Source organism: Molossus molossus, unplaced genomic scaffold (genome assembly GCF_014108415.1).
Source record: "Molossus molossus isolate mMolMol1 unplaced genomic scaffold, mMolMol1.p scaffold_m16_p_13, whole genome shotgun sequence".
Lineage (NCBI taxonomy): Eukaryota > Metazoa > Chordata > Mammalia > Chiroptera > Molossidae > Molossus > Molossus molossus.
The window spans coordinates 36,909,844-37,031,592 of NW_023425348.1; the positions used below are offsets into that span (position 1 = coordinate 36,909,844).

Sequence of the window (121,749 nt, forward strand, 5' to 3'; positions counted from 1 at the left end):
CAATAGGAGGTCAGCAGGAGGCAGCCAATCTACGTTTCTCTCTCACATTGATGTTTCTCTCTCTCCCTTCCTCTCTCTCTAAAAAAAAATCAATAAAAAAACAAACAAAAAACATTAAGCCCTGGCCGGTTTGGCTCAGCAGTTGGAGTGTCAGCCAGCAGATCAGAGAATCCCGGGTTTGGTTCCCACTAGGGGCACGTACCAAAAGATAAAAATAAAAATAAATAAATAAATAAAAACAATTTTACACAGATTGAAACCTCAATCCCTCTGATGCCAAAGCTCATACTTTCCCCACCATACCTGTAGTCTGCCCCATCTTCCTCCAAATAAACAGTCTTGGACCTTCAAGGCTGTGACACCTGAGATGATCACCAGAGAGTTGCCTGTACAATGTTCCTTATGATGTATTTCTCTCCAATCTCAGTGACTGGCATAGTGCGTGCTGTATAGCTGGCTCTTCAGGAAAGGTCTACTGAATAAGAAATAAAAGAGAACAGAGGAGATGTCTTAAACAATATAGCTTCTCTTGTGAATCACATGCTGAAAATCAAAAACACTTAGCTCCTGAGCGTCTTCCTCCCCACTGTAGTCCTCCAGGGATAAGACTGCAGTCAGTCTGATGTTGAGCTATTTATTTTCTTTCTTTCTTTTTTTAAATCTTTGTTGTTGAATGTATTACAGATGTTCCTCATTTTTCTCCCATTGACCTCCTCTCCCCACTCTCCCCCCCCCCCACCTTTTCCCACACTATTGTCTGTGTCCATTGGTTATGCATATAAGTTCTTCGGTTTATTTCTTCCCGCCCCCCAACCCCTTTCCCTTTGAGGTTTGAGGTTTGTCAGTCTAGCAATGAATTTGTACTTCTTAATTTCCTCACCTTTTTCACCCATTCCCCTAACCCTCCTCCCATCTGGCAACCAACAAAATGTTCTCTGTATCTATGAGAATGTTTCTGCTCTGCCTGTTCATTTTGTTTGTAGATTCCATTGTCGATAGATATCTATTCATTGCCATTTTGTTTGTTCATACATTTTATCTTTTTCTTCAAAAAGACCCTTCAACATTTCATATAATAACGGTTTGGTGGCGATGAACTCCTTTAACTTTTTCTTGTCTGGGAAACTCTTTATATGGCCATCGATTCTATTTTTTTTTTTTTTTTATCCTCACCCGAGGACACTTTTCCATTTTCTGTACAGATAGAGTGGGAGGGAGAGGAAGAGAGAGAGAGAAACATCGACGTGAAAGGGACACATCGAGTGGCTGCCACCCGCACGACCAACCAGGGCCGGGGACAAACTGCAACCGAGGTACATGCCCTTAGTGGGAACCGAACCCGGGTCTCTCCGGACCGCAGGCCGATGCTCTAACCGCTGAGCCAAACCGGCCAGGGTTTTTTTTATTTTATTTTTTTATTTTTTTGGCCATTGATTCTAAATGACAGCTTTGCAGGATAGAGTAATCTTGGTTGTAGGTTCTTGCTTTTCATCACCCTGAATATTTCTTGCCACTCCCTTCTGGCCTGCAAAGTTTCTTTTGAGAAATCAGGTGACAGCCTTATGGGAACCCCCTTGTAGGTAACAAACTGCTTTTCTCTTGCTGCTTTTAAGATTCTCTCTTTGTCTTGAACCTTTTGCATTTTGATGATGATGTGTCTTGGTGTGGGCCACTTGGGGTTCATCTTGTTTGGGACTCTCTGTGCTTCCTGGACTTGTAAGTCTGTTTCCTTCACCAAGTTGGGGAATTTTTCTGCCATTATTGTTTCATACAGGTTTTCGATTTCTTGTTCTCTCTCTTCTCCTTCTGGCACCCCCAAGATGTGAATGTTGGCACGCTTAAAGTTGTCCCAGAGGCTCCTTACACTCTCATTTTTTGGGATTCTTTTTTCTTTTTGCTGTTCTGATTGGGTGTTTTTTGCTTCTTTATATTCCAAATCGATGGCTTGCTTCTTGGATTTAAGTACTCTACTATTGAATCTGTGTAAATTATTCTTTATTTCAGTTAATGCCTCCTTCATTTCTGACTGCATCCATCATTTCTGACTGGTCCTTTTTTATGCTCTTGAGGCCCTCACTCAGTTCATTGAGCATCCATATAAGCAGTATTTTGAACTCAGCATCTGTTAGGTTGCTTATCTCCATTTCGCTTAGTTCTTTCCCTGGGTTTTGTTCTGTTCTTTCATTTGGGACCTGTTTCTTTGTCTCCTCATTTTGGCTGCTTCCCTGTGTTTGTTTCTGTGTATTACTTAACGAGATGTATGGGGCTATCTGAGACCAGATGCTGCTTATTTGAAAGAATTTAGGAAAACCTGAAGCAGGATCCAAGATAGGCCAATTCTATGGTTAAGCAAATGGCAACAGCTTGGGTGGGCCTGAAAGTTGGGTGGGGCGGGGCCTCAGGGAGTCACCAGGCGGGGCTACTAGTGTGAGCCAGGTTGCTGGAGTCTCAGGTATGGTGACTGTCTGCCGCCCCAGGGAAGGGCTCACCAAAGGAACAAAGGCCTCTGACAGCAGGTTTGTCCTGGAAAAAGCCCCTCTCAAGCCCTTGCTCCAGTATCAAACAGCTCAGTTCTTCCCTGTATGTCCCTAGTGTCCCTCGAGCTGCCCCCCCTCCAAGCTTAGAGGGAGTGAGTCCGACACGTCCGTGCGTGGGCCCTTTAAGAGGAGCTGCCTGGGGCTCCAGCTGCCTCAGCTTCCCTGAGCCTCAGTTCCCGCTGGTTTTTCCAGCCAGAAGTTATGGGGACTTCTCTTCCTGGCACTGGAACCCTGAGGGGGCATCTGGTGTGGGACGGGGACCCCTTCTCAACCGAGGTGTCCTCCTGATTTTTATCCGCCACACATGGGTGTGGGACCAGCCTGTGTCCGCCTCCGCCCCTCCTACCAGTCTCTGTGGCTGCTGCTTTAATTCCGTAGTTGTAGGACTTCCATTCAGCTCAATTTCAGGCATTTTTGAATGATGGTTGTTCTGTAGTTCAGTTGTAACTTTGATGTGGTTGTGGGAGGACGCGATACCGCGTTTACCTACGCCGCCATCTTGACCGGAAGTCCTCTGATGTTGAGCTTTTTCTGGCCTGACCCGGGCAATGCTCTGGTTGAAAAGCCTGCAGGATTATCTTTTTGTGGTGTAGTAGTTACCAATAACAGTAGCTAGCATATATTGAGCAAATACTCTGTATTAGGCACTGTGCTAGCCCTTTTCGTGTTTTGCTTGATTTAATCTTCAAAAGTGAGTTCAGGGAAAGGAGATTTTGGCTTGTCTACAAAAATCAGCTGCCAATTTGTGAGGCAAATACTGTAAAGTTCCTTCTTTTCTCTCTTCTTTCTTCTCTCCATCTCTTCTCTCTCTCTTTTTTTTATCCTCACCTGAGGACATTTTTCCATTTTTTGTTCAGATAGAGTGGGAGGGAGGAGAGGAACACACACACACACACAGAGAGAGAGAGAGAGAGAGAGAGAGAGAGAGAGAGAAACATTGGCATGACGACATGAAAGGGACAAATCGAGTGGCCACCTCCCACACAATCCCAACCAGGGCCAAGGACAAACTGCAACAGAGGTACGTGCCCTTAACAGGACCTTAACCCGGATCTCTCTGGAATGCATTCTGTTCAGTGTCAAAGCCCTGGGTTTTAGTGCTGGCTCCTGACTGACTGTGGGTCTTTGGTTGCTGTTAACCTGGAGGAGACTCACCTTTCTCAAATAAGAAATGGGAATAATACAAATCCTTTCCCGACGGGCTTGTACTAAGGGTCAAATGAAGGCATGTGATTTGAATAGAGTGAATCTGTCTATAAATGCTAAGTATTGTCCTTCTGTTTGGAGATAAGCTGGGTTTCTCCAGAATTCCCAAAGATCAGGGTCTACTATGCAGCCCCAATAGAATGCACCTTGCAAAAGAGCTGAGCTTGGGTTTAGGATTGCATACAACAATGCGAGGAAGGTTTCTGAGGTGCTGGGACTTGGGAATCCAGGTAGAATACTATATCCAGAGCAGTGAGGAGCAGGGTGAAGGAGACAGTCTGAACATGGTATATTTCTTCACTTGTTTATGTCTTCTTTGATGTCTCTGAACAAAGTTTTAGTCTTCTCCTTAGAGATAGCCTCGTCTTCTGTTACATCATTCCTAGGTACTTGATTATTTATTTATTTTTTTTGGTTAATCCTCACCTGAGGATATTTTTTCCACTGATTTTTAGACAGTGGAAGGGAGGGAGAAGGGGGTGAAGAGGGGGGAGAGAGGAACATCAATATGAGAGAGACACATCGATTGGTTGTTTCCCACAGTACTGCCACCAGGGCCGGGATCAAACACTCAACCCAGATATGTGCCCTTGACCAGGAATCCAAACTGAGGACCTTCAGTGCTCAGGCCGATACTTTAACCACTGAACAAGAATGGCCAGGGAGGTACTTGATTTTTCTTTTTTAAATCCTCACCCGAGGATATTTTTCAATTGATTTTCAGATAGAGTTGAAGAGAGTGAGGGGGAGAAAGAGAGAGGCTGAGATAGAAACATCAATGTGAGAGAGACGCATCAGTTGGCTGCCTCCCACACATAGAAAGGCAATCAAGGTATGTGACCTTGACCAAAATCAAATTTGAGACTCTTTGGTCCATGGGCCAACACTCTAACCGCTGAACCCAACCGGCCAGGGCAGTACTTGATATTTTAAATGCTAGTATAGCCCTGGCCAGTTTGGCTCAGCGGTTAGAGTGTCAACCTGCAGTTCAGAGACCCGGGTTCAGTTCCCGCTAAGGGCACGTACCTTGGTTGCAGTTTGTCCCCGGCCCTGGTTAGGTTGTGCAGGTGGCAGCCACTCATGTGTCCCTTTCACATCGATGTTTCTCTCTCTTTCCCTCCTACTCTATTTCAACAAAAAATGGAAAAATGTCCTCAGGTAAGGATTAAAAAAAAAAAAATGTTAGTATAAGTTGTCTATATCAAATACTTAAAAAAATTATTTGTGGCTGGTATATAAAAATGCCATTAATTTTTATATAATAGTCTTGTATTTGGTAAACTTTCTAAATTCTTATTAAGTCTAATAATTTATATGAAGTTGTTTTTGGATTTCCCTTTTTCTTTTCCAATCCTTAATACCTTTTATTTATATATTTTTTCTTGCTTTACTGAGCTGGCTGGGATCTCCAAGACAGTGGTGAATAAAAGAAGTCTTATTTATTTCAAAGAGAAATTTTCATCTTTTAACCATTTAGTATGATATACTTTTAAAAGTTATCCGTTATCAACTTAAAAAAAGCTTTTGCTTTCTCAAGTATAAGGTTTTTATTAGATATCCTTTATCAGTTTATGAAATTTTATTCACAATTTGCTAAGGGTTTTTTTTTTTTTTTTTGTATGTGCCCCTAGCGGGAACCAAACCCAGGACTCTCTGGTCCGCAGGCCAACGCTCCAACCACTGAGCCAAACTGTCCAGGGCAAGGGTTTTGTTTTTATGGGTAGAAGTTGAACTTTATAAAATGTTTTTTGCATCTTTGAAACGACTATACATGTATTTATCCCATCAATCAGTTAAGGTACAGATTACATTTTTTTATTTTTAGAAACACTAAACCAATCTTATATTTCTTTTTGTTTGTTTGTTTGTTTGTTTTTTATCCTCACCCAAGGACATTTTTCCATTTTTTATTCAGATAGAGCAGGAAGGAGAGAGAGGAAGAGAGAGAAACATTGATGTGAAAGGGACACATCAAGTGGCCGCCACCCACACGACCCAACCAGGAACGGGGACAAACTGCAGCTAAGGTACATGCCCTTAGCGGGAACCAAACCTGGGTCTCTGTGGACCGCAGGCTGACGCTCTAACCGCTGAGCCAAACTGGCCAGGGCCCAATCTTATATTTCTGATATAAATACTTGGTTATGATATCTATTTTACATTTGGTTCACTGGTATTTTACTAAGATTTTTGCATTCATATTCACATGTCAAATCAGTCTATATACCCCATTTACCTTTGCAAAGTGGGTTTTCTCAACAATCTCACAAAGTGGTTTACCATCTATCTCCATTTTACTTGTGACTCCTAAGAAGTTGAATAACTAACCGATGCCACATAGAGCTAGTTGGTGGCTATTCAGGACTGGAAATCAGGTCTGTCTGAACACGTAGCCTGCTTGTTTCTTCTAAGCAATGGACATTTATCAAGGCCTCGAAACCAATTACCCAACTCCTGAATGTCTTGGAAACATATGATTGAGGGGAGGAGCATGATAAAGGCAATAGCAGCAAACAGTCTTGGGAGGCTGTGCTAATATTCTGATTCACTAAAGTCAAGAACAAATAATTCATCTGTATTTGAGGAGAAAATGTGAAGCCAAGGGCCTAAGTAGCTATTCATGCAATTCTAAGAATTTTTACAAATAAACATGAAAGAGAGAGAGGAAAACATAGCAGTAGTTGCTAGATCAAAATAAGATGAGATCTTTCAGAGACTGAGGGTAATCCAAATTACAGGAATTCTAAATCTCAAATAAAATTATGGCTATAGCTAAGTACTGTAATGTGCAGAAAATGTGTTAGAGTGAAGGGAATTATTGATTATATACAGGTTAACTTGAGAGAGAAGTCTAAACTACACATTTCAGCTCTTGGGATTTAAATAAACAAGCAAAAAATTTTCATCAAGGTGGAGGAAGGATTTCCAATGCAGTATAAAAAAATGTATTCATTCCCTGGCCTGTGTGGCTCAGTGGATAGAGCACACTGAAGGGTCATAGGTTCGATCCTTGGTCAAGGGCATGTACCTGGGTTGCATGTTCAATCCCCTGGGATGCGTACAGGAGGCAATCAATTGATTGTGTCTCTCTCACATCAATGTCTCTCTCTCTCTCTCCCCCCTCCCTTCCTCTCTTCTACTCTTTCTAAAAATCAATGGAAAAAATATCCTTGAGTGAGGATTAACAAAAAAAATGTATTCATATTTGTTGTGTATTTTTATGAAATTTAGAGAAGTGTGTTGAGCTGATTAAGCAGGCTATAGAGAGTTAGGTACTGCAGGGGTGGTATCTCCATTCCTTGAGGTATTCCCAGTGGTGTCTATGAAACGCTTTGGAAACCAGAGTGTAAATCAGGGATTCCCAACATTTTCTCACACTTTAGCCAAAGGACTTTTACAGACATATCTACATAAGCTAGCTAATAAAAGTAATCTTTATCTTTCTTAAGTCAATGAGGTTAATTACCCTTTTTATTGTACATCATGTCCCAGTCACTGTAAACAATCTTTCCCTTCTCTGGGTTCTTGTCAAACTTTATTGTATAAGGTGCTTATAACTTCTGTAAAAAACAACCCCCACATCTCAATGACTTAACACAATAAGTTTATTTCTGTCTCACATCACAATCCAATGCAGGTTGGAAGTGGGGGAAGGAAGAGAGAGGCCCTTGCACCCAATGGTTCTGCTGAACCCTCTGACAAATAATGGAAGAGAACACGAAGAATGTCAAGGGAAAGGTTCATGGGTCAGACCTGGATGTGGTGTGCATCACTTCTGCCCAATCTCATTGGCCAGAACACAATAAGGTGGCTGCAAGGGAGGTCAGGAAATGTAATCCTTTTGTGTGCCTAGGAGGAAAAGGAATGTTTTCGTGAACAACTAGTTAGCCTCTACCACATTAGTATATTGTGAGTATTAAATTAATTTATTGTAAAGAGTTTAGCTCAGCATCTTTGTGCACACAGTGAGGGTACAATAGTATTAGTAATCATCCTCATTTCAGAGATGAGAAACAGACTCCAACAGGTTGTTGGTTTCCCAAAATTGCATGCCTAGTAAATAGCAAAGCTGGGAGTAAATCTAAGTAGGTCTGACAAAGCCTGTTTTCTTAAAGACTAGAATGTATTTGTTGGAGGCATTTGACAAATTAGGTTATGCCTTTTTACAGACTGGCCACACTCTCAAAGTTTACCTCACCTCTTCTGATTTCTAAGAAAGTCATTTTGTACTTCCCATCTGTCATCCATAAATGAATTTCGATGAATCATTGCTAAAAAAGGACCAATTATTTCCATTTTATCGCTGCAAATTCTGTTCCTTAGACTACTAATCTTGAAAGTGGAGTGTGCTCACTCTAGAATAGCGATTTTCACCCACTGTGTTGCAAGAATTTTTAAAACATGCAATACCTGATTATTCAGTCAGGACCACTGACCTCTTTCCCCTTAGACTGTCAAATAAAATAATGACAAAAGCCTGGGCTGGTTTGGCTCAGCGGTTAGAGCATTGGCCCACGGACCAGAGAGACCCCGGTTTGGTTCCCCCTAAGGGCACGTACATTGGTTGCGGTTTGTCTCCGGCCCTGGTTGGGGTTGTGTGGGTGGCAACCAGTCGATGTGTCTCTCTCACATCAACCTTTCTCTCTTTCTCTTTCTCCCTCTTTCCCTCCCACTCTATCTGAAGATAAATGCAAAAATGTCCTCGGGTAAGGATTAAAAAAAAGTAATAAAAGTAATAATAATAACAACAACCAACATAACAATAGCCATCAAAATTATACCTATTTTTTGGTCAGATCAGCAAAAATAGATTTTTTTGTGTGCTGCAGAATTTTAGTAATTAGTTTATGTGCCATGAGACAAAAAAAGGTTGGAAATTGCTGCTCTAGAAGTATATAAGACTATCCACTGAGGTGTGGTAAGAATTTTTGTAACTTTAATGTATGTTTGTAATGCATTTTTAAAAATTAATCTCTATCAATATGGATTGAACTTGGCATGCCCACACTGTCCCTGTATTGGATGTTCACATGTCACATGAGGGATGAATGGTTCTTTCATTTTCAGCATTTAGTGACATGGGACAGTTCAAAAAAAGATTTACAATTTTTTAAAAATCTAATTTTCACTAAACTAAATCTCATAAAATGAGCAACTGGTTTTAAAAAATTGCTGAAGAAAAATTCTATTAATTGAAGAACAACAACAAAAAAAGGCAGAATCTACTTAGTATCAGTAACATCAGTAAATGCAATGATGATCTAATCAAATCTGACAAACTGACAAAGAATCCCAAACTATTATGTAGCTTATCTGAAATATTAATTCATGTTCACTATTAATAACAAATATAGAATCCTAAGTATATATTTTGCCCTGAGACAAAACAGTTTATTTCAACTGCATTTCATTTCTTATAATTCTTGATTTTATCTACATTTCATAATGGGCATTATATACTAGTAATCTACATATATTGAGGGTATGTTTTTAAATTAAGTGTACGTGATATGAGATATAGCAGTCCCCCTTTATCTGTGGGGGATATATTCTGAGACCACTAGTGTATGACTGAAACTGCAAATAGTACTGAACCTGATATATACTATGTTTTTTCACTATACGTTCATAAAGTTTAATTTATAAATTAGATAAAGTAAGAGATTAACAATAGCCAATAATAAAATAGAACAATTATAATAATATACTATAATAGTTATGTGAATGTAGTTTCTCTCAAAATATCTTTTTTTTTTCCTGGTATGTGCCCCTAGTGGGAACCAAACCTGGGACTCTCTGGTCTGCAGGCTGACGCTCCAACTGCTGAGCCAAACCGGCCAGGGCTCAAAATATCTTATTGTACTGTACTCATCTTTCTTGTGACGATGTGAAATGATAAAATGCCTACATGATGAGATGAAGTGAGATGAATGACATAGGCATTGTGAAGTGTTAGGCTACTACCAGGGTATTTGAACACAAGCACTGTGATACTGTGACAGTAGATCTGATAACCAAGTAGGCTATTAACCAACTAATGGGATGGGTATTGTATGTAGTACGGACACGCTGGACAAATAAATGTTTCACATCCGGGAGGAATAGAGCAGGAAGGAGCAAGATTTCATCAGAGTACTCAGAACGGCGTGCAATTTAAGACATATGAATTGTTTTTATCTGGAATTTTCCATTTAATATTTTCAGACCATGGTTGATGGCAGGTAACTGAAACTTTGGAAAGTGAAACCACAAATACTGTACTGACTTAGACAAAGCCTTACCACCTTTCTCCAGTTAAGAGTTCTGGCTTATGAACACAGTAGTGACTAGTACCTAATGATCATGCAATAAGAGGTAGTTACTATTATTAATATTAGGTTCAGTTCAAAAGCTCAAGGAGGTACAGATAATTCTGATGTAGAGAGACATCATTTATATAACGACCCCTACCATTTCACCTCAAGTACACAACATAATCTGGTCTCTCTGGAAACAGATTTTTGCAACCATAACATTTGTTGCAATTATAATGCTAGATCTAAAAGGCAGTCATATTGACTTCAGAAATTACAGAAAGTCTTTCTTCTAACCCCTTTTATTGTGACTTGAGAAAACTCAGAAAGACCCTTCTTAACTTCTTCTCTACCACCAAAAGCCCCTACTTCATTCCTGTCTGAAGTCCCACTATTAGCATTAATCCTGTGAGGGGACTACTTTTACCACCCCTGCCCCAAATTCACCTTCCCTCCTCTGTGTTCCCAAGCACCTAGTATAAACCTCAACAACAGCACTTTGAATGTACATACTTGTTTATGTGTCTGCCTGCCTGCTGAATAACATGTTCCAGTAGGGGATAAAGGCTATCTTATTCATAGGCTTTGTAATTAGTGCTGACTATATGGTCTAAGGCATTTAACGATGCCTCTCTCAATCTAGGGTCTCATCTATAAAGTGGGAAAATACTTCATAGGGTTTCTGTGAACCTTAAATGAGATGATATATTTTTAAAAAATATCTGGCTCACTGCTATGGTGCCCCAATCCCAAACCCACATTCCTTAGCTTGAGCCAGTTATCTGCTAGTTCTTAGGAATGACAGAGCAAAATGCTATTCACAAAGATGTGTTCTCCTGAGTCCCTGGCTATGCTAGATATAAGTTTGGAGTTTGAAGAATAAAAATCAATTTCCCAAAAGAACTTGGTTTAAAAATGTGTGTGTGTGTGTGTGTGTGTGTGTGTATCACTCATTTTAGGTGTTCAACAAAACACCTGTTTTCTCCATCCCTCCTATCCAACAAAATAATAAATACCTTTTGAGTGTATATTAACTGAAAGGATGATGAACCAATTAATTTATTTGTTTGAACTCTTATAAAATATGAATTTTCTGTAAATAATAAATAATGTTTTAAGAGCGTTTACTATGTTTCAGGTACTGTGCTATATGCTTTATGTATGTTTAATCTTCACAACAACCATATGAAGTAGGTACTATCTTAATCCCCATTTCATATGTGAGCAAAGTGAGGCCTAGTTATTTATCCACAGATGAGTGGTAGAGCTAAGATTAGAATCTGACTCCCGGGCCCACATTCTAACCCCTGTGTTTTCTGTACAGGAATACTTATGGTTTAAATATCTAATTTTCAGCTCTGCTCAGGGCTAGGAAAAAGTTGTGTATATTTGGATTTTAGAGCAAACACTGCCTAGACCTTTCGCAAACACATGGAGACTGTCCTGTTGCCTCACCCACCAGACTGTGCCCTCTGAAAAGCAGTGTGCACAGCAGTGCCAGGAATCAGATCCTTTGAAGTACACAGCTCATGAAATCAACCTGCCTGGGCTTTGGCCCATCAGCCAGCTCTGAGTCAGCTGGCAGGCAAAAGGGACAGAGGCTCAGATGTAATCAGCTCCTGAACAGGCACAACCACACCACCTCCCTCAGCCTTACTTATCCTTCCAACCTATTTCACAAGAAACTTGTTTGCAGGGAAGGCACTGCCTCTCAGAAATGGCCCAGTAACTCCCCCTTAATCCTTCCTTTACTAACTACCCCCCACCCTACCCAGGGACAGCCACACTTACTATGCAAAAAACAATGATTAACGATAATAATGCTTGGAAGCTTCAGTAGCGTATTAGAATGGAGTACAGACTTTGGAGTCAAATCAGCCAGAGTTCAAAGTCTTAGTTTTATAATATTGTTGGACAAATTATCTAATTTCTTTACATTTTAATTTTATAATTGGTAAATTAGGGATGACAATATTAACAGTATTTTGCAGAGTTGTTATATTGAGAAACTTCTGAATTAAACTTTGCTTACAGGAAGAGATCAAATGTTAGCTATAACTGTGTAGCCTTGGTAAGTGAACAATGGAGACTCTCACTCTCACCCAGACAGCTTTTGTGTAAATTAAAAAGCCCGACACAGAGTAAGTGCTCAAAACAATTTATCTGATTAAAAAAACTCCCTGTTTTCTAGTCTAATAATAATAAACAACTCAAGACTCTTCCATTACAAGCCTGGTGAGATTTGGTCTTGCTGTTATGTGTAAAGGGACACTATTGGAGACTAGGTAAGCATCTTGTTGGACCGTATTAGGTTCTGAGGATTTTACATCAAGGCAAGAGCCATATGTGCTTTGAAAAACTGTAGAGTTTACACAGCATTTACTTTACCTTTAACCAGTCTGACCCTAACCAGTCTGACCCTCACAACTTATGTGGTAGTTCTCATATCATATTTAAAATACAACTGACCCTTCAATGTGGGTGCACTTTATATGTGGATTTTTTTTTTTTTTTTTAAAAGTTGATCTGTGCAGTTCAACCCCTTGCTGTTCAAGGGTCAACTCCTTGGCTGGGAATCCGTGTGTGTGCAGGGCTGACTGTGTTTATACTAGAACTTTCTACTGTACAGGTCAATGCCCTTAACCCTGATGTTATATTCAAGGATCAACTGTATGTTTTACATATCATTCTCCTCCACTATGAGACAAGGAAAAATTTTCATCATCTTTCTCTATCCAGATAAAATTTCACTGATGAGGACACTAGCCCAACAGTGTTTTAAGTGGGTTTCTGAAAGGGAGAGATAAAAATAGAAAGCCAGAGATGTTACTCTCATAAGGTAAGCTTTGGGACAAACCTTAATTTCTTCATCTGTAAACCTGCATAATCCCTACTTCAAAAACCTTGAAAAGATAAAATTTGTAATGCTGACCCATTGGTTATAGCACATATTAATAAACCTAAAAGCAAGCTGAATACAATCTTTGCTCATAAAAAGAAAACTGAACATGACCATTAGTTAATGCTCAGGAGGCATGGTATGATTTGCCCTAATCTATGAAGGACCAAACAAGGAAGGATGCACTATAAATTCATGGAACTATACTTCTAGCCTGCCTGGATACACGGTATCTCCTGGGCTGAGTTCTTAACCTGGGGCACATGCAGGGATTGTAGAGGGGCTAAAAAATTCCAAATACAGATGTGAAGAGGGTTAAGGTGAGAGGGATTTGGTTGTTCCTTTTTGTGTGTGTGGAGGAGATGACATCCTAGATAGGTCCATAGCTTTTACTCTAGGGCATGGGAAAAATTCCTATTAATTCAACAAACATCGACCAGACACTACATAGTTACCATGCTGTCCTCATAGTGCCCTCATAGTGAAGAATAACATGAAACACAAATATTCTGAATAATTCCAATAATTTAGGGTATGAAATAGTTTCCTCCTTTTTGTTATCAAAACAAGCAGGCTCCCTTTGTGATGTCTCTCTACCTATCTGCTTATCTTAATCACCTGAAAAAGATAGGCATGTATAAAGTGCCTAGTTCCCCTGGCCGGTTTTGCTCAGCGGTCAGAGCTTTGGCGGGTGGACCAGAGAGGCCCGGGTTCAGTTTCTGCTAAGGGTACATACCTCCGTTGCAGTTTGTCCCCAGCCCCGGTTGGGGTCGTGTGGGTGGCAGCCACTTGATGTGTCTCTCTCACATCGATATTTCTCTCTCTTTCTTCCTCCCTCTCTCTCTCCCACTCTCTCTGAAGATAAATGCAAAAAAAAAAAAAAAAAAAAGTCTTTGGGTGAGGATAAAAAAAATAAAGTGCCTAGTACACAGTAAGCCCTCAACCATTAGTTCATTTCCCTTCACTTATCAATTTAAAACCACACACATCTTTCCCCTTCTTTAGTGCTACTTTTAATATTCATTGAACAATCTTGCTGTAGGGATACTTTATCCAGGATGGGAGTAGGTGGCATAGTGTGATTACCCCATATCTGTATATCTGTAAAGGATGGCAGCACTATAAAAGGCCTTAAATAGCCCTGGCCAATTTGGCTCAGTGGTTAGAGCGTCGGCCTGCAGTCCAGGGAGACCTGGGTTCGGTTCCCGCTAAGGGCACGTACCTTGGTTGCAGTTTGTCCCCGGCCCTGGTCGGTCATGCGGGTGGCAGCCACTCGATGTGTCCCTTTCACGTTGATGTTTCTCTCTCTTTCTCCCTCCCACTCTATCTGAACAAAATATGGAAAAATGTCCTCAGGTGAGGATTAAAAAAAAAGTCCCTAAATATTAAATAATGTAGGTCAAATACCTTACATTAAAAGTTCTGGCACATAGAAGGTACTAAATGAATAGTGGCTAATAAAAATAAACCAAAAACTTCAAAAACCAGCTCTGGCTGGTTTGGCTTAGTGGTTGAGTGCTGGCCGGTGGACCAAAGGGTCTCAGGTTTGATTCCTGGTCAAGGGCACATACCTGGGTTGCAGGTTTTTTTTTTTTTATCCTCACCCGAGGACATTTTTCCATTTTTTGTTCAGAGAGAGGGGGAGGGAGAGAGAGAGAGGGAGAGAGAGAGAGAGAGAGAGAGAGAGAGAGAGAGAGAGATCGACGTGAAAGGGATGCATCAAGTGGTTGCCACCTGCACGACCCAATCAGGGCCGGGGATAAACTGCAACCGAGGTATGGGCCCTTAGCGGGAACCAAACTTGGGTCTCTCTGGACTGCAGGCCGACGCTCTAACCGCTGAGCCAAACCAGCCAGGGCTGGGTTGCAGGTTTGATCCCCAGCCCTGTCCGGGTCATGCAGGAGGCGGCTGATTGAGGTGTCTTTCACATAGATGTTTCTCTCTCCTTCCCTCCCTCCCTCCCTCCCTTCCACTCTTTCTAAAAAATATCCTCAGGTGAGGATTAACAGCAACAACAAAACATTCAAAATCAGAACAACAGGTGCAGACCCAGAGGAACTGAGAATGGAAGTAACACTAGTAAGTTTTAATGGGTTTCATAATCATAACATGAGAACTACAAGGAACATTAGAGTATATACAATCATTCTATGAATGAGAAGGCTGAACATCAGAGAGCTATATCACTAGTGCTCAGTTCAGATCAGCCTTAACTTTGCAACTTCTGACATCAACTTACATGAATTAAATTTTTTTATGTATTTATTGATTCTAGGGGGCAGTAAGAAGGAAAGAGAGAGACAAAGACACACACACACAGAGATTGATGGATTTGTTGTTCCACTTATTTATGTATTCACTGGTTGCTTCTTGTATGTGCCCTGACCAGGGAATTGAACCCATGACTTTGGTGTATTAGGATGACACTCTAACCAACTGAGCTACTCGGCCAGAGCAACTTGCATGACATTTTAAGAGAGTGTAATATTTGCTAGAGTTTGGTTATTGTTATCTACATATGTGTCTCCCCAGTTAAAATTGGAGGACAGAGCGAATTCTCCCTCCCTGGAGCACACCCACTCTCCTTCCCCCATAGGCATGCATCTCCTAAACTCGGAGGGGAGCAATGAACAGCAGCAGCTCATCCAAGGTTGATCCCCTGAACCTGTCCCCAAGGCCCCTTTTCTCTGACTCTCCAGTGAGCTCCAGTAAGCACCCCATCTTTCTCATGTTTCTAGAGAACCAAAGCAGCCCAGACTAGTCTCTTTCCTGTTGCTTCTTCTATCTTAAGTCCTTCCTTATTTCACTGTTCCAGCTTTAATAAATGTACTCTCAAAAAAAAAAAAAAATTGGACAGAAACTCAGGTAACACACACACACAGGGTCTTACTTGTAGTTGGAGAACACTAAATTGGCCTTTGGAATATACTTAATCCAACCTTATTTTTTATAAATGAGGAAATTGAGGCCCAGAAAAGGAAACTGACCTCTTCAAGGCAAGTTACTGGCAGAGTCAGTACTAGAATCCCAGGTCAAACTTTGCATGGTCAGCCCTCCTCAGGGCTCATATCCTTTCTTTGGTGACCCTACTTTTGAGAATCCAGGGCCCTTTGTACTACTCAAAACATAGAACACACTAGCCATATCTATCATTGCATGCACATTGTTTGGAACACATTGTCAGGCCCTAATCTCCAACTCCATCCACTGACCCCAACCTCTTTCTAGCCTAATACACACACACACACACACACACACACACACACACACGACATACACCATATGCACCCTCTACCTTTTCTGAATCTTTATTTTCAACAGCTTGTTCTACAAATTAAGGTGCAGATGGCTAACAATGGTCTAATGATTTAGCCCCTCTTTGGATATCTCTATTTCTATAGAGACTTATTAGAAAAGGTTCTGTCTCAATACCTTTTTCGAATAAGGAAAAGTTGTACAATAAACATTCAAATATTATTTTTTTTAATCCTCACCAGAGGACATTTTTCCATTTTTCACTCAGATAGAGCGGGAAGGAGAGAGAGGAAGAGAGAGAAACATCGATGTGAAAGGGACACATCGAGTGGCCGCCACCCACACGACCCAACCAGGGCCGGGGACAAACTGCAGCCAAGGTACATGCCCTTAGCGGGAACCGAACCTGGGTCTCTGTGGACCGCAGGCTGACGCTCTAACCGCTGAGCCAAACCAGCCAGAGCTCAAATATTACTTTTTGAGAAATAAAAATTTTTACCACAAAAAATTATTAAAGGGGCAGCACAAAATATTGGGGGGGGGGGGCAGGCCCTGGCCGGTTGCTCAGTGGTTAGAGTGTTGGCCTGAGGTCCAGACAGACCAGGGTTCAGTTCCCGCTAAGGGCACATACCTTGGTTGTGGTTTGTCCCCGGCCCTGGTTGGGTTGTGTGTGTGTGTGTGTGTGGGGGGGGGGGGGGCAGCCACTTGATGTGTCCCTTTCACATCGATGTTTTTCTCTTCCTCTCTTTTCCTCCCCTTCTATCTGAAAAATGGAAAAATGTCCTCTAGTGAGGATAAAAAAAAAACAAAAAAACAAAAAAAACTGGGGAGGGGGGGTTATGTAATTGTTCTATATCTTGACTGTGGTGGTGATTATATAACTCTATTCATTGGTTAAACTCATATTATTATACATCAAAAGAGTAAGTCTTATTGGATAAAATTTTTAATTAACAGAAAAGTTTTAAGAGGGGGAAGTAATTTCATATCCCTTTAATACCTCTTAGTTTTCTTGCCCAGAGGCAATAGGGGTCTTATAAAAAATGACATTATGTTGGTGAAAATTTGGTCATGGAAGCCAACTTATTGGGGAGAAACTTTTGGAAATGATGGTTGTTAGTGCTCTTAAACCAGGAAACCTACTCCACTACAATATATTAAACTGCAGCTTTTTTGGCTTACAGATCTATTTCCCCCCTTTCTGTTAATTAAAAAAAAAGACTGTTAGTCTACTCAGGGCCTGTGTTTAGTTATCTTGGTGTCCTCAGAATCTACCTAGTACATCTGACACCTAGTGGATACTCAATGAATATCTGCTGAAACCAAAGTCCTGTTTTATGCACGGAAGTAAATGTGAAAATAAATATGGTATATAGTTCCTGCTCTGAAAAGAACTGAAAACTTAGTGGCTATGTACTCACAATGTAGATAACAGTATGCAAACATAGGTGGGAAATAAGAGGGCAGAGGTAGGGAAAGATTGAGTGTAGGCTGATTATGAAAGCCTTCAACCTATCTTAATGTTCTATTATAAACATTAGCGGTACAGTGTGCAACAGGAGACCCTTTAATACCAGAGTAGAACTGTGGCTGATGATGAAAAACCTTACTGGGTGACAGGAAAATAGACCAGATGGAAGTAGTCTATCTAAAAATGCTTTACCTGACTAATTGTAGAGTATATATGTACTTTTCAAAGAAATTGAGGATGAACCAACCTTTGACCAACCTGCATCATCTTAAAATCTGTTAGGGACCTCCCGCCCGGCTGGTGTGACTCACTGGTTGAGTGTCGACCCATGCATCAAGAGGTCATGGGTTCGATTCTCAGTCAGGGCACATGTCTAGGTTGTGGGCCAATCCCCAGTGGGGGGCATGCAGGAGGCAGACAGCCGATGTTCTCTCTCATCAATGTTTCTATCTCTCCCTCCCTTTCCCTTCCTCTCTAAAATCAATAAAGAAGAAGAAAAAGAACCTGGTCCCAAAGGAAAACAGGAATTTCACCAAAAACAGTCATTCTGGAGTCATCTTGCAGGCTTCCTTTAGAAAATAAAAAGCGTTACAGTAATGGCTTTATGGCCATGGCATTAAACACATAATGGTATAAAGCACAGCTATCAATAAATATTTTATTATCAAATGTCAGTCTTCTCTGCACTGGGAATCAAGGATTCCAATTCCATTTTCTGTCCAAGCCTTGAAGGACTTCGTCAAGCAATGTTCTAGTTCCTTCATTGTCCATAACAATCTACTTCACTAGCACAAAATGTTAACAAAAGAATGAAGTGATATGGGGTGATGAAAGTCAGTTATTAAAGGACTAAACAATCCATTCGTTTTACAGTAATTTAACAACTTCTTTATCCATTAAACTACTGCTACATGTCTGCTATGTTACGTGCCAAGGCAGCTTGATGGTTTATGAGCCAGTCATTTTGCAACCTTGTGCTAAAAGGGAGTTAGAAAGTAGAATCAAGTTGTTTTCCTGGACATGGTAACCAGCTTTTGGGGAGCATTGTGCATTTTAAAGGTGGATTTCTAATTTTCTCCATTGGCCCACTACTCACTGGTTCTACCTTTTCCAGGTCAAGTACTAAATGATACTGTATGTCCATAATTATTTTCAAAATATAAAACTGTGCTATGTGGCCTGCACAAGAACTACAAGTTAAAAAATGCTGCAAATTGTTCTATAAAGTCTGGGTCTTGTTGTCACTGTTTATGTGGAAATAACTATAGGTAGACAATCCCTTACCCTAAACTCTTGGGACCAGGTGAGAGAGAGTTCAGAAATCCCTGGCATTTAGAATGGCAATTAGGTCCATATACTATGTGAATGTTCACACCTAGTGGCATGGGTAAAGCCTACAATTTTCACACCAGCACAGATCAGGCCTGGTTATACTTCCCAGCTGCCCAATTTCCTCGTCTGTAAAACGAAGTTCTATTTAACTTGTGAATTGACAAACATTGTGATGCACTTTTTTAGATATTGGTCTAGTGTGCCCCACGTGGATCAAAAGGGCTTGAAAATCACTATTCACTTTAATATTTTTTTTTCAGTCCAAACTGTTTTACAGCCTTCTAAACAAGCGATGTGAAAACACACTCATTGATATTGATAAGCGATGGAGGGGGAGAGGAGCCATTAAATCCTTTCAGCAGTAAATCACTAATGGGAAACCTTGAAATGTTTTTCTTGGAGGGTAGAAAAGATGAAAAGATACCAGGTACACTTCGAAGGCAGAATAAATTGCAACTTCAGGCTATTTTTAAAAACGTGCTTTAGTTATGGAGCTTTTGTTTCACCATATGGTGTTTCACACGGCTGTTGTACCTTTGGGAAATGTGGGGAAAAGACCATATATATGTAGTCTTGGCCAGATGGGAACTACTTAAATCTGGGACATTTACTTCCTCATTTCCCTTAAAATACTAGTTCTTGTGTAGATTTAAAAGTTAACCTGGGTTGTTATTTTTTAAATTTTTGGTTTTTATTAACTTTAGAGGGGGAAAAATTTCATGTTCCACCTGTCTGTGCATTCAGTGGTTGATTCTTGTATGTCCTGATGTAGATCAAACCCACAACCTTGGTGTATTTGGAAAATGCTCTAATTAATTGAGCTACCCAGCCAGGGCATAGATTCTGTTCTTAATTCCTCTACTTGTTAATGGGTGACCTTGAGCAGACTTGTGCCATAATTTAAAATTGGAGGTGATTCTTACCCTAAGTACTGGTGAATGAAAATTGTAGCTAAAAATATACTTATAGCAACACAATAATTAGCTTTCTGTTAAGGATAAAACATCTCTTCATTTACTTATTGAACTAATAAGAGGTTTCTTACTTTCTAGTTAGAGGTAGGTTAATGCTGAAATGTTTGAGAAGTGTCTAGGAAAAAAGAGGTACCACAGGTTTGAGATTGATTAGGTGAAGATAAACCAGTCCAGGGTTTTGAAGTACATCAGCTACAATGAAAACAAACACACACACACACGCACACGCAGGCACGCACAAACAAACATTCCCCTCTGGAGCTTACCCACCAATGGGATTGCTTGAAGATGTTAACCCTACCTTTTAACTCTATCTAGGGCACCATGAATTACAGCCCCCCTCCCCCACTAATCTATTCATTTATACAGCAAATACAGCATTTAGTTCCTACTCTAGTATTGTTTCCCACGTTGTACCTTGATGAATTTAATGTTCTCAAAACTGTGAACCTCTTATATGGAAATGATCTATCCATTCATTCTGCTACTTAGCTCTTACTATGTACCAAATATAGTGACTATTGAAAAGCCTGGATGCCAAATACACACTTGGAGACAACAGCAAAGCAGCGTTTCCCTGCCTGCTCCTAATGAAACAAAAGGAGATAATTTAGGACGTTCTAAAAAAGTGTGTGTCTTCACCATGAGAAACGAGAACTTCCTTAAATCCACTTTATGCTATTTGATTTTGAATTATATGAGGCAAGTCATCCAAGTTCTTCAGTGCATAGTAGGTCTCTGAAGTTCTTAATCAGGCCTTATATACAACTGTGAAAGAGAGAAAAATTGAAAAATTTAACCAGGGTTGTGAATCAGGGATTCATAGAATTCAGGGGGTCCATGAACTTTATGGGGAAAAAAATCACATAACTTCTAATAAAATTTGAATGTGGGCAACAGACCAGAGAAGTGTTAGTAAATATTGTAGAAAACTTTAAATATGTTAATCATTGTTGAAATTACAATAATTACAGCCAGTGCTAGATCTTAACTGAGTTAATAAAGCATATATATTTCTTGTATCAAAAATTTTAATTGATAATTATTTCAATATTACCAGCTCCTAAGACATACTGTATTTTATTAAAAATTTCTTTTGAAAACGACACTAAAAAGGTTGAGGGTAATGGTCTGAAGGGTCATAGTCACCGTTGTACCTCCAAAGCCTTGTACTTAGTAATTACTTCATACTTACTGGTTGAAACTGCCCCCCTCTCCAAATATTGACACTTTGGATGTCTACAGTAGAGTACTGCAGGGTTCCTTATTCAAAAATATTTTTTAATCAAATGCTTTATAAAGGCATGGATCACATAACTTGTTCATGTGGTTGGATATTCTTCATTGAGTATTTGTATACACAAACATTTAAAAATATTTGGCATGTGTCTTGGAATTTCAGAAGAGGTACTGAGCACAATGTAAATATGACTGAATTAGGAACACAAAAGAGAAGGGGCTTATACTGTTGGTACATTATTTTGGTAAATTATTTTACCTTGGTGCTTTCAAGTAAAATTAGGTGCAAAGGAATCACCTAGTGAATTTATTAAATTGCTATATTCCTGAACATATTTATATTTGATTAAGCTCATATTCATATATACTTACTATTTCAAATAAATGTTTTCTAGTGCCACCTTAATCATCCAAACCTATAAAAACCGAGAAAATCATAGGGTATAGAGGGGAGACTTTTCTGGCTAGTCAACAATGGACATATGGATTTCAAATCTTGACTTTGGGATATTTACTGCATTTAACTTTAGTGACACATTAAAGCCAGAAGTTAAAATCATGTCAATTTGTTACAAACACAACAGTGGGTCAACTAAATAAGACTAAAAAACATGTTTTCTTCTCCTGAATGTTAACTCAAAGTAAAATGTTTAAAATGTGAAATACTAGAAAGATTATAGAATGAGTTAAAACACCAACTGTTGAACCCTGTGCAGCAGGCTTGCTCATGTGTGCCCACTTATGGAAATATATATTATATAAGACTTTTAACTCCATCTAAGGTAAGGCCTGAAAAGGTCTCTTTTGGTAAATGTTTTTCTTGTTCCCCGTTAAGCTTGCTTGTCTCAACTCTGTAATCAAGTTATAATAATTTTTAATGTAACTGCTGGGTATACATCACCTTTGGGTTGCTGGCATTTCATTTCTGAGACAGGTAAGAAAATTTATTCTATTTTAGAAGAGACATAAAGGCAAACAACAGACAGCTGTTCTTTCAAATTTCATAGCTTGAAATATAAAAGCATTACTTTAGACCTGTGTAAGGCATGAAACAATTCTAACATTTTTCATAATTTAGAAGATTATTTATTTTTAGAGAACTACAGTGATCCTCAATTAAGATAGAGCCTGATTTTCATAATCAACTTCTTCAAGCTATGCAAGTACACAAGCAAAATCTGTTACTGCAAAAAATTTTTTAGATTTCAGCCACCCTATAATGACCTCTCACAGGAAGAAATGAAATATTTTGGTTAAGATCTTAATTATGTAAGTTTGACTTACCAATAAATTGTTGAAAGAGTACATATGAGGTAATCCCTGTCCTGTCTTTGGGGTCCTAACTACTCTGGGGCTACTTCCTAAAAACTTGAAATACACACACACCAAATATATCTGTTTCAAAGCCCTCTGCTAAATGCTTTACATAGATTATCCTGTTTAATCCTCTTCCACACCCTTAAGGCTATTATCACACAGTTAAAATGTTACCAATTCCTGTGGGACTCTGCAAGGCATTCAAGATAGATTTCAAATTGAATCAGTAGGACTCCAGAGGTCATTATTCTCCAGAACACTCAAGTTAGTCTTCATTTACCACCTCCAAAGACAGATCCCTTAAGTATTTGAATCTTGGGGCTGCTTAAAAAATTTCAAATGTTTGTTCTCGAGTCTTGTTTTTATACTATAAAAGATATGAATTAAAAAATGCTATAGGGCCCTGGCCAGTTTGGCTCAGCGGTTAGAGCGTCAGCCTGCGGTTCAGAGAGACCCGGGTTCGGTTCCCGCTAAGGGCACGTACTTCGGTTGCAGTTTGTCCCCGGCCCTGGTTGGTCGTGCGGGTGGCAGCCACTCGATGTGTCCCTTCACATCGATGTTTCTCGCTCTCTCTCCCTTCCTCTCTCTCCCTCCCACTCTATCTGTACAAAAAATGGAAAAATATCCTCGGGTGAGGATAAAAAAAAAAATAAATAAAAAAAAAAAAAAAATGCTATAGGATTTTGAATGTGAAACCTCAAATTTAGTAACTGAGTCAAATTTGGAGCTTTAAAAGGTACTATATTACATATCATGTACTCAAACATCAAGAATATTTTGATAACAACAATAATTTTTAAAATTTAGGATTTAGGAAAAGTAGTAAAAAATTATTTTCAGAAAATTCTAGTATCTGTCGCCTCAGTTGAGAGACTTGTTTCTTTTAAATATCTGGAGCTTTACCATAATTTTGTAATAGCAGTAAGTTCTTACTGGATAAATGCCTATTTTTTATTTTTTAATCCTATTTTTAAACCCTCACCTGAGGACATTTTTCTATTTTTTGTTCAGATAGAGTGGGAGGGAGAGAGAGAAACATCGATGTGAAAGGGACACATCAAGTGGTTGCCACACGCACGACCAACCAGGGCCAGGGACAAACTGCAACCGAGGTACACGCCCTTAGTGGGAACTGAACCCAGGTTTCTCTGGACCACGGGCCGACGCTCTAACCGCTGAGCCAAACAGGCCAGGGCTGGATAAGTGTCTCTTATCACTTCCTTAGGATTAGACTACACACTTACTCAAAGAAATATCCAGGTAAGTCAAGATATTCTGGTATTCTCAAGGTTAAAATTGATTTCTTCCCTCCCTCCCCAACTATCAAGTATAAATTGACCCCTAAGTGATTTCCTCATCTACATATTTTCACAATTCATTTATGGGTATAATTAGTAATAAACCTAAAATCTTTGCCAAAACTTATTACTTACTAGGTATGACACACTACTAAAAACACAAATACGGATGTGAAGGACTACTCTACCCTACCTTGTACAGTCACCTGTAGTTTTAAAAATACACAATATCTGGTTCCAATCCTGGAGTATTTGGCTCCTGCCGAATTACTGGTGGGCAGTAATTATTCATTTTTAGAGTTCTATAGGTGATCCTGACACTTAAGCCTGTTGAAAAAACTTTTAACCGAGTCAATACAATACTCTTTAATGAGCTGCCTATAATTATAATAAAATCAACGCCCTAATTCTTTAAAAAAATTTTTCTATAACCATTTATCCCCTCTATACCCTCCTCCCTAATTCTCTTTTGAAAGAAGGGGGCGGCGGGGCGGGGGGTTCTGTATCTATTTAAAGCATTCCTAATTCCACTTTTCAATGTTTTCCTAATGCAGTGTTTCTTCCAGGTCATTAAGGTTACCGTTTCAGAAGCTAACATCACCAACTTAAATATTAGTTTTGTAAATAAAATTTCTAAAAACACATTATAGATTTCCCACCACTTAAAAGTTAAGGGTTAAATCGTGGAGTCTTTTTGTAGATATTAGCTAGATCTGCTTCAATTCTTTATGGTTACATGTCCACTGTATATAAGGCTGGAAAAACTTCAAACTGCCCCAAAACATGACAAATTACAAAAATCAGTGCATTACATAGATCTCACTTCTCACACACAGGATTTCTAAGAAATCTGTTGGTGTTTCCCCCCCACCACACACACAAATCTGTCTTCAACAGTTACTCATGTTGAGATTATTGCTTATATAAAGAAATATAAAATGAACCAAATTCACTATAATTTTTATAAGACACAAAAACACTCTGAAAAGTAATTTAAGAATTTGAAACTAAACCTAAATGTAAATTTGTCTTGTCTATTTTATGTCTTTTGAGCTTAAAACACTTCTATAGTTATATTGAAGGTCAGAAATAAAATAGTAAACACTTTGTTCCTTTTCCTATACTTACCATCATTATTTGCAAAGGTATGTCTGAATAATAGAACTATTTGCATGAACACTTACCATTGTTATATTCATGGATAAACGAGACCCATACATATCACCTTTGTTTAAAAATAAAACAAAGCCACTCATCTTGTGACTTATTCCCAGAAACATGACATTTAAGATCATTCTTCATAACTGTTTTTATAGTCATAATCTGCATACATTTAAAATACTCTTTCTACCATGCTTTGATCACTTGTAATAATTGTGCCTAGCCTTTCTTTGCTAAGAGAATTCATTTATCAGCTTATTCATTACTCCTAACAGGTGAAGCACATACCTAAGGGACCCAAAATAACTTGTTAATTTTGTTTTCAGAATTAGGTGCAAAAAGGAGGAAGAAAAACAGCGCAAAGTATAGCAACATTTTTAACCCTTCAGACACCCTCAGGAGGAAAAGAAATTTTCCATCTTTCCATGGTGTAGACAGACTCTGAAAAATAAACACACATTAGTAATGCAATTGAGAATACAGTTCATTTGAGACACTAGACAAAATAACTTAAAGACCAGTGATTTTGGTTTCAGTTAGTTAAAAAAAAATGAGCTGTTAAAGTTGTTGTAAATACGGAGTACCACAAACTCCGGTAAGCTGGTGATCCATGGTAATGAACACCCCATCTCTGCAGTATTTTAGCGCATACTCTCGGTTTACCGAAGAACCCGTGCTACTCGGGAACAGATCGATCGGCAGCCGTTAATAACATCAATCCCCAACTCAACATCTCCCTGCTTTTGCTGGCAGGTATGAAGATGTCATTTCAACCCGGGTGTGTTTCCCCTTTAGGCCCCTCCTTATCTTTTCCGAATTGCGGCCCCAAAGCGCCGCCCGTCCCTTTGCAGCTTGTCTACCTTCCGATCTTGATTTCTTTGGACCCCTTTGCCAATCATTCTGTATGAGAAACCAACTAGGGTCCGAAAAACTGGGATGGGGTAAGGAAGGACGAAAAATTAACCTAAAAGTTAATAATAAGTTTGGATGGGCAGCCCAACTCCATGGGTGGAAGCTTCTCCGACCACAGGCGTGAAGGTCGCCGTCTCGGGTCCCCGCATCCCAACAAAGACATCGACAACCCCGACTGTCCTGTTAGAGGGTATAAGTGATGCTCCGAGCCCAGAAGTGAACTGACTCCCTCAGTACCTTATTAGAAAATGGAGCAAGAGGCGTAGGGGGCCTATGCAAACCCGCAGGACCGTGAGGACGAGGCCCGCTCAACCTCTACCTCTGGATGCCGTCTCCAGCCAGACCCGCCCTACATCAATCTGTCCCCAGATGAAGCTTCCACCCTCCGGTTCCCAGGGTGGGGCCCCCGGGTCTCCGACGAGCTTGTCCACCACCTCACCATCCCCAACGCACCACCACTCGACTCCCGCGCCTCCTAAAACCACAGCCCGCTCCGCAGAATGGTCCCGGTACTCCTAACATGGCGGCCGAGCTTCCTTCGCTCCCTTCGCTGGCTCTGGGTGCGTCCGAGCTCGGTGCATTTTGGGCATTGTAGTTCCGGCAGTAGCCTCAGGGTCCCGGCCGAGCTTTAAGAGGACTACAATTTCCAGAATGCAGCGCTCCTGAGCATGGCTATTGGGGCCTTTTGGACAGAGGGATGATGTCATTGCAAAAACCCTACTGCATTCATTGTGCTACGGTCTATCCACCCCCCTGCTGCTGCTGGGCTTGTGATTGCCGCTCGCTCCAGCTGAGCTAAGAGTAGCAGCGGCATCAGGGCAGGGACTGACTCCAGCCCTTGGACTTAAGACATCGCACCACCTTACGTTGCGTGCGTGACTCATTCGCACATCATTTCTGTTTATGCCTGGGGTGGGGAGAAAAATCCCAAACCAGGTGAGTTGAAGTGATTTATTCCAATGGTTCTACTAAGTTATTCCTCCCGCTTAATTCTCAAGGCTTTCTTTTGGGAAGATGGGGGGCGGGAGGATTGGGGAGGTGCTCGCAAGCGCCGCTAAGCGAAACGCTCTGTGTAATTTGGGTCACTGCAAAGAACAACTCCAGCCACCTTCCCCCGCGGGAGGACCGATTCCTGCCAATTCTCTAGTCGCAACTCCCCTCAACCTTTTGGAAGCTGAGAGAGGGGGCTGGGCTGGGGGGGATGTTGGGAAGTGCTTTTGGAAAATCAGAAGGCAGAGGTGGGGGACTGCGGTCCTGTCACTAACGGCCCGAGTGCTGAGGTTTGAGTAGGAAGGGGTGATGCGTGGGAAGACATGGAGACAGTGATTTAATGTGGTCGCACTACTTTAGAACATTTCTGTGTCGCTTGGGCGAGCACACACTTCGTTTTTAAGATGAGCGTGCTTCTGAGCAGGCTAAGTTTTGTGGAGCTCAATTTTATATGCGTGTCTATGCCGTTTGCCTCGCCTTTTCTGCCCATTCGAGGTGACAGTGTCCTTTAATGGTGCACTCCGTGCCAGTCAGAAATATTTCACGTGTCTGGGGAAGCTTCTCTTGGGCTGCTGGAAAAGCATTTTCATTAAGTGTTCTTTTCCCCGACTGCAGGATTTCAGGATTGTTTGAAAGTGGAGCTGACAGATTTGTGCTTGTGTGTTTTAAATTACATTGCAATAGGCTCCTTGCCACTGGCAGTGGTACCATAATAAGCTGCTGTTTCCTGAGGCACAGTCACTAGTCACAAATAACGGTTTGGAGAAGGGATGGTTAAGGAAACCTGGGTTTATTTTAACGTGTTAGGGAAGGGAAAGTTAGAAGCACTGTTAACCTTCATTTGCCATTACTGAAAGGTACTCATAAAAGAGTGATCCTGGCCAAGGAAAACAAGGAGCATAGTAGTGGTTTTTTGGTTTTTCATCCTTTAGGATCTGATACATTTAACAGGACAGAAAGCATTCTGACTTGTATGATGTTGGCTCTCTTCTTGGAAGTTATTAGGATGATTAGTGCAATAAATATGCTACTTTGAGATAAACAACTGGCTGATTCAAGAACAGATGGGGCTAGTCTTAGCTGAGAGATCTACAACCTTGGAAATGAATGGACCTGGGGTCAACCACACCCCCCCTCTTGGAATATCAAAAGAAGGAGAAATGCAGTACTTATGCAGGTACTTTATGCTTAACTCTAAAATGACAAACCTTTTTATAGTCAAGTCAGGCAATGAGGGAAAGTCTTTACTGGTTCTCTTCTGTCACTGAACTGATTTTGTTCATTTTAAATTCAGACCCTTAGATCTTCTAAGTTACAGCTGGGTGATGCTTCGTTTAATGCTGCTTTACTGAATGCAAAGGACAATCCATTGTATGGGCTTTGTAGTAGAATGATTTATTGGAATGCAATGAGCAGCTTTTGGATTTGGGAAAAGATGGACTGCGTGGCTTTGTCTCTTTCTATGTCTCCCTGTTGCTTACTGTGTGCTTTTTTTTGAGCACCTTATCCTTTTCTCTGGTACCTTCCTTTCCCTACCCTTCTACCTTTCATGAAGTTCTTTCAGTTTCTTTCCCTGTTTCTCCATTTGCAATTCTCATTTTCCCTCTGTGTTTCAGAATCTCCCTCTTATCACCAGTATATCACATCTATTTCTTTAAGTCTCTTTTCAATCTCTGAATACCCTCCCTACCCCTTCTCTACCTCACCCAGCAAATCCAGGCTGAGTGGAGACAGTGAGAATATTCCACAGAGTTCTCTTTGAAGAGGCTTTGATTTTTCCATTTCTTGCAGTTGGTGCTTGGCAGGATGAGTAACAACATGCTTGACCCCTTGGCCTGGTTTGTGGTTTCTGTGACAGACATAACTTGGCCCCAGGCAACATGTGAACAATGAAATGTTGCAGTAGATCTCACGCCAAACTCTATTGCTACCTGTATTAAGAACTGCCAATGGATTAGCAAGGTTTTTTTTACATGACATGTTCTCACAATTACCAAAGAATAAATAGATTTCAAATAGCTTTTGCCTCATCGAATACTTTTTTCCTTATCCCTGCTGCAGTAAGTGGAGGGAAGGTTGTCTTTCCCCCTTCTTTCTCTGTTGATTGGTGAGGGGCAGTATCCAGGTGGCAGACTACCTTTTTTGGGGGTGGGGTGTGGCTTGAGTAAAACCATCTTTCTCTCTTGTGGTTTCTTCTCTTTTGTGGATGAAAGAAGTTTGTTATTTTATACTCCCCTCTTAAGAAGAAGGGTGTGGTAGTAGTTATATTTGTGTGATTAACATTAGTGCTTCTCTGGGCATGGAAAGTCTAATGTCTGTCTAGAGGCAACTAGTGTGACAGGCAGATTCAGAGGCTGTCATCCTAGACTTCTCTATCACCATCTTCTCATTTCTAATATTCTTCTTCTGAGATGCTCCCTCTCCCAACCACACTTTTTTTGTGTGTGTTCTAAGATTGTGGATGCATCAGTAAAAAGAGAAGTTTCTCTTGCCCTCATGGAGTTTATATTCAAATAGGGGAGACCATCGTTGGACAAACTATTGCAAGTGTGATGAGTGTCACTGACAAAGGGGGATGTATTACAAGGTGGAATAGGAGTGCCTAACTGGTGCTCTCCCCTTGTTTGGAGGAGTCAGGGAAAGTTTACTGTAGAAAGTGACATTTCAAAACACTTGAGTGCAAATACTTTAGGATGGCAATGGGAGATTCAATTACATATATAGAAAGATACTAAAAACATCACTGTGGCTGTTAAGTGGAAAGGAGATTGGAGAGAATTGGCCAAATTGAATGCGTGAAGACCAAGTAGTAAGTCATTTTGTTGTCTATGTAAGTGATGATGGTGGCTTGGATCTAGGGTGGTGGCAGAGGGCTTGGAGAGAAGAGAAGAGATTAGAGAGACAGAGTTTGAAGATTATAATTGATAAGATTGTTGATTGATTGGATTTGGGAATAGAGAGGAGAGTTAAGATGCCTTGAGTTTTTCCTTGAGCCACTGGGGATGCCATTTACAGAGACTGGATGGGAACCAAATTTTTGTTTGCTTTTTTGGAGAAGGAGTGACTTTGGGACATGTTGAGTTTGAAGTTCCAGGAGGACATCTAAGATCTTTCTCTCGCCCTGTCCGCATGTATGATGTGGCACAATGGAATAGAAGAGAGCTCTGGTGAGAGTTCTTTCTAAAACTGGGTACTTCTTATTTACTAGCTGTATGATGTTGGACAAGTCATATTCCTTTTCTGGCCTTTAAGTTTCCTCGTCTGTAAAATATATCTATTCCACGAATTTATACTGATCACCAGCTATAAGTGCACTGTGCTAGGAAGAAAGCATTGAACAGACAATATAGTGTTTGCTTTGGAAGAATTTGCTCAGGTGAGAGAGAAAGACAAATAATCACACACAGAGAGGTATGTAGGCCTCTGTAGGAGAGCACAGCCCCAAGGGAGGCTTTCATTCTTTCCTGGGAGGAGGGATAGTATCCACAAAGTGGCTGGTGACCTTTGACCTGAGACATCAAGGTAAGAAAGAATTCTTCAGACTGTGTCCCCAGGCACCTAATAGAGTACCTTGCATAAATTAGGGACTCTGAGTATTTGTTGATTGAGTGAGCTAACTTAGGTCACTAAGGGCCCATTCAAATACAGGAAATATCAACATATTGGAAGAGGGCAATTAGTAATGCAAATGTCAAATGTGAAATGCTTTTAACAAATCCATTAACATGTATTCCTGAGATCTGAAGTCTTTGAGATGTTTTGTGGATGAGTTTGGGGAAATTCAGAAATATTTCAGATCTGGTTTCCTTATGATTTGCACTTCCTTTATTCAGGTTAGGTTGTCAAAAATAATCTTAACTGTATATAATTCTCTAAACCAATGGGTGTTAGACTTGAATTTTATAGATAACTTAAAAAAAGATAAAGAAAATTGGGGGCAGGGGTTGGCTGTTGACAATGGTTATTTTTCTATAGTAAAGATATTTTTTAAATGTCCCTTTCACTTTTATCTCATAAAGGACATTTAATATCAAAAGTTGTAGGAAGAGCATAATTTTAAAATTAAAATTTTAATTATTTAGCTTTATAAAAATTATTTACATTTTCTTTATTTTCTCACTCTGTTGGATAATAGTTAAAAGAGGACAAACAATAAAAACACTTAATATTATAGTAATTTATGGATCCATTGCCCTGTGTTCTTGGCTGTGATGAAAATGTGGCCCATCTCCAAATAAGAACATTTCTAAGTATGGAAGAATTGTATATGTACCATAGATGATTTATTTTTAGTTTTTTCCCCACAGGAATCCAACCTTTAAAACTACATAGGCCTCCTCAAGATTAGTCTAAGGTAGGAGTTCTTAACCATGAACCCCTGAGATCATATGTTAAAGTGTGTGTGTTCACATGTGCATACACATGTTTTTCTATCACTACATGTGCGTCCTTGGGAAGTTACTTAACTTCTTTAAACCTCTTTTTCTTTGCAAGATTATTGTGAAGTTTAAATGAGATAATATATTTAAAAAGTCTTGCACTATGCCTGGTATAGCTGGTGCTATGGTAGTTGTTTTGAACATTAAATGTATTTATTGTTTTAAATATTTTATTTATTGGCTGATGCTTGCTTAGTGCCCACAGTGACAAAATGAATAAAAAATAACTTAGTGTAACTAGAAAGCCTGATGCAGTGGAAAGTGCACAGCATCACTGATGTAGAATTCTTGCCAGAGATGTTTAACCTAAATCTAATCATGAGAAAATAATCAGGCAAATCCAGATTGTGGGACATACTGCAAAGCAGCTGGCCTGTGATCTTCGAAAATGTCAATGTCATGAAAGACAAACAAAATGAAATAAAACAAAATGTATGGGTAATTTATCTATACTAGAGGAGACTAAAGAGTTATGACAACCAAATGCAGCATGTAACCCTTGGTTGGATCCTTGATGTTTTAAAAAGGCTGGAAAGGCCCGGCTGGTGTGGCTCACTGGTTGAGCACCAACCCATGCACCAAGAGGTCGCTGGTTTGATTCCTGGTCAGGGCACATGCCCAGCTTGTGGACTTGATCCCCAGTTTGGGGCATGCAGGAGGCAGCCAGTTGATGTTCTCACTCATCGATGTTTCTATCTCTCTCTCACCCTTCCTCTCTCTCTAAAATTAATAAAGTAAAAATATTAAAAGAAACATTAAAAAAAGTCTATAAAGGACATTTTGGGGACAGTTGGGGAAGTTTGAATAGGAGCTGTCTGTTAGAAAATCAGTAACAATGTTAGTTTTCTTGAATGTGGTAATGGTACTGTCTGCTTAGCCTGACATGTTGTGGGTATTGGTGTCTAGATCAGTGGCTGTTCCACAGTGTGGTCTTTAGGAACGTTACAGCAAAGCTAGAAGACATCAAGGGCTGCTTCAGAAGGTAGTGATTTTCTTGGTCTCTGCAAATATTTAATCAGCTTATGTGCTGGAATACCATTTGTTGGGGATATCGTAAGTGATCTTTGTGCCCTTTCTAAACACGATCCTGTCTGTTCTGTAAGAATGCAGACTTCTACAGCTGGCACTCTGTCTTTCATATTACTAGAGGTAGTAATGCAGGTGGAGCTGCAAGCTGGCTGTTTCCAAAGTGAAGAGGAAAGGATGAGAAAGGGCACATAAATATATACTTTAAATTTGTTTTTTGATTCTAGACATAAGATTAATCAAAATGTATTACAGAAATACGCAATGAACTACATAGAAAAAGTGCCCCTTAATTCCACCTCCTAAAGATAATCAACTGTTGAGATTTTGATGTGTATTCCTCTGTCATTTTTTCCCACACATATACAAATGATGTTAGTACAGTACATATTATTTTGCTTGCTTCATTTAACTTAGTATATTTTGGGCAGTTGTCCCACATATTTGCATGTTGCTCTGACTTACCCATTTTAATGACTATTGGGCACTGCTGCAGTAAGCATTTGAGTATGCATCCTTTTGTGATGAATTTGTAGGAATATTTCTGTAGAATACATTTCTAGGGGTAGAAATACTGGGTCAAATAGCATGAATAGCTCCCCTTTAATTGTTCCCTGACAATTAATTTCTTATCAACAGTCTTTGACAGTGCCATTTCTGCAGACCTTTGCCAAGTTAATTAGCCACTTGAGCTAAACTCTCTTATCTAAGGGAAGGAAGTTACGATGGGTGGACAGAAAGTGGGCAAAAATGGAGTCACAGAGGTCCTGCTGGTTTCTGTGACGGCTGTAATAAAGGCTGATATGTAAGTAACATGGAAACCTCTGGAAGAGAGAAGTAAAATACATTATTCCTGCGGCAGCACAGCATGATGTTTAAAAAGTGAACTGAAAGACTACCGCAGCCAAGAGTTTTCCCCAGAAAATTCTGCAGGAAATTTTATTTTTGAGTAATGGTTAACTTCACTAAAATGTGGACACCGTCTACCTTGAAATGAAAATAACCTCTTCTGCTTACTTCCTCTGCATCTCAGTCACACTCTCACACTAGAAAGGGGAATTTAAGCTTCACTTCACTTTTTAAAATATCTGAAGCAGGTGGTTAAAAGGCCTGATTGTTCATCTTTCTGAACACCAGTAGAAGCAATCGGGCAGGTTTTTGGCAGTTTTCTGTAGAAAAGGTGAATTCAGGAGTGGCCATCAGTGACTCACCCTGCCCCAGCAGAGACCCTGAGGAAGATATTGTGAGGATCTTGAGCTGTGAGTTATTTCCATTCTTTTAGCCAATTATTTCCATTCTTTTTTAATTAAAAAAATTTTTTTTTCTTCCATGAAAAATCTTTATTTTATTTTTATTTTTTTAAATTAATCAATTTATTTTTGTTACAGATGTTTCTCCTTTTCCCCCCACTGATACCTCCCTTCCCCACCCTCCCCGCCCTGTCCCCAACCCAGCTTTGTTGTCCATGTCCATTGTTCATGCATACATGCATATAAGCTCTGTGGTTTATCCCTTCCCCCCACTCCCTCTTCTGGGGATTGTCAGTCTGTACCCCACTTCCATGTCTCTGGGACTACCCCATTCCTCAGACTGTTATGTTCATTATATTCCACAAATAAGTGAGATCATGTGATATTTGTCTTTCTCTGCTTGGCTTGTTTCACTTAGGATAATCCTCTCTAGGTCCCTCCATGTCGTCTCAAAGGATAAGAGATCTTTCTTTCTTTTTTTTTTTTTTTTTTATCCTCACCCGAGGACATTTTTCCATTGTTTGTTCAGGTAGAGTGCGAGGGAGAGAGAGGAACAGAGAGAGAGAGAGAGAAACATCGATGTGAAAGGAACACATCGAGTGGCTGCCACCCACACGACCGACCAGGGCCGGGGACAAACTGCAACCGAGGTACGTGCCCTTAGCGGGAACCGAACCCGGGTCTCTCTGGACTGCAGGCTGACACTCTAACCGCTGAGCCAAACCGGCCAGGGCGATATCTTTCTTTCTTACAGCTGCATAATACTCCATTGTGTATATGTACCACCACTTTTTTATCCATTTGTCTACTGATGGACATTTGGGCTGTTTCCAGATCTTAGCTATTGTAAATAGTGCTGCTATGAACATGGGGGTACATATATTCTTTCTGATTGGTGTTTCAGGGTTCTTAGGGTATATTCCTAGAAGTGGGATCACTGGGTCAAATGGCCCATTCTTTAAAAAAAATTTTTTTTCTTTTATTGATTTTTTTAGAGAGAGATGAAGGGAGAGGGAGAGAGAGATAGAAATATCAATGAGAGAGATACATCAATTGGTTGTCTCCTGCATGCCCCCCACTGGGGATCTGGCCCACAACCTGGGCATGTGCCCTGATTGGGAATCAAATTGGCAACCTCTTGGTGCATGGGTTGATGCTCAACCACTGAGCTATTTCCATTCTTTTGTGACTGAGTGGAGCAAACTTGAGTTGTGTGCTAAGGGGATAATTTATCTTTTTAATATGCAGTTTCTTCATCTATGAAATGGGGATTATTATGAGGCTCAAATGAAATTACATGTATAAAAGATTTTGGCAAATTTATGTGCACATAAATATATGCTGTTGTGAAGGTGCTGCTGTCTCTGACTGGGCCAGCTCACGTTAATCTTTCCTTTCTGTAGTGGAATTTGTAGGACAAAAGACATCTGTTTCACATCTCTCATTACTTCTTTAACCAGTATTTGTGAGCATAAGCTAAATGCAAGGTCCTGTGCTGGGTGTTCTGATAGGGAAACAAAGGTGGAGCCATCTAGGAGTTTTCCTTCTTCCCCACTTACTCTAGGAGACTAATATCTTTTAAGGAGTCTTCGATAAAAGATACTTTACTAAGGTGTATTAAGTATGCTGTCTTATTCTCTCAATTCTAGGCAATAGATTTGATCTCAGTTTTTCCATATAAACGAGGAAACAGTTCTTAGTGAGATTAAGTAACTTGTTTTGTTTTTATAAAGTTACTAGCTTAAAAAATTTGCAGATGTAGGCCTTTGGTAGATTTTTCTGGAACCAAAACCATACTGCTTCTCCAGCTGCTTCCTCTTTTTGCCTTGCTTTCTGATCAAAAGTGTAAATTTTATAAAGGACTGGCTGGTAGCCTTTACTTGAATGTGGTTCATTTTACCTGCAGGCATAGGGGAAGTGTAGATCTGTTGAGTTAGCTGAAGCCATGATGTGAACTGTCATAGCATCTACTGGGTGCCAGATGGTTTATGTGTTTTATTTGATTTTTTTCCAGCTTATTTTGAAAATTTTCAAACATATAGAAAAATTGCAAAAATATAGTGAACTCCCATATACTCTTCATCTAGATTCTTTTGCTTTCTTTATCTACATACACACAATACACACACACACACATTTTTAAAACAAACATTTTAAAATTAATTTTAGAGAGTAAGGGGGCAGGGAGAGAGAGAGAGAGAGATTGCCTCCTTTATACACCCCCACCAGGGATTGAACCAGCAACCTAGGTATGTACCCTGACCAGGAATCAAACCCACCAGCTCTAGGTGCACAGGACGACAAGCCAACCAACTGAGGTCACACCAGCCTGGGCCACACACATTTTTTTTTTTACCCCTAAACCACTGGAAACAGTCGTAGACATCACAACACTTTTTCTCTAAGCACTAGGGGATGTATCTCTTAAGAACAAGGACATTCTCCTGTGTAACTATAATACCATTGAAACATAGTCTTTTCAGACTTTCCCAATTGTTCCAATGTTGTTTATGTCCTTTTTTTTTTTTTTTTTTTTGGACCCAAGATGTAAACAAGGATTATACAAGGTAGTTGTGTCTCTTTAGTTTCCTTTAACATATCACAGTACCTTTGCTTTTTTGTCTTTTATGATATTGAAATTTTGAAAAGTCCAAGTCTGTTGCCTTGTTGTAAGTTGGATTTGTCTGATTTTTTTTTCTCTCACTATTAGACTCCGGCTAAACATTTGTGATAAGAATTCCCCTCATGGAATGTTGCATCCCTCCCTTGCATCATATTAGGTGACACACAATGTAAGTTTGTAACATCACTAGTGATTGAGGTTTGATCATTTGGGTGAGGTGGTATTGCAAGATCTTTCATTGTAAAAGTACCCTTTCTATTTGTAATTAATAACATTATCTGTGGGGTCATCGTTTGAGATTGTTTAGATATTCTGTTCCTCAGCGATGTTCACCAAATAGTTTTAACATCTATTGATAATCCTTGCCCAGGTCAATTGGTATCTATTGGTGTTTTTCTGATCGATTAGCTTTCAGTTCCCTCTTCCCCCCTCCCCTCTCCTCCTCATCTTCTTTTTTGTTATCACTTGGACTTCTGGATTCTTTTATCCATATAATGTGTTATATTCCATTACCGACCATCTGCCTTCTTTTTTTCAACTTTATGCTTTCTGATACATAAATTGTCTCAAATTTTGCCACAAGGTATCTGTCTTATCTTACTTAATCCTAAAAATAACCTAATAAAGTAGGTTGGATTTTGCCTACTTTATAAGTGAGGAAATCAAGGCTCAGAAAGCACAGGTAATCTTCTTCCAGAGTCACATAGCTTAGTGAGCAGATGAGTCCAGAGCAGTTCTGACTAACTCCCAAGCTGTTCCTGCTACTCACGCTGCTTCCTGGCAGTCCAGGAGCAGAATGTCATCTGATGAAACCAAGTTAAAAGCATTGCATCATTGTTGGTAATAGCAAATGATTGAAAACAACCTAAGTGTGCATTTGTGGGAAATTGGTTAAATAAATGAATACGTAAACACAAGGAAAAACAATTAAACTACAAACAGGAATTAGGGTATTCTTTAGGTACTGGTACAGAAAGTTCTCCAATGATATATTAAGTGAAAGAAAGAAGGTGGCAGAACAGTGTATATTTTGTGAAAGAAATGAGACTGAAAACATAATTTTAATTTGCACGAAGAATGCCTGGAAGGATGTAAAATAACAAAGTGATTACTGGTATAAGGCAAGTAGGAGTAAGTGGTGAGTGTGTGTGTGTGTGCGTGCGTGTGTACTGAGATTTCTTAAGATTTTCTATTTTATATATTACTTTTATTTCTTTTATTTTTTATTATTATTATTTTTTATCCTCACCTGAGGACATTTTTCCATTTTTTGTTCAGGTAGAGTGGGAGGGAGAGAGAGGAACAGAGAGAGAGAGAGAAACATCAATGTGAAAGGGACACATCGAGTGGCTGCCACCCGCACAACCAACCGGGGCCAGGGACAAACTGCAACCGAGGTACACGCCCTTAGCGGGAACCGAACCCCGGTCTCTCGGGACCGCAGGCCGATGCTCTAACCACTGAACCAAACTGGCCAGGGCTATGTATTACTTTTAAAATAGTTTTATTGAGATATAATTAACACATCACACAATTTGCCCATTTAAAGCATACAATTTAGTGGGTTTTTTTTTTGTTAGTTTGTTTTATCCTCAACCGAGGACATTTTTCGATATTTTGTTCAGATAGAGTGGGAGGGGGAGAGAGAGAGAGAGAGAGAGAGAGAGAGAGAAACTTCGATGTGAAAGGGACACATCGAGTGGTCGCCACCCACACGACCCAACCAGGGCCGGGGACAAACTGCAACCGAGGTACGTGCCCTTAGCGGGAACCGAACCCGGGTCTCTCCAGACTGCAGGCCAACGCTCTAACCGCTGAGCCAAACTGGCCCGGGCCAATTTAGTGGTTTTTAGTTTGTTCACAGAGTTGCATAATTATCACTAGATTCAATTTATTTACTTACTTTTGAATTTTTTATTGACTTTTAGAGAGAGAGGGAGGGAGAGAGAGAAACATCGATGTGAAAATGAAATGTCAATTGGCTGCTTCCTGCATACCCTCTTTAGACCATTTTCATTATCCCCCAAAGAAAGCCTTTAATCATTAGCAGTTATTAGCCATCTTTCTCACCCCAGGATCCCAGCCCCAAGCAACTACTTATCTTTCTGTCTCTATAGATTTGCCTATTCTGGATATTACATATACATGGTTTCTTTTATTAGCATAATCTTTTCAAGGCTCCTCTGTTGTAGCATAGATTAGTACTCCATTCTTGTTTTATTACCAAATAATATTTCATTGTATGAACATATTGTCTTTTATTTATTCACTTATCAATTGATGGACGTTTGGGTTGTTTCCACATTTTGGCCATTATGAATAATGCTGCTATAAACATCTGCATACAAGTTTTCAAGTGGACATTTGTTTTTATTTACTTTGCATCTGTATCTAGGAGTGCAATTGCTGGGCCAACTGGGAACTCTATGTATGAACTTTTGAGGAACTGCCAAATTGTTTTCCAAAGCAGCTGCTTTATTTTACATTCCCTCTAGCAATTTCTCTACATCCTAGCCAACACTTGTTATTATCTGTCTTTTATATTATAACCCTTCTAATGGGTATATCACAGTTTTAAACCATATGAATATGTTACCAATGTAATATCTATTCCAAAAATAAAATAAAATGAAAACAAAAAAATTAGAAAGAAATGATAGCTCAGAAAGAAGTTTCAGATGGCCAGCCAAAGGGTCAGGGTGTGGTGAGATGGCCTTAGGGTAGGGATGAATAAGGTTTGCCTTGTTTGGCCTGGTGTCTTGACGCATATACATTTCCCTCTTCTGCTCTTTGGAACCAGCTGCCTTTTCCTCCTCCAGTGCTCTCCCAGGTTCATTGCACAGAGAGTGGGGGGCTTGAGTATAAAATACTGGCCTAAGGATTTCTTGTACTTTAGAACCAGCTCTAGAGAGACTGGCTAGGACCATGTTAGTTCTTTCTTTTATCAACTTTATTGGGATGTCATTAGTTAATAAAATTATACAAGTTTCACGTATACAATGTTAGTTCTTAAGACCAGGGAAGTACCAGGATTGTGTGGACCATGATGTCTTCACATTGGTGTCCCCAATATGCATGGTGAGGGCATTAGACAAGGTTGCGTTAGCCATTGGTGACTGGTCTAGGAGGTATGGAATGCTTTAGAAGAAACCCAACTATGGGAACCTACAGACTAGAGTTTGAATTTGTGTTCTGGCATTTTTAAGCTGTGTGATCTTGGACAAGATTCAACTTCTTTGATCCTCAGATTCCTCATCTGTAATAGAGGAGCCTAGTGTAAACTATCTTCTCAGAAGATACTTGTTAATTACAAAGGGAGAGAGAGTTACTTTATAGTGAAGAAAGGTGGCAGGACACCATTTTTACTAAATGACCTAATTTCGGTGATGAGACAAATCAACATTTGAGGATATACCACTTGTGTGGCATTCTTGCCGAAAATGCATAATCTGAATCTAATCATGAGGAAATATTAGATAAACCCAAACTGAGAAACGTTCTACAAAATAAATGGACTGTATTTCTCAAAAATGTCAAGTTCATGAAAGACAAAGACTGAGGAATAGTTCTAGATCAAAGGAGACTAAAGACATCGAAACTAAATACATCACATGATCCTGGATTAGATTGGACCAGAGAAATTTTTTTTCTTTTGCCTTGGACATTATTTGGTGAATTGGAGAAATTTGAATGGGTGGCGGGTGGTTGAGAATATATTATTAAATAATATTTATATTAATTTTCTAAATATTAACATTTAGGTAATCTGGGTGAAGGGTATATATGAATTCTTAATAACTTTTTTCCTTTTTTTTTTTTTGGTATGCCTGAAATTAATTCAAAATAAAAGGATAAAAAAGGAGGGAGGGGTGATAGCCAATACCTAGAGCATAGGGTTGTTGTGAGGATTAAACAGGGCCCTGAGTGTCAAGTCTCAGAATGGTGCTCTCAAAGCACTGGGTGGGCCTCAAAGCACACATGAGCATCCTGGATGGACAAGGCAGCCATGGCTTGGGAGCTAAATTAAAATTGACACATGGGATATGGTGGAGTATTGTTCTGAATCCAAAATTGGAATTCATGGTCTGACAAAAACATTTTTCTTTTAATTATAAATTCATTTCATTGCAAAGTCTTACAAAAATATATATATCAAATCTCATTTAATTTTTCCATTTAATGAATTATCTTAGTATAGTGTTAAATTTATATGAAGTCATGATTATCCTAGCAAAGTTATGGTTTATTTACTTGGGGGCATATTTGGGCCAGTATTAGCATTCAGGCAACTTCCATTTACCTTTTCTTTTCCTTCCCTTTCCTCTCCTCTACCATACAACCAAGTTTCCGATTTTTGTCTCGGAGAGCCATTTTAATTAGCCATGTCAAATGTTAATTGTTATAGTAGACAAAAAGAAACTTTAAGCTTTTTCTTCTAATACATAAAACTCTACTTTCTAAGAGCTTACTTTGGAAGGAATGTTTCTGGTCTGGAAAATTCAGATAGCAACCTCAAAAGGAATTCATGTCCTACAGGAACTAGGAGTAGGGTGGGGAGTGCAGTTTTCTTTGAGACAGATTGAAATAAATATTTCTGTCTGAAATAGTAATAAAGATCTATTTATTTCTTTCATCTTTTTGCTAAAAGCTTTAAAACATGAATAATTAAATTCAAAATCGATTTAGCCAAGGCACCAAACAAAACAAAACAAAACAAAAAACCTCAAGGAATCCTGATTAAAAAGCATTTATGAGATCTTGGACAGGCTGTTTTGCTAAGTGAGATGATCCTTAGTATAACATTTAAGTCTATCCCTTTGAAGTGACAGCATTTCCAGCTACTAAGAGTTGCAACTGAATAGCTCAAGATTCCACGTTCGGTGATACCAATCCAGACTCATTGGCTGCTGCTGTAGTGTCTATTTTGACTATTACTTGCCATAAATTGTTTGGTCTCAGAATACTCCATGCTGTTTGCTTTTAAAGTTATTGTGCTCAGGAAGCTAAATGGTATGTTTGTATGTGCAATAAGTGGCTTTTATTAAATAACTTTATAATAGTAATATTGGCAAACAGTTTTTGAGTTTATGATGTGCCAAGTGCTATGCTGCTTTACATAAATTATAGCATTTAATTGTGGCCAAACCACACGAGGAAGTTGAAGCTCTTAGAGCTTAAGGAACATGCATAAAGAACCTATGACTAGTAAGACGAAGATCCAGGATCAGAAATCAAGATTATCTTACTGCAAAGTCTCTGCTTTTCTGCTGTGAGTCTGACCTTTTGCAAATTCGTTTGGAAGATGGTTACATTTTTACTTCATGTTTGGAGCAGAGTCCTGTCTTATTTACTTGATAGGTATTTATTGAGTACCCATCACCTATCAGGTACCTTGAGAACCGTAGAGATGATCAAGACTCAGTCTTTGTCATTATGAAGTTCACATTCAAGTAGAGGAGATAAAACAGATACATCCCTGTACATCCATATTCATAGCAACATTATTCACAATAGCGAAAAGATGGGAGCAACCCAAGTGTCCATCAACAGATGAATGGATAAGCAAAATGTGGTATGTACAGATAGCGGAATGTTCTTCAGTCTTGAAAAGGAAGGAAATTCTAACACATGCTACAACATGGATGAGCCTTGAAGACATTATGTTAAGTGAAATAAATCAGATACAAATGGGCAAATATTGCATAATTCCACTTATTAAGGTACCTAGAGTAGTCAAACTCAGAAACAGAAAGTTGCCCGAGGCTAGGGTAGAGGGAGCAATTGGGAAGTTGTTGTTTAATGGATGTAGAGTTTCAGTTTTGTTAAATGAAAAAGTTTTGGAGATTGGTTGCATAACAAAGTATGGTTAAGTTTTAACCATACTTAAAAATGGTTAAGATGGTAAATTTTATATTATGTGTATTTTACTATAAATTAAAACACTCAAACAGTTACACCCCTCTACTATGTGGTATAAATTAATTAGTGAGATAGGAAGGTCTATAATGAAGTCATAGGATGGCTTCCTAAATAGGGTGGATATTGCTAGACATGGAAGATGGGTAAGATTTGTGTGGCAATGAGGAAGGTGGGAAGGGCAGCCCAGATGAAGGAAACAGTGAGCCAAGTTATTGAGGCTACTTGGTGCTGCTTTAAGATCTAATTCTAGAAAGGAACAAATCCCCAAGTACATGGTTTGTAATTATGAATGTCTCAGCCACCTTCCAGCTGGGCAGAGACTTAAATGTAAAGTCTAAACCAGATTCATGAGGTCGTGGTATGCTGGACAGGGACTCATTCATGATTCATTTAGTAAACATTTATTTAGCGCATGGTTCTATGCTAGGCATTTTATGTACGTTGGCAGGTTTAATACCCCCAACAACTCTGAAGTTATTAATAGTCTCAATTAACAGATGCAGAAATTGTGACTCAGAGATGAAGTAACTTGCCCAAAGTTACATGACTGATAGTTAGCAGGAACAAGAAGAGTTTGCCATGCTGTGTCTTCCAAGATACATTGCTTCCCTTTGAGGGTGGGTGATAAGTGATGTCTTTGAACTCACAGTCAGAAGGGCATGTGACTGCCACCCTTTTTCATCTTTGTGCTGCTTTTGAGACTACCTTGACTGAGTTATCTTACAGCTCTGAGGCTCCTTCCTTATCTGTATTAGATCAGATTATTTCTAATGTTTCTCCCAGATTAAAAATCCTATTCATCCCTCCCTCCCTCCTTCCATCCAACACTAATCTAGTATCTTTTATATATGAGGTACTGTGCTGGTGGATACTGGTAATTGAGATTTCACAGAACACTATTCTTTCCTGAAAGGAGATTGCAACCTAGTGAAGGAGACATAAAATAGATGATTATTATACAGTATGGTCATAGTGCTGGTAGAGGTATATACAAAGACTGGAGCATAGAGGAGGGGTGCCTGACCCTTCTTGGATAAGAGGATGTCAAGAGGAAATGATCCTGAAGGTCAGGATGATAATAAAGAAGACCACAGAACTTCATCCTTCTTGTCCCTATAGCCATATTTATTTAATTCAATAAAACACTGGTAAAGTCAGAGCTCCTTTTTAAAAAATTGTTTTTCTTTATTTATTTTTAAGGAGTGAGGAAGGAAGAGGGAGAGAGGGAAAGGGAAAGAGAGAGAGAGAAACATCGATGAGAGAGAACATCGATTGGTCGTCTCCTGCATGCCCCCCACTGGGGATATGGCCCACAACCTGGGCATGTGCCCTGACCAAAAATTGAACTGGTGACATCTTGGTGCATGGGTTGACGTTCAATTGCTGAGCCACACCAGCTGGGCGGAGTTTTTTTTTAAAAAGGGAATTTAGGAAACATGAAGTAGACCAATAAGAGGCCCAAGGGCACAGAGTTATTTGATATGTTCAACTAAAATCACAGATGGTTATATATTGAGTAGCTACTGTGTATCAGGCACTATGCTATGCCCTGTAGATTCATAATTTTATTTTATCCTCCCCACTGTCTTATAAGATAGGTGTTCTTATCCTTTACAGATATAGACACTGAAGCTCAAAGAGATTGTGACTTGCTTAAGGTCACAGCTAACTAGAGACTGAGCAGAGGTTCACACATAGTTTGTTAAAATCAAGGCCTTTGCCCCTTATGCATGCCATGCTTCTTCAGGATCCTGGATTTTATATTTCTGGAGGAACTTCGCTGGGGTACAGGGTCTCCCTCTCATCCATGGAGCCCAGGAGGTAACAGTAGTCAGAGAGGCCAGCTCTTCATATTTTCCAACAGGCTTAATGAAGGACAGCTCCCCAAATTTCCTGTGTCTTACTTTTGAGTTGGTAGATCACCAGCCACCAAGGGAGAATGACTCTTACTAAAATGTTAATTATTTCCCTTTTTTTTTGCCTTTCCCAGGCAGTATATGAATGCTTGCTTTTGACAATTTTTCTCTTATAAGTGGCTCTTAAAAATCATCTGAGAGCCCTGGTTGGTTAGAGCATTGTCCCCATATGCCAAGGTTGCAGGTTTGATCCCTGTCAGGGCACATACAAGAATCAACCAATGAATGTATAGATAAATGGAACTACAAACTGATGATATTCTCTCTCTTTCTTCCTCTCTTTAAAATCAATTTAAAAAAATCATCATCTGAGAGAATGCTGATTGAGGCCAGTTAAGTCAATGTAGCTGATCTCCTCTTTTTGTCCAACAACGGGCACCTTTAGCTCATTTGTCCCAGATTCTATCTTTGGAGTCCTGAGAGACCTTGTTGTCTGGCTCTCAGAATCCTCCAACTATGAGATTCTGACAAAATCACACGGAGGTCTCAGCACTTCTAACCCATGCCTCAGACTCCCTCTTTCTCCCTCAAGGCTTCCCTGTGGGCATAGGCTATGGTGTCTTGTCAGGGAATATTTTCCCAGCTGGTTTTAGAGGCAGGCCAGGCATCTATCCCAGGCCCTTTAACCCCCTGGAAAGTTCCCATGGATGGCTGCATGAAACAGAGAAAACTAACCTCCAACATGGGTTGAAGAATTATGGTACTAGGAAAAAGTCTCATCCAGCCAGGCTATTACTCTGCCCTGAAATTCCATAGTTTGGGCTAAAGTGACATGGACAAAGGATCTGGGGTTAGGAGACTGGACCTGAAGTCACAAATCCTGGGGCCATGAGCACTTTATCTGTTTGAGCCTGCGTTCTTAGCTGTAAATGAAGGACTGATGACAGCCTCGTCTTCATACTGTTGTTCTGAGAGTCAAATAACTCAACAGATAGTATAAAAATGCTTTATAACAAGCCTGTAGACTATATCACAGATGCCAGTGCTGTTATAAAACAGTTTTGGCTCAATGACAAACATTTCTGAAAACTGAGCAGGATGTATGCTCTGTCATCACTGGCCCCCAGTTCTTGGCAAACCTTTTCATTGCTCAAGTAGGCATTCATGGCCTCATTCTCCTGTGTATTTTTGTAATATTTTCATTTATAATCTTATAAATGCTCCCAGAAGCTTTGTTGATTCTTTTTTAAAAATGTTTTTAATATTTTTTTCTTTATTGATTTTAGAGAGAGAGGAAGGAGAAGGAGAGAGAGAGAGAAAAACATCAATGAGAGAGAACATTGATTGGCCACCTCCTACGTGCCCCCCACTGGGGATTGGGACCACAACCTGGGCATGTGCCCTCACCGGGATTTGAACTGGAGACCTCTTGGTGTGTGGGAGCCCTGGCCAGTTTGGCTCAGCGGTTAGAGCGTCGGCCTGCGGTACAGAGAGACCCGGGTTCGGTTCCCGCTAAGGGCATGTACCTCGGTTGCAGTTTGTCCCCGGCCCTGGTTGGTCGTGCGGGTGGCAACCACTCAATGTGTTCCTTCACATCGATGTTTCTCTCCTCTCTCTTCCTCTCTCCCCCTCCCGCTCTGTCTGAACAAAAAATGTGAAAATGTCCTCGGGTGAGGATAAAAAAAAAAAAAGGCATATGTGGTCTCTTCTTTGTGCAAATATTAATGAATAGTCTTCCAAGCCTTTTTTTTTATTCCTCATCTGAGGATATTTTTCTGTTTATCATTAGAGTGGGAGGGAGGGAGGGAGGGAGGGAGAGAGAGAGAGAGAGAGAGAGAGAGAAACATCAATGTGATAGAGCCACATCGACTGGTTGCCTCCCTCACGACCTCGACCAGGGCCGGGGATGAACTATAACCGAGGTACATGCCCTTGACTGGAATCGAACTCGAGATTCACTGGTTTGTGGACTGACACTCTAACCATTGAGCCAAACCGGCCAGGGCTGCAAAGCTTTTTATAGAGACAATAAGTAGATAGCAGTTTTATCTTGTGGTGGAGGCAGTCTGCGTTGCTGTGCATTAATTACCTAGACTCCTTCCAGAGACTCTTTGTTAAAAAAATTTAATTAATTAATTTATTTTTGTTACAGATGTTTCTCCTTTTTCCCCCACTGATTCCCCCTCCCCCGCCCTCCCTGCCCTGTCCCCAGCTTTGTTGTCCATGTCCATTGTTCATGCATACATGCATATAAGTTCTGTGGTTTACCAGAAACATGGAAGTAGGACACAGACTGACATCCCTCAGAAGAGGGGGTGGGAGGGTGGGAAGAGATAAATCACAGAACTTATATGCATGTATGCATAACCAATGGACATGGACAACAAAGCCGGGGATGGGGCGGGGGGTGGGGGATGGGGAGGAGGGTGTCAATGGGGTAAAAAAGGAGAAACATCTGTAACAACAACAACAACAAAAAGTTCTGTGGTTTATCTCTCCCCCCCACTCCCACTTCTGGGGATTGTCATTCTGTACCCCACTTCAACGCAGAGACTCTTTTTAACGAGTGATGATTTCTCAGGCCCTAGTGGCTGCTCTGGCTCACATGCTCCGAAGGAGAAGAGCAGGAGCTGCCAAGAAGGGCTGATATAGGCACTTGGGGCCATGCTAGGTCCCTGAAGCAGGGATTACAGTGGTGGGATTTGGAGAAAATGTGGGTGAGGCTATTTGGACCAGGGATCAGTGCTGGGCTTTTCCTCAGGGATTCCCAGAATCCAACACTATAACCCAAGTGCTGGATCTTTTAGCTAAGAGTAAACCCATTGAAAAGCTCATGAAAACAACAAGACTCTGGGAAGTAAAGAGAATTTTTTGAGGTTCATAGAGAGGTCAGCAGAGGGCCAGTGTTATCTGTCTCTTCTGGCTCTTAGAAAAAGCTTACCTAATGAGTCAGGAAGACAATCCAAACTTGAACTATTCTTCTCTCCTCTGGTATATGAAGAGCCTGGAAATAACCATTGAGATATACAGGGTTTTTATTTTTTAACCTTCCAGGTCAGTGTGTCTGGAGCATGCTGCCTGCAGGTGGGGGTGAGGAGTGAGTGAGATTTGTGAATCCATTTCATTATTGCGTATGGGGTGCCTTCAGGCTTATAGTCAGTTGAGAGGAGTGAGAACCCCAAGTAGTTTCCTTAGAGGGAAGTAAAGAGGATGGAATCTCTAGACCAACTTGGCAATTTCTAAGGACAGTCTGACAGAGTACGAAGTTGGAGTGTGCTCTACTTGTACTGGGGATGCTCGATTGAGGGTGCCAGAAAAGCACCCCCAGCCAGCCCCCTTTGGGAGAAATGTCTAGTAGGCACTACAGAAAAAGGAAGAACAAAGGGAAGGGAATAAAGAAGGAAAGAGAGAATGAACTCATCCTTTGAAATCAACAAAAGATATATCCCCAGGAGTGATTTATGGGTGTACACAGGAGGAACATTAAAAGAATAATTGCTGGCTGTTTATTTTGGAAAAGTATGGGTAGTGAGAATGGAGGCAGGGAGCTTTATTTTCTGTTTTACCTTGTTCCAACTTCCATTAGTGTTAATAGGATCATATATTCTAGACTTTCCTTGGCTTGCTGCCTTGACATAACTGTTTGAATTCCTTGTTTTGGTATGATATATTCTTAACAACAGAGGGAAAGAGGAACACAATGTTGTGTGCTAAAGTATTCTGTATGCCTTATTGTGGATGGGATTTATTCCCTTGGGTCCATGGCTATTAAGATGATCTACTTAGATGATCTGTGTTTCTGATAGCTACCTCTAGATAGCTTTATAATTTGCTCAAGGGCTTTGTTCAGGGATGGCTAAATGTATTTTGTATTTGGTGGAACATGGTGAGTCTTAATTTTGGTTATCTGAGCTCCAGGCTGGTACGGGGACCACTGTCATCCAAAGGACCAATAGAGCTGTGTGTTCCCTTGTTGTGGGGAATTGATCCTGGAGGTATTTATTAGGTGGTCATTTGATACACATTGACTCACTTCGTGGGGAACTTAGTTCTTATGGTTGTTGCTGCAGAATACATTTATTCAATTAAACAAATAACAATTGAGCTCCTGCTCTGCTCTGAGTATTGCTTCAGACTTAGGAATGCTTTGCACAAAGAGCCAGACTTGGACTGTTCAAGGAAACCCAGCAGAATCAGAATGTTAAAATTTTGGGGTTTGAAGGACCCTTAGAAATAATCTAATCCAGAGCCAGCAAGCTTTTTCTGTAAAGGGCCAGAGAATAAGAATATTCATTTTAGGGAACCACAGACAGTTTCAGATGTATATTACTCTTTGCTTTTACAACCATTTAAAAATGAGAAAATTATTCTGAGCGGGGGAATGGGGGTGGTGCATGGGTGGATTTGGTCCATGAACCATAATTTTATAGTTTGCCAGTCCCTGATCTAATCCAGTCCCCTCATTTTTTTTTTTTAAATCAAAGGGGAAACTGAGAGCCAGAGGTGAAATGATTTCTCTTCCTTGTTGTCCGTCCTCCCCTCCTCAATAGTCACACAGCTAGTTCTTGGCACTGCTGGGTTGGTGACCCTTAAAAAAGGATCCCCAAACTGCCTAGTCATTTTGCAAATGTATGGTTTTGGTCCTGAGGGAGGTATGGATTTTAGTTAATTATTAAGTTATTAGGTGTCTAGTGCATTCTAGGCACTGTGCTTGGGCTTGAGGATGCAAAGTTAGCCTGACAAAGTCCCAGCTTAGCTGTTGGTGCAGGCACATAAGATGGCAGTGTGGAAAGTGGCATACGGAGACAAGCAGTGGGTGCTGGGAGGCACAGGAAGGCACTCTGCCTTCAGTATGTGAGATGCTTCTGTGGGTGAATGAATGAATCTATTCATTCCACTCATTCATTGCACCTCCCCTACTTGTGTTTTGGATGCCACTACCCAGCCTAAAGAAAGGAGACAGGGGCCTGGCTTCCTCTCCACTTTCTTGTTTTTCTCTTTGGGAACTCATACCTCTTGTACATCCTATGTGTGCATGGGTGGGTTATGAGATTACAGGAAATAAAGTGAAAAAAGATTCAGACCCCACCAAAGAAAGAAGGTTTATTTGGCAGTTGCTTTGTTGTACCAGTTTATCTAAGCAATGGCACTGAGACACATCTGCAATCATATAATATCAACCATAGACCCTTTTACTATTCTAGAGTTGGAAGGAATTTAGCAATCATGTAACTATATACCCTTTCATTTAACAGATAAAGAGCATGAGGCCCGGAGATGTTAACTTTCTGGGTCACACAGTTAATTCATAGAATCTCAGTGTTGCAAAGGACCTTAAATGATATCTAGCATAACTACCCAGATAATAATAAAGGATAATAATTATAGCCAAAATTTATTTAACGTTTATTGACATGTATAGTAATATATATTATCTTATTTAATTCTGACAGTAACCCAGTGTAATAGGTACAATTACCATACCCAATTTACAGCTGAGGAAACTAAGCTTGAACAGATTAAGTAAAATTTGCCCGAAGTCACCCAGTCAGTAAGTGGTAGAACCAGGATTCAAGCCCAGGCTCAAATATTTAACCTGTTCACAGCCCTTTACTCCAACTTGCCTAAGTGTTTGGACTGTGCTCCATTAGCTTATGAGTGCTTGTGGGCAGGGCCCACATCCCCTTCATGTGTGTTTCTCCATTTTGGGATTGGCATAAAATGTGCTCAACAGATGTTTGTACAATGAATGAATCAGTGAGCAGTCAATCAAGTCATACTTTAAGCAGTTGACACTTTCAGTGACGAGTGAATGGGAGCTCAGTGGCTGAGCTAGACCCATGCCCAGGTCTGCTGATGTCATATCCTAATATGCAGATGTGTGCCAGGAAAGCCTATTGCTCTGAAGCTATCTTTATGATGTCACTGACCAATTCTGAGAATTAATGTGCACAGTAGAATTCTCTTTGAACATCAAAGGTTCCTTGAAGATGTGACAGCCTGGTTGGTTTCTCTGAGTCTGATGAAGTTTGTAGAGGCAACTGGAAGATTCTCTCTGTACATAGTACCTTCTTCTTTATTCTTTTTCTTTTGCACAACCATTTAATTTAAGTTTGTAGTTTCAAACTATAGTCTGAGGTATCCTGGGGTTTGTGGGCTAGAGAACTGAGGGATTCTGTAAGAAAGTGTGGGCATGGATTTGGCTTTGAGTCAAATAAATGCCCCAAACAAATATCTTTGCTGCTGCACTAATTTTTTTTAGTTCTGACAGATGAGAACAGCCAGCTCATTAGATGTACAGTACCCTGTGATGTTTTCTTATAAGTTGAATGTTTTTCTCACCTGACAATGGTAATACATGGGCATGTTTGACAGGGAGTTTTTGAAGTCAGCAGCATTTTAACAGATTTATAGAGATTGTTCTGAAAAAATACCTCTCTACCTAGATTACTGCTTTTTGTATAAAGAACAGAGTGGGCATTGTTTGCCATTCATTTTAAGCAGAGTTGTTCTATATGGCATAGAAAACCAAAGTTCTTGGATTTCAGCTCAGAAAGCTGTATCCTTTGAACCTAGGCCCCTGGGTTGGTTCATATAAGTCAATACATAGCATTAATAATTGCTGTGTATCACTTGGAGGAAAATCCAAATTAAATAAAGGAGGCTTTCAGTAGTTGTGAAAAAACAGATTCAGGCTCTACTGGTAAGAATCTTGAGGGATTTTCATGGGGAAAGAGATGTAATATGAGATACTGTTCTCATTTGTAGGCGTTTGAGAAAGCCCTTAAATTAGAGAAACACATGAATATTTGTTTTCTAACATAAAATAATTCAGAGACCTGCCCATGTTTCTTGCCAAAGCTTTTTTCTTTTCAAGTTTCATCCAACCGCCACAAATTTTTTTTCCCGATTTTATACCAGGGAGAAATCCTCACTTAGTGATTGCTTGCTGTTAATACCTACTTTAAAATTTTTATTTATTCATTCATTTATTTTTTAAATCTTCACTTGAGGATATATATTTTTTAAATTGATTTTTAAAGAGAGAGGGTGGTGGGGGAGAGATCAATGTGAGAGAGAAACATTGATTGGTTGCCTCCTGTGTGTGCCCCTACTGGGGATTGAACCTGAAACCTAGGTATGTGCCCTGACTGGGAATCAAACCTGCAACCTTTTGGCATACAGAATGACGCTCCTACCAACTGAGCCACCTGGCCAGGGCAGTACCTACTTTTAAACATTTCTTATGCATTAATGAATCTTTCTTTTAACTTTACCAAGATTTACCCCTGATTTATACCACCTCCCTCTTCAGTAGCAGTAGCTGATTTCAGTATAAAGGGTAGGGGGTGGGGGATGGCAGGAAAGGATGAGAAGGATCTGTTCTCACTACATGGTGGCTTCTGTGTTATCAGATAAACATTTAGTGTCACCATGTTCTAGAGACAGGTGCACATTTAGATTTCTAACTTTCATCTTCAAAAATCTCAAATGAAGAGATTAGTACAAAGGACACTCAAAAAGTCTTATATTTTGCCTTGGCCGGTTTGGCTCAGTGGTTAGAGTGTTGGCCCATGGACCAGAGAGGCCTGGGTTTGGTTCCTGCTAAAGGTACTACCTCAGTTGCCGTTTGTCCCTGGCCCTGGTTGGGGTCGTGTGGGTGGCAACCACTCAATGTGTCTCTCTTACATCGATGTTGCTCTCTCTTTCTCCCTCCCGCTCTATCTCAAGATAAATGCAAGTGTCCTCGGGAAGGATAAAAAAAAAGTCTTAGATTTATTAATTCTTAACATTTTACCACGCTTATTTTATTTTATATATGCAGATTTATGTTTTTTGGGGGGCAGACGTCATGATATTTGATCTCTAAATATGTCAGTATTTATCTACTGAGTATATGGACATTCTTCTACATCTCAACCATCACAGCATTATCATGTCCTAGAAATTTAACATTGATTCCATAATAACACAGTCTATATTTAAATCTCGTGTTTAATTGGTTAACTTTTGCTGTGTAACAATACCACCATTTATTAATGCTCATGGTTCTGTGAGTCATCTGGATAGTTCTTCTAATTTGCATCAGGATCAGCTGATCTTGGCTGGGCCCCTCAAGGTCTGTAGTCAACTGCTGGATCTGCCAAAGGCTGGCTGGTCTAAGTTGGTATTAGTTTGGATGGCTTATCTCTGCTCCAAAGGATCAGAATAGCCCAGGCACGTTCCCACGGCATATAGGCAGATTCCGAGAGAGTGGAAGTGTGCAAAGCCTTCTAAGGCCTAGGCTTGGAGCTTGTGCAGCATAACTTCTATTGCTGTGTTTTGGCCAAAGCCAGTCACATACTCCTCTTGATGAGAGGAACTGTAAACTCGTATTGCTCAGGGGCCTGGATACAGGGGCATGAACAATTGCAGCATTTTTGAAAATAATCTATCATACTCCTATTGTTCAAAGACTATTAATAATAATGTTAGTTTTATAATGTTAATGTAGTTGTTGGTTTATTTTGAATCTAAGAACTAATCAAGGATTGCACATTAAATTTACTTGTTATATATCTTTAGTCTCCTTTTTTAGTCTCTTTTAATCCATAAATTTCCCTCTTCTTTTTTATTTTAGGATATCGATATTTTTAAGATTAAGATTCCAGGCCTGTTTTGTTAATAATATCTTACAACCTGAATGCGTCTAGCTATTTATCCATGATTATATGTAGGTTAAACATTTTTGGCAAGAATTCTAAATAGCTGATGTATACTTCCCATTGCTTCCCAGGGGAAGCATATAATGTTAGTTTATTCCATTACTGGTGATGCTCACTTGGCTAAGGTGGGATCTGGCAGATTTCACAATCATAAAGGTGTCACTTCCTGGAATTAGTAATATATTTTTTGGTACTAAAGTTCTTCCAATCATGTCAACATATATTTATTAGATACCTACTGTTTATCTAGTCTTGAATTAAGTACTATGAAGTATCTAAAAGAATGGTAAAGAATGTTGCCTGTCTGAAGAATATATAATTTTCTTGAGGTTGAGTTACTCTTTTCAGAACTGAATAAAGAGTGCAGCAGTGGTGATTCTAAGTTAATGATTGGTTTATAAAAACTTTCTTTTAAATCCTCACCTGAGCCCTGGCCAGTTTGGCTCAGAGGTTAAAGCGTTGGCCTGCGGTCCGGAGAGACCCAGGTTCGGTTCCCGCTAAGGGCACGTACTTCGATTGCAGTTTGTCCCTGGCCCTGGTGCGGGTGGCAGCCACTCGATGTGTCCCTTCACGTCGATGTTTCTCTCTCTCTCTCCCTTCCTCTCTCTCCCTCCCACTCTATCTGTACAAAAAATGGAAAAATATCCTCGGGTGAGGATAAAAAATAAATAAATAAATAAATCCTCACCTGAGGATATTTTTCCTTTTATCTTCAGATAGAGTGGGAGGGAGGGAGAGACAGAGAGAGACATCAATGTGCGAGAGAGACATCGACTGGTTGCCTCCTGCATGACCCCAACCAGGGCCAGGGCTGGGGACCAGACTGCAATCAAGGTACATGCCCTTGACCGGAATGGAACCTGAGACTCTCTGGTTCGTGGACTGATGCTCTAACTGCTGAGCCAAACCGGCCAGGGCTATGAAAACTTTTTTTTAAAAAAATTCTCACCCAAGGACATTTTCCCATTTTTCTTTAGATAGAATGGGAGGGAGGGAGGGAGAGAGAGAAACATCAATGTGAGAGAGACATGCACGACCCTGACCAGGGCCAGGGCGGGGGAGGAACCGCAAACAAGGTACGTGCTCTTGACCGGAATTGAACCCACAACTCATTGGTCGGCAGGCCGACGCTCTAACTGCTGAGCCAAACCGGCCAGGGCTATAAAAACGTTTTTAATTGAAATATAATGAACATACAGAGAAATGTACATGTAAACACATAGCTTGGTGAAGTTTTCAAACTGAACTCACCAGTATAACCAGCACCCAGAGTAAGAAACAGAATATAAGTATATCTCAATAAGCCTGATTTTTAACTGTATAGAACTTATGTCCACATGATGGTTCTCCTTTCAATACCAATTTTGAGTGGCCCAAGAAAATCAATATCTTTTTAAGATCAAATGATGTTATCTAATAGTCATTCTCTGTATTCATCAAGCTTGAATCAGAGTAACTTTCACTATGCCCATACATTACAGTCTCTCCTCCTTCATTCTTGTCACAGTGCAGAAGGTGACCTCTCTTTTTCCAAGGGTAGCTGTTCCCTGTGTGTTCTGTCCTGCCCCCCTTCACTTCCTTGGGTCTGGTCCCCCTAGTTCTTTCTTGTTTCTCCTTTACCTGTCTTGTGTCTTCAGCTTCTCTTTTTTTGGCTCCTGTTCCTCACCTTCTACACTTATCCGCAGTCCTTCTGCTTTCCACCAGGCTGTTATTTGCTCCCTCTCCTTTTTATCACCAAACGTTTAAAAGGACTGCCTTCACTTTCTTTTTAACCCTTTCATTCAAATGCCCTTGAGACTTGGTGTCCTTTCCTACAGTTCTAACAAAGTTCATTAACAAACTCCTGGTTATGAAGTCAGACTTCGCCTCCTTTGGAATTCTTCTCATCCTTTCTTTGAGACTACTCTTAGGCTTCCATTTATTGACTGCTCTGTCTTTTGCCAGCTACTCTGAGCACCCCTCTAACAGTTTGACTTCCCTAAGGAAGAACAACAGTTATTCCGGCTTCTTTTGGTCTGTATGAGAATGATATTTCTTAGGATCTTCTTTTGTGGACTACGGGTCATTATGTTGGCAGTTTATCTGCAGTTCGAAGATTGTGGTTTTAGAACTTATATGTGTGTATGTGTAACCATGGACACAGACAACAATGCTGGGGTGGGGGGTGGGATTGGGAGGAGGGTGTCCGTGGGGGGAAAAAGGAGAAACATCTGTAACAAAAATAAAAAAATATAAAAGATTGTGGTCTTAATGGCAAACTTTGAATTACATTGATATGAATTCTCTCTAACCTTATATTTTGATGCTATGCCTGGTAGGAACTCAATAAATGTTTTTTGGAATGATTTATCCATTCAATTATTCATTTATATGTTCAGTAAATATTTACTAAATGTCTAGTCAGTGAATTGAATTGTTTGTTAAATTTAACAGTAGGTTACATCTTCTTTTTTCAAATTATGTAAATGTGGTTTTCTTTGTCTTTTTCTTTCAACTTTTTTTTTGTTGTTGTTAATCTTTACCCTAGGATACTTTTTCCATTGATTTTTTTTTTTTTTTAGAGAGAGTGGAAGGGAGGAAGAGGGGGAGGGGAGAGAGAGAGAGAGCGAGAGAGAAGGAGAGAAACAGCGATGGGAAGGAGACACATCAATTGGTTGCTTCCTGTGTGTGCACTGATCAGGGCAGGGATCAAACCTGCAACCCAGGTACATGCCCTTGACTGGAAACTGAACCTGTGACCTTTCAGTGCACAGGCCAGTGCCCTAAACATGGAGCCACACTGGCCAGGGCTTCTGTAAACTTTTGTTGAAGTTTTTTATTTGCTTGTTTTTTTTCCTAATGTGAGCAATAACTAGCTACATGACTCTTGGATGAGTTACTTAACCTCTAGAAATCTGTTTCCTAATTATTTTTTTTAATCCTCATGCGAGGACATTTTTGCATTCATCTTCAGACAGAGTGGGAGGGAGAGAGTGGGGAGGAGAGAGAGAAACATTGACGTGAGAGAGACACATGGAGTGGCTGCCACCCACACGACCCCAACCAGGACCAGGGACAAACTGCAACAGAGGTATGCGTCCTTAGCGGGAATTGAACCCAGGACTTTCTGGTCCACAAGCCGACACTCTAACCGCTGAGCGAAACTAGCCAGGGCTGTTTCCTAATTTTTTTTTTTTTATCCTCACCCGAGGACATTTTTCCATTTTTTACTCAGATAGAGCGGGAAGGAGAGAGAGGAAGAGAGAGAAACATCGATGTGAAAGGGACACATCGAGTGGCCGCCACCCACACGACCCAACCAGGGCCGGGGACAAACTGCGGCCAAGGTACATGCCCTTAGCGGGAACCGAACCCGGGTCTCTGTGGACTGCAGGCTGATGCTCTAACCGCTGAGCCAAACTGGCCAAGGCTCGAGGACATTTTTACATTTTTTGTTCAGATAGAGTGGGAGGGAGAGAGAGAAAGAGAGAGAGAGAAAGAAACATCGATGTGAAAGGGACACATCGAGTGGCTGCCACCCGCACAACCCAACTAAGGCCAGGGACAAACTGCAACCAAGGTACATGCCCTTAGTGGGAACTGAACCTGGGTCTCTCTGGACCGCAGGCCCACGCTCTAACCGCTGAGCCAAAGCGGCCAGGATTGTTTCCTAATTTTTAATATGGAGATAGTAATAGTGTCTACCTTCTGGGTTTTTTTGTGTGTGTGAGGATTAGATGTCAAAATGCACATAGATCACATAGTACACACAAGCATGTAGTAATGGCTCAATAAATGTCAGTCATCATTATTTTTATTATAATGTTTCAGACATTGGACTTGGGTCTGTACAACAATTATTCTGAATTAGGCATTATTTTTCTTATTTTTCAAAGAAAGAAACTAAGACCCAATGGATTTAAGTTACTTGCCAGAGATTACAGAGCTAGTCTAGGCTATCTGATTTCAGTTTTTGCCTTTAACCTATACCAAATCTTTTTAGAAGTAAACTAGGAGTCACTTTATATTGACAGAAATAAGCTAATATTGTTCTTGTTTGCCTTTTGAAAGGTTGGATTTACCAAGGAAGTTGTGGAAACTCAGTTCTGAAAGTCGATTAATGAAGATTTTATCTTAAAACCACAGAATTCTAGGGTTTAGGATTTTAGGTGTAGGGGAATTTGTCCGCCTACTATTGAATTATTTAAGCATCTCGCCTAGGGGGTCATTTGGTTTATGCTTGAACAGTGTGACAGGAAAGTCATCAGTACCCTGGCAGCTCATTTCATTTTCCCCACCCGAACTCCTCTCCTGTCTGTCCATTCCCAACTCTGCCCCTCCCTGCACTCCCTCTGCCACACAGGAACCAGAATTCTGTCTTTAAGGTACACGTCAGATTGTCACTCACCCAGTTAAAACTCTTCTTTGATTTCCCTTTGCTTTTATGACAAAATCCAAATTTTTCTGTGGTAAAGAAGGCCTGCTTCATCTCATTCTTTTTCCTTGTTGCTCACTCAGCCTTGGTCCTGGTGCCTTTTCGCTTGCAGACATGCCAAGCGCTTTCCTGCAGACGGCCCTTGCACGGTTCCTTCTGCCTACACTCTCCTTTTCTGAGCTTTGCAGATGGCTGGCTTAGTCTCACCTTTCAGGTCTCAGCTCAAAGGCCACTTCCTAGAGAAGCCTGTCCTGATCACCCATCTGAGGCCCTAATCTTATCATCCTGTATCTATCTTTCAGATCACCGTGCTCTCTCTCTTCATGAGAACATAAGTTCATTGATCCCTGGTTCTGAGCTATCACCTTGGCAGTTGTATCTTCTGGAGTGGCATAGTAGCTGTCCACAGAAGGTGCTTCATGAATGTCTGAGGACTAATGAATGGCTTCATGATATACTGAATGTAAGGGGGTGGAGGCATATTAAAAGTGGAGTTGAGCCCTGGCCAGGCAGCTCAGTTGGTTAGAGTATCTCCTGATTCGTCAAGGTTGCAGGTTTGATCCCTTCTAGGGCATATACAAGAATTAACCAATGAATGTATAAATGAGTCGAACAAAAAAATCAACATTCTCTTTCTCTCTCAAATCAATAAATAAAAAAATTTTTTAATGTATTTGAGCTTTGCCATTTTCTTTTTTTTCTTTCTTTTTTTAAAATCCTCATCTGAGGATATTTTTGCATTTGTCTTCAGATAGTGTGGGAGGGAGAGAGGGAGGAAGAGAGAAACAGTGATATGAGAGAGACACATCGAGTGGTTGCCACCCACATGACCCCAACTGGGACCAGGGACAAACTGCAACTGAGATACGTGCCCTTAGCAGGAACTGAACCTGGGCCTCTCTGGTCTGAGGGCCGACGCTCTAACTGCTAAGCCCAACCGGCCAGGGTGAGCTTTGCCATTTTCTATGTAACTTTGGGCAAAGTATGTTACCTCTCTGGGCTTTTGTTGCCTCACCTGTATAACAGCAATCTTATCTATGTCACAGAATGTTGTGAAGATTAAGATATCAGCTGGGAATGTACCTGTCACATTGCCTGGTGCACATTAGGTGTCCAGTGCACTTCAAAGCCTGATGCTGAATTCTGAACACGTGTACAAGAGTTCTGTGAAGTTTCAGCCTGATTAATGGCACTGTTTATATAGCGTGCCTGTGTGCGTGTGACTCATAGCTGGGTGTGTAAGATGCCTGTGACTCCCCTGAGGTAACGCCTGCCTGGCTGGGAAGGAAGGCAGTTCTAACCCTGGATATCAGTTGTTGTGCAGAGCGATGCTCAGTCTGATAACCCAGGGCTGCCAAGCCAGAGCCTTCCCTGGGCCATTGAATACAGTCCCCAAAAGGACATGCTCAAACATGACCTTGTGGCCATCTCTGGTCAAGATGGATTGGGATGCTCTGTCTAGACAGTTGTCTCCTTTGGGAAATCACAGTGGCTCTAAGAGGAGGCACATGGTCTCCTGTTAAGAATACAAAATAGCCTGTGAGCTGTTTTTCGGGGGTGGGTGGAGGTTGCTGTGAGGTGTGTGGGCCTGTGGAGCACAGCCCGCAGAAGGGAGCAGTCAGCTTCTGTACTCACAAGCATCTGAGAACCATGGAAGTAGCCTTCTCCTTCACATGTACAGTGTCAGCAGCACCCACAGTCCACGGGAAGGGGGAAATGTCACCGTCGGCCTATCCAGAGCCAGTGATTCTGTGCTGCCACTGAGGAATGCTAGAGGAATTACAAGGTAACCCTGGCATGTAGATTTCCTGTCAGGAAGGGGGGCAGAAGTCTCTATGCAATTTGCTCTCTTGGCATGATGGCCTAGGTGATTCCCCTCTGTAGGCTGACAGGTGTGTTTTACCACGGAGGCTCTAAATGAGATAGACCTGGGATCAGGTCCTGGCAATGTCATGACCTTGACCAAATTCTTTAACATCTAGACTTCCTTTCCTCACTGAAAATGGGGATAATAATGCTTTTTATCTTACTTGGTTGCTGTGAGGATTAGATGATATAGCATGCAGAAATCTTAGCTTAGTTCCAGGCCCATAGCCGATGCTCAGTAAATGATGATTCTTTTTATTAGGCAGCACAGGTCAGGAGTCTGTATTTATTTCTGATGAGCCTCACCCACATTGAACTTTGAATCTTGGTTCACCACCTGCCAGCTGTGTGCCTCGGACAAGTAATCTAACCCCTGAGTCAGTGTTCTTATTCGTTGCATGCAGTTTATAATTCCCACCTCAAGGTGAAGGTAGAATGAGATAAGAGGGCCTGACACATAGCAAGTGCTCAAAATATTAATGTCCTTTATCTGTAGTTCTTAAGTATCTGAAATATGGTCCCTTTAAGCTTGTTAAGATTCCTAACTAGCTTTGTATGCGGCTGTGTTCAGACAGCTTTGGCAGAAAGAGACACTTTTTAAAAAAATGCCTGTTTCATAATATGTTGGCTCAGATCTTTGCTGCTGCCACACCCTGTGTCTCTCAGGATCCCTAGGTCCTATTGTGATTAGAGTGTGCCCTGCCTGTCACCGAAATGACCCTGGAAAGTGGCTGCTGTGGAAGGCTGCTGAATGCAAAATGGATTTTTCTCCCTGCTGTTTGGGGCGATGCTGGCTCAGGGATTCTTAGCTGCAGGAGGAGGGGCTGGCGGGCCTGAACTGCAGTTGGATTTAGTGGCCTGGAGTTTTCTGGTTTTCATTAAAATTCTCTGGCTGTTTTTCGGGATTGCTCCATTGGCTATGGCTGTTTGTGCTGTTCTTTCAGCCTCACACACCCATCAAATCACAGTGGCCCTGAGGCCGAGAGAAAATTGAAGGTGGGGAACAGGCTGGCTAAGGGGACTTGCTCAGCACCCTTTGTGTAAAGAACCACGGTCTACAACAGCAGGGTTTGAATTTTGCAAAGTCTTAAATATAGATGGGAAGGCAGACATAGCTGAGCTGGGAATCCTCTTACAGTTGACTCTTGATGACAGCCTTGCTCTTGAGGGCAGACAGAATTTTCCTGGCAGCTGTCAGAGGGTCCCCGAATGTTACCTTCATGAATAAAATCAGTCCGATGTAATCATTTTTCTGAGGTACTGATACCCTCATATGCCCAAAGGGTTTGGGATTGGGTGGCAGGTCTCTGAGTTTGACAGACTGAATCGAATAAAGAAGAACCAGTTTTTAAATGTTAATATCTGGTAACTAAAGAAATCTCACTTGAGATCGAAACTTTAATCTAAAAACCTAGGTTCAGATCATGACTCAGCTATTGACTTTCTTTGTGACCTTGGGCAAGTTACTTCCTGGGTCTCAGCTTCCCAGTGGGGTTATGAGGAATAAATGAGATACATTATGTAAAGCTCTTGGCATATCATATGTTCTCTGTAAATGGTAGATGTTGATATAAATTGGGCTAGATTTGACTTGTCACTCCAGCTCACCAAGATACATCCCAATTCTGCCATCTAGAACATTTGTTCGGCATCCCTCCTAGCTTTGTTTTAAGAATTGGAGGCAGACGTGTTCCCTAGGGCAAGTTGAATCTCCTCTCTTTGGAAAAAACATACCAACACCTCATTAAGTTTCTCAGTGAAAGGGTTACAGTGCTGGATATTTCATCTCTGGATAACTTAGTAGGAAAAAAAATGATTTTTGACATCTTCCTTGATAGATAGATAGATGGTGAGAAAGCTATTGTAACTGATCTTGGGTATAAATATCCCCTGTAGGTACTCCCAAGAGAGCATCACTGAGACTCCCAGTTGCCTTCAGAGTCAACTTCAGTTCCAGTCATTCCTCCTTTCACTCTATACTTCAAGCCCTGTGTTCTAGTTACAGTGCTCTGCTCACGTAAAATAAGTAATATGGAACACATACAACCAAAGAGTATTTTAAATATACATTTACAGTCTAAAGAAGAATAATAGAATGAAAATTGTCTATCCACCATGCAATTTATCAAACTGAATATTATTGGTACCTTAGAAGCTGCTTCTGTACCCTGTGCCTCCAAATCCAGTCTCCTTTCCTTCCTCACCAGAAGCAATGATTATCTTGACTTTTGTATTTATCATTCCCTTACTTTTCTTTATGGTTTAATCACCCATGTTCATATTACTAAACTATATATTGTTTAATTTTTTTTTTTTTAAGATGCAAGCCCAGCTGGTGTGGCTCAGTGGTTGAACATCAACCCATGCACCAAGAGGTTGCTGGTTCAATTCCCGGTCAGGGTATATGCCTAGGTTGTGGGCCAAATCCCCAGTGGGGGGCATGTAGGAGGTGGACAATTACTGTGCTCTCTCATCAATGTTTCTCTCACTTCCTATCTCTTTCTCTCTAAAATCAATAAAATAAAGAAAAAACATTTAAAAAAATGCAAACATAAATAAATCTGGCAAGCTTTATAAGAAAAGTACAACATGCCACTCTTAGATCTAAACATAAACTGATCTTACTTGGGTTGATTGTCTGGCTTTACCTTCCCTGGGAGTTCCAAAAGGTCCTAATGGGGAAGTCAATGGGCAAGACGGTGAGTGAATCCTAGGAAATATGAGGCCCACCACTACTGGGGCATCTGATGGGACGGTAGAGTGGGCCAGGCACTGGACATCTGGTGGGATATGGTCACAGAGACTGGGCTGTTCTCTCTGTCTTTCCTGCTCTGTCTCTATGGCCTATCTCTAGCTTTCAGAGAGTAGGTCAAAGCAAAACTTACCTGTGGGATGAACTGTAACCCAGACAGACAGCAAGGAGGGGACAAGCGGATACTTCATTAGCACATGGTCAAGGCAAACAGAATCAGAGTTTACATATCACAATTTGTCACATTAAAAAGAGGGTATGTAGTACCACCTATGGAATATTCTTTTTTGTTTGTTTGTTTTTATCCTCACCCGAGGACATTTTTGCATTTCAGATAGAGCAGGAGGGAGGAAGAGAGAAAGAGAAACATCGATGAGAGAGAGACACATTGCCCTGGCCAGTTTGGCTCAGCGGTTAGAGTGTCGGCCTGTGGTCCAGAGAGACCCTGGGTTCGGTTCCTGCTAAGGCACGTATCTCGGTTGCAGTTTGTCCCCGGCCCTGGTTGGGTCGAGCGAGTAGCAACCACTCGATGTGTCCCTTTCATGTCGATGTTTCTCTCTCTCTCTCTCTTCTCTCTCCTTCCCACTCTATCTGAACAAAAAATGGAAAAATGTCCTCAGGTGAGGATAAAAAAAAAGAGAGAGACACATTGACTGGTTGCCACCCACACAACCCCTACTGGGGCTGGGGACAAACTGCAACCAAGGTATGTGCCCTGAGCAGGAACCGAACCCAGGTCTCTCTGGATCGCAGGCCGACGCTCTAACCGCTGAGCCAAACTGACCAGGGCTATGGAATATTCTTACCTAAAAGTTGACCCCTAAGTCTTATCAAGCCTCTGGAGCTGACTTTGAGTTATTGGAAATATAGGGCAAAGGATGATGACAAATTAAATTACACACTAAAGAAGCAAACAAATAAATTTGGTGTTGAACAACTGACTTGGCTTTTGCAAGAAATCGAAAAAAAAAAAAATGAAAAAAGTAATGTGGCTTAAGAATGATACCCAATGGCGCTGGCTGGTTTGGTTCAGTGGTTAGAGCGTCAGCCCATGAACCAAAGAGTTGCAGGTTCGACTTCAGTCAAGGGCACGTACCTCAGTTGCAGTTTGTCCCCCGCCCTGGTCGGGGTCATGCGGGAGGCAACCAATCTATGTATCTCTCTCACATTGATGTTTCTTTCTCTCTGTTTCCCCCCGCCCCCCATTCTATCTAGAGATAAATGGAAAAAATATCCTCTGGTAAGGATTAAAAAAAGAGAGAGAGAGAGAGAAGAGAGAAAAAAAGAATGATACCCAATGAACCTTGTTTTGATTTGGATAGTCTGTGTATTGTTTTGCTACCTACCACAACAAAATATCACAGACTGGGTAGCTTAAACAACAGGAATGTATTTTCTTATAGTTCTGGAGGCTGGAAGCCCAAGATCAAGGTGCTATCAAAGTTGGTTTCCTCTGAGGCTTCTCTCCTGGGCTTTCAAATGGCTACCCTCTTCCTGCCTCTGTACACAGTTGTGCCTCTGTGCACATGCAGCACTGGTCCCCCCCATCTCCTCTTACAAGGACATCAGGGGGGTTGGATTAGGACCCACACCAAAGGCCTTGTTTTAACTTAATTACATCTTTAAAGGCCTTATCTTCAATGACAGTCACATTCTGAGGTACTGGGGGTTAGAGCTTCAACATAAACATTTGTGTGTGTGCGCGTGTGGCACAATTTAGCTCATAACAGTCTAATTATAAAAAGGTGTTTTTGAGATGTGGGGGAAATTTTATTATAGACCAATATCAAGGGATTATTATTAATTTTCTAGGTGTGATAGTAGTATTGTGATGTTAGAAAACGGGTAATGCAGCCCAGCTGTGTGGCTCAGTGGATTGAGCATTGTCCCATGGACTGAGGGGTCCTGGTTGGATTCCCGGTCAGGGCACATGCCCGGGTTGTGGGCTTGATTCCCAGTAGAGGGTGTGTAGGAGGAGGAGCTGATAGATGTTTCTTTCTCATTTGATGTTTCTATCTCTCTCTCCCTCTCCCGTCCTCTCTCTGTAAAATTAATAAAGGGGAAAAATAAATAAATAAATAAATAAATAAATAAATAAAGAGGGTTTAATGGCAGTGGATGTTGGTGATGACATCTCCAGTGTGTCTCTCCCTGGGGTTACACTTCTCTGGGCTGACTGGCTTCTTCATGTGGTAGTTATCTTGGGGTCCTCTGTTGCTTGTTTCTACTAGATCTTCTGACTCTTGTTTACCACTTGGCGAAGGACACCCTCCAGCTTGTAGAATCTTCTCTTTGCAGTTTCTGCAGTTTCACACTGTGCTTGGTGTGCTGGGCCCTTTCAACCTGCACCCCTCAGTTCTTCACAGTTTTGTTGAATTATATTGTTAGAAATTTTCTTTCTCTTTTCTGTTATCTCTTTCTTGAGAATTTCTCTTACTCAGATAGTGGACCCCCTGTAATGGTCCTCTAGAATATTTACCTCTTTCTTCTGTTTTCCATATGTTTGTCTTTTGACTTTACACTCTAGGAGATTTCCTTAACTTTATCTTTTAATCCTTTTGTTGAATTTTTTATTTTGGCTATTAAGTTGTCAATTTCTAAAAGCTCTTTTTTTTTTTTTTTTTTTTGTTCTCTGAGTTTTGTTTTTTTTTTTAATCCTCACCCGAGGATATTTTTCCATTTTTTGTACAGGTAGAGTGGGAGGGAGAGAGAGGAAGGGAGAGAGAGTGAGAAACATCGACGTGAAGGGACACATCGAGTGGCTGCCACCCGCACGACCAACCAGGGCCGGGGACAAACTGCAACCGAAGTACATGCCCTTAGCGGGAACCGAACCCGGGTCTCTCCGGACCGCAGGCCGACACTCTAACCGCTGAGCCAAACTGGCCAGGGCTCTGAGTGTTTTTTTTTTTTTTTTTTTAATAGTATCCTATTTGCACTTCATGGAGGCAGTTTTATTTCCTTTATGTGAGAATATTAATGGTACTTCTCCCCTGCTCCTCCCCTCCCCCCCATAGTATCTGTTTCCTTCAAGTTGCTTTTTTTTGTGTTTACTGTGGTCTATATCTTTATTAGAGGCTTTCCCAAGATGTCACTCCGAACGTGATCCTTGGCTGTGTTGCTCCCGATTAAGAGGGCAGGGGGTTAAAAAAGCTGCCAAGACCTTGACATTGTGGTAAGTGAAAGAAACCACTCACAAAAGACCCCACAGTGTATGATTCCATTTATATGAAATGTCCAAAATAGGCAAATCTAAAGAGACAGAAAGTAAATTAGTAGTTGTCTGGGGCTAGAGAGCAGGTAAAATGCAGAGTGACTGCTAATGGGTACAGGGTTTTCTTTGAGGGGGTGATGATGATGTTCTAAAATTGATTGTGGTGATGGTTGTACAACTCTTTGACTATACTAAGCACTGCTGAATTGTATACTTTAAAAAGGTCAATTGAGTATGTGAATTATATCTTAATAAAGGTTAATATTATATCTTTTATTTTAAAAATTTTTTATCCTCACTTGAGGACATTTTTCCATTTTTGCTCAGACAGAGTGGAAGGGAGAGAGAGGAGGAGAGAGAGAGAGAGAAACATCAATGTGAAAGGAACACATTGAGTGGCTGCCTCCCGCACAACCCCAACCGGGGCTGGGGACAAACTGCAACCGAGGTACGTGCCCTTAGTGGGAACCGAACCCAGGTCTCTCTGGACCACAGGCCTATGCTCTAACCACTGATCCAAACCGGCCAGGGCTAATATTATATCTTAATAAACAATCCCAGTGATGATGGTTATACAGCTCTGAGTATACTAAATACCATTGAATCGTACACTTCAATAAGGTGAGTTGATTATGTGAGTTCTATCTTAATAAAGTTGTAAAAAATAGCTGCCAGGAAACTGAATATGGGATGGAGATTATGAACTCTAAGCCTCCCTGTAGGGTGATTGGGTTGGACTGTTTTGGGGAGCCCCTGAGGCAGCATCTTCAGGTTTTCTGTAGGTTGCATTCACCCAGGAGGGATCTTTTTTCTTTAATATGTTTTTTTCCCCCTAAGGTTATTTTGTTTTGAATTGAGTTTAGAGAGAGAGGGAAGGAGAGAGAGAGAGAGAGAGAGAGAGAGAGAGATGAGAGAGAACATTGATTGGCTGCCTCCTGCATGCCTCGCACTGGGGGTCGGGCCCACAACCTAGGCATATGCCCTGATAGGGAATCAAACCGGTGACCTTTCGGTGCTCAGGACAAGGCTCAACCAACTAAGCCACACCAGCCAGGGTCACCGGGAGGAGTCTTACACTGCTCTTTGCAGTGTGGTTCTACGTGACATGTTCTGGTAGGAAGATGTGTGGCACTCTACCTTCAGTAGACACTGTGCCCTTTGTTATGTTTCCCTTCAAATGTGCGGGTCCTTCCAGACCAGAGACACGTTTACTTTTTATTATGGAAATTGTCAAAGATTTACAAAAGTAGAGAGGATCGTACAGTGAAGCCCCATGCTCCCGTCACCCAGGTTCACCAGTGATCTCTTCGTGGACATTTTTGTCTCATCCGTATTCCTCCAATCCCTTCTCCCAGATGGTTTTAAGCAAATACTAGACAGTTCTGTCTTATGCTCTCCAGAGACTAAGCTTCTAGAATTCTGCTGGTGGGGAGAGGATGTAGGGACCGAACTTCTTTTGAGCAGCTTGCCCCGAGGTACACGGGCTGCCAGTCTGGGCGTGGAAGGATTCTGTGGTTTGAATTTGCTCATTTCTCAGCTTTCCCTGCATCTGGTTTAGGATTCAGATTTCTTGAGTCTGCTAAGTCAGTCTTTTTCCCTGTCCTCATACGATTTTGTTATTAAGAAAAGAAGCACTCCACTGACTTCCCGTGGGGTTTCAGGAACCAGTGAAATCAGATGCAGCTGTTTGGCATGCGACCATCTCAGGAAGATCGGCAGCTCTTTTTTTCCCCCCTTTTTCAGTCCTGCTCTATCCTACCTGGTTCTACCCAACCCTAGAACCCTATTTTATTTATTTACATATGTTTCAATGTATTTGCCTTCAGAACTCTTTTCCAATCTTCTGAGCACTACAGGGCCTCTTCTTATTTTACCACGCCTTTCTTCTGACCTTCAGTCTAGGCAGAGTTAAAGGAGCCCCTCATTTGTGCCTTGCTGGCATTTTATACTCACCTCTTATTATAGAATTGTTTGCTTGCACTTTGCATGCTGCATTGCAGTTTGTTTACCTGCCTATTTTCCCTGCAAAGCATAGTTTGTGAGCAGGACTGTGTCTTGTTTTTCTCTGAATCATGAGCACAATGCCTCGCTGCCAATGAACATTTGTTAACTCGCAGACTGGATCAGTGAACACTGTGCTTCCAGGGTGGGGACAGACAGCAGACAATGCCCCTTTCCTTCTCACTCTTTACTGGTACCACTGTTTGGTAAATGTTAAGGAGCAAAGCATGCCTTGTCCCATGGCTTGCTGTTATGCAATGCTATTCTCTTTGCTTTCAAGTCTGGTGTTTTTTACCCAGTCAGCAGGTTGGAGAGGGAGGGAGGGTGGCTACTGGAGTGTAAACATCCTACCAAAGAAGGAATGGACTTGGTCAGAGGTGCGTTGTTCCCCTCGCTTGATAGAAAGGCTTGTGGTCAGAGGAGTGGGTGGAGGTGGAAGAGGGTGCAGGGGGGATAAATGATGATGGAAAGAACAATTAAATTAAATAAAAAAAAGAGGAAAGCTTGTGATTTAAGTCCACTCTCCTTCACAACTAGAGAAGGAGGGTATTTGTTTTTTTTTTCTTTTTGTTTTAAGGATGGGGAAATTTATTTATCCTCGTTTAAGGATATGCTTTTTATTGATTTTAAAGAGAGGGGAAGGGAGAGGGAGAGAAACATCAGTTGTCTCCTGTTTGTGCCTCGACTGGGGCTTGAACCCACAACCTGGGTGTGTTCCCCATCCAGGAATCAAACCCTTGACCCTTTGGTGCATGGGGCGACACTCGAATCAACTGAGCCACACCAGCCAGGGCGGATATTTGTTGTTTTGAGAGCTACCTAGTTCTGCACAGTCTTCCATTGCTTTTTCCCTTTGGGCAAAATGCCAGGAGAATTTTAAAAATTACTGATTACATTGTTTAAAAATCTGGTGTTAAGGTGTTATCTATGAGAGGTCGTATTGCAAAATATAAATTTGCAACGGTAACTAACACTTGACCTGTTTTTTCTTAAAATATGTTCCTCAAGATGCTGTGATCCTAGGAGGAGAAAGAGAGAATTAGTCGTCAAATTTGGGGTGCTGGGTTATACAAAGTTAAATAGGGTTTTTTCAAGATTTCTCAGATCCTTGCTACTGTGCATTGTGGGTCTCCTAGAAGGGTATGTAGTAGGCAGAATTTCCTAAATTTACTTTTCATCTGAGAAGCAGGTGATTTTAGTTTTATGTTTTGAGGACCACACACAACTTTGGAAGTAGCCTCTCAGCTTAATTCATCCTTCGAGGTTGAGTGCAAATGCCACTTCCTCCAAGGCTTTCCTGTCTTCCCCGAGAGATGCATAACCTTTTTTTTTTTTTTGTATCACTTTCATTGCATCTGGGAAATTTCTTTGTGCAAAGCTGCTCAAGAAACGTTTGCAGTGCTGCATGTGGGCCTTAGCTGAGTCACCTGCAGAGTCCAGGGGGCATGGCAGAGGCGGGAGCCCAAGACAGGTCTGGAGCTTGGGCCTCTCACTGCTGAGGGATATGGATGGACAGAGGGCTCACAGCCAGGGCACAGGGCCAGCATAAGAGCCTGGTCTTGAAGGACAGAATAAGAAAGCTAAATCAGGAGATGCTGAGAATATTAATCAAATGTACTGAAGGTTGGCTGTATGCCAGCCATCCTGTAGTCAGCTTTGAATACTTAACCTTAATCCTCACCTTTCAAGTGGGTGATATTCTTCCCATTTCATAGATGAAAAAATGGGTCATCAGAGCGCTGGCCGGTTTGGCTCAGCAGTTAGAGTGCCGGCCCCCGAACCAAGGAGTTGTGGGTTCAATTCCGGTTAAGGGCACGTACTTCAGTTTCAGTTCCATACCCCACCCTGGTCGGGGTTGTGTGAGAGGCAGCCAGTCAACGTGTGTCTGTCATGTGGATGTTTGTTTCTCTCTCTTTCTTTCTCTCCTACTCTGTCTGAAGATAAATGGAAAAAAAGTATCCTTAGGTGAGGATTTAAGAAAAAGGGGGCATCAGAAAAGTGAAACAGGGGTAAGTACCTGTATAGACCAGGCTCTCTGCTGGGGACACAAAGATAAATAAAATCAGGCCTTTCCCTGAAGGAACCCTAGTTTTATGGAGTAGACTACTCCTGTAAACAAGTGTACACAGTGGGTTAAGCTGTGGTCAGGGGATCACTGGCGGACCTCACCTGTGCGTGGGAGGAAGGTGGCACATCCAGGAAAACTTCCAGGAGAGTGGTGCCCGAGAAGGAGGAACAAGGGTGCAGGGTTTGAAGGGACCCAAATAAATACACACATACATAAATGTAACTAACTCACTAACTGGATAAATAAAAGCATGGGGTGAGAAACATCCTGAGGAATTGACTGTTACTGGAGTATGAAATATGAGTTAAATGAGAAGTGAGGCTGGAGACATTGAGATGATGTTTTGAACACATTGAAGAGCTTGGGACTTTATTTTGAAAACCATGGAAAGCAATGAAGGGGTTTCAGCAGAAAAGTGAGCTAACACATTTTGGATACATACCCAGGTAGTGGGTACTTGGTATTATTATTCCCAATTTTTATTTTTTAAATCCTCACCCGAGGACATTTTTTGCATTTATCTTGAGATAGAGCAGGAGGGAAAAAGGGAGGAAGAGAGAGAGAGAAACATCGATGTGAGAGAGATACGAGTGGTCACCAACCACATAACCCAAACCGGGGACAGGGACAAACTGCAACTGAGGTACGTTCCCTCAATGGGAACTGAACCCAGGCCTCTCTGGTCCACGGGCCGACGCTCTAACTGCTGAGCCAAACTGGCCAAGGCTTATTTCCTTTTTTTAGGTGGGGGAACTGAGGCTCAGAAAGTGACTTGCCCAAGATGACCTGGCTTGTCAGAGGTGGAACAGAGCCATGATTCTACTAAAAAGTACTGTTACTCTCATTCTGATATTTGAATCAGAGAATAATTTTAAAGACTTAATATGATCAAGAGCTATAGTACTTAGTGCCATAAAGGTTCAGAGAAGGAGAGATCAGGGAGGACTTAATGGGAGAGATGGCATCTAAGTGAATAGTTCTGTGTCTAGCACACTGTGTTTAATAAGTGGAAACTATTCTTTTCTTTTTTTTTTTTTTTACATCGACGTGAAGGGACACATCGAGTGGCTGCCACCCGCACGACCATCCAGGGCCGGGGACAAACTGCAACCAAAGTATGTGCCCTTAGCGGGAACCGAACCCGGGTCTCTCCGGACCACAGGCCGACGCTCTAACCGCTGAGCCAAACTGGCCAGGGCGGAAACTATTATTTTCTAAGTATCTGGCTTATCATAGACATTTAACAGATATTAGTTTTCTTTCTTTCTTACAGTCTGCATGCCCTGCACCCTGGACAGAGTGAAAGGTACTCTCCAGTCAGCTATGACTCTGTTTTTTCCTGAAGAAGAGGTTTAAAAAGCATTATTTTTATTTTTATTTTTTTTATCCTCACCCGAGGACATTTTTCCAGTTTTTGTATAGATAGAGTGGGAGGGAGAGAGAGGAAGAGAGAGAGAGAGAGAGAGAAACATCGTGAAAGTGACACATCAAGTGGCTGCCACCCGCACGACCAACCAGGGCCGGGGACAAACTGCAACGGAAGTACGTGCCCTTAGCGGGAACCGAACCCGGGTCTCTCTGGACCACAGGCCGACGCTCCAACCGCTGAGCCAATCCGGCCAGGGCTAAAAAGCATTATTCAGTAAAGAGTCAACATAAGCTTGTCCAGAACCATTGCTAATGTCTCTCCTGTCCTCATCCCCCAACACACACACAGACATTGTATTATAACAAGGTTTGGCTTTCTCTTGGGAAATTATAATTTTCTTCTTCTCTTTTTGGTTATATGATCTTTGCCAATTAATTCTCCATAGGATCACAGTGTTTTGGGATTTGATTTCCTCTTCTGTTGTTTAGGTTCTCTGAAAAGTATTCCCAGCTTTTGTGTGTTCTGATCACTTTTTCTTTTGCATTTATTTAATAAATATAGGGTGTCCCCAAAATATATATACAACTTTGGATAATTGTAAAGCCAGTGTTCACTAAAATACATTTCATTTTTAAGATGTCATAGAATCTGCAGACACCCTGTATACATTTTTTTGGGACACCCTGTATTTAGGCTCAACTGAGTGCCAGGCAATGGGAATACAGACAGGAATTCACAGGGGCCCTGTCCTGAAGGTCTCATGGGGAAATCAGAATACAGGAGCCAGTGAGGATAATAAAGTGTCCGTGGAGAGAGTCTCCTTAGAACATAGTGCAAGAACAAAGGTGTGAGTGGCTAACTCACATGGAGGGACAAGGAAGGTTTCAGAGATTTGTGGTTTCTCACCAGACAGCAAGGAGAGAACGGGCGTGTGAGTGAAGGCCTGGAGGGATGAACCTGCCTCAGGGTCCACACTCGGGGCCCAGAGTGGCTGTGTGGTCACAGTGGTGGTGGGAACGAGAAGGTCAGGAGGAACAAAGCCAGAGAGAGGAGCAGGGGCTGAGTCGGGATTGCTCCGTGTGCCCCGCTAGGGAAGGTGAACTTTCTCCAGCAACAGGGATAGGAGCGGCACGTCACATTAGTTGAGCGCTTCTTCCATGGCAGGGTCACTTCTTCATGCTGCATTGTATTCATTCCTTCAGTTGCACAACCGCCTTAGGAGTAGGTACTGTTATCCTTTTTACAAATGAAGAAACTTAGGCACCAAAAAGATAGGGAACTTGCCCAAAGTCACCGAAGGCAGAGGCAGGACTCAGACTCAGGCAGCTTGGCCCCTTGACACCAGCGTGCTGTGCTTCCTCTCAGGTGGTTTTGTAGGCAGCAGGGAGCCCTGACAGACATTTAAGTGTGGGAGTGACATGGTCAGATTAGTTCTTTGGAAAGGTTGCCGTGGAGTCACATAGCCTTTTGTACAGAGGTTGTTTTCTAAAAGCATCTAAGGCAAAAAGCGCAGTTACATTTGTCCTTGAAGTGAGGAGTGTCTCTCCGAGGGAGGTTGGCTATGTCAGTGGTGGCATCTCATGTCTCGGCCCAACACAGCAGCTTTCCCGCAGCCGGAACAGAGGGCAGGCTCTGGTACACATGCATGTGGGAGATGAATAGTCGGTTTGTCTTGAGGGACCCTGTTGTCTGAAAAGCACAAAGCATCACACTCCTATGGAAACTGAGCCCCTCAGTGGTGACAGCAGGCTCAGCCATACCTGTCACCATCTCAGGGCCCACACTCAGCCCCCCTTTCCCCTTCTCCAGGGCCCACACTCAGCCCCCCTTTCCCCTTCTCCAGGGCCCACACTCAGCCCCCCTTTCCCCTTCTCCAGGGCCCACACTCAGCCCCCCTTTCCCCTTCTCCAGGGCCCACACTCAGCCCCCCTTTCCCCTTCTCCAGGGCCCACACTCAGCCCCCCTTTCCCCTTCTCCAGGGCCCACACTCAGCCCCCCTTTCCCCTTCTCCAGGGCCCACACTCAGCCCCCCTTTCCCCTTCTCCAGGGCCTACACTCAGCCCCCCTTTCCCTTTCTTCATGGCCCACACTTACTTAATGGGCAGCAGAGCTTAAGTGTTGCTTAGAATAGTGATTTTTCCTGTCCCAGTTTCTCTCCCAGGGGGAGTGGCATGGATGTAAGTTAGGCCTGTGCACGATGATAGCAGAGTGGATGGTCTGCATATGAGTGGGGATGTTGGAAGAAGGCAGAGAGAGCAGGCAGCGCAGGACAGCTACAGCCCAGGTATGACAGGCTGGCTCGGTGAAGGTCAGGGCAGGTGCACAGGAGAATATGGACATAAGAGATGTAAAGGACGTTAAATATTGTGGACTCAGGAACTAATTTGTTTTTCAAGCTTTGTTACCTTCAGGCTTTTTCTGATCTGAAAACATAGTTCATCAGTGTATCTCTGTTTTCCATCTGGTAAAATCCTCCTAATTTCCAACTACGTGCACTTTAGTAACACATGCTCCTGGCTTATGGCTCCTGAAATAGGCTTAAGAGTCTGCTGCAAGCATTAGGAACTTTGATCAATCTGTCTATTCTGTCACAGTGGTGCAATATTTCTGCCTTTTTTTATTGTTGTTGCAAACAGACATTATATTAGGTCAGTTCTCTTGACAAAACTTGAAAAAACCACACGATGTTTTCTCTTACAGGTCTTACATTAAGCTCACTGATTTTGAAATGATTTTGTAACTACTTTAAAGAAAACTTGAACATGATTACAGTGATAAAATCCAAACCATCCCACCCAGTGCACAGGAAAAAGAGACAGGGAGAGGCACATGAAAATACTGATAATGATCGTGTTCCTTTTGGTAATTTATCCTCTCCCTCGCTGTGTTTTTTTTTTTTTTATCTTTACCCGAGGACATTTTTTTTTTTTTGTTCCGATAGAGTGGGAGAGAGAGAGTGAGGAAGAGAGAGAGAGAAACATCAATGTGAAAGGTACACATCAAGTGGCTGCCACCCGCACAATCCAACCAGGGCCAGGGACAAACTGTAACCGAGATATGTGCCCTTAGCGGGAACCGAACCCGGGTCTCTCCGAACCACAGGCCAATGCTGTAACTGCTGAGCCAAACCGACCAGGGCCCCCTTGCTGTGTTTTCTACGTTTTAAAATAATGTGTCTGTGGTACATGCAAAATGTTAAAAACTTGTTTAAAAAGGACAAAACTTAAAAAATAATAAGCTCCCTGTAATCCCATAATCCTAAAACAGCACATGTTCTTACTTTGAAGTGCCATTGTTCACGTGCTTGTTTTCCGTAGCTCTGGTCCTGAAATGCGGCTCTGTGCATTCTTTTTATTTTACAGCCTGCCGCCAACATTATTCCATATTTGTTCATAGTGTTCATAATTGGCATTTCTAACAGCTGCCCTGCATTCCAGGGTGCTGATGTTCCACACTGACCTGTCCCTTGTTGGACATTTGGACTGTTTCCAGTTCTCTTGATAAGAGGTAATGAGCATTTTTGTTCACTTAGCATTTTGAGTTTGTTCGGTTCTTTCCTGAAAGTGAATTCCCAGCAGTGAGCTCAGTGCATGAAGGCTTTGACCTCTCTAAGGGCTTTGGTTTGTACCAAGTAAAGTCATGATTTCTGGAGGAGCCTGCTGAATGTGGGTGGTCACTGGCTGTATACGTGTGTGTCTGTCTCATGTTTCCCTTACCAGTATTGAGTCCCTGTGATATTCAGTAAAGGATATTGTTTCTAAATTCCATATTTATTGAAGAAAATTTAAAGATACGTAAATATATAAAATAGGAAATAAATTATCCATAAATCCCACCACCCAGAGGTAAGCATTTTTAAAATGCCCAGCCAATGTGGTGAAGTGGATTGAGCATTGTCCCCTGGACTGAGAGGTCCCAGTTCGATTCTTGGTCAGGGTACATCCCAGGTTGTGGGCTCAATTCCCAGTAGGGGGAGTGCAGGAGGCAGCTGATCAATTCTTCTCTCTCACACCAATGTTTCTAACTCTCTCTCCCTTTCTCTTTCTCTAAAAACTCAATAAAAACATATTAAAAATAAATTAAAAATGTATTTCCTGCCTGCGCCGGTTTGGCTCAGCAGTTAGAGAATCGGCCCGCGGTCCAGAGAGCCCTGGGATCAGTTCCTGATGAGGGCATGTACCTCGGTTGAAGTTTGTCCCCAACGGGAGGTAGTCACTTGATGTGTACCTTTCACATCGATGTTTCTCTCTCTCTCTCTCTCCCACTCTATCTGAACAAAAAATGAAAAAATGTCCTTGGGTGAGGATAAAAAAAAAAAGTATTTCCTCCCAGGTATAGATTTCATCATGTTACATCATGTGGCTCTATGAAGGTATAATCTCTCTTCTGATGAATGGAGGTTTACTCCTATCTCCATTTGTGGGGTTTATTTTAAGTAATACTGGAGTGAACTTTCTTGTGAAGAAATCTCTGTGCACATCTTGGAAGCATTCCTTAGGAAAAGTCTTCCAAGCAGAATTATGAGGTCGAAAAGTATGCACATTGTTAAGGCTTTTGATGAAAATGGAAAACTTGCTATTGAGGAAGGCTGTGCCGTGTTATACTTCACCTGATTAGAAGTATACAGGAGACAGGCTGGGTGACGGCTGACGAGGGCCTGGGCCAGGTGGGTGCGGCAGAGACCAGCTGGAGCAGAGGGGGAATTCAAGCAACATTTCTGAAAGAAAATCTGTGGACCTTCATGGCAGATGGCTTTTGGCATGCTGTGTGTGTGTGTGTGGGGGGGGGGGGGGACCATGTTGAGAAAGAATTTCTACCTGTCTTTCACATTGGAATTTGCCAAGATGCAGATTAGACCATTAGAAAAGCACTTCAAACCTGAGGTGCTGTGTAAATGTGAAAGCTCATTGATAGGAACAATAACTGAGAAATCCCTCCCAACAGCACTGACTCAAGGATTAAATGGGCAGGTGTGTGTAGAGCTCCTATCTAGACAGATAGTCATTCTCATGGAAGCTGCTCAAACTCGGGCGAATTCCTACATTTTATCCTCATCCATGTGAGTCCCAGAGCATGTGGACACCTTCTTCCCTTTTACTTTCTCCTGCTTCCAGTGCGTAAGGAATCTGTGTGAACAGCTGAAAGAGGTTCAGACTCCTGGCAGGGAAGGAGATACCTCTGTCCTTGGTAGGCCTTGGGTCCCTGGGGAGGAGGGAAGCCTGGAGCCCACTGTAGGCGGCAGCCCTGACCTCTGACTGCCTGGCCAGGCTACACTGTGTGCTCAGCCCCCGGGGGAGGAGACTGAAGATGCTGATAAGGAGGTCCTTCCGGCCTGCCAGACGGGGGCAGGAAAGCTTCTGCAGAGGAAAGATTAGACACAGTCCCTGATTTAGAGAACGAGGAGAGCCACAGGACAAACACTGCCCCCCCCTCTTTGCTGGTGGTATTATTTTTGGAGGAGGACAACAAAGGGGACCTGGCCTGCTTGTGCAGGAGACGGAAACAGCAAGTTGGGTCTGGAAGGGCCTTTTTAAAGATCAGTTCAACAAACATGATTTGCAGACAGAATCTCTCCATCTTGGAAAGGGCTTAATGAGTGGGAAGGGTATCTTCCTTTTCCCGGGGAAACAAGGTGCTAGTATTTCCAGGAGCATCCACTTCTCTCTGTCAAGCACCTGCGCCCTAGTGCTACGGTACAAAACCAATGAGCTCTGCCTGGGGAGTTAACTGAGCGGGGGGGTCCAGTGCAGGGCCCTCCCTTCTCCTCTCGGTAGGAAACCAAATCTGTGCTCAGTGCAGTGACACCTTCTCCCTATGGAAGGACAGAGTACTATTACTCCAACAATCTGAATCAGACATTTGCTTCAGATAATGCTGATGAAACACTGTTTCAAGGAATAATTTTCTATTTCCTTACATGTCTGATATCCCAAATGTATTTTGTATTTCTAGGAAATAGGAAAATAGAGAAGACAATATATACAAAGAATAAAATAAGATAGTTTGCTGTTTTACTTTTTGAAAATAATACTGTGGAAGTCTTAGGCTTACTTTATTATTATTATTATTATTATTATTATTATTATTTTACATGTCTTTAAAAATATCCCCAAGGACTGCTTTCGAACTCCCTGTCATCTCTGGGTCCATGCCAGCCTCTCTGGTGGTTGTGCTGTGTCCTTGCTCAGTAGGGAGTTGTCTCCACAGACCTTATTTGTCCTAGCAGCAGCTCTGATGTAGCGTCAGGGGACCCCTGAGTGCTCTCCTGGTTGTTGCTGGCACGCTGCATGGCCCGAGGCAAGACACTCTTTTTTTTTTTATCCTCACCCGAGGATATTTTTCCTTTTTTTTTTTTTTTTTTTGTACAGATAGAGTGGGAGGGAAAGAGAGAAACATCGACGTGAAGGGACACATCGAGTGGCTGCCACCCGCATGACCAACCAGGGCCGGGGACAAACTGCAACCGAAGTACGTGCCCTTAGCGGGAACCGAACCCGGGTCTCTCCGGACCGCAGGTCAACGCTCTAACCGCTGAGCCAAACCAGCCAGGGCAAGACACTCTTTTGATTTCAAATTCATTTCTATAAAATGGGGAGAAAAGGGCTCCTTCTGCTTCTTTAGGAAGATTGTGTGTCAGAGTGCAGTGAGAGTAATTTCTGAGAGTTTTATATTTATTTGTGACACAAATAAGCTATTGTTCTACCTATTGGTTTTGGCTGTCATATGGTGGGTACTTGGTTTGGAGGGAAGTTGGCATGAAAGAATGAATCTACTATGCAGGGATTTGCTGTGCTGAGATATGGTTTAATAGAGAAGCAGTGGTACATTCACCATTAACTGGAAAAAGCCACCTGAGTCTGGGTGGGACAGTCCTTCCGTGTCATGTGAAAGGGTGCAGCAGGAAGGCAAAGAAAAAGACAGAAATAGAGCACCCCAAACAGATTGTTTTTAAAAAGCCCTCTCTCACTGTATTAAGAAAACTGGCTTGACTTTTCAGCACTATTATAGACTGAATAGAAGGTTAGAGTATAATTGGTTAAGAGTTGGAGGTTATCTTCCTTCTTAGAAAGAGCTAGATACTATAGCCTCTCCAGAGGCAAACACTGTTGCCAGTTTTCTTTTGTATCCTTCCAGAGATCCTTCATGTGTATACAGATATATAATGATATGCCTCCCTTTTCATACTATACACGTCACTTTCCACCTTCCTTTTTTCACTTAACACGCATTGCAGATGTCCATAGTAGACTGTGGGGTACACTGATGTATAGTTTCCACAATCTGTACAACCGTTTTCCTCCTGCTGGACTCTTCGGTTGTTTCATATTTGCTATTGCAAACACTGTTGTAATAAATATCCTACTCCACGTGTCCCTGCACACATGTGTGAGTAAAGTGTAGGATCGATTCCTAGTAGTGTAATTGCTGGTCAGAGGGTTCATAATAGCCTTTTTGTTTTAAGACAGTATTGCCCTCCATAAAGGTGGTGTTGATTTACCTCCCACCACCAGTGTACCAGGGCCCCATTGCTCCATAGTCTCTCCAGTAACAGGATGAACTTTGCCAGTCTGCACAGAAAAATGGTTTCTTATTAAACATTCATTATAGTTTTCATTATAAAGTATAATTTATATTTAAAATTAAAATATATAATTATAATTTATAATTATGAATTATAAGTTTATTAGAGTTTGATTTACTCTATGAGTGAGGCTGATCATTTAAAAAATATTTAAGTGCCATTTTAATTTCCTGTCCTGTAAACTATCTGCTCATGTCCTTTGACCATTTTTTCTGTTGGATTATTCAATTTTTCTTATTGATTTCTAGGAACTCTTTATGCATTTAAGGAGGTTAGCCCTTAGTTATATGTATTTCAGATATTTTAATCAGTTCTTCTTTTTTGTTTTGCTGTGCAGAATTTTAAAAAATTTTAATTAGTCACATTGGTCAATCTCTTTATTTTATGGTCTTGATTTTGAGTAATTCTTAGAAGATCATCCCTACTTTAAGATTTTGTGTGTATATCATGCTTTCTTATGGTACTTTCATGTTTTTTTTTTTTGTTTTTTTTTTTTAATCCAGATCTTTATCTGGAATTTATTTTAGCATAAAGAATGAGAGAGAATTCCAATTTAACTTTTTCCCAGAAAGATGTGGGTTTTGAATTGTGCACTTTTACTCACTAGCTGTGTGATTTTGAGCAAATTAATTAATCTCTCTGAACTTCAATTTCCTTATTTGTATAATGGGAATAATAATAATAATAATACCTACCTAATGAGGATGTTGAAAAGGTTAAGTAAGATGATATATGGAAAACATTTAGCATAGTTCCTGGCACACATTACGTGTTCAAATTATGGTCCAAATACTCAGGAACCTGGTACTACATAGTGTGTTCCAGCAAAGGGGAGAAGTTCTAGGTGGCTAGGATACAGAGGTCACCTTGCAGCTCACTAGGATATGATTTAAGGTGAGGTACTTTATCACCTAAATCCTCAGTTTCCTTACCTGCATATTAAATAAGAACCAATCATGAGATCATTGGTAGGTCCGGATGAGATCTCAGCTGTGAAAGCATTGTGTAAGCTGTAAGGGACCATATAAAAAGGCTGGCGATTACGGCCTGGTGAATGAGGAGCAGCCACAGTACAGGTGGGTGTTTGACGTTCCTGGCTGAGGAGCATAATTACCTTGCAATAACATGAAATTAACAGCTGATGGAAAGCAAGTGAGCTTGCAGCAGTTGATTATAGTAATGTTCAGTAATTGCCTTCTAGTAATTAAGCAATAATGAGCTTCCTGAGACAGAACCTTGTTAGAGCGAAAGATGGATCAAACGCTTTCAATTCAATGCATACATCTTGAGCACAGCAGTGGGACATGCAGACATGAGTGTCTTGTTGAAATGTGCTTCTTGTCCTTAAGGACAGCAGGGGTATTAGACATGTAGAACACTGCCCCCTCCACCAGGCAGGTGCACACGCCTAGATGTACTTGGAGGAAGGCCCACAGCACTCTGGGGTTGTCCAGGAGGGAGACTTCACCTGCAGAGCCCCGTATGAGCTGGTCCCCAAAGTGTGGTCCAGCATCTAGCCCCAGCTCAGTAATGCCTTCTTCAGTTTTTGTTGCCCTTTTTTATTCCGTTTGGTTGTTTTGGATTCCTCAGGCATATCCTGTTTTTTATGCTTTGGCCCCCCCCCCCCCCCCCCAGCTTCTGGGTGTGCCTGGTGTTGTGTTCAGGGCCTCTGTTTCTACTAGACTTGCTGACTCAAGTTTTCCCTGGGCAGGGTTGCCGAATAAAATCTAGGATGCCCAGTTAAATTTGAATTTCAGATAACTAATGATTTTTTTGTGTTAGTATGTCTCACATAGTATTTGGGTTACACTTTTTGTTTTGTTAATCCTTACCCGAGGATATTTTTCCTTTTTTTTTTTTTAAGAGTGGAAGGGAGGCAGGGGAGAAAGAGAGAGAAACATTAATGTGAGGGAGACACATCGATTGGCTGCCTCCTGCACGACCTCGACTGGGGCCAGGGATTGAACCTGCAACCCAGGTACGTGCCCTTGACTGGGAATTGAACCCGAGACCCTTTGGTCTGCGGGCTAATGTTCTAATGTCAAGCCAAACCGGCCAGGGAAGGTCACACTTTTATACTAAAAAAGTATTCATATGTCCATGTCATATTTGGAACAAACATATTAAAATTTATTTATTGCTATCTGAAATTAAAATTTAACTGGGTGTCCTCTTCCTCCTTTTTTCCCTCCCTCCCTCTTTCCCTTCCTTCCTTGTTTTCTTCCTTCCTTCTTCTAGCAGTCATACCTGGGTGGTCCTGATTTCAAATGCTATAACATAGCATTTACCATACTAATGCTTCATGGAGCCCTAGTAGCAAAGGGCATTAAAAGGTGTTATAGGAGAAAAGAATTCTGAGCTAAAATCATGCTTGGTAAATCCTGTATTAAACAAAGTTAACCACTTGGTAAATCCTGGATTAAACAAAGTTAACCAGTTTTCTTCACAATGGGAATTTTCAGAACCTTCTAAATCTGCAACATTGGGTTGTGGTATGTAGTATTTCTCAAGGGTAGGTCGCTGTTCTCTCCTACCCCATTCCTGAGTAGTTAGGGCTATAGGAGCAAGTGTTGAATGGATGCTGACAGTCTCTGTTTGTAGACCATAAGTTCTGATATTGGATTTTGGGAAAATACCTCTCTATAGAAAAAACAACAACACAACTTTGTATAATGTTGTCATTCTGGTTTTGTTTTAAAAAGCTGTAAATTTAAAAAATACATGCATAGATGTAAGTATATGTAAATAAAAAAAACTAGAAGAAAGGGGGTGAGGATATAGGAGGGATAAATGGTGATGGAAGGAGACTTGGGGTGGTGAACACACAATATAGTATACAGATGATGTGTTGTGGGATTGTGCATCTGAAACCTGTATAAGTTTGTTAACCAGTCTCACCTCAATAAATTCAATACAAAGGAAAAAAATAAAAACTAGAAGGATGTATACCAAAATGTTAGCTGTCATTATCTCCAGTAGGGGGTGTGGATAGGGAAAGATTTTAGGTGATTTGCTTTCCTTTTCATTTGGCTGTGTGTTATGTAATCCATACTATGTGATTCTTGTCAGAGGGTTAAAAATTTTTATTTTATTTTAAAAAGGGTCACTCTTCCAGGTGTTATTTTATTTGCCTCCCAGGCCACTCAGTGATAGAGATTCTAATATTATCCCCATTTTATGGAGGAGGAAACTTGACACAGCTCTGTGACAGACTTGGGTCTCCTGGTTTCACATTCATGCTGCCTCTGTGGGATAAGAGAATGGCAGCACACCCTGTCCTGGGGAGGGGTTGTGGTGTCTGTCCACCCAGCCCCCTCATTTTACAGACCATGGTTGAGACCCTGAAAGGGAAAAGGACCTGTGTGAGGCATATGGTTTTTGAATAAGGACGTGCTCTGAAATTATTTTTTTCTTGGACAGGGTCTGGGGACCAGAAGGCAGGGTAAGGATCTGGCCATCTCTTCACCAGAAGGCTTGACTTTATGTTATCCTAGACCAAAAGGGCAAAGGGGAAAATGTTCTGATATGTAACAGTGGAATATAGTTTTGTTTTTAAAAAGGTCACTTTGAGCCCTGGCCGGTTTGGCTTAGAGGTTAGAGTGTCGGCCTGCAGACCAGAGAGTCCCGGGTTCGGTTCCCGCTAGGGGCATGTACCTTAGTTGCAGTTTGTCCCCAGCCCTGGTTAGGGTTGTGTGGGTGGCAACCAGTGGATGTGTCTCTCTCACATCGATGTTTCTCTCCCCTCACCACTCTCCCTCCCACTCTGAGTGAGGTTTAAAAAATAAATAAATAAAAAATAAAAAGGTCACTTTGATAAATGATTTATGTTGCCAAATCACATTACTTAGATTTTTTTTCTTTTTAAGCTTTGCAAAGTACATATTTCCTATATCTTTTTTTGTTGTTGTTGTTCAGATAGAGTGGGAGGGAGAGAGAGAGAGAGAAACATCGATGTGAAAGGGCCACATCGAGTGGCTGCCACCCGCACGACCCAACCAGGGCTGGGGACAAACTGCAACCCGGGTCTCTCTGGACCGCAGGCCAACGCTCTAACTGCTGAGCCAAACCGGCCAGGGCTCCTATATCTTTTTAAAACGAATTTTTTCTTTGTCTAATTTTCCTTTTTTGACTCTTAGGCATATCTCCACTTATTTAGAGCTCTTGTAGTGATTATATTATTTGAGGTTTTGCTTGTTTATCCGAGAACCTTGTGCCTGGTACTTAGTCGTGTGGATGAATGATAACTGAATTGTGGGTGTGGTATGCAGGAAAAAGTCTGGGTCCAGCTCCCAATAGAAACCTGACCTTGAGGGCACAGTGAGGAGCAGTGCTTGTGTGGTCTGTAGTCAGTGTGTGACCCTATCAATGTGGGGGTGCTGCTTCCAGTGCAGGGAGATTCTAGAGCACTGTAGTTCAAAGGGGCTGGGGCCCATTCAGCTGAGCCCTCGTGGCAGAGTAGTGCTGTCAACCATGAGGCAAGGGGCCGTGGCATGGTATTTCAGGAGTTGGGCTTTGGAGTTTGCTGGATCTGGGTTTGAATCTTGGTCCTATGATGAACTAGCTGTACGTGTTTAGGATAACCTCTCTGTGCCCCAGTTTCATCTTCTGAAAGCTAGGGATGATAATAGTCCCTACCTTACAGGATTGTTGTGAGGATTAAATGAGTGAATACATGTAGAAGAGAACCTGACACATCATAAACACTGAATAAGTGTCAGCTATTATTATTATTAACAATAATAGAATATAAAATTCCTAGAATAGTGCTTGGCCAGTGGCATATCCTGGCACGTGTTTGCTTCCCAGACAAGGTGTGACTTTGTTGTCCATTTAGGGCTGGTTGTAGCTGACTGCTTCTGAATGGGTTTCCCTGCCTGGGAAGCTGCCTCATGGTGATCCATGCTGCCCGAACTGTTACATTACTTACCCAACAAAAGGGCTTCCTCAGACTGTAGTTTCCAGAGAATTCTGAGCTTTTCATTCAGCATTGTGTTTCTATTAGAAATAGAACAGTAACCGCAGCAGGTACCCTGGAGTTTACAGTCTGGCCTTAGCCCCAGACAGCCTGCATTTTTAAAGATTCCCAACACTCTCCCCCCCAGATGTTTATTTGAAAACACATTCGACAGAGCATTAAAGTAATTTCTTCTAGAAAGAAGAAGGGCCTTGATTTTTAGTCTGTGGCTCGCTCCAGGTGATATCTATGTGAGACTTGATGATGAACACTGACTCAACGTGTCACCTTCCTTTGCTGAAGGTGCAGGATTTGGGCACCGTTAACCTGCTCGTGGGAGTCCTGTTTCCCAGGCCTTTGTATTTGGATGCTGTCCTCTGGATTCTGCTTGTTTCTTTGACCTCTGCCAAAGATGGAGAAGTAAAGGTGTGGCAAACAACCTAAGCACAGAAAAAGAATGCAGCCCGCGCGTGTGTGTGTGTGTGTGTGTGTGTGTGTGTGTGTAGGGCCAAGGTGCTGAGGCCTGATGTTGCAGTGTGAGACAGACATATTGATTAAGTACAGTGAAGCATGGTGAGTATTACTAAAGGAGAGGAGAGGGTATTATGGGAGCATGCAGCAGGGTGCCCAGCCTCCCTCACAGGTCAGAGAAGGACACTAGAGAGTGATGTGTAAGCTGAGAGCTAAAGGAGGAATACAAGTTGACTGGGCTAGGGGCAGTGTTCTGTGCAGAAGGAACAGTACATGTGAAGGTCTGAAGAGAAAATCTCATGGTGTTTAAGAAACTGAAGAAGTCTAGTGAGCCCAGGCATGGTGAGAGATGGCACTGGCAATAATGAAGGCAGGAAGCAGATCACGGAAAATGTGAGTCACAGTGAGGATTTTGGGTGACCAAGAGCCAGATACTGTTATTAGGCTTTTTGTCAGTTACTTCAAGCACCACAACGCTGTGATATAGGTGTTTTGTTGGTGGTGAAGTTAAGAGTAAAACAATTTCACTTGCCCCAAGGCATAGACTTAGAAGGCAGTACAGTCAGAACTTGAACCCAGGATTCTCTGGCTCCAAAGCTCGAGTTTTCATGATGACACCACATCCTTCTGAACTTGAGGTCTGTCTGGCTGTTAGCTTTCTGACTTCAGGCTACCTGCTTAATTTCCTTTATCTTCAGTTTACTTACTTTTAAAATGAGTAACATAAATAAATGTTACATTTAGGCTTAGGAAAACAAGGGAAATCAACATAAAGTGCCAAGTAACTTGCCTGGCATACAGCAAGAGCAATGACTTCTTATGGACCCAGGTTCTTGACAGAAAAATGTTTTCTTTCACGTTCCCATGAACTGATGCAGAACCCCACGAGCTGCCTGCTGCATGTGGCCTGGCTGTCTGTCATCTTTCCAAGGACCAGCTGAAATGGAAATCTACATAGAAATCACCTTTGCACACAGGGAACCTACTCCTCTAGCTACCTGCCAGGTCTCGGTACCCTGGGCTCTGCTTCTGCCCTGCAACCCTGCAGTCCTTTGCCCTTCAGCTGGCTAGTGGGAGTGGCCCTGAGGCCTCTTTAGCTCTCCCAAGCATCCACGGGCTCGCTGTCATCCTTTTCCTCCTCCTCCAGAGTCCACTGGGCTTGTTATGCCTACACCTTATGAAATGAGCTTTGTTGCTAATTGACGTGAATTGAATTTTGTTTTTGTTGTTTGACTTTTCTTGTGTTGGACTTGAGGGCAGAGATGGTCTCATCTCTGTGTTTCCTATGGTAATTAGCACAGTACTATCGTAGGTACTCCACAGAGTGCAGTTGTTTTTGCTAGGATAGGGCTTTATGGATACCAAGGCTCTTTTGTATAGTTTTTTTTTTAATCTTCACAGCAGTCCTCTGAAGTAGAGTGTATAGTACTTAGCATAGTTGGGGAAACTAAGGCCTACATTTAAGCAAAATGACCATTACTTAATTCTTTAATTCTGGAATAGTCATTTACTAGGTTAACTCTGTTTCATGGGCTAGGAAAATAGAGCTAAAAGATGTAGTCCCTTCCCTCAAGGATGGGATAGACATTTAAACAAATAATTGTATATAGCAAGTAAAGTTTCAGGACAGAGGAACAATGAAGGTATTTAACTTTATTTGGGGAAGATCCGTGAGAAATTCAGAGACAAAGAGATGGTTGCATTGGGCCTGAAAGAACTGATCTCATGATGCAGAAAGAGTGGGAGGGAGGGCATCCCAGACAGAGCAAATAATTTATACCAAAGGCCATAGGAATGGAGACAGGCCCTTTGGGAGGCCCTGTAGCATCAGCGTGCTGGCAGGAGGTGGATAACAGTGAGTGGTGGTAGAAGAGAAAGATGGCAATAAACCCCACTGGTGAGACCCAATAGCCCCTAGGACTTGCAAGAAACTAAAAGGTTCCTTTCTAGTTTCTTCCCCTTCCTTCAGACTCCCAGTCCCTAGCCCTTCTTCCCAGAGGCACACAGACTGTACATAAACCACCTTGAAGCTTTGAATGGACTCTCCTTTGCCCTGCTTCCTCACACCCCCAGCTTGTCTTCACGTAGATTTGTAATCTCCTTTCCACGCAAAAACACACCTTATCTATCACATGAGTGACCTGCGACCTGACGACTTGGAAGTATAAAGGTTACTGGGTGAAAGAACATCTGTGTCACTTACTCTCTGTGGTCTGAAGTCGCTGGGAAGGAATAAAGTCCATCTGTGACCAAACACCTGTGTCGCTGGCAGTCACCAGAGGGGAGCATTAAAATGCTCCTCAAATGAGTCAGACCCACTGTTCCCGAGCAGACAGGGCCGGTGCAGCTTGAGCTCTGTGGGCAGGTCTCACCAGGCCCCCATCTCACTCTTGCCTGTGTTTGTTTGCCTTGCAGCTGTGTAAATGAGTATGGAAGATTATGATTTCCTGTTTAAAATTGTTTTGATTGGCAATGCCGGCGTGGGGAAGACGTGCCTAGTACGACGATTCACTCAGGTAAGAGAACTCAGGAGTCCAGGGTTGGCTTTCTCAGTCTGGCCTGTGGGGATAGGAGCAACCAACGGGATGTGTGACTGACCCGCGCCCGTCTCCTGGCTGCCGGTTGTTAATGCTCCCTTTGAAAGAGCTCCAGATTTGTAGCCTAGGCTAGAGCTCTTAAAACACCTCAAGGGAGCCCTGGCCGGTTTGGCTCAGCAGTTGGAGCGTTGGCCTGTGGACCAGAGAGTCCGGGGTTTGGTTCCCGCTAGGGACACGTACCAAAAAGAAAACCTCAAGGGAGCGTGGCTTTCTGTGTCACCACCACCCTCCCATGGCCCTTGTTGCTTGCTTCCTTTCACGAAAGGGGCAAGTCATTTTGTTTTCAGTGTGCAGCATCAAAACTAGATGATTAGTCCCTGGCCAGGTGGTTCAGTTGGTTGGAGCGTCGTCCTGTATACCAAAAGGTTGGGATTTGATTCCTGGTCAGGGCACATTCCTAGGTTTCAGGTTTGATCCCCGGTCGGGGTACGTACGGGACGCATCTGATAATCAATAAACATATCCTCAGGTGAGGATTAAAAAATAGATGATTAGATTAATAAATAGATTGTTAGTGAATAGTAATCTAAAGGGAGAAACAAATGAATCTGGATATCAAATTAAACCTAAACATTAATTAAAAAACAGCTCAGATACAAATTAAACAAATCAAACTCCCTGCCTTTGCCCTCTCAAATCCTCCCAGGAAACCGAGGGAATTATTTTGGTTCAGAACGAAATATGCTGATTTTTCTAGATGTGTTAAATGGAAATGAAATGAGAACAGTGAAGGACTATTTGAACTAAATAAAATGTTCCCTCTGGGTTGAGTCCTTATCTTGTGATCTAAGTACAAATTTCCTTTGGGGCTGCCCTTTTGAAAATTATTGCCAGAGATTATACACTTGTTTTCATACAGAAATTGTGGGAAATCATTCTGAGGTTGACCTTCTTTTGTGTTTTTCTGGAAAAGATATGAATGACATCCTTTTCAGGATTATCATGCAGGCATCTTGCATTGAGACTAGATCTGTCTGAGGCTAGGGCAGCCTGGTGCCGTGGAAAGGACATTGTCTTGAGAGTCAGGACAGTCCCAGCTCTGCCCTTGATCATCTGTGACCTACCCTGGTTGGGCCTCCCTGAGGCACATTAGGGGCCTGGTGAGCTCCAAGGCCCCTTGAAGCAATGACATCTGTGGTCCTGTGGAAAACTGGAGAGGCAGATTGGATAAGATAAACAGCGTTAGAACAGAGGCCCCTTTGGAAATGTCAGGGTTTTTCCCATGATAATGAACACAATAGAACTGCATTTTTTACGAAGTCTCAGCTTGTCGAAATCAAGGGTAATGAGCTAACATAGCTGGGCTCAGTCAAAACCATGGCGTCATATTGGAAACTCCAACTGGTTTTACTTCCACCTAACATTAGCTGTCTTTTCTGCTTGTGGCAGGAGGAGAAGACTGCAGAGATGTAGAGAAGTTTTCAGTCCCTTTTTCAGAAATTCCTTTGTCCATGTCTTGTTACAGAAAGAGAGTCTTTAGCCTGCTGCTCTCATTTTATGGATGAAAAACTCAGGTCTAGATGGATGAAATAACTTTGTAGGATTTCATACCATGTTAGTGGCAAGGCTAGTATTAGAACCCATGTCTCCCAGCTCTCAGCCTGATCATTTTTATCTTTTGCATATTCTAACCTCTGAAACCACAGAAATCTTGCATTTCTTCTTAAAAGCAGAAACCTTGTTGTTAGAGGTAAAAAAAAAAAAAATGCTTCTATTTTTGAACACTAATTTTTTTACCAGTAAGCACATTACCCCTTATTTTTCATTTCTGTGTGCTTTTTACCCCTCCCAGTCCCTCAGCTCCCCCAAAAGTTTGTATTTCATAGACGGGATTATGTTTGGTTTTGTTATTTAATAGACAGTTAAAATGAATTGGATTCAGCTGTTTCAGAGGCATGAGGAGTTGGGGAACAAAATGAGGAGAGAAGACATTGGGAAGGATTTGTTTTATTTTGTGGCATTTGTTAACTGCAAAACAGCTGGAGCTATAAACTTGAAGCTTGGCAGCCTTGTGTTTGAGCCAAACCAAAATAGAAGAAAATTGATTCAATATTTGTAAGTAAAGTTATGAATGTTTATGTTGACATTTTTTGCAGACATGCAATGGAACATTTTCTGTTGGTTTGAAGCTCAGTCTTTTAAGTTTAAACATTAATTGAAGAATTTTCTTGTTAAGGAATGGACTTAATTAAAGATGATCCGATCTTAGCTGCCAGAGCCAATAGAATCCATTTTAATTTAATTTCTGGAAATTCTGGAATACAAGTGACGAGGGAAGAGAAACTAGGTGAAGTGTTCTTTCTTGATAGAACTCCTTCCTACTGCCAACTCCCTCCCTAAACTTACAGGAAATATTATGTAACAGTAAATTACATTTTGACAGAGTGTTTCAAGTATAGTTTCCAGTTTGAGGTAAAATTATTTTTGTTCTGAAATGCTTATATCACCCTTAAACTCACTGAATTTGAGGCCCAACGAGGGGGGAACTGGTTTGCCTGAGGTCACACAGAATTCTCCTAAGGCTGATATCTCCTGGTTTAGTGCTACTTCTACTAGACTTTCTCCCCGAATGATTTTGTTTTCCTCAGTGACCCTCTCAGTATCATTGCCCCTGATCTCATGTAACTATAAAGTTATCACCCTCAGGGCAGAGGGTAATCCAAAAGCTTCACTGTCTCGTTCATTTTTCTCACACTGCATTGAGTTTCTCGTGTTGGGTGACCATGCCCTAGACTGATAATTAGTTTTAATCTTCTTTGGTAATACCTCTTTCAGAGAACCCACCCATTTTGCCCTCACCCTAACAATCCTGATCTCATCCCTGTAGCTCCATGTTTCTCAGCCTTATCCTCCTGTCTGATTTTTTTCTGTTTCATTGTTTGAAATCAGATCCCCCGTCCTTTCCCAATTCTCTCCCTTCATCCTGTCTTCCTCTCCTTTATTTTTCTCCCTTTCCCTTTCTTTCCTTTTTTTTTTTTTCCAGAATTTCTGTCTCCCTCCTTTCTCCTTCCCTCAAAACATACACACCTGCAAAATTACATTAAACAGGGCTCCCAAGGCACTAGCCAGAGTTCTTTTCTCTACTGGTTAACTCAGCCAAAGGAAGGGGCTGGTAATGGGCAGTGATGGGGAAGTGGGAGAATTTAATTTAATTGAAAGATGTGCTTAATTGTTATTTTCTATTATTTCTCCTTTAGGGTCTTTTCCCCCCAGGGCAAGGAGCCACAATTGGAGTTGATTTTATGATTAAGACAGTGGAGATTAATGGTGAAAAAGTAAAGGTAAGATGCTGAGGGTTCAATAAGTTTTTATTGTGCTATGTGAGAGAAGTAGAGTTTTCATAATATTTATTATGGAATATTATGGCAGCTTATTTCCAAACACAGCTCATTCCCTTTTGTGGGGCCAGGAAGGGATTGTGGATGATGGTTTACAAATGGGAAGACAGAGAAAGAAGGGCTAAAGCAAGTTTGTCCTTTCTTCATTCACATCAGAGGTGATGTAAGAACAAGGCAGAAATTTCCTTTTGGGATCTCCTGAGTTGGGCTAGAAAGTGGTGCTACCTTGTCTGAACAGCAGCCTCATGAAGGATCAGTGGATTCCCACACTGGTTATGGGTTATTCAGTCACATGGATCATTTACTTTCTCCATCACATCTCTGTTCCTAGCAAGAGAGAGAAACTAGAGGAGGGGTTCAAGAGGGATCCACAATCTCTCCCTTCCCCTTTGTGGCCTCTGGATAGTTTGGTATCAGTAAGAACTGTGGTATCAATAACAGGAGAAGGGAGGTGCTGCTTAGCAAGTACCTACTATGTGTCAGTCCCTCTGCTCGGTGAGTTTGTGTGTGTGGTCCTATTTGACTTAATCTTCATTATAACTCTTGTCAGTTAACTAGTAAATTATCTTCACTTTATAGGTTTCAGAGAGGTTGAGTGACGTACTTATCTGTGGCTTCACAGGAAAGGAGGTAGGCAGGATCTGAACCAATTTTGTGAGCTAGTGCACCCACTGCCTCCCTGGGGTCCCCCTGCCATGAAAGAAGAGGGGAGTGAAGGCACAGGAAGCTTGGCACCTTGGAGCAAGGGAAGAAAGAAGGCTTTGGAAAGGTGAAATGAGACTAAATCACATAGAGGGAGGGTAGAGACCTGCCCTTAGAGTTAGTGAAGGCCGCTGAGGTCTTTCAGAGCTCAGGCCCATGGGAAGAGCCCCAGCTCTGGCATCGGCTGCACGGTGAAACAGTGGCATCAGTCCCTTCTAGATCCCGACCCAAGCACCCCAAGTTTGAGTCCGTGTCATTTACATCCTTCTCCGGTGTGTACCTGTGCCCCTGCCTTCAAAGCTTCGGGAAGGGCAGAGAAGCTCCAGGGTGCTCCTGCAGCGTCTCACACATACAGAGTAGTGTTTCGGATGCGTCTCCTGCGTAGGGGACAGAAGCTCTCCAGGGTCTCGTCCAGCTGTGACTCCACAGAAGACTCCTATGGCCAGTGTTTACACCACATATAATAGTGATGGAGACCTGGGGGCCCTGAGAAGCAAAAACGGGGTGCAAAACCCATGGAAATGCCGACTGGAAAGCTCAGAAAGAGTGCGTTGGGTGGGGAGAAGGCACCAGGGGGGGATCGAAGGAGGCAGCAGTGCATCCGGCAGGCTGGGCAGGAACAGCCACTTGAGCGCTGTGCTTCCAGCAGAGCGGCCGCCGAGGAGCTGAGTAAGGAGAGCTGCTGTTCGGGCGTTTTACTTTCCATGTTTAGGTTTTCCATTTATGTATGTATATATGTGTGAGTTAAGTCCTTTGACCAGAAATGTTAGCTCTTGCCATGTGCCAGGCACTGGGAATGAACAGGGCTGAGTAAGAAATTGTCCCTACTGGCCCTGGCTGGTTTGGCTCAGTGGTTAGAGCGTCGGCCTGCGGTCCAGAGAGACCCGGGTTCAGTTCCCGCTAAGGGCACGTACCTCGGTTGCAGTGTGTCCCTGGCCCTGGTTGGGTCGTATGGGTAGCAACCACTCGATGTGTCCTTTTCACATCTATGTTTCTCTCTCTCTCTCTCTCTCCCTCCCACTCTATCTGAACAAAATATCAAAAAATGTCCTCAGGTGAGGATAAAAAAAAAAAAAGAAATTGTCCCTACTGTTTAAGAACAGGCTTATTTTTCTTTCCTGAGTTCCCAGGTTAGGTGTTAGATTTATTCTTCTTTGTGTGAACCATAACCTCATTTTTAAGTGTTCAGCTAAAAAGCCATCTTTTTATAACATATGACTCCATCATGAGACCCTGGTTTGTGTCTTATTTCTCTGAATTGACAGAACCGTTGCTGTCGCCGTCACCTGTTCAGGCCTCTGGACATTCATCCATAGACAGTGAGAGTTAGCCAATCTCCCAAATGAAGTCCTAACCCATTTGCCTGTGATTCTAGCCAAGTATGTAGATTCAAGATGCAGAATGACCCTTTTCAACCACATTAATCCCAGGGCCCTGTTAACACTTGGCCACACGAGGAGCAACTCCTTCTGTCTCTCAGTGGAAAAGGGCAGAGCTGCCCAGGCTTCACTGGGCAAACCTTTGTCTTATTGTTGTCCTTGTTCATGGACATTTACTGCCCACCCCTTCTTGGTGAGGTTTTAAGTGTCTTTTGCTAGTAGTTTGCATGTTTTCTCAGCGCCCCAGAGAGGCAGTGGCAAAAAGATCACCCACCTGGCGAGTGGCAGGGTACAACCAGAATCTGTCTTCTGACTTCTCGTCTCCCCCACCCTCCTCCACAAGTCTCATTCTTCCTTGGATGGCTCCCAGGATTGAAGACAGAAAATCAAAAGTAGTAAAGATTCTTACAGCTATTAAAGTTAATGCCAAGCAGTAAAGGCACAGCTGAGGAAGAGGCCTTTTTCTCCGGGTGCTCTGCATGAATGAAGGTGACCTTGAATTGAACACATAATGGAAACATGTATAGAATGTTCTCCTATCCATTGATATATTTTAGCCTATCATAAATAAATGCATAAGGAAAACTCTAAGCTAGTTTACAACATTTTAACTTTAGGAGATTGATTATAGCAATAGAAGATTTCTTTGGATTTCTCTCTAATCAGGTGTATTTTGTGTAGATAGGAAAGTCTTGAAAGTATGCACATATATTTGCTCATTCGACCATCTGTCCATCCGTTTATTTATCCATCCTGTGTTGTAGTAGATGCTCTTTCCCAGCACGGTGTTAGGTAAAGCACTTGGCTTCCTAGTAACTTACTGTCATCAAGCTCAAACATTTTATCTATGAAAATTTCCTTACTGTCCTACTAATTATTACACAGAATTAATCCTTCCTTTGTGATTCCACAATCCTTTGTCTTCCAGTTAGCCATTATTCAAATGTGTCCACCGTGTACCATGTACAGTGTTAGGAAGGTACCGGTGAATAAAGTTAAGAGACAGTCCTTGTCCTTAAAGAAAGTCTAGCAAGGCGACTCACTAGTAAACCAGTGGTTGCAATAGATGACTGTGGCGGTGAGGCAGCAGAGGTGTAAGTGGCAGTGTAGCCCATGCTGGGGGGAGAGTGGTTAGAAAGTCGTGGCTGCGCAGTGAGAACAGATGGACTGGCATGGGACTAACACTTGGGGGCACTTTCTCCTGCTGGCGCCTCCTTAAAAGGGTGTCTCATATTTTATTATGGTTAATATTGTGCTAATCTTCCCTATAGACAGAGCTCTTTGAGATCATGGATTGTGTTTTAGTCATCTTTGTGTCCTCCCTGTACTTAGTACAGGGCTCTGCATGTATTAATGAGCTGTAAATGCTGAGAAGGAGCGAATGCACTGCGGAGAGAGTGGTGAGGCCGAGTTGAGCGATAAAGGCAATGGAATATGGAGAGCCTCAAGAGTCAACTATAAGGCTAGAAATAGGTAGCCTCCTATGAGAAAGCATCTTGGTAAGGCAATGCAATCACTTTTTAAGAAAATATTTCTAAACATTTCAGTGGCTTTAATCCTCAAAGCTATTCTCAAGATGTGCCAGTCATACTAATTTCTAACTTTTCTTTCTTTCTTTCTTTCTTTCTTTCTTTCTTTCTTTCTTTCTTTCTTTCTTTCTTTCTTTCTTTCTTTCTTTCCCCTCCCTCCCTCCCTCCCTCCCTCCCTCCCTCCCTCCCTCCCTCCCTCCCCCTCCCTTCTCTCTCTCTCTCTCTCTCTTTCTTTCTTTCTTTTTTGAGAACATACTAATTTCTAGTGATTTACAGGGTTAAATCCCATCACAAGTGTTTTTAGGGGCTCAATGTGGCATTAAAACAACAGTCTGCAGTTCTAAGATCCTGGCAGAGGGGAACCATGTCCCTACATTTGAGACAGAGCAGAAATAACCTTTGTCCAGGCAGAAGCCAGAACATCTGTATGGTCGTGTTCAGCATGCACAGACTTTCATGTACACCATCAAAGAGCAGCTGTAACTCCACATCAGAGAGCTTTTGTGCTGCTAATTGGTGGCAGGGACTACTGGTCACTCTTCAGTTTCTTCCTAACTTGGTAAGAGCAGAGGGTGACACCAACTGACTCCTCCTCTCTGGATGCCCATGTGCATTTAAATCAGTCTCCAGGAGCAAACTCAGTGCAGCGGCATGAAATGCGTCCTCATCTGGGGATGAGAAGGCCTGGGGTCCCAGCTTTGTGAGTAACCGGTCAGGAGATGGAGTTTCCTATCTGGATTGGCTCCCAAGTAACTTACTGTCATCAAACTTAAACATTTTATCTATGAAAAATTCCTTACTGTCCTACTAATTATTACACAGAATTAATCCTTCCTTTGTGATTCCACAATCCTTTGTCTTCCAGTTAGCCATTATTCAAATGTGTCCACTGTGTACCATGTACAGTGTTAGGAAGGTACCGGGGAATAAAGGCATAAACTCGCCTAACACACTGGATTGCTGTAAGGACTAGATGAGACTGTCAACAAATATTTGAACATCCCACCATTTGACAGACACTCTCTTTAGTGCAGGGAAAATTGTGAGTAAAATGGTCTCAGACTTCCCCCTCGTGAAGCTTTCAGGTCAGTGAGGAAGACAACTATTACACAAATTATTGCAGATAAGTAAACGCTTAAAATGTGTCAGGTACATGAAGGAGAATTACAGGGCAGGTTGCAGGGGAGAATATGTGGGGGTGAGAATGGGGAGCCTGGCCTAATCTGAAGGTGCCAGAAGGCCTTCTTTGAGGAAATGATGTTTTGTTAGTGGGGGTGAATACATTTTGCGACGTGTGAAATGTATGCAATTAGAAGGGAAGATTATTGTTGTTATTTCTCAACAGTTCTCTTTCATTATCTTCTGCTCTGTGTAGGGAAATTCTGGGAGAAGTGAGAAGTGTTTTGCCCTGTTTTTTTTTTGTTGTTATTAGAACCATCTATTATATCATAGAACTGGTAGATGACTTCAGAAAATGGGAATTTTCAGCAGGTTTATATATTCACTAACCTCTTTTTATAAAGAAACCGCTGGAGCCTAAAGAGACTAAGTGACTTGCTCAAGGTCACAGAGCTTAAAAGGGTGGAAGGAAATTATTATTTTTGTCTGCCATGGCACCCTTCCTCTTTTCATTAACGAAGATAACATTTTAATATATTCATTTGAATTTTGACCTGGAAAAGGTGGAGAAGTTGGATTTTCTCCCTCTCCAGTTGCTGACTGAAAGTGTAACAACCACAGAATGACAGGTGGCCCTGTATCCCGACTCAGAATACTGCATTGTGGTTAGGAGCAGGGACTCGGGACCATAATGCCTGGTTGAACTGGCTCTGGAACATCCTGGCCGTGAGATGTGAGCAGGTTAATTAATGCCTCTGTGACTTGTGAGAATTGGATACAGTAAAGGTTCCTATCTCATAGTTACTGTGAGGATTAAGTGACACATAATAAAAGCTCATAGACACAGACAACAGTGTGGTGTTAGCCAGAGGGAACAGGGGTCGGGTGGGGGTAGGTGGAGGTGGGCAAAGCGGGGGAAATGGGGACAGAAAGAGGCTGCTTGGGGCCATGGGAGCAGAATGCAGTGTGCAGGTGATGGTTGCTGAGTTGTGTACTTGAAACCTGTATGGTTTTGTGAACCAGTATCACCCCATTAAATTCAATAACAACTTGCCCGGCTGGTGTGGCTCAGTGGTTGAGCGTCTACCCATGCACCAAGAGGTCGCCAGTTCGATTCCCGGTCAGGGCCCAGGCCCAGGGTGTGGGCCAAATCCCCAGAGAGGGGCATGCAGGAGGCGGCCAATCGATGTTCTCTCTCATCTATGTTTCTGTCTCTCTCTCCCTCTCCCTTTCTCTCTTTCTAAAATCAATGAAGAACAATTTTTTAAAAATTTAACAACAAAAAGAAAAAGAGTAAGAGGGAAACTCTTAAATCTTAACAAAGCAACAACAAACAAACAAAAAAAACCCCAAATCCTAAGTAAGCTCCTGTCTCTAACCAGACACACACAATACATTAAAAAAAATTGTAAGTGCTTTTTCCTTAGGGTAGAAAATAACTATGAAATCATTTGGGTAAAGGTGTTTCTACTTCTAAAGTGAGGCAATGCTTTCTTTCTTTTCTACGTCTCCAACTTGAGCCTTCTCGTACCTTTACAGCTTCAGATCTGGGACACAGCAGGTCAAGAGAGATTTCGGTCCATTACCCAGAGTTACTACCGAAGCGCCAATGCCTTGATCCTCACCTATGACATCACCTGTGAGGAATCCTTCCGTTGCCTTCCTGAGTGGCTGCGGGAGATAGAACAGTATGCCAGCAACAAGGTCATCACTGTGCTCGTTGGTGAGTAAGGACTGAGGAGGGAAGTTTATTTTGGGGCATCAGAGACTTTATAATCACATAAAGGTTGTGCCTTGTTACCTTCCAAGAATATAGTCTATTGCTGTGTAATTCAAGCAGTCAACATTCAGTTCTGCAATTGAAGAGAAAATGAGGTAGGTCCTCTCTCATGGTGATGGTTTAGAAAAGTAAAGTAGAAAATATTGCTGATTGATTTTTCTATCAATGTAGGCTCTAGGGAAGAAGATAGACTGCCATGAAGTTATGTGGGATGCTAAACATTACTTTAAATCTAATTATGAGATCATGAAACTACTGGTCTAGAAGTAAAATATATCTCTTAAGTTGATATGGAATTCATTATTGAAGCAATTGCTTTTTGCCTAAAATATGGACTTTGGCTGATTTTTTCCCTTCTTACATTTATGCTCATTTGAGAAATTCTAATTTTCATAAAGATTCTAATAAGGGAAATTCTGCAGTTTGTTTCATTTTGTAGAAGGGTAGAACCTCTGTTTAATATGGGGGAAAACAGAAAACAATCCATCATTTCCATGGTGACAAATACACCCATTATGAATAGAATTTCAGTGAAATACCAGATCATTAAAATTCCTCTAGCGGTGATGGAGAAATGTTAATAATACATGGTTGTTAAAATGTTTTCTTCCTAAGCCCTGGCTGGTTTGACTTCGTGGTTAGAGTGCCAGCCTGAGGACCAAAGAGTCTCGGGTTCGATTCCAGTCAAGGGCACATACCTGAGTTTCAGTTTGGTCCCTGGCCCTGGTCGGGGTCATGTGGGAGGCAACCAGTTGATGTGTTTCTTTCACATCAATGTTTCTCTCTCCCTCTCCCTCCCACTCTGTCTGGAAAGAGAAAACCAAAACGTTTTCTTCCTAAGAAGGAATATTACTGTATATTCTAGCAAGACCTGAATTGGAAATCTGGGTAGAGAACCTCAGAAACATTAAGTTATGAATTATGACTAATGGTAAGTTAACACTGTATGGTAAGCATTATAGCTAGCATATATATGCCAGGAGTCCTACTAGGAACTTTATGTGTCATGAGCCTTAATTTACAGATGAGGAAACCAAGGCCCCGAGAGGTGAAATTTTTGACCAAGGTGAAACAACGTATAAAATCTACCTCAAGCCCTGGCCGGTTTGGCTCAGCAGTTAGAGCGTTGGCCTGCGGTCCGGAGAGACCCGGGTTCGGTTCCCGCTAAGGGCACGTACCTCGGTTGCAGTTTGTCCCCGACCCTGGTTGGGTCGTGTGGGTGGCAACCACTCGATGTGTCGCTCTCACGTCAATGTTTCTCTCTCTCTCTCTCTCCCTCTCACTCTATCTGAACAAAATATCGAAAAATGTCCTCGAGTGAGGATAAAAAAAAAAAAAAAAATCTACCTCAAACCCTGTGTTTGTCCAACTTGAACATGCTGCTTTGCAGCAAATTCCTGGACTTTTCTTTCAGGCTGCTGGGTTAAGTGTCTGCCTCTCCATGAGCCAGTGCTCCATCCCCAGTCCTGAAAACCCTCTTGCGCACTGCAGAACCTCTGTCATGAAGCACCTAAGAACCCTCAGCTTTGGACTTGGGCTTTCTTTCTGTTCCACAGAAAGCCCTTGAGACTTGAGTCAAAGCTTTAGTACTTGGGAATCTAAGGAAATTAAATGAAGATTTGAGGAGAGATAATGAGTCAGTTCTGTAGGAAAGAGGCACTGGCTTTTTTGTTTAACTTTATTATGGAAATTTCAAACATAAGCAATGGAAGAGAAAACAGTATGATGAACTCCATGCACACATCTCTCAGCTTTGGCAGTTATCGCCTCATGGCCAATCTCACTTCATTCGTTCCCCCTCTATTCTGTCTGCCTTCTCCTTTGATTATTATTATTTTCAAAATTTGTTTTAATCCTCACTCTAGGATATGATTTTACTGCTATTGAAAGGGTGGGGGGAGAAACAGCGATCAATTGCCTCCTGCACATGCCTCCGGCCAGGGATTGATTGAATCTGCAACCTAGGTATGTGTCCTGACTGGGAATTAAATCCGCAGTCTTTTAGTGGACAGGACAGTGCTTCAACCAACTCAACCACCTGGTCAGGGCCCCCTTCAGATTATTTTAAAGCATTAAATAAAGAAAGATATATTAATTCATCTTTCAAATTTCAGTGTATAGCTCTAAAAGATAAGTGGTTTTTTTTTAATCCTCACCCGAGGATATTTTTGCATTTATCTTCACAAGAACAAGAGGGAGAGAGGGAGGGAGAGAGAGAAACATAGGTGTGAGAAAGACACATAGAGTGGTTGCCACCCACGCGACCCCAACTGGGACTGGGGACAAACTGCAACTGAGGTAGGTGCCCTTAGCAGGAAGCAAACCTGGGACTCTCTGGTCCGTGGGTCGATGTTCTAACTGCTGAGCCAAACTGGCCAGGGCAAGTTTTTTTTTTTTTCAGGAGAACCTAACCACAATGCCACTTCACATGTAAAAAATATTAACATTTTTGTTTTAATTTTGTTTAATCCTCACCTGATATTTTTTTCATTGATTTTTTTAAAGAGAGAATGGAAGGGAGGGAGGGACGGGGAGGGAGAGGGAGAAAGAAACATCAATGTGAGAGAGACACATTGCCCTGACCGGGCCAGGCATTGAACCTGCAACCCAGGTACATACCCTTGATTGGGAATTAAATCCTCGACCCTTTGGTGTGTGGGTAAATGCTCTAACCACTAAGTGACACCAGCCAGGGCAATAATTCTTTAATAATATAAAAAAATTTAGGCAATATTCAAATTTCCTTGATTGACTCAAAATTATTTCAGTCTATTCAAATCAAGATCTAAATAAAGTCCCTATATTGTAATTGCTTTTTAAATATTTTAAAATTATCCTTTTATCTGTAGCTTACCCCTCTATTTTTTCTCCCTTGGAACTTGTTAAAGCATGCTTGTCTAAAATTCAGAGTTTTAAGTCTGAATTTTGTTATTTCATGCTTGGGGTTCCGTTTGGCACACTCCTCCATTACCTGTATTTCTTGCAGATTTGTAGGTAAATCTAGAGGCCTGGTCAGGTTTAGGGGTTTTTGTTTTTGCTTTTCTTTTTCCTTTTAGTAAAAATTCTTGGCAGTTGGTATTCTGAGGTATAGTTCTCACAGGACAGTCAAGAAAAATGCTCCATTCTTTTTTATTTACCATTTTTCAAGATAAGTTGGTGCCCAGTATCTTCTAAAAGTAACTATTAAAGTTTTTATTTACATATCATATTTAAATATATTCGATGTATTCTAGTCTCTTGCAATTATTATCAGCGCTACATCTCTTCCAACTTTGATACTGGGAGCTTCTTCAAATGGGCTCCTGAGTCCTTTTGACACGACCCCAGGAAGCTGATAATTTTTTGTTTTCTGGTGTGACAAGTATTCCAGGCACATCTTGTACATTTCCTGCCCAGGCCTGGAATTAACCATTTGTTCAAGAAGCACTGTTTCCTTTTAGTGGGATGTTGTATTTAGAGGCCACAACCAAGGTGATAGGAATCCTCCTTATGAGTGGGCTGGTTATTGCTTATAGGCATCTCAGTAGACAGAGCTAGAGAGAGAGAGAGAGAGAGAGAGAGAGAGAGAGAGAGAGAGAAATGCTGTAGCACCCACAAAAGGGTTGTCCTATTAGGCTCTACCAAACATTTTGACTCACACTTGGCATTACATTCACTTAGAAGGGTATAGGACAGGAGACCCGCTTAGCAGGAGGTCAGCACCAGGCACCATCTTCCGTGGAAGCAGTCCTCATGGCAGTCCACGCAGCTGTCCAGAACCTCCCAGGACCAGTCAGGTATGAGGAAAAAGGCTCACTTCAGGCACCTGCAAGATCTGCCCTGGCCTAAAAGCCTCAGGGGCCCAGAGGAGCCAGTCTCGCTCATAACAACTCCACAGGCCTAACTTTCAGGGTCTCTTCAGGTGAAGATTCACCACACTCAGGGAAGCCCAAAGTTATGGCTTTCCATTAGGTATTTATAATTCATACACAGAATTCCCAGGCCATATGAATTTATCAGTCAGGATCCCTTTTACCACAGAAAATATTGCCAAGTAACATAATTAACATATTACCTTTGTCAGATTTCCCAGAGAAGAGAGGTCAATTTTTTGAAAGATAAAATATGCCATGAATTATTCACTGTGATATTTCCATTTATAACTAGAACTTCAGAAATTGTACTTAACCTCATCAATCTTATATCTGTATTTCCTTTTTCCTGTGCCCCAAATCCCTGTCCCAGTGACACCTGTGTAATCACTCATTTGCTTTACCCTGAAAAACATCCATAGTGGCCCCCGAGTAGCAATGCTACCACTATGATTACTGCAAAAGTTCCAGACTCTTTTCTTCAACTCTTTTTATTCTTGGGGCATATGCAACTGTGGATGCATAGTTAAATCACTGTGTCTTAAACTCACGTAAAATAGTTTCTCTGGGTATTTATACCACTTCATGATAAATACGTTCATTTGTTTAGTTTTGCCTTCAATTTTAGGAATAGCTCTTTAAATTTAATTTCATATTAATTGTATAATTATGGTTGATTATTTAATTATGTAAAACATTTGTATGGTTCTGAAGTCAAATCTATAAAACGAGGTACATTTAGAGAGGCCTAGCTTTTGTCCTTCCCTATGCCTTAACCTTATTCCTTTAATGGGTACCCATTATCTTTAAAATTAAGATTTTGGTTTATTCTGCCATTAAAAATAAGCAAATAAACTTTGTGTATATTTTTTCATCCTTGTTCTTAGACAGTTGTATATTATATACACTTTCTTCTGCTTTGCTTTATTCACTTAACAGTACACCCTAGTGTCTCACCTGGCAGCAGATAAAGATATCCCTTATTGCTTTTTGCAGTGGCAGATAACTCCAAGTAACTATGGGTGTACGACAGTGTATTTAGTCAGCACCCAACTGATGGACATTTGGGCAGTTTCCAGTTCATTGCCATTACAAATGGCACCGGTATTTTAAAATAAACATCCCAGTAATTACGCTCCCATTTGCTTGGCTTTCCTTGCCCATCAGTCTGGTTTGACTTCAGCTATGGAATTGAAATTTTTTTGGGGGGGGTACGTGCCCCTAGTGGGAACCGAACCTGGGACTCTCTGGTCCATGGGTCGACATTCTAACCACTGAGCCAAACCGGCCAGGGCTATGGAATTGAATTTTGATGTTTCCGAGCCTGCAAAAAGTCAAATGGTGATTCCTTCTGTGATTTTACCACTGTTGTAGGCAACAAGATTGATTTGGCTGAAAGGAGAGAGGTCTCCCAGCAGAGAGCTGAAGAATTCTCAGAAGCCCAGGACATGTATTATCTGGAGACCTCAGCCAAGGAATCTGATAACGTGGAGAAACTCTTCCTTGACTTGGCGTGCCGCCTCATCAGCGAAGCCAGGCAGAACACACTTGTGAACAGTGTATCATCACCCTTACCTGGAGAAGGGAAAAGCATCAGCTATTTGACTTGTTGTAACTTCAACTAAAGGCTGAGGCCAGGAGAAACAAGAGGAATCAGCAGCTGCTCTGATGGCCACAAATTGCTGGGGAAATCTGGCGACGATGATGGCCCCCGCTCTTGGACCTTCTGACTCCTGAGTTTACAACGCATGGCCGGCCAAGGGCCTGGTCCACAGGCCGGCACTAGCAGAACCTATAACGGCTTCATCCTTTTGCAGTCTGGAGTCAGAGCAAGGAGAAAATTGCACTAGGCACTCCATGACCTGCAAAGCATGTTGCTTTTGTTTTTTTTAAAAAAGCAAGCAAAAGCGCATTCCTGAACCCAGTCGGGAGAATCCCTCCTGCACACGAGTGGGTGCATGTGAGGGCTGTTCCTTAGGGCTTCTGGGGGCCTTGGTTTTCTTGTCCACCAGATAAACCAAAACTGGGAAGGCCAAGTACTGTCTCTGTGGTGTGTGTTGATGACCCCATGGAGATTTTGAAGTGTTATTTCTCTTGTCCGCAGGCACTTTCAAGAACTTTGGGATGTAAAAATGAAATGAAACCTTTACCCATGACCAACAGTTAACAATTATTGTTTTAATGATATATATATATATAAGCTCATGACTCCTCTTGGTGCTAATGATTCCGCTGTTCCACAGACCAAACATTTTAGTACATTGATGTCCTTAAATGTATTTCATAGAAATAAAAAAAAAAAAAATAAGGGAAGTCCATGAATCAGCACTCTTTCTCAAAATCTCATTATACCTTTTCCAGGGTGGATTTGTTGGAAAGACTGTACCTTTCTTTCATGTTCCCCTCTAAATTTTCTTCTGTTTCCTCATCTTTCCTGCCCTTTAAATGAAAACAATTGAAAAATAGAAAATAAGAATGGTTGATAATATTCTAATATAAAAAATGAGCTCTAAGACACTCTGCGTAAGTATGAGAAAACAGACCAGATCTGACCAAAATACTGTGGATTAATGGACTGCATGCAGGGCAGTGTGCCAAGCAGAGCACAGCCCTTGATAGCAGGTCATATCTTCGACCTTCTGGTACTATCTTTCTTGGACAGACCAAGGCTTAGGGTTTTGTAGGTTTTTAGTATAAGTGAAAATAGCAACAGATGAAACTTCTTATGAACCATTTTTGTATCTTCAGTGATAACCTTAGAAAGTTTCTGCTTGTGGAAGCAGGTTCAGTGGTCATCTGTAACCTCCTGTGTGTAGCAATGTTACTCTCAGATCATACATTCTTTCCTGTTTTTTCTTTTCTTTTCCTTTCTTTCTTTCCTGGCCTCTCCCTTCTTTCCTTTCTTCCCCTCCTCTTCCTAACTCCCTTCTTTCCTAATATGCACGTGTTACTGCGAATCTCCAATTCAGATGGAGGTGTATATGCCTTTACCTAGCCAATTTTAAACCAGGACTAAAAAATGGAAGACATGCTGCTGAATATGTATTATTTCTTCAGTGCCATACTTTGATACCTTCCAATTTGTTCACTGATATAAATGCAAATTGGGAAAATAATTAAACCCGTCGATGCTGTCAGATGTTTGTGTAGCGTGCTGCTTAGCATCACTGAGGGATGAGTAATGGAGAAGGATATAATATGCACTGCCACGGTTTCTGTAGATGGTGGCGATCTCGGTCCTGATATGTTGATGTCTGAAAGCTAATTTTAAAAAAAACAAGTCATGTAGAGACACGATATTGATAAAGCATTTCTAGCACTCTCAAGCAGGTTCCAGAGCGACCCTTCTCTTGCACATGGGGACTACATTATTCTTTAAGGGACTGCTGCTTTTGTTTGGCCCTACTGTGTTTGTCCTGATTGTATGGGCAAGAGAGATCCCAGAAGTTTGAATTGCTTTTATTTCTGAATCACTCTCTATAGGAAAGAAGAGTCATTTTAATAAACACCAACCAAAATAATTTATAACTGTTGCCTTTCCCTCCCCGTCTTCCCCACTAAACGGGCAATGAAAGGTATTCAGAAAATAAGCTGATCAAGGTGGGCAGAACTTCTGTTTTGAAGCTGTGACGAAATGTGCCTAAATTTAGATTTATTATCTTTTAATTAGGGCAAACATCCAATCACTCTAGGACATCATGACCCAACTTTGTTTCACAGCAGCAAGTGTGTTGAAAATGAAGCTGCTTTGTGAACGTAGGGGATAGGACCTTGTTAGATTGAACACATTTATGTAAAATAACAGCTTCTAGAGTCACTCTTGCATTCTGAAATTCTTACTCCCTAGGACTCACCCTCCTCTGTCTATCGGTGGCCACATTTAGAAGGGGATTACAAAGCTCTGCTCTGGGCCCCTTTCTTCCGTTAGTCCCTCCAGCCTTTTTGTAATTTACAGTCACCCATCCATGACCCATCAGCAGGACACATGAGAATGTAGGGCTCCCCCTCCCCCCAGCCTTAGTTGTGTGAATTCAGTTTAGGCCTTATGGACACTTGTTCATTGAGGTAGCTCAAGTTTGAGAATAATCCCTGACAATATTGTAGGTGCTCAATAAGTATAATTGAATAAATAACTTAGTGCCAAGAGGAACTTTTTTTGGTTAAATAGAAATTTCTCAAAAAGGATTTGAGAAAGGACAATAATTAAATGTGGTCATTTAACCCAGGCCAAAACCTAAACTTAATGGTTTGCCTACTAGTTCTTAATATCGTGGCAATATTTGCTAAGATGAATTCTAAAGTAAACATGAATTCTCATTTAATGGTGGACGAAAAAGAGAGTTGCTCTCTCAGTTCAGTTTGGCTTAATCTCCATGTCTACTTCTGTTTCTGGTGTGATCTTTTTCTTTTAATAAACTTACTGAATATATGGCAATAAAAATGGATCATATTCATGTCATGAAGTCAGGTTTGGGAAAATCTGTGAAATCATATAGCTTGCTGATATTAATGATTTATTATGGCTTTGTGTAGACTGTATCCTCAAAAGATTTTGTACTTTCTTTACATATGCAAGGCTTTTTGTTCCTTATATGCTTTTATTAGATGTATTGAATTATGGTAACATTTGATTTTTTTTTTTTTTAATCCTCACCCAAGGATATTTTTACATTTATCTTCAGATAGAATGGAAGGGAGAGAGAAACATACATGACAGAGACACATTGATTGGTTGCCACCTTCATGACCCCAACCAGAGCCTCGGATGAACCACAACCAAGGTACATGCCCTCAGCCAGAATTGAACCTGGGACATTCTGGTCCTTGGGCCGACTCTATAACCACTGAGCCAAATGTATGCCCAGCCAGGGCATACATTTGATTTTGATTATACAGGGCCAATTACCCTTTCCATGGATTAGAGGAGCCTAGTAGCTTTTCCTGGCCTTTCTTTTTCCCTTTTAGTCATTTCTTGTTCACTCTTTCTGAGTAAGGTGGCAAGAAAACTAAAAATGAGAGTCAGGATTGATTTGATGTGGCAATTTCTGATTTGGGGTTTGGTAAATGCCACTGGCCAAAACAACATATTTGGATCAGGATTATTTTAAGCAGTTTAGACTTCTTGGAGGGTGGAGGGAACATTTACTAGAAAACTGGATTCTTCTGTTCATGAATGTGTGCCCTTGGGGGACACTGGTGGCTGCTGGGGTTAGAGCAATGGTTTGCCTCCTCTACCCTTTTAGCTATCCCATAATCCTTCCAGATTCAGCATCAACCATTTGGAATAAATACCAGTTGGATTTTGAATTGGTCTTCTGACCAAAACAAAAACACCTTGTTTATAAACCAAGCCTCATCAGCCTCTAGAAGAGCTCCTCTGGGCTTGCCTTCTTCAGCTAGAATTTATTAAACTGCAACTGGTTACTTACTTTCCTCAACCATGCTCTGGGCAGATGTGTTTCGATCCACGTATAATAATACTTTTAAGACTTAACTAGAAAATCAAAAGCAGTGAAAAAACGTGTGTGTGTGTTCCATCCTTTGGTTGTAAGCAGTCTAGTTTGAACACACATTTTGGGATAAGAGAGGGATGCGTTTTCTTTCTTCTCAGATTTCATTTCTGTCACACGAGCCTATTTGTGTTCGGAAGGAAGACTGCCTTCCTTGACATTCTTCACAATGGGTAGAAAGCATACTGAATTGCGAACTTACCATCCTGTCAGACCACTAATTAATATAGTAACGTTAGACCAAGGGAGCTGACACTTCATCTCCTTTCCTAAATCCATGACATTGGAATGTTACAATCATTCCTGGAAGCCATACTTTGAAATTAAAAACAAATTGAGGCATAATAAAGATGGTGAAGGAATTGAAAATTTAAGATATTTGAATATTTGAAGGATTTGGGGAGATTTAGCTTTGGGAAAGAGAGGAATACAATTAGTACATTGGAGCAAGACTCTGGTTTAAAGGGGTGTACTGAAGCCCATTAAATAGAGGCCATAGGGCCACAGATTTGGGCTCCACATCAGAACACTCTCAGAAAGATGGTTCAACATGTAAGAGGCAGCTTCAGCAATAGTCTGTCCAGCAGAGGTTAGATAAGAACTCAGCAAAGATGATGTAGAGAGGATCCCAGAACTGATTAGGCGTTAAGTTACCACATAACCTAGTAACTTAAAATTCTATGTTGCAGTGCTTTGCCCCTCATAACACGTTCAATTAAATATTTGTTGACCCACAGCTAATGGTTTAAAAAAAAAAAAAGCTTTGCTCTTCTACCAAAAGTGCATCCTACCCTCCAGGAAGGAGGTTGGTTACATGTTGTTAGGCCAAAAGAGTACTTGCCATTATGCCCTAGGCTGTGATTGTTTTGTCAGTCCATTCATTGATGTCCTGTTGAAATCACAAACTAGTTCTTGAGTTAAATTAAAAAAAATTTTTTTTCTTCATTGGTTTTAGAGAGAGAGAAAAGTGAGAGGGAGAGACAGAAACATCAATGAGAGAGTATCGATTGGCTGCCTCCTGCTAGCCCTCCACTGGGGATTTAGCCTACAACCTGGGCATGTGTCCTGACCAGGAATCAAACCGGTAACCTCTTGGGGCATGGGTTGATGCTCAACCACTGAGCCACACAGACCGGGCTTGAGTTAAAAATTTTAAAAAAGGTATTGTTTTAGTAGAAGTTACAATAATAATGATTTCATGAAATTTGTGTATTTGTCACTTGCCAAAAATAGACCAGGCTCAGTTTAATGAATAATTGGTGTCTCTTCAGGATTTCAGGATAGGCATTTTTAGTAGAGTAGAATCTTCAGTTAAAGGTCCCAAAATATACCAACGTGAAGTTTTGCAGCTCCCATCAGACATGGGCTGATGGGTCACTGGCATAAAGCAATCCCCAAGATCTATTTTGGAAAAATCTCAAATGACATTTAGTTACTTGGTTTGATTCGCTTGAAAAAACATGATCTGAAAGTGATTTTTAACAGAAAGGAGGCCAAATTACTTCATGTAGAAAGTAACAAAACACGGGTCTTTGAAAATCAGAGATAACAACAAGCAACATTTGCTAATAAATCCCAAATGACCCAAATGATTCCACCTGCAAAATAACATGCATCCTTGCTAGGCTGATAGATTCATTGGTCTTTACTAACAAGTCATTGGTCTTGCATCAGTAAAAACACTTGAGTTTGGGTGAGACTTCCTTTGATTCCTTTGACTAAGAGGACAGAGTATAAAAGTTAGCCATCTCTTCTTAAACTGACTTCCTGAGGTGAGTAAGTCAAAATTTTACTTTCCCACTGAGTTAAAGCAGAGTTTTTGGAGATGTTGTATTCTAGTTCCTGATGGAATCCTTAGTGGGTGTGACATGTAAGGGAGTGTTATGGGAGGTGTACAGAAGGGACACTAGGCTGGGTGTCAGGAGTCCTAGTACTGCCATGAATTAGCTGTAACTTTATGCAAAGCACAATCTCAAGCATCAGTTTCCTGAACTATGATAGACTTATAATACCTATCAGGATTATTGGGAAAATTAGATAAATTGAAAGTATGGTGCCTGGTAAACAGTAAGCACTCAAATATTAGTTTATACTCTTTCATTAAGAGCGGACTTTGGATGGTCTGATGCAAATATGGATCCTTAGGACAAAATGAGGAACCCTTTCTGCTGTCAAAGAAAAGAGTTCCATTTCTGAAAGGGCCTTAAAAAGAAGTCACTTATTTGATCCATCAGTCTGCCTTTGGGCATTAGTGTTGTTACCAAGAAGACTGCATTTCTTTACATACATTCTCTTCCTCCCCTCCCCTCCCCTCCCTCCCCCCCTCTCCCGCTCTCCCCACCCACCCCCCAATAGATAATTCAAGTTGTATACTCATTATCAGGAAACTTAACCGTATTACTGAAATACCTCAGTGCATGTTGAACCTCTTTATTCCTGATACTATTCTTCATGGGAAGAAAAATGGGTTGATCACATCTTTTTAAGGGGCCATTTTTGCCATTTATTATTGCCCCTTTGCCTCATTAAAAAAAAAAAAAATGACAGAAAAGCTCATTAAGGTGATAATAATTATTCCTTGAGGGAATGTCAGGATAGGTATTTATAAACTTAGTTTCTTATTGGTATGATATTTAGATCATAATCTTACTGTTGGTTAACTCTTGAATTACCCATGTATTTTTCTTTGTATAACATAATTGATAACAAAGTGTACTTCTGAAGAATTATTCTGGTTGTGTGGCTCTTGTTTCTTCCCCTTGGTAAACATGGAGTCATAATTCTAGTTGTCATCTGCTTTTAGAATTTAATTTCATAGATGACATTATTTGATATACATAACTGCCAACATCAACATTTAGCTGGGTTTCTTTCCCTTTTTATGTGTGCACTAAATTCTGAAATAAAAATTGGAATACCAAATGCCTAATTAAGCAAAAATTCATTCACATACAGAGTAATAAAAGAATCTGGTCTGTTAAGATAGTCACTAGTTGGTTGAATGGTACATAGCTTTTGTTTAAAGTTAGTTATGCCTGGATTAGATAGCAATAGCAAGACTTGATAAGCCCTCTGAAAAACAGCTGCTAAACATATTGCTTTCTGAACTGTAATCATTAGGAATAAATATTCTCTTGCCCTGTACAATTGTAGAATGCTGGAACTTTCTTGTAAGCTTTTTGACAATGAATGTTAATTCATTTAAATTAAAAAATTTTAAATCCTCTTATCCCACCCTGGCCAGTTTGGCTCAGCAGTTAGAGCATTGGCCCATGGACCAATGAGTCACAGGTTTGATTCTGGTCAAGGGCACATGCTTTGGTTGCGATTCGTCCTCGGCCCTGGTTGGGTCATGTGGGAAGCAACCAGTCGATGTGGCTCTATTCCATCAATGTTTCTCTCTGTCTCTCTCTCCCTCCCTCCCACTCATCTGATGATAAACAGAAAAATATCCTTGGGTGAAGAATTAAAAAAAAATCCTCTTATCCCTTTAAGGTGTGTTGGGGCTTTCATGTCCCTGTTGTAGAAAATTTCAAATGACTGGAACGCTGGCTTCTAATTTCTGCTCACTGAAGTGTCCTCTAGACATATCAGATGGTGGGAGCTCCTTTGATTATATGTAAGGGAGCTACATAAATGTATTTGTCAATACACTTACATAAAAGTAAGTGTGTAAAATTGCTGTTTTCAGCAAAACAACAACAACGAAAACCAAAAAACAAAAATACGTGCTCAAAATTTCAGATAAAGGGTTATGAGTTTTAGATAAGAAAAAATGTGCCCCATATATATTTTTGCATATACTTTACTGCATGCCTTTTAGTATAGGGATGAAATAAAATGCAAAATACATTATTCTGGAAGTCTTCTCAGCAGCTAGTAAAAATATTTAGAGAAGTTGTTTTATGAAGACTTAAGTCCTTGACACCCACCCCTGCCAAATTCCTATCTCTTTTCATTAAAACATGGATCTTAACTTACAGTTTAACAAACATGTTGGTCATCAAATCTTATGAATTCATGTATTAATATCTGGCTGTTGGTTTTAAGCATAGGCTCTCTGTAATATTGGAATACACCAGTTTATGAACTCTAACCACCAGCTTCAATGCAAACATACTTGGTTTTAAATTGTAATACGCAGGTATTAGCAGTACAATGGACCATGTCTTATGTGATCATGTTTTTTTTTTTTTTTTCCCTTAATAAAAAGCCTGATAGAAATATAAGCCCATAATGACCTGAATGCAATTAGCTAACAACATTCTGTAGAAGGGTGATTGTGTATGAAAACCTAAATCAATATTAAAAAGGAGGGATAGGAAACAAGAATCTGAATAAAATATCTTAAATGAAGTTGTGTCTCTCTTTCAAAAATTAAGATATAATTCACACACCATATAATTCTGTGTATGGCATTTTTGCCATAGACATCTTTGCTGGAAACATTTTTTTCCATATAACTAATTGTTCACAAGGCCATTTTACTGTGAAAAATAAATTCTGTGTTTTGTTTGGTTTCATTTCTCCATTGATAAATCAACCACTGTTAAAAAAAAAAAAAGATAAAATAACTGTTTGACAGTTTGGCTTTGTTTGGTTGGTTTGATTTCTTCACTGACAAATCAACTGCCTTAATGTATTTAAGACAACATAGTTAATTAAGCTAGTCATCAGTTTGGTTTCATATTCCCACTGACAAATTTCTCTCAGTTACTCCCATTTTTGTATTATATATATAAATCTTAGCTAGCCCTTATAATGGTCTTTACAGTGACGAGTAAAGATGCTTACTGTGAAAGTACTTGAGAATCATACAGTTCACCACTTTAAAGTGTATTTTCACCAAGTTGTACAACCATTACCACTATCCATCTCCAGAACCAAAAGAAACTCCATTAGCAGTCATTACCCCCACCAATCTCCCCCAGCATCTGTAAAGCACTTATTTACTCTGTCTCTACAGCTTCACCTATTCTGGACATTTCATATAAATAGAATTATATAACATCTGGTCTTTTGTGTCTGATTTCCCTCAAAATTTAGCATATGTTTTCAAGTTTCACACTGTAGCAAGAATCAATACATTCTTTTTATGTCTAAATAATATTCCATTGTAAGTACATGCCACATTTCATTTGTCCGTCGGTTGATGGATACTGGGGTTGTTTCCACTTTTTGGCCATTATAAATAATGCTGCTATGAACAGTGCATATAAGTTTTCTGTGTGGGCATATGTTTTGACATCTCTCTTAAAAGCAATTAGTCTAGCAAATCAAGTCATGTGTGTTCATTTAAGCAGAACTTAAACTACTTAGGGAATGCAATTTATAACCTTAAACCAATTGTTCAATTAGACCCCTAAATATGTCCGTGAAAAGTTTTCTATGAGCCTATCATTTAGATATGATAATTCCATGAAGACTGCTTCAGTCGTGTAGAAATTGAGTTGTCATATAGAGGATTCCTAACGTCCTCTGCATTGTTTTAAAGGATAGCTACAGAACATGTGGGAGAGGAGTAGTCAATCTTCTATGATTCAGTGAAGAAGCACTTTTAATATATAATTTCCTTTATATATTGAATGTCTTTTAAAGTTTGGATTTTCCTTTTTGAAAAAAGATTGTCGAATAGCCAAACTACCTGTCCATTGTAGCTTAAGTGTTTATTAAGAAATAATTCATACTGAGAGTCAAAGTAAAAATAATGTATTTTGTGTGCAAAGGATGAATGTATCAATAACTTTATTTGTAACAGAATTTAAAAAAAAGATGAATGGAAATTGCTCTCCCATGTACTTGTATATAAATAAATGTTTCCTGTTGCCCACATTTTGGAGAATCATATGCTATCAAAGTATGTAAAAAGCAAATAAGCTTTAAGTACACTAACATCTCTCATGGAATGTGCTCTGGATTTGGCCATCTGGAGACCTGAATTTATTGATTCTCTAATGGCTAACCTGGACAAGTCATTTAACATTTTGCACCATGGATTTCTCTTCTGCAAAATAAGGGGCTAGGCTAATCTTTAAGTCCTCTTAGAACACTAAATAAGACTACTCTGCTGCCCATCCAGAATGGCTCAGTTGGGTTAGCATCGTCTGGGGCACTGAAAGGTTGCAGGTTGATTCCCAGTCAGGGCACATATCTGGGTTGAGAGTTTGAACCCCAGTTGAGTAGTGCATAGAAGGCAACCAACTGATGTTTCTCTCCCTCCCTTCCTCTCTCTAAGCATGTCATGTCTTTGGGTGATGATTAAATAAAAAAAAAAAGAAAGGATAATTAAAAAACAAAACTACTCTGCTGTATTCAGAATGTGAAAATTGCGTTATTTCTAATGGTGAGAATAATGCTTTATCTGGTGACATATTCGAAGGAGTTATTATTACACTGAGAATGAGGAGTCATAAATTCCAGTCTTAGTTCTGACACTGAGGAGCTGTGTGACACTAGATATCTTTAAGGGCCTTTCAAGCTAAAACACATTATATAGTTCTATGTTTTTTAGATATCACTTAAAATATTATCCTTCACAATTAAGAATGAGATTACTTACTCATCACTAGTAAGGCATTCATTCACTTGCCCACTCATTTATTTACCATTTATTGAGCATATATTACAGTGATACCTCGGTTCTCGAACGCCTCGGTTTTCGACCAAATGGAGATTCGAGAAACTTTTGTCTCGGAATCCGAACAAATATTTGGAACTCGAACTTCCGAGATGAGCCGAGTTGAGCCGAATGGCGTTCATTCGGCCCAGCGCGCCTTGCTTGCGTCATCAGTGTGAGTGCAGAGAGAGAGTCACGCTTTGTGGAGTCACGCTTTCCTATTGGTTTCATTGCTTCGGTTCTCGAACAATTCGGTTCTCGACCGTCCTCCTGGAACGAATTATGTTCGAGAACCGAGGTATCACTGTATATGGCAGGTGCAGGAAACACTTTTAGGTGTTCCCTATGTCTACTGCAGATGTCATGGAATATCACCTTTAAAAAAAAAAAAAAAAAATTCAACCCCACCCCAATCCTTGTCTCTTACCCTATGCCTTGGGACATGCATTACAAGATGAATGTCTTGGGTTAAGAGTATATGGCCATGGAGCACCACAGATAGGACTGGGTTCGCTGGCATGGTGTTTTTAGCTAACTAATAAGCACAGGTAATCTGTAATCTTAGACATCATCATTTAACACTTATAAAGAACTGGGATTTGCAAAATCATTTACTGTAATTTTATGTTGTCTAATGACAGCTTCTCTGCAGTTGTTATGAGACTTATTTTTGCTATTTTAGCACCTTCACTGAAAGACTGCAGAAATTTCTCTTCTGAATTTACACATGCTACGGTTTTAAGTGTCCTATTATTAATATGAATTTGAACCACATGAAATTGTTTTAGTAGGTCAAAACGCGTTAGATATTTGCAGTTGCATATGATTCTAATATGACCCAGTAAGTCGTATGCAGCAAATACTGGGAGGCAAATACCACTAGCTGGAGAAGGAACTTCGACTCTAACAAATTTTCATTTTACTTTATTATTTTTTGCCACTAAGAAAATTTGGAAAAGTAATTTCATCGTGCACATTGTTTTTTCCATTAGTTAAATGGGAGAAATAGCAAACCTGAATATAATGTAATTTTTTTTTTTCATTCAAGAAATATTTATTGATATGTGCGCTATGGGAGATACAAAGATGACTCGGACACAGGTCCTGCCCATCAGGAGCTTACAGTCTAGCAAGGGAGATAGAACACAAACATGGGGTCGATCGTAGTCAGAACTGTCAGTAAGATGAATCTAGCATGGGGATATAAAGCAGGCTGGGGTAAGAAGAGGTCAAGGAAGCTGAGAGGCCACTGAAATTATCCAGGTAAGGAGAAAAGATGTGAAGGACTGTTGAGGTAGAACTGACAGGACTTAGCTGGATACTGGCTGTGGGGGGTAAGAAAAAGGGAAGCAGATAACTTAGACCTGGGGCATGGGTGATGACATGAACTGAAAGAACAATGAAGTTGATTTGTGAAAAGAAATGATAATCGGCACATAAAGTTCTGCATATAAATCAAGTGCCTGGGATATACTGGGCAGTGAGAAAGAAATGACTAATTACACAGATCAGGGATGGAAGTACCTCAAAATGGAGGAAGGACTTCCTCCTTCCTCTGCCCACCCATCAACATATTCCAACAACTACCTCCACTACGAAATGTCATAGTGCCTCAAATTTATTCAATGAAGTCATAGCTGTAGGCATGGCTCCCTTCTGAAACTGAAAACAGAAATACATTAATTCAATCAACCCAATGAGTCATCATTTAAGGACTCTTTCCTGTAAGTCACTGTACCTTCTTGTGGAATATAATTAACTCCCCTAGTCCTTGTCCTCTAGGAGTTTATGGTCTAATAATGTGGTAAAACATACAGGTCATTCTAATTCTAGGTTGAAGGCCTAAGTTTTCAGCTAGAAGAAAGGTGTAAAGTGCTCTAGGAACACATTTCTTTAAAATGAAAGTTGGGACGACAGACTGTCAAACAGGAGGGACAACGTGGAAGGAAAGAAGATGAGAATGAATTTGTTCCTCATTTCAAATTCTAGCCAGATCAACCACCAAACAGAGGTTCCTCACTCCTGTTGCAAATCTTTTCTGTCTCTCTTTTTTTTTTTATCCTCACCCAAGGACATTTTTCCATTTTTTGTTCAGATAGAGTAGGAGGGAGAGAGAGGAAGAAAGAGAGAAACATCGACGTGAAAGGGACACATCGAGTGGCTGCCACCTACACAACCCACCCAGGGCCGGGGACAAACTTCAATCGTGGTACATGCCCTTAGCGGGAACCGAACCCGGGTCTCTCTGGACCACAGGCCGATGCTCTAACTGCTGAGTCAAACTGGCCAGGGCCAAATCTTTTCTCTCTTAAAAAAAAACCCAAAAAATTAGATCTTGAACTAGATCTTCAAAAAAAAAAAAAAAGACTTCGAAGGCAAGGGATGTGGACAGGAGAAAGCGATGCAAGTTTATCTTCAGGGAAGAGAGAGGCACTTGAAGCCATGGAGTCAGCAATGCCTGGCTTATCAGAGGAACCAGAAGTAGTTCAGGATGGCTGGAGCATCACTCACTTCCATGAAGAATGGGAGCAGTCACTGGAAAGGAAGATTAGGACCCTGATACACACATGGCACTGCCAGGCACTGAACAGGGTACATGCCTAAGACCAAATCGCTACCCCCTAGGAGCTTACAGTTATAACAATACAAGGTGGAAAAGCCCCACAATGTACAGAATGTAAAATGCTGACAGATTTAGGAGAAAATTACAGATGAGTTTCAGCTATTAACACATTAGGATACCTAATAGCTTTCTGACAGCTGGTAGTAAACCTATCCCTGAGGGGAGAACAAGTTAATGTCCTTAGACAACAGGCCCTGATAGAAGTGGGCATTAAGACAGTTCTAAGACAATAAAGAAAACCTAGGTATGAAAACTGAGCTACATGGAAGCAACCAAGTCAGCATATAAAATGTGGCTCCTCCCCTTTCTCCCACATCTGGACCTTCAGTGAGCCCAGGGCAGACTAGTACTCCCCTGAAGGGGCTCCATGCCACTCTACAAGCCGAGCTGGGACTCTGGACTACCAATCAGTTCTCTGAGCCACCTGTATCTTTTGAAAAATGGAGGGGTTACAAACAAGCCCACACCAAGACACATAGTAATCAAAGTGCCAAAAATTCAAGACAGAGAGCGTATCCTAAAAGCAGCAAGAGATAAGCAACAGGTTCCTACAAAGGAAACCCCATAAGGCTCTCAGCTGACTTCTCAGCAGAAACACTACAGGTCAGAAGGGAATGGAATGAAGTAATCAAGGTCATGAAAAACAAGAATCTGAATCCAAGACTACTCTACCCAGCAAGGCTATCATTCAAAATAGAAGGTCAAATAAAGAGCTTCTCAGACAAAAAAAGGCTAAGGGAATACATCAGCACCAAACCAGCACTGCATGAAATGTTAAAAGGACTGCTGTAATTAGCAGGAGAAATAGGAAGAAAAATATAACCACACTAAACAAAAATGGCAATAAATAAGTACATATCAATAATCACCTTAAATGTAAATGGATCGAATGGTCCCATAAAAAGACACAGAGTAGCTGATTGGATAAGAAAGCATTACTCATCTATATGTTGTTTACAAGAGACCCACCTCACAACAAAAGACTCACATAGGTTGAAAGTGAAGGGATGGAAAAAATCTTCCAAGCAAACGGAAAGGAAACAAAAGCTGGGGTAGCAATACTCATATCTGATAAAATAGACTTTGGCATAGATTTTGGCATAGACGCCAAAATCCTGAACAGAATACTAGCAAATCGGATCCAACAATACACCAAAAAAATTATCCACCATGACCAAGTGGGATTCATCCCAGGGATGCAAGGCTGGTACAACATTCGCAAATCAATAAATGTGATACACCACATAAATAAAATGAAGAATAAAAACCACATGATCATATCAATAGATGCCTTCGACAAAATCCAGCATCCATTTCTGATAAAAATGCTCAGCAATGTGGGAATACAGAGATCATATCTAGACATGATAAAGGCCATATATGAAAGACCTACAGCCAACGTCATACTCAATGGGCAAAAATTAAAAGCATTATCCTTAAGAACAGGAACAAGGCAAGGATGCCCACCTTCACCACTCTTATTTAACATAGCACTGGAAGTCTTAGCCACACCAATCAGACAGGAAGAAAAAATAAAAGGGATCCAAATTGGAAAGGAGGAAGTGACACTGTCATTAGAAAACCCCAAAGACTCCATCAAAAATTTACTAGACTTAATAAATGATTTGGCAAAGTAGCAGGATACAAAATTAACATCAAGAAATCGATGGCATTCTTATACACCCATGATGAACTCACAGAAAGAGAAACTAAGAAAAAATCCCATTTACCATTGCGGCAAACAATTTAAGATACCTAGGAATAAACTTAACCAAAGAAATAAAGGACCTATTTGCAGAAAACTACAGGTCATTGGAAAAAGAAATAGAGGAAGATATAAAAAAATGGAAGCACATACCCTGTTCATGGATTGAAAGAATTAACATAATTAAAATGTCCATACTACCAAAAGCAATCTATAGATTCAATGCAATCCCCATCAAAATACCAATGGCACACTTCACAGAATTAGAACAAGTACTTCAAAGTTCATATGGAACCAAAAAAGACCTCGAATAGCCACAGCAATCTTGAAAAAGAAGAACAAAGTTGGAGGGATCACATTACCAGATTTCAGGTTATACTACAAAGCCACTGTAATCAAAACAGCCTGGTACTGGCACAAGAACGGGCATATAGACCAGTGGAACAGAACAGAGAACCCAGAAATGGACCCAAGGCAATATGCTCAATTAACATTTGACAAAGGTGGCAAGAGCATAGAGTGGAATAAGGACAGCCTCTTTAATAAATGGTGCTGGGAAAATTGGGACAGCTACATGCAGAAAAATGAAACTAGACCATCAACTTACACCTTACACAAGAATAAACTCAAAATGGATAAAAGACTTAAATGTGACTCATGAATGCATAAAAATCCTAGAAGAAACTGTAGGCAACAAAATTTCAGACATCATACGTAGCAGAATTTTCACTGATACATCACCTAAGGCAACAGAAACACAGGAGAAAATGAACACATGGGACTACATCAAAGTAAAAAGCTTCTGCACAGCGAAAGATATAATCATCAAAACGGAAAGGCTACCCACTGTATGGGAGAGCATAATTGCCAATGATATATCAGATAAGGGGTTAATTTCCAATATATATAGAATGCTCATACAACTCAACAAAAGCAAGACAAAGAACCCAATTAAAAAATGGGCAGAGGAACTAAACAGACACTTCTCCAAAAAGGACATACAAATGGCTAAGAGACATATGAAGCAATGCTCATCATCACTAATCATCAGAGAGATGCAAATTAAAACAACAATGAGGTATCACCTCACACCTGTCAGAATGGCCACCATCAACAAATCATCAAACAACATGTGTTGGTGAGGGTGTGGAGAAAAGGGGACTCTAGTACACTACTGGTGGGAATGCAGACTGGTGCAGCCTCTATGGAAAATAATATGGCGTTACCTCAAAAAATTAAAAATTGAACTGCCATTTGACCCAGTGATCCCACTTCTAGGAATATACCCTAAGAAGCCTGAAACACCAATCAGAAAGAATATATGTACTCCCATGTTCATAGCAGCACTATTTACAATAGCTAAGATCTGGAAACAGCCCAAGTGTCCATCAGTAGACGAATGGATAAAAAAGCAGTGGTACATATACACAATGGAGTACTACACAGCTGTAAGAAAGAAAGATCTCTTATCCTTTGAGACTACATGGAGGGACCTGGAAAGTAAAATCCTAAGTGAAACAAGCCAAACAGAGAAAGACAAGTATCATATGATCTCACTTATTTGTGGAATATAATGAACATAACAGTCTGAGGAATGGGGTAGTCCCAGAGATGTGGAAATGGCGTACAGACGAACAATCCCCAGAAGAGGGTGTGGTGGGGAAGAGATAAACCACAGAACTTATATGCATGTATGCATGAAGAATGGACATGGACAACAAACCTGGGGACAGGGCAGGGAGGGAGGGGGAGGAGGGAATCAGTGGGGGAATATCTGTAACAAAAATTAATTAATAATAAATAAATAAATAAAAAATGGAGGGGTTATACAAAGAATTTTAGTGCTTTTCAGCACTAACGTCCTATGATTAAAGGAATTCTAGCAGCCTCCTGTTTCTTGTGGTAATAATCAGAATGGGAAGAAAAACTTTTAAGGAAACATTCTATTGTCATTTTAAATGATGATTTTTTTCCATATAAATAACAAATGATTCCTATACCATCAGCTAAGTTTCACCCCAACCCCACTCTCCTTCAAAATCTAACAGCTACCTATATGAATTTATTTTTAAGAAGCTATACTCTATGTAATCTTAAGTGTGCACTGACTCTTTAAAGATAGTCCCTGAATACAATTTTAAAATGCTTATTCATGTACAAATCATTACAGATTACTGGAGGTGTAAATGTGGTTTATTCCCCAATTAGTTCAATGTTTAGATCATTGTGCTTCTCATTTGGGCGATGTAATGCTTCAGATGCTCCATTCCTTGGCAAATTGGAAATTGGCATTTTGAAAAACCTTGAGGATCACTATCATTAGTTGACTCAACTATTCCACATCTGCTATTGACAAACTATACCCGATATATGCTATCTTTATACCCTCAAATACATCTGTAGCTGAAGGATGGAAACTGGAGCTATATTTAAACCACATCATGTGCTTGTGCTTTTTTGGCCAGGTGCTCACCTCTGAACATTTCAATAACTGAAATATCTTATTTCTATTGCTTGCAGGAAACCACATGCTAGTAACATAAGACATCCTATTGAAATTTTCATATCTGTAATTTATTCAGGTTTCCCAGAGAATAGTTTTGTTTTCACATCTAGGTAAAAATAAGCTTAAAGACACAGGCTAGCCTGACTTAGATCTTAAGAGACGAAACCATGAGAACTAACACCTGTATGTGGCCTAACATTCTACAGTTTATTGATGTTCAGAAGGGGTGAGGGAGCTCCCTATGACCTTTCCATAAGGGTGCTAATCCCATTCACGAGGTCTTTGTCCTCATGACCTAAGCACTTCCAGAAGACCTCACCTCCACATACCATCATATTGGGGATTAAGTTTCAACATAGGAATTTTGGGGGGACACAAACATACAGCCAACAGCAGATGGTGTCTAATTAATTGGGCTGATTGGCTACTCAGGGTTACAGATTTAATAACAGAGTCCCCTTTGTTATACATGAAAGAAATACCCCAAGATCAAGGAGTTACATATAACACACTGTCAAAAGGAGTTATATATAACCACTGTCAGCAGCATTTATTGACTCCAGTTAATTTAATCATGTCCATTCAGCTTGTTCAAATTAATATCTGTTCAAATGCTTTCCATCAATCCCTTCATCTGGTACCAGCCAAACTGCAAGCCGAGACAAGTAATCTGGTTAAGGCCTGCTAACTTAGGGTTATTTTACTAAACACAGGAACCTTAAGTTTAGATCTTTAAAGAGTGGAAAATGCTTTTCCAGCTACTGCTGATTTTGGAGATATGCATTAGTAAGTCAAACATGCATTTCATACATTTAATCTTGAGCATAATAGCTTAGCCTAGCCTTAAATATGCTCATAGCACTTACATTAGCCTACAGTTGGGCAAAATCATCTAACACAGCCCATTTTGTAACAGAGATTGAATATCTCATGTAGTTCTTGAACAGTTATTTATTGAATTCAGTGCACGATGGTGGATTGGCTGTCTATTCTCTTGCTTGTGGCTGACTGGGAGCTGAGGCTCGCTGCCACTGCCCATTCTCCCGAGAGAGTATCTATCTTACAGCATATCACCAGCCAGGAAAAGGTCACAGTTCAAAATTCCAAGTATGGTTTCCACTCAATGAGTGTCACTTTCACACATAAAGTAAAAAAATCACAAATTGAAACATCCTAAGTCAGGGACCATATGTATTTTGATAAACTAAGCATGTATGTTGTAATTTCTAGGGTAAAAATGAACAAACAGCATTTAACTTCCAAACCTAGGAAAAAGAAAAACAGAAATGACAAAAAAACAAACAAAAAACATTGAGTAGACAGGATAAATAGAAAGTATGAAGTATATGATAAACCCAAATACATTTTAATTATTACATTAATTGTTAATGGACTAATGTCCCAGTTAGAGGACAAAGAATGTCAAACTACAACAAAACAATACCCAACTATATGAGGCTTATAAGAAGCACATCTAAGCTCTGGCCGGTTTGGCTCAGCGGTTAGAGCGTCCGTCCAGGGACCAGAGAGACCTGGGTTCGGTTCCTGCTAAGGGCACATATCTCGGTTGCAGTTTGTCCCCGGCCCTGGATGGGGTTGTGTTGGTGGCAGCCAGTTGATGTGTTTCTCTCTCTCTTCCTCCTTCTCTTCCTCCTGCTCTATCTGAAGATAAATGCAAAAATATCCTCAGGTGAGGATAAAAAAAAAAAAAAAAAGCACACTGAAAAAGAAATGAAAAACAAAATAAAAAACCTCCTGCAAATACTAACCAAAGCAAAGCTAATGTACGATAGTAGTAATAATTACATTTTAAGACAAAAGCATTAATAGTAATGAAATGGGACTTTCATGATGAAATTTTCAGCCCATTAGGAAGATACAAGACTGAATTTGTACCTAATAATGGCCTCCAAATAAAATAAAAATTGAACCCGGTCGGTGTGGCTCATTGGTTGAGCGCTGGAGGTCGCCGGTTCAGTTCCAGGTTGGGGCACATGCCCAGGTTGTGGGCCAAATCCCCAGTGGCAGCATGCAGGAGGCGGCCAATCAATGTTCTCTCTCATCGATGTTTCTCTCTCTCTTCCTCTCCCTTTCTCTCTAAAATATCAATAAATTTTTAAAAATAAAAATGGACAAAACTAAAACAAGAGGGATATTTTAAAATCCCTCTTTCAGTAACTAAAGAACAGGGAAAAAATCAGTACATCTATAATTTGAGCAACATGATTAACATATCTAGTACACACATGAAATTCTCTGCCCAAGCCCTGACCAGGTGGCTCAGAGGGCTGGAGCATCATTCCGTATGCCAAAAGGTTGTGGGTTCGATTCCCAATCAGAGCAAAAACCTAGGTTGTGGATTTGATCTCTGGTTGGGGTGCATATGAGAGGCAAACAATCAATGTTTCTCTCCCCCACCTCTAAAAATTCAACAAAACATATCCTTGGGTGAGGATGAAAAAAAAATTCTCTGGCTAATAACTGCAGAACACATTTCTTTTCAAACACATGGAACATTTACACAAACTGACTATAGACTGGGCCACTAAACAAGTCTCAAAAAATTTCAAAGGACTGAAATAATATAAAATTCTTTTTTTGGAGAAATTAAACACATTTACAAAAAAACCTCATAAGTAAAAAACCCACATGGAAATTATAAGATATTTTGAATTGAATGACAACATAAACACTAAAGTACAAGACTTAGCCCTGGCCGGTTTGGCTCAGCGGTTAGAGCGTCCGCCTGTGGTCCCGAGAGACCCGGGTTCAGTTCCCGCTAAGGGCGCATACCTCGGTTGCAGTTTGTCCCCGGCCCTGGTTGGTCGTGCGGGTGGCAGCCACTTGATGTGGCCCTTTCACATCGATGTTTCCTTCTCTCTCTCTTCCTCTCTCTCCCTCCCACTCTGTCTGTACAAAAAATGGAAAAATGTCCTCGGATGAGGATAAAAAAAAAAAAATTAAAAAAAAAAAATAAAGTACAAGGCTTGGTCTTGGAGAAAGTCTAGATACAAGCTAGACTTCAAATTGGACAGCTTATGGGTGGTAACTACAGATGAGTGAATGAATCCAACCAAAGAGTACATGTAGAAGGAGCAATA

General features: G+C 41.1%; 1 protein-coding gene and 1 long non-coding RNA gene across 6 annotated transcripts; one reads left to right on the plus strand and one right to left on the minus strand.

Moving 5' to 3' along the window:
• Positions 1-309: 309 nt before the first annotated feature.
• Positions 310-26,445, minus strand: LOC118628840. Of its 3 annotated transcripts, XR_004959318.1 has the most exons (6): positions 26,348-26,445; positions 25,271-25,423; positions 21,579-21,622; positions 20,610-20,735; positions 7,497-7,592; positions 310-472 (listed from the first exon to the last, which is right to left on the minus strand). It is a non-coding gene; the product is annotated as an uncharacterized LOC118628840 (long non-coding RNA). The 3 variants fall into 3 exon arrangements; XR_004959319.1 differs by lacking the exons at positions 310-472; positions 7,497-7,592 and adding an exon at positions 24,015-24,148 and having other exon boundaries at positions 18,110-20,735; XR_004959317.1 differs by lacking the exons at positions 310-472; positions 7,497-7,592 and having other exon boundaries at positions 18,110-20,735.
• A 218-nt stretch (positions 26,446-26,663) lies between these two features.
• Positions 26,664-101,916, plus strand: RAB30 (RAB30, member RAS oncogene family). 3 transcript variants are annotated; one of them, XM_036258982.1, is made up of 6 exons: positions 33,532-33,608; positions 64,810-64,909; positions 85,809-85,909; positions 89,188-89,271; positions 95,597-95,780; positions 101,063-101,916. In XM_036258982.1, exons 3-6 carry the CDS (start codon positions 85,817-85,819, stop codon positions 101,311-101,313), a joined length of 612 nt encoding a protein of 203 aa, XP_036114875.1. In that variant the 5' UTR covers positions 33,532-33,608; positions 64,810-64,909; positions 85,809-85,816; the 3' UTR covers positions 101,314-101,916. The 3 variants fall into 3 exon arrangements, with proteins under 3 accessions (XP_036114876.1, XP_036114875.1, XP_036114877.1); XM_036258983.1 differs by lacking the exons at positions 33,532-33,608; positions 64,810-64,909 and adding an exon at positions 26,664-26,830; XM_036258984.1 differs by lacking the exons at positions 33,532-33,608; positions 64,810-64,909 and adding an exon at positions 59,599-59,978.
• The last annotated feature ends 19,833 nt before the right edge of the window (positions 101,917-121,749 follow it).

Bases quoted from the DNA above. Each gene is read 5' to 3' on its own strand.
- RAB30 (XM_036258983.1), top strand. From the start codon at position 85,817: ATGAGTATGGAAGATTATGATTTCCTGTTTAAAATTGTTTTGATTGGC. The intron at 85,910-89,187 runs GTAAGAGAACTC...TTTCTCCTTTAG, and splicing joins TAGTACGACGATTCACTCAG to GGTCTTTTCCCCCCAGGGCA. The intron at 89,272-95,596 runs GTAAGATGCTGA...GTACCTTTACAG, and splicing joins TTAATGGTGAAAAAGTAAAG to CTTCAGATCTGGGACACAGC.